Genomic DNA, 127,187 nt, shown 5'->3' on the forward strand with positions numbered 1-127,187 from the left:
TGTCACGACCGTTCCGAGTTTTATTTTTGAAGCGTGTGGTTTTCTGAACAATCTTTGTGCCCACTTTTATAGTCCTTATAACCAACCGTGTATCAACTTTTGAGATTTTGCTTCATTGCTGTTGAATATGCCCGCCGTTTTTATTTAAATTTATCATAACCGTCACATTGTATAAGATATTTTGTGTGTAAAAAGAAGGGAAGGAAAATGCCTAATAAAAAAAGGTACCCGCATTATTTTAAACATGATACTATGCTTGGCTACGAAACTCCGACATAAAATAATCAAGTAGAATTTCTAGTTTTTTGGAGGTCAAATCGGACAGTCTTTGTAGAATCGCTCATCAGCATTTCATGCCGACCAGCGACACCGTACTGTATTTGAAACAGTGAGTTCGAAAACACACCAACTCGGAAAAAAAAATTGTTTAGGAAACACCTAAAACTGCGCAGCGGGCGAAGAAGTTATAGTTTAAGAAAAACCTTTTTGGTGCCAAAGGGCAAAGAGACTTTGTAAAGCACCAAGTTGAAATCGATACACCATGTTTAATGGCAGAGAATTAAGCGTTTAAAAATGTCCGAGTTGGTGTGCTTTGGTTCTCATCGACTTTCAGATACTGATTTTTCATAGTCTGCCCTGAAAAATTTATATTTTTCAACCTGAATAACGCTTGAATATTTATATAACTTGTTGGTACAAGGTATACTGAACCGAAAAAAGAAAACTGCAAAATCCGATAATCACCCGTTTTCCTTGAAATGGCCAAAAATTGGTATTTCCTATGAAATACTTCGATTTTTCCCTTTTCCCGTCGCTGTTTCGAGCACTTCCGATTGCAATTTCGAAATTTCCTTTGCATGCAGATGCTTCTATCCATAAGTGTTACTAAACCGTAAGGAAGTGAAAATCGAAAAAACCCCGAGTCTGTATGTTTTGGAACTCACTGATTCATTGGCGCAGGGCGTGAAGTATTCCTACACTCTTGTAGGCGCTAATATGCTTTCCGCGCCGACCGGCGCGGCGCGGGGCCCGCACTGTGTTTGGCGTAATGCGTGAAGTATTCCTGCACTCTTGTAGGCGCTAATATGCGTTGTCCGCCGACCGGTACGGCGGCCGCACTATATTTGGGGAGATTAGAAACGATGTTACAGAGGCAGATTGAAAGAAACTGTAGAAACAGAGGGGAGATAATAAGTTTGAAGAATACTTGGGTAAAATTGATGAGACGGTTCGTGCAGAGTGCAGACAAAAATATTCGAGTAAAGAGTGTATCGGAACTTAAATGAAAACAAAAAGCAGAAGCTAATGTGAGTAAATTTTCACCCGTGAAAAAGAGACTTACATCGAAGGAAAATATTAACCTTAAGAGACGAGAGCGCTTATTTTGCTAGAAAGAGTTAGACTGAAGAATGTGACGAGGGAATTAGGACCGATCTGCGCAAAAAAGTAAATAGGTTCTCACCTTAGAATGTAAAAGTACACTTTTTAAAAATTAGAAAATCTTGCGAGGAGGATAGAGCCGTATAGACATTTGGAGGCTGCCAAATTCCATCCGACGAGGTATTCATCTCCGAAAAATGTTACAAATGTATTTTTCTGAAATTTTTAGACACAGTGGATGAAAGTTTGAATAAAATCCTGCAAGGAATTCAAGGAAAAATGTTTCGAATGGTTAAAAAATACGCTGGATGTAGTAACAGAATACAATACAAATAGTACGGAGACTCTACCCCATGACCCAGGAAAAATTCCCTTCCACTACTCCATAGCTGATTCTGGAGGAAAATCAATGGAGAATTTGTATGCAAAATTTGTATTGCTCCATCTGAGAGTGCTTAAGGAGCTGATTTCACAGTATTTCTTATACTTTTTTTCTGATATGGGAAATAGTATAAAAATAGATTTAAAAGTGAGAAAATGCACCGCCTAGTGACGTCATCTTGCGGCATTTCCCATTTGAACACATGTATTTTAGCAGATTAGATCATTTTTTCATATCTTCTCCAATAAATTGTTCAATTCCTGAACCAAGGGTATCCTCCAAGGGTGTTCAGTCCCCTCAGTAGTTTCCACTGAAACTCGAAGTTCATCAAATTTCAGACACCTGCAAATACTCTATTGGATTTAAAAATTCACTCTCAGAGCTACAGTGCAACAGCGGGCCGATTATTGAAACTTACAGACAAAGCTATGGACAAAGAGGACAAACGGGATTTGGAGGGATCCTATTCGTGACAGCATCAGGTGGTGGCAATGGACATAGGAGGTAGGTAATAGACTAACTAACGGAAACCCATTGAAGACCCGACAGTTAGTTGTTGTGTTTCATGTTCTTCCTTAGTCTATAAGAACCAACCATGTCAACCAATAGGATCGCTCCATACTTCCTATGTCTTTTTTGTCTATCGCTTTGTCCATCAGTTTCAATAATCGGTCCGCAGATCGGAAACTGCCACCACTTTCTTCCTTTTTCTATACCGCTGAAAGATTTAGTAAACCTGGAGATGCGGCCCAGTTTCACGGGTGTTTCCCTCTCGCAATCGGAGGGGGGGGGGGGGGGGGGGGGCGTCGGCCTTGCACCTTCAAACGCACGCCGCGCGGCACCGGCGTCGCGGCCCCTGGTGGGGCCATAGGATGCCGCAACGCCAAATTAGCAGTCAGGCACACGATGCTCAATAATTAGCCTCGCCGAGCATCCAAATAATCCCACGTAACGCGCGCGGAGCGAGCAGGCAATCACGGATTGCGATTGGCTCGGATTGAACCCGCGTGAAGCCACGGTTCCACGGACAGATGCTGGCGTGGCGAGTCGACCGCGCGACAGGGCTCGATGCTTTTAAAAAACCTGTTGCCACCAAAAAAACGATCCGCGGGAATGTTCAAGATAAATCTATCCTTGAAGGAAACAAACAGTCAGGTGTCGAATGCTAGATTACTGATTTCATTCTCGAGTTTTGGCAAAAAACTTTCATTTACGCTTTTTTTTTTTTTTTTTTTTGGGTGGGGGGGGGGGGAGAATTAAGCCTAACGGCGCATTTAAGCTGTTCCTATACTCAATTTATTCTGTTAACCCTAAATTAGAGCTAAAATTATGTGAATGCAAAATTTTGCGTTCGATCAGTCATTATCGATGGCCAAAGTGCGGAGCCGCTCGGATCTCCGCAACTTCGAAGATTTTCCGTCATTCTGCATTGTTCTTTGAAAATCTAGTCATCGTAATTTCCTAAAAACTCTCTTGATTTTTCTGCTCTTTTGGTTAGGGGAATGTTTCACATAAAGTTTAAGCCACACTATTGGCTTGTTTCCCTCGGACAACGTAAAATAGGAGTGGACATTTTAAAACACCACAATGGAGATGTACGTAAGTTCGCACTCGGACCGTCGTTACTCAGAGGAAAGGAAAGGCCCCTTACAAATCCCTTAACGACACGTGGAAGCTTTTACTTCCGCGGATTCAATTTTTCCTCTTGGAAAATTTTTATGGTAGCAACAGTCATCACCCTCTTGTTGGCCATTGAGTTTCTCTTCTCTAACTGTTTACCTATCTACTAGTCGTCTCCTCGAATGAAATACCTACTTTTGATAATTTCTTGCTTTTGTAGACTTACATTAAATATTTATACTGAATTTACTGGAATTATTAAAATTAACTTCTTTGTTGTTTTTATTGTAGTCATCACAGAAATGAGAATTATACATTTTTGAATGATACAATTACTGATGATTTTATAAAGTTTTTAACGTACGGGTTCAAATTACATAAATCAACGATTTATGTATTTATGTATTCAAATTACATCAGCCCAACGATTTTTACTGTAATTATTAGGACTAAAACATATGAGATAGTATGATTTTCGGGCAAATGAGCTTGGGTTACGCAAAGCGCCAAACAAGTTTACACAAAACGTCGGAAGTCCCAAAAATAATAGCTTCCGCCCCTACCAGTATAGAGGACTGGAGTAGGGTCTCACCTTGCCTCTACGCAAATCGAACAGTTATTTCTCATGTTCGCATATTTTCAGCTCTTAGTCAAGTATTTCAAACGAAACGTTTAGGCATCTGATTTGCACCTCTGGGCGTAATGGATCGGTTTTGCCAACACTTACAAGGAAAAGCGACAGTGGATATTTGCATATTCCCAACATGCACAGGTTTACCTTAAATAGAGCCCCTTTATACTGAAAGTAAAGACAACGTGAATCTATTTCCGATTGGTTCCCGTATTTTAGGCCTTCACAGTGGCATGGGGAATACAGGTTAAAGTTTCACCAATCGCAAAGATTATAAACTAGAATGGACCAAGACATTGGGGGTACGGCAAGGAACAAATGGAATGAGAGGGGGAGCGGAGATATGAATTCGGGAATGGGTCGATCAAAGATTACAAAAAACGTCCGATTTGTGTAATCTTTACACCCGTTTGTGACATCCATGAGCCGCGTTGTCTTAACTCTCTAACCTCTAAGTCATCGTAGCGCGCGGTCAACTTCGCATCGCAAGCTTCTTGTGGAACCGTGGCTTAACATCCGATGCTGTCGCGAGCCGCGAGCGTTTGCCTCACACCCTGCGACGCCGCGCCGCCGCACCGCACCGCAGCGCGCCGCGACGCCCATTGCGTCACGCGCGCGTCCTGCCGCACCAGTAGCGCATGCGTCCACGGCCGCGGCCGAACGTTATGGCCCGTGCTAATTGGACGGAGACGTTAACGTCAAATTATACGAGGAGTAAAAGCAAAGGAGTAGAAAAAAAGGGAGAAAAGAAGAAGAAAAAACTCTCGCTGCATTAATTGCCCTCGCACGATTTATCCGCGGACGAAAGTTTTTAGCACATTTTTCACTGTGTACAACGCAGAGGTTCTTCCTGATGTAAAAGGTTGCCGTTCATATTTCTTATTTCTCAATGGACCGTTGTAGGCACGAAGCACAAATGGACCGCGTTTAGCGGAAAGGATCGAAGCCACATCAGCTATTGCCAAATTTAACTTATTGGCAATTTAATTTTTTACAAGAGAACGTTTGTGCGGATTTCTTTGAAAATTTTAAGGAATTTGCCTCGTGATAAGCAGAAAATTCACTGAAGTTTGAATACAAAATCGTTGGACTGTTTTTACGCAAAAAATTGAACTGCCTAAGTAAATTTGGCAATAGGTGACGTGGCGTCGTTCCTTTCTACTTAACGCGGTCCGAATTTAAGCGCACTTTAATCTGTGATTCCTCTTTAAAATTATGGAAAACACGATTCGAGCAACGACAAAACCTGATTTTCACTTCGAACCAAGATGATACGGTTTTTATTTTAGCAACGGCATCGATTACGAAGAATTTGAATGTTTCGCTCACGAGAGAAATAGGACTCTTATTTTGAGACAATCGCTTCCCAGTCTCCACAGCTAGCCCACTCCTTACTTACGTAGTATTCCTCAAAAATAAACATTTTATCGGAGGAAATTTGGCAAACCTTGATCATACGGCGTTTTTCGTTAGCATGGCAGTATCATCTTAAGTTGCCACCTCTGCTCTACCGCTCTACAAAGGTCTGGATTCACGCTCAAATTTCCATCAATTTCCGATCAAATGATGACTGGTGCACACCATCTACCATCAATTTTTTGCGGCCTGCAAAAATTCAATGGTAGATGATGGAAATGTGGGTCTCATCCATCATTTCCACACAACCGTGCTTATTTCATGTTAATTTCAATCAACACGCTGTTTTAATTAATTTTAGATAACAATTTAGATATCTCTCGAACGTCATTTTTGTCGATCGGAAATTGACGGAAATTTTAGCGTGTATCCAGGCCTCAAAATTCGATGGTTACACCGCGAAACCACGTACATCCGTTTGCGACGTTGCCGATTTGGAGAACTACTTAGTTTTATCTGTGAAGTTGGCTTCTTTCCCCTTGAAAAAGTAAAGTAGGAGCGGAAATTTAAAAGCATCGCAATGAAGATTCGCGGTTTCGCACTCTTTAGCCATTGAAATGGTTAGACCTCCCGCTTGCGATTAAAATTTAAAAATAAAACACCCGTAAATCATCATTATGATAAATTATTCGATTTCATTTCTCAGTTCTTCCTGTTGGCTGTTCCAATCAAAGTGAAAGCTTCACCCGCCAGGGCGCAAGTGGCATGAAATTAAACAGCCTATCATTCCGCAGAGGATAGAAGGAGGAGGATGGTAAACAAGAACGGATTCGTTGCGTTCAAAATCGTTACTGTTGGTGAACGCAGGCCGCGGTTCAAAGTAAAGCTTCCGCATTTGCAAAACAAGCCTGCGAGTTTAATAAAATGCCAAAATTAAATGGTTTTTATGCATAAAGACATCAGAAGCTGCAAAACGCGCATATTCATGGTGAAACTGCAAATCTAGATTTGTGTAATTTCAGTGCTTCAAAACTCTTTTTCTTTCTTTACATTCGAAACAAAGAGAAGATAACCATGATACAATTAAGACGAATCCATCCAAATTTCGTAGAATCACTGGCCTTGCTTGTAATATTCAGCAAAAAACGTAAGAGTTTAGCTGCGAAACACATTAAGTAAGTCCCAAGTTGCTTAGTGCATAATAAAAAAGGTTGTGACTGCGCGATTTTCGATGAGAATTTCCTGAAAAACGGGTGCTTTGAATCGAGTGAAGCCCTATACATCCCTTAATCATCCTCCTATCAGGGCCTTGACGTCATCATAGACGGCCCCAACACTGCCGTGATAAGGAAAAGCGCCGTATGAGCCTTTAGGCGTTGCCAAATTTCCCCTTGCAAATCACTAATTTTCAGGAAAATTTTTGAATCTTTGTCTACCAATTTCGCAGATAATTTTGTTTGTAATTTGTTCTAAGACGTTTGAAAATGTCAAGGAAAAATATTCATAATTTTCCTAAAAAATAAACATTTTATCGAAGGAAAGTTGGCAACTCCCGAACTTTCATACGGCGGTCTTCCTTAGCACGATAGAATAGAAATGCACCGGTGCTCGAAAAAGGTATCCTTATCGAAACGGGCTCAAACGACGAGACTTTTCCTGTCGGGGTTTCAACTCGGGGGTTCAGCACAAGTTCGACCGCTTATTTTCAAAAGGACTCAAGCGCCAAAAATTCGCTGACATGAGCGTGATAATGGGAGCGAAGGCCCGTCTTTCTAAAAAATGACCGGTTCAAGTGGAGCCGCACACGATATCAGAATATTCCAAGCACCGAATGTCAACTTCAAGTGCCAGTTTCCATAAACTCGTGGGGGAAATGAGACATGGATGGCTCGCAATGAAGTTATCGACATCGTTTGTGGTTATCGCCGCCATCGACTCACATCCAAGTGCTATTTGCTGCCACTCCAGCCATCGTCGACCGTCCGTTACAAAAACCGCGCATCTATAAACAGGTTCCCGTTGCAGTTGAGCGGTTTTCTCTCAGCACGACCGTCGTGTCATCGGTCGCGGTGCAACGTCCAAGCTCACCGTCCCCCGGCCAAGAACAACGCAACTCCACCGTAAATCCGACGTAAATCGGTCGTTCTTGCTTACGACAGGTTCCATTCTCGGCGCTTCACGTAGCGCGGGGGAAATAAAACGCCGGTCGCATCGTTGCGGTCACTTTGGTGAGTCGTGAGTGCAAGCCGGTTCGACGTCGTTGCCACATCCTCAAAATTCACAATTTTTCCCTCGTCGAATCACTCGAAAGAGGGAATTATCCCGCACAACAAGGCAATATCGGATGAGGGTCCATGCTCCGGGTTGGCGATCGCCGGGAAAAACCTCGTCGGGTCTCATTTGAAAGTTCAAAGCTCGGGAATGTTCCAGATCTGGCAACGTTTCGGATAGACCGGTTATACAACCGGTTGCCCGGCTTCGACTTCTGGGTCTTTTCGTTGCGATATAGTACAATAGTGTCAGCTGAAGATGATAAAGTGCGTCGGTGAGAGCTCGATCCTGAAAATATTCCGAGGAGCAACCGCTTAATAGGACGCGCACTCGTATGGAGAATAATTTGGACGTATTTATGCCAAAAGGAACTATGTGTATAGGGATTGCGTGTGACATAGTTCCTTTTAGCATAAATACGTCCATTTGTCGGCGCATGCTCGAACGAAACAATAAAGCAAAGCGGAATCGTTTCTCATTCGAATATGTATAGGTTACTGGGACTGGTCACTAAACATTTGTTTTTGGTCGGTTGAAACTTACAGACTTAGCACTGAAAAAAAATTCTCGGCGTTTTTACCAAGGTCCGTTGGTACCTTTACCATCTCACTTTTTTTACCAATTATTGGTAATTTTACCAAGACAGACTGGTAAGCTTACCTAGAAACCGGTATTTTTACTGTTTTTTTTCAGGTAAGAATACCACTTTTATTGGTAATCAATTCCCGGTAACTTTGCCATTTTATCTCGGTAATTCTACCACAGTCGATAAAAAATATTGGCGTTTTCACCAAAGTCCAGTAAACTTACCGAGAAAGTTCAATAATTTTACCGAGATCTCTCGGTAAAAGTACCAATTCCATAAATGGTAATTTTACCAAGAAAAAACTGGGATCAAATAGAACCCTGAATTCTTGGTAATTTTACCCTTTTCTTAGCAAATACACCGAGGTTCTTTTTCAGTGAGTCTGAAATAATCGCCTGTAATGTCATTTTTCGTTATTGTTGGACGGACGTATATCGCTTTTCAAAAACTCATGGTGAGTGATAATAGGTACTGTGATGGTGTGTGCGAGGACTAAAAATTCAAAATCTGGTCGATGCCATTGGATGTTGCTAAGGTTGTACAACTGTTTTCCTCCTTAATAGGGACCCAGAACCCGAATATAAAAATTCTTGTCATGAAAAAGACTGAAATGTAAGCGAAATCTCTCAACTTAAAGGTTCATGAAGCTAAAACATTAATAGTTATTTTTCTAATGAGGGTAACAATTTTGCAGCATTCGACGATACTCACTAGATTTTGGATTCTCATGATGCATTTGTCGAAGACCAACAGTAATATTACACGTTGTCGCTATATATTGTCCAATGCCTGTGTGGGATGTCAAAGTTTAAAGATTTCCAAAGATCACGTTCCAAAGATATTTTTGATAAAAAGATCGCGATTTTTTAAAACGAGTATTTTGAGCTAAAAAAATTGGTTGACTATGCATTTTTCTCAGATTTTAGGAATTAATTTACGCTACATTTACCTCAAGAGCCGACATTGTAAATACTGTGCATTTATAAAATACGATGTAATTTTGAGGTATATCTTCATTTAAGCACTAAAAAAGCATCAAATTGACCCCCAAATGACGGGCACTCAATGAATCACAAAGAATTCTCATTTGCATGTGAAAGGTAGTATGTCTTCCAAAAGTAGCAAAATATTCAAAATTTCATTCCGAGAGAGAATATTCGGTTATTTGCATGGGCAAAATTCCTGATTTGACCACTGGCCTCTGCCGTAAACATACAATGGTTTTCAAACCCTGGTATCTGAAAGACGCAATATGATCACCAAGTTTAAGGATATCCATCAATGATTGATGGATCCAAGGTTGAAGAAATCGTTGAGGAATTTCGGACAGTGCAGACGCTGACGTAACTGTACAGTTGGGTATAAGTTTCAATTTGAATACTCTCGTTCACATAAAAACAAGGCACGTCAAGTCTGAGTGCAGGAGTTGCTTTCTAATTCTGACAAATATTTCTCTCTCTCACTTTGAATACTGATCAAATAAATTTGATTTTAAAAAAAGAAAAAATCGATAAGCCATCAGACGTCATTAAAATCGCTCGCCTGAAGTTGTTAATACTCCCAGAATAATGTTTTAAAAATTATTTTCGAAAAAGATTCCTTCGGAGATTACTAAAAAAGAAAACATTTGATAGATGAAATTTACCTAGGCGAGTTTTAAAAGGTGTGACACTATGGTGATTTTTCAAAACTAAGAGATTTTCTTTAAAAAAAAAAAACTCATGAAACATTACCTAAAACCTCTACGTTCTGTTTTAACATGGACAAATGTTTCCAATTTTGTCCAACTCCTCTCATTGACTAGCTCAATTGAGCACCGCTGGTGAGGCGGCAAGTGCCTGAAGTCAAAACGCCTTCACTTACGAGTATATGCAACACGGACATCCTTAGAGCTCGAATTGTTGCATCCAGGCGTTATGATGAAATTCGTTTGTTATCCGTCTCATGCGACACTAACTCAAGCTTTGATTGGTTTCCTTACTCCTGAGGCCCTGAACTGAATTCCAGCGTTGCCTACCGTGCCAAAAATGGAAATCATTACTGATTTTTATTGCGACATGGTCAATTTTCCAAGCAATGCATTATTTAGATGTACTGTAACCCTGTCGGCTCTCGAAATCGCAAAAATTAGGTATCTGCGCACGGTATGTAAAGCTCCCTTTCGCATTACTTTAATGAGGCGACCTTTTTTTGGATTTTTTCCCTATGGAAGAACTAATTTATTCCTTTAAGTGCGAAATTTTCTAGAACGATCCTGATGGTTATAGGACATTTCGTCAACGATTTTTTGTCCGCGCACCTGTTTTTTCCAGTAATTTACGTCCACGCGTTTTTTCGGCACGGGAGTTTTGGCCCACGTGCCAGTTGAGACCCAAAGTTAATTGGCCCACATGTAAATATAAACGACAATTGCTCACGACGTTTTTGGATGAAAATATGTAATGTCTTGGAAGAATGAGGGTTTGCTTGTTTTTTTGTTTTGTCTGTTTGGTCCAACGGAGAATAATATGTAGTTGAGAGTTTTGGTAAAAATGAGGGAGTGTCAATTCCATACGGCAAAATTCACTAAAACTCTCTACACCTCTTTGGTGTAACAGGACTTAATTATCTTTCCAGAAATTCCCACCTTGTTATACCTGACCCGGATGAACCTCTATATTTGCCTCAGCTAAAGGCTCATAGATTTTTCCTGTGTACGATAGGTATCTTGATTTATTTCGCGAGGAAAGATCTGTGCTTTTAAAGGATTCCTGTCATTCTCAATACGTCCAATTTCGTATAATACAATGCAACACCTCTGTTGTGAAATAGTTGCTTCAGGCGCCGCTGCACTGCGGGCGGGCGGCCAGCACGGGACGCGTATTGGCGCCTACAAACCTAAGTGGATACTTCAAGCATTGTGCAATGCGTGAAGTATCCACTTAGGTTTGTAGGCGCCAGTGCACGCATTGCACAATGCTTGAAGTATCCACTTAGGTTTGTAGGCGCCAGTGAGCCTCTCGCGCTGGCAGCACGCCGCTCCGCTCTGTTCGGCTTTAATATTTATACTCGCATAGTCAGCGTTTTTTAACTCATGATTTTGAAATGTTAGCACACTCTGCATTGATTATTCTCATTTAAAATTGATGGGGAAAAAACATGTATCAATTTATCAAAGGAGAATAATAATATAATGTGTGTTTTTTAAATATTGGTGGTTCCGTGTCTAGTTCAATGATTTCCAAAGCACTATAATTTTTTTTTTTTACATTTTGTGATTTTATTATGCTGCAGCGAGGTGTACGCGCAACGAAACGCTCAAAATTTGACGTATTTGACTCTAAAATATCGATGTACAAATGTGTTAAAACTAAAGATTGCGTGCTTCTTGGTCTTTTCCCCTCTTTAATTCATTTTTGCAGTTTTTGTCGGCACAGCTGCGGCTCATCGAGATTAATGTCGCTTGGAAAAGGTTTCACAAATATTTGTCTCGTTTTAAAAATATAAATGTTTTCAGAATGCAGTAATAATTTCGTAAAGAAAAAATAAAAAAAAGTACCTATACACGGAGGAAAAAAAGTTCGGGGATTTGCGCCGACCGGTTCGGTAGGCCCGACTTCGGCGTGAGGAACTGAATATTCGGGGGCGTATGCGGGCGTGTTCGGCATAACACACCGTGGTCCCAAAATTGGCCTTTGTCTGCTGATCTGAGCATTTTTCGTTCTCCGTCCCGAAGTTTTTCGTTTTGCCGACTGGGTATTCGTATCAAGCGACCGAAGATTTTAGCAGACAGGGAACGACGCTAGCGCTCTCTGTCTCTGAACGCATTGATGACTCCGCAAACCAGTGCGCGAAGCGCGACGTGCATCGTTCCGTTCGGAACAAAACTACGTAGTGCGTACGATCCGAAGATTGCGAGATGTGAGTTTACGAATTCCTCTTATCGTACACTTAAAACACACACGAAAGCATATTCTTATCCATTTCTAACTTTTGCAAGTAAAAGCCGTCCGCTTGAATGCCTTGATCCAGCTCGGCTGGACTTCAGAAAGTGCGTATCATTTGTTGTTTTCTCTCAATTGTAGAATTCAAAGTGACAATTGTTTCTCAAGTGACTCATTAATCATACATTTAACTTCGAATATCGACTTAGAAATCAGCTCATAGCTTCTCTCAGTGCCGGAACTCAATTGTTTTTTCTCTTATCGACCTAACCTACAAAATCGTTTCGCTTATCCGCTTATAATCTAGGAAAGGAACTAAGATCAAATTGTAGAAGACAGGTTTGAAGTTTAGGTGATTCGATGGCTGAGTTGCACGATTCTGCCACCACGTCGCGCTGCTAAAAAAAGATCACTTTCAACGCAATTTTAATTAATATTTGATTTTTTTCGTCAAATTAGGAATCGCACTTTTGTAGCAGCATGCCTCCCGAACACACTCAAAAATTTTCAGCTACCAAATCCGAAAAATAAACCCGTGGTTTTTTTAGAGAGATTTCGGGGTATGCTGGCGTATGAGTGCGAGAGAGAAGCCTGGATCAGCTGTGTAGTGCTGTAGTTCGCTGTTGCCGTCGTTATCATCCCCCCTCCTGGTCAACCACTTTCCATTGTTCTCGAGTTAGGTGTTTTGACGTTCGGTCTCGTCTGCGTATGCCCGGTCCGTCGCGTCGTCTCTCGGCTCGAGCTCGGCCGTCGGCGAGGCCGGCTCCTAGCGCCAGAAGATCATCGTCTGATCTTCCGGCAGCTTCTCCCTTCCTTGCTCGCAATTGGCTTGATAAGTCCGTCGGCACTCGGCGGCGCGAAATTTGAACTGACGGCAACTCATTTGTTTCCCCGTCACCCGTAACTGTTTCGCCTATGGCTCCGGTAACACCTCATTGATGCGGAACTCATTGTAGAGATTCCTCTCCTCCTTCCTCCCATTTTCATAATAAATAATCTTTCTCCTCGCCCTAACTGGTTGTTTTGTTTTCTTATTTATCACCTCTTTTGTATAAATTATTGTCTGTATATTATACTGTATAACGCCCAGAAAAACTAAACTTACTTCAAGAATTAATTGAGCATATTCGAGAAATATCGTGAGGCTTTTGTCAATGTATGTGTGCATAAGTGAAAATATTTCGCCTTTTTCTAAATTTATTCTTGGTAAGAAATTTTTTTGCTTGAGAATTGTTTAATAATTGCTTGGAATATTGGTGCCAACTTCTACCTTATTGCTTTTGGATTAAATTGAATGCTTACAGTATTTGCTTTGTTTTTTCAAAACGTCTCAAAAATTCTGGATAGTGAAATTATTATTAAAATAAGTTTGCAATAATGATTTCAAGAAATATCAAGAAGAAAATTCAAAAACACTTCCGAAATAATTGGTATATTTATGCAGATGTGGACTTTATTTTGAAGATATTATTTAAAAAATATCTCTGAATCGCAGAAGGCGAATGACTTCAAGAGCGGGCACTTGGTCAGGCAAAAAATTTGAGCAACTGAATTGGGCATTTGAATGGATAAAATACTGTTGTTTCATTTTTTCTCTTTCGCAATTTTACTCTTACAATACAGGGTGGCCCAGACCTACCTTACCAGGCCTTTTTTTCGGTTAATTTGGGTCGCACGAAGTCCAGGATCGCGGGAATGAATAGGGAATCGACCCCAAGGAATTCGAATTTCATGGTCCCAGAGCCCCCCTTGCGTCCCTTGGGGGGGTAAAGGGGGGTCCGTACTTCAAAAGTCAGGGTTTATGTCAAAATTTTGAAATTATTTCATCGGAATCAGAACGTACGGAAATTTTTAACTCAAATCGACACCAAGAAATCCAAAATCGGCCCATCCGTTTCCAAAATACCGACCCCTAAAGGTGAGGGACAGAGCCCCCTTTCAAAAAAATTCAAGTTCGTAAAATTGACGTGGAGACTCGGAAAAAATGTGTTTTCATGGGTAATCGACCCCAGGGAACCCAAATTTGAGGGTCTCGTTGTCCTCAGAGACTTTTCTAATGGGGCACAGGGGGACTCTGAACTTTTCAATTTGACCAGTGTGGAGGTTACCCCAGTGCCCCGTCAGAAAAGTCTCTGAGGACAACGAGACCCTCAAATTTGGATTCCTTGGGGTCGATTACCCATGAAAACACATTTTTTCCGAGTCTCCACGTCAATTTTACGAACTTGAATTTTTTTGAAAGGGGGCTCTGTCCCCCACCTTTAGGGGTCGGTATTTTGGAAACGGATGGGCCGATTTTGAATTTCTTGGTGTCGATTTGAGTTAAAAATTTCCGTACGTTCTGATTCCGATGAAATAATTTCAAAATTTTGACATAAACCCTGACTTTTGAAGTACGGACCCCCCTTTACCCCCCCCCCCCCCCCAAGGGACGCAAGGGGGGCTCTGGGACCATGAAATTCGGATTCCTTGGGGTCGATTCCCTATTCATTCCCGCGATCCTGGACTTCGTGCGACCCAAATTAACCGAAAAAAAGGCCTGGTACGGTAGGTCTGGGCCACCCTGTATACAAGCTTGGTTTCCTTGTGTGATTATGATCTTAGGTTCAATGTGATACACTTGCTGAAGAAGAAAAATAAGCGAATGAGGTAATTCAAGTCTCCTCCCTCTTTTTTTATTTTTTTATATTCAGGTCTTCTCTTACAGAAATCCTGAACAACTTCCTTACACACAGACATATAAAATATTATGGATACGAATTATTTTAATCGGAATTCTCTATCAAGAAAGCTGCCACCTTTCTTCCCACACTTTGCCACACCCTTCCCCTGTCCCTGGAATTTGCTGCATAGGGCAATATATCTGTTACCGGCAAACCCCGTTTTTCAGGCAGACCTAGGTCTGCCTAGGCAAACCTAGGTCTGCCTAGGTAGACCTAGGTCTGCCAAGCACCTCGTTTGGCAAACCTAGGATTGCCTGAAAATTTTAGGCAGACCTAGGTTTGCCAAAAGTGATTTTAGGCAAACTAGGTTTGCCAAACGATTTTTTTGGCAAACCCCGTTTCTGATTTCTACCGCTAAAGTGACTTTACCGGAAAACTTTTTCTACCGCTAAAGTGACTTTACCGGAAAACTTTTTCTACCGCTAAAGTGACTTTACCGGAAAACTTTTTCTACCGCTAAAGTGACTTTACCGGAAAACTTTTCTACCGCTAAAGTGGCCTTACCGGAAAACTTTTTCTACCGCTAAAGTGACTTTACCGGAAAACTTTTTCACCGCTTACTTGGCAACAAGGGAAGCACTCGTGAGAAAAATTCGGCGGCGTTATCAGTGGACATTCCAATTAGATGACAGGGAAGACAAATTCTTGTGGATTAGGTGCGAACGGTAGCGCACCAAACACGCTTCGCGGAACGCGGCGTCCACGGAGGACAGTGATCAGTGTTTTGTTTTTGTGCAACGGAGTAATCATGGCTACCGCGAACGTTAATTTTGAACTTTTTTTACGTAGTTTTATAAATGAAGATAGTGAAAAAAACCAATTGCATGTTATTCCCAGAGAACAGTACAGTGATCTGATAAATGAAGTGAAAGCCGCGAGAAGTGCTCGGAATAAAACCCCCCAACAGAAGAGACGTGTTAGGCGGTTTAATGTTATTGAAATCGGGGGTATAGAAAAGTTGGTGAAAGCAACGGGAACCGATGACATTGTGTATTTTGTTCCATTGGAGGAAGTATACGGAACAATTGAAGCGACTCATGCTGCTATTGGACACGGAGGTCGAGACCGGTTGAAAGCAGAGCTTGGTAAGTTTCGTAGTTAACCATTATTTTTATCAATTTTTTTTTTTCTGTTTATTTTCTGTTTTTATAGCACGAGCCTTGACGTATTCTATATGGTAATTTTTAAAAAAATAATGAACTATGTTGGTCTCAGATTTATTTTAATTTTATTATGTCACTTAATATTATTGATTATCTCACTAATTTGTTCGGTAAATTTTTTGTTTTTTTTTTTTAAATTCGATGTAAAAATTAAGCGCCGCCAGTCACACTCGAACCGTGGACCTTTCATTTCGCAGTCGAGAATCCTACCTCCGAGCTGTCGCTGCTTATCTTACCGATCCACGATTTTCACTGTACTTAGCGGCACATGCAGCGGACAGCTTGTCTCAAGGCGCGAAAATAGGAGAGCGACTGGGTCAAGTATTTTCCCATCTATCTATCGCGGGAAAAATACTCGGCACTGGCTGACTTGTTTGAAATTACTTGTCCTTGTTTTTCTGCTTTCAGGTCGCAAATATGCTAACATTACGAGACCTATGATCGAAAAGTTTCTAGGGATGTGCGAGGTCTGTGCCGGGAAGAAAACCAAACGAAAAACCATTGAGCGCGCCAACCAGGACGTGGAAAATATGTTGGCGGCGTGGCTAATTGACAAAAAGACGAACCAGTGGCCCGACGCGTTACCTTTCATCCAGTTCATGAAAAATCGTGCTTATCACGCCGGTATCAGAATGAGCCCATACGAAGCATTATTCGGAATGAAGCCAAGAGTTGGTCTCACTACAAGCAGTTTGACGCCGGATATGTTGGCGAATGTTGAGACGGAGGAGCAGCTGGAGGAGTTATTGGCTTCCTCACAGGTCAATGAAGAAAATGACGAAGAAAACGACGAGAATGAACCGGTGACAACTTCCGCCGGAAACACTACCCAGACTCAACCACCTCAACTTAGTCCAGTCACAACTTCCGCCGGAAACACTACCCAGACTCAACCACCTCAACTTAGTCCCGTCGCAACTTCCGCCGGAAACACTACCCAGACTCAACCACCTCAACTTAGTCCAGTCACAACTTCCGCCGGAAACGTTTGCCAATCGTGCGGTGCTGACTTGGACACAACAGAAGAAAAACCGGAAGGCGAACATGAAGTCTTGTGCGGCAACTGCGCGACGAGGAAGAACATCCGAAAAGCTCGGAGTCAGGCAGCTGCTGGTTTGGAACAGCAAGCTAAGAAGATGCGTCTGCACTCGGACAAAACGCATCCGCCAGCGAAGGTCGGCGACAACGTAACAATACCTATACCAGACGTGGACAAGCCTCGTGCTTGTTTAAGAAACATAATCGGCGTAATTCTCGACAAAAACGAACACGAGTTATACAAAATAGGGACCAAAGACGGCATCCTCCCTAAAAGGTACTGTCGGTCGGAATTCGACGTGTGCGCCACGGCCTTCATATCGGTCAGTGAGGTGCCAGCCGAAAAAAAGGTTACGGTACGTGCGGCCGCAGCCAGTGTTGCTGGGGGTTCTGCGCAGGGGTTCGAAAGGTGCAACTGCAAAAAAGGTTGCACCTCAAACCAGTGTAAGTGCCGCAAAAATGGCAAACTGTGCAACTCCAAATGTCACTCCAGCCTCAGCTGCAACAATAAATAAATTTCCTTTGAATGTACTTTTCCTCTAAAAAATAAAAAAGTGACAAGAAATCTATAATGATTTCGAATTGCATCAATTGTGTAACGTTTTCCCTCATGCCCTTTTTTAAGCACTTGTGATATTATGATATTATGTTAAAAAAGTGACAAGGAATCTGTAACGATTTCAAATTGTATCTTTTTTCAAATTGTAATTGTAAATTTTGCATTTTTTTTCCAATTTTTTTTGCTACTCAGATTTCTCGTGCCCTGTTTTAAGCACTTGTGATATTATGTTACACTGTTATTCAGCCTCACCTGTGATTCTTTTATAATAAACCACCGCTCGCCCCGGTCTGCGTGGGGATAAATAGTTGTTTCTCATTGAATTCGTACTGTCACTTTAGCGGTAGAAAAAGTTTTCCGGTAAAGTCACTTTAGCGGTAGAAAAAGTTTTCCGGTAAAGTCACTTTAGCGGTAGAAAAAGTTTTCCGGTAAGGCCACTTTAGCGGTAGAAAAGTTTTCCGGTAAAGTCACTTTAGCGGTAGAAAAAGTTTTCCGGTAAAGTCACTTTAGCGGTAGAAATCAGAAACGGGGTTTGCCAAAAAAATCGTTTGGCAAACCTAGTTTGCCTAAAATCACTTTTGGCAAACCTAGGTCTGCCTAAAATTTTCAGGCAATCCTAGGTTTGCCAAACGAGGTGCTTGGCAGACCTAGGTCTACCTAGGCAGACCTAGGTTTGCCTAGGCAGACCTAGGTCTGCCTGAAAAACGGGGTTTGCCGGTAAACATATCTAAGAAGGTTTTCATCAAAACTCTCTTCAGCATTTCTAAAATTTAATTTGTTCCCTTCAAACTTCAATGCTCAACTAAAATGCCACCAGTAAGTAACCATCTAGAAATTACAAATATTTACCTTCGAGGGAATGAAACGCCTTTTTCAAGAAGGTTATGATCAATAGCAGCAGGAAATATTTGCACATAGTTTCTTCTGATCACAGTAAAGAGCGATCATTTTTCGTAAATTATATTAAAAAGATACAAAAATGCATAAGTAGTATGGATGGACAGAAGCACATGAAAGAATATACAGCTACTTTCTTTTACATTATCAATATATTTTTATTGCTTATAATTTCATTGAGACTTTTGCTTTGACAAATTGGGAGTTGGAAAGTAATACAGATTTACATCTGAACAAAAGTAAATATAATTCAGGTGAAGATGTTAACAGGAAAAGTAGATATGATGTATCTAATCCATGAATAGAGGGTTCTGTTCCGCTCCTGTGATACAAGGAGTATGGAGAGAAAATCTCTTTATGATTCGGTCAGGTAGTCATTGCACAGCCATAATAATCATCAGAAGCGCCTGAATAGATTGTGCTGATGTAAACTCAAAATTTCTTCAAACTTCTGGAACAAAGAGAAGAAAATACACTTGATAAAGCGCCCAAACCAAGAAACAACAAACAGATTCCAACAGTTGGAGGAAAGATACATTTTCAAAAAAATGGAGAGTCATGTGTCCACTCAACTGGCACCATGATTCCTTATCATCCCTAGAACAATGATGATTACATCCGTACATTACTTCATGGCCTGAGAGAAGATGGGGAGAATAAAGAGCCCCTCTGAAAAATGACGGGGAGAATAACGTGCCGGAGGTAGCGGGGTGCATAAAACGCGATCACTCGTGTTAGACACATTTTTTGCGAAAGTCCTATCAACACTACTAGCGAAAGTTCACGGAACTTTGCGCGAAAGTTAAGTTTCGTAAAACTATCTCTGTGTGGACAAGGCCTTCCATTCATAAGAAATGAACGAAAAAATTATGAAAGAACAAACATATATGTGGTTTAATAATTTAAACTTCCGCCGCCGCCGTGCCGCGCTGACCGCACTGTATTTGGCGCAATGCGGGAAGTATTCCTACAGTCTTGTAGGCGCTATGCGTTTCACGCCGACCGCTGCTGACCGCACTGAGTCTGACGCAATGCGTGAAGTATTCATGCATTCTTGTAGGCGCTAATATGTGTTACATGCCGACCGCCGCGCCGAGGGCTTCTCCTTTTCATCTCAAGTCCTCGTCATCATTCCTCTCTGCGCTGAGCACCAGGCCAAATTGCGTGTTTAGTCCCTCTCTTAATTCGACTAATTAAAGGTGCTGTCTCTTGTATCACCGAAAAACAACAAAATTAGAAATTACTATACTCTCAGGAAAGGGAGATTTTGTCCCCTCTTCTCATTGATAATTTTTTTTTTTCTGAATCCCATTTTTGGTGTATTTTCTCGAAGTAAATACACTATTTTTATACCTACATTTAAAAAAATTTAAAAATTTGCCGCCCCCTAAATTTGCTGCCATGGGCCGCGGCCCATGTGGCCACCCCCTTAATCTTGCCCTGATATTCATTGTTCCCACTTTGTTTAAACATTTAAAAAATTTAAATTTAAAATGTATTGTATTGGTTACTTATACAATATACAGGGTCTGAAGTATTTCTTGTTTTCTTGTGACCCTCATTTTCCAACTTTCAGTTTTCAAAAGCATGATTTTGGATCTCTTTAGCTCTGGCTTGTTTCTTCCAGAGATAATGGTGCTTGGATGCCTCGAATAGCTTTTCTTCGATTGATCGATTTTACATTTTTCATCTCACAATTCTTCCGATACTTTTATTATTATGTTCAATTTCAGAAATTCCCTTTGTAAGATTAATTGATTTTGACCCTGAAAATATCGTCAAAATTCTACTTAGAAGAGTTTGATTTTTAAAAAATTTTGGCCTTTCCGAGAGATGTTCCCGCATACTCCTGAGCAAAATATCACATTGCGCCCCCTTCGCCGGCTAAGGGTGTGCGCCCTCAGAGGTGCGTCAGTCCGACCCTGGATGGGCCCCTGGACGCCCCCTGTACGATTACGAAAGATAGACTTTACTTCAATTCATCTAATTGTTTCCCAAAATTGGGGGGGGGGGGGGCTGGGGCGGCCTGAAACACAAACCGGAAAGTAGTAAAAATTAAGTGTAATGTGTACTTAAAAATTTGAGTGCAGTGCTTTGCTAAATTTCATTATTCATTCAGTTTCCTCCCACAATACCCACCTGCATACATTTTACAACTTTTATAAACCGGGAGTACCAATTTCTAAAAATGCTGACCAAGACAAGTGATGAAATGAACGGCACGCCGTTCCGCTCTCCGACAAAAACTTCAAAAGGTAATTATAAAATTATTATTTCCAGAATCTGTCATATATTTATATTTTCAGTCAATTTTCTTCATGTACCTCCTCACGCCTCGTGGTCGTTTGTCAATAAAAAATACGATGTCTGACGTCGTTCGGACCTCACTGAAACCTGCAGAAGAGAGGGACGAAGATTGTAGAAAAATATTATTAATAAGTAGACCACTTTAAGTAGAGAGGACCCACGCTACATAGGTATTGCCAAATTCAATTGGCAATTTAATTTTTACAAGAATACGCTTCTAGGGATTTTTGAGCAAAATTCAATGAGTTTTCTACAGGAAATTTTCAAAGGAATCCGCACAAACGTTCTCTTGTAAAAAATTAAATTGCCCCTTTAAATGTAGTAGGTAATAGCTGTTGTGGCTTGGTTCCTTCCTGCTAAACGCGGTCCAAGTAACGTCACGTTCTAGGTAAATTGAGGGGGTCTGAATCAGCTTCTGGATGCGTGACGAGAGGAAAAGAGGGATCAAGCACTACATTAGGTCCCGCCAAAATCGATGAAAATCGCGGATTTATTTTTTCCCCCGAAACTTACGATGAAAATACATATGAAAAAGTAACGAGTTTCTACGTAAAAAAGGAACTAAGAAGATGTTACGTAATTTTTCGGAGGGACCGACTGGGGGGGGGGGGGGAGATCTCTAAATGTATGCATGTTCAGAGGGATGTCGAGGCCTTAAAATTCCAAAATCTTGAGCGACATAATTATAGACGGTCCTTTGTGAGAGTTCTGAAAGGACGGAGCGTCTTTTACCGAACGGTCGCGGATATTACAAATCGCGGATAATCAAGACCACGGAAAAAACGCAGATAATTATGACCTCGGGTGGTCGGGAATCATTTGTTTTCAAACGGTTGCGAACAATACAATTCGCGGATAATTAAAACCGTGTTCATTCCAAATCGCGGATAATCAAAACCACGGAAAATCGCAGAACGCACCTGACTTACTCGCATGCACGGTACCACAGAATGAACACTAATCAAAATAAACAAAATTCGTACATCTAGCGGTCTTCAGTATGTTATCAGCTACCAGGAAAGTCCAAGAAAACCCAATTCGGACCCTCAATGGGCTAGTTATCATCAAAATCCGGTTTCTCATTGAACAGACCTCGGACATGGTGATTGCTCTCATACCTGTGAGATTAGAGGGGCCCATTTTCAGTCAGTAAAGTTTCGATTTTTACGTAAAGTAACGAGCTAAAGTGACTGTACTTTAGTGTAAATTATTGGAATTTTGATGTCAAGATATTAGCAGCATGGCGAAAGGAAAGTTAAAGTACTACAAATCTAAGTCATTCAATCCAACGAAGAAATCCTTTGACAGGTCTGTGTACATTTTTACTGAGGTTCATGAAAAGTTTGCAGGAAAAACAAATTCAGTCACTTTTTGGTGAATTATGAGACTACATGATATCAAGTTCTTGCTAGCCCCTCCCCTTCTTCATTGACTTGAAACAGGGAATGGGGGTCCGCGACCCCCCTTCAACTAAGGCTCTCCGTTCCCTGCAACAGTATACTGAGGCGTCTGCAGCCTCTTTGCATCGAGGGCTTTCTAGACTATTACAAGTTTGGAAAGTGCCACATTCTACTGTTAGTAGACACTTTCAAGGATGGCTCGCTTAATACTGAGGACCCTGATTTCAAAGGCTGTTTCTGTATTAAAGATTTGGAAACATCCATTGTTGCAGATAAGAAAAGGTATGCTCCTTTCATAAACGATCTAGATGAAAAATTTATTTATCCGAGATTGGGCAAATTTTAAATGTTTCTTCAAAATGTTGAAGCAAACAAGAAGACTTACTTGCTTAGGTGTCTCAGGATAGGGAAGTCAGTCAGGGAAAAAGTACTCCTTTGATGTACGAATCACGTGTCCTAGAAAAAAAAGAGATTCGAGAGTCAGATCAGTGAGAGTTGTAGTGCAAGATTAAGAGACATTTTGAGGAACTATTATGGCCTGCGACATTGCTGGAAGTGCCTCACACTGACAATCAATCTGGAGAGTTCTGAGTGTGAAAAAATCACTGAAGAATACTGGGACTTCTGCTTCTTCGAAAATATGTTTTAAAATTTTGTTAGATGCATTATCAATAGACTTGAGGGGATACAGTTGAAAAACTGTAACGCCTCAGAGTAATTGACAAATAATTTAATCTCAGTCACACCGGAAAATATTATACATTTAGTAACAGTTTAGGAGCCACCAAGTCTGAAATGGTAATTTCATTGATCAAAACATTCTTTCTCCCGAATGATTTAAAATGCACTTATTCGCAGCTTACATGTTTCATTTCCAGAATCATCAGTTTATTTTATTTTTTCTTGTCTTTGGTTTCAGGTATAATCTTACAGGAATTGTGATGTATGAGGGTGAGGTAACCACAGGCACCTCCGGCCACTATGTTGCATATGCGCGAGATCGGAATGGACGATGGAGGCTGTACGACGATCTTGCGGACGATGTACAGATGGACCCACCCATACAAGGAGATATGAATCCTCACATTATAATGTATGCGATTGCAGAGTAATCAGGTGCGTTACGACAATGGATTAATTTTTTTCTTATAAATTGTATTAGTTATGCTTTCAGAAAAGGAGGCTTTCATGAAGCATAGATATAACTTTGGAACTGGAAAACCAAATAATCAGAATCCTAAAGAACAATTAAGAATAAGTGAACCAGTTTACTGTAAAAGTAAATATTGAAGTAAGAATACTGAGAGCCTCTTTGACCAGCTGATTCCAGGAATGCTAAATGTTAAAATATCTTAAGTTTTTTATCTTCATATGTTGATCTCTGGGCCGATCCTTAATTTTTGAAACAGAAATATAATGGGGGAAGGACTCGAAGATGGACGGTTTTTGAAAATTGAATGAAAATGTGAAAAAAAGTATGAAATTGGCGGCTTGGATGAAAATTACTTTTGCTAGACCAGAAGATATTGGGAAATATGCCTAATTCCTGTAAACTATGCTTCTTAACAGGACTGAAATGAGTGTAAAAGGAACTTACTGTAGTATGAAAGATTTGAAAAACCTCAGCTTCCTCAGAAAAATTTGCTGTGATCAATGTGAAATCAAAACATGAGAGAATAAACTTGGGTATCCTGTAAAAGGGAGGAAAGACTTTTTAGCACAGTGGCAGTATCCAGTTGGTAATTAAAATAATTCAACTTTGTATTGAATAAATAACAAATTATTGATAAATTCGATACCAAATGATAACTTTTGATATCGAAAGTAAAGTTGATATGGAGAGAGAGTGTAATGTGCTTCGATGCACCATTGAAAAAGTGGCCAAGTTCACACATGAATATTTTTCAAAAACTAGGTATGTTGCATCAATGCATCGGAATGATGGGAAAAACCAGCAAAATAGTTGGTCTGCCAATTAGGAATTCCTTCCACACTATTTTTCTTGTGTGGAAATCCAAATGCAGATTATTATCAACTAATATCATCAATTTTTCTTACCACAGGCCAACCAGACTGGATTTCTCTTCCTCCAATCCAAGGTTTTTGCTCTACATGACTAACATCACACATTCTTTATTGGCTTTGATAATCAGCCGCATTTAAGTATTTTTAAAATTTTTCCATTGTCCATTGTCCGTTGTTCTATTGTTCCATTGTTTTGGAATTGGAATTCCACCTTGATTATTGAAACCTGTAAATAATAATAATAATAATAACCCTAGTAGCAGCGTTATATAAAAATTACATAAAGTTAATGTAAAGAATGTATAAAGTGGTTAATTATATAAAAAAAACATAATATTTATATAAGAATGTGTTGAAGAATTATTGACACTAAAAAAACCGTAAATGTTATTTAAAAAAAAGATACAAAAAAGGAATAATTTATGTAAGCAAAAAGATATAAATTTTAAAGTTTTTTTGTATAATATTCATAATATTTTTAAATCAATATTAATTGAAACATTAGCATAAGGATTACTTAATTTGCATATAATTTTTAGATAATGAAAATAGGAAAAAAAGAAATTTATGTACGGAATTACTTTTAAATTTTTAAAAAAATTTACGTAATATTCATACACATTTTAAATTAATATTAATTGAAATTTTAGCGTAAAAATTACGCAATTTCCAAATAAATTTCATGTAAATATGACCTGAAAAAATGAAAAAATTTATCCGGGTGAAAAAATATAAAGTTTAAGAATTTTTTTATATGTTCATATGTTTTTTAGATGGATGCCAATTGAAATATTAGCAAAAAATTACGTCTTTTCCGAATAACTTTTAGGTGAATAAAACATGAAAAAAATAATTTATGACATTAACTCTTCCTATTCTTTTCCTTTTTATTTATTCATTACAAATTTTTTACCTACACAAGAAATTATGAAGAAGATGAAAATGGTAACTAGGCCTAAAATATTATCAAAATAATACGTACCTTTTCGTCGGCCTCCTATGGTGTAGTGGTTCCCTAGTAGCAGCGTTATATAAAAATTATTAAAAAAAAAAATCGTCATTAAGTAAGTTGTAAATAATCTGTAAATAAAAATTAAATGATGTTCACATAAAATTTAAGGCCTAGTTTCCATTTTTATCTGCTTGATTAAATCCTCTTTACGTAAAAAGTAGGTAATAATTAAGTAAAAGGAAGAGAACAGGAGGAGTGAATGTCATAATTTCGTTATGATAGATAAATAAAATTTTTGTAAAAAGTACATGAAAATTACTTAAATATTAAGTAATACGTACCTAATTTTTTTTTTTTTTTTTTTTTTTTTTTTTTTTTTTTTTTTTTTTACTACTTCAAATAGCCCTCAAGGGCTAATCCTACGCTTTAAGTCCCATCCCCCCTCCGTCCCTACTGAACCAGTCCCAGGCAACAATTGTTTGAGACCATCAAACTCGGGTCGCCTGGCCGGGAATCGAACCCAGGACCTCCCGATCATAGAGCAAGCGCTACAACCACTACACCATAGGAGGCCGACGAAAAGGTACGTATTATTTTGATAATATTTTAGGCCTAGTTACCATTTTCATCTTCTTCATAATTTCTTGTGTAGGTAAAAAATTTGTAATGAATAAATAAAAAGGAAAAGAATAGGAAGAGTTAATGTCATAAATTATTTTTTTCATGTTTTATTCACCTAAAAGTTATTCGGAAAAGACGTAATTTTTTGCTAATATTTCAATTGGCATCCATCTAAAAAACATATGAACATATAAAAAAATTCTTAAACTTTATATTTTTTCACCCGGATAAATTTTTTCATTTTTTCAGGTCATATTTACATGAAATTTATTTGGAAATTGCGTAATTTTTACGCTAAAATTTCAATTAATATTAATTTAAAATGTGTATGAATATTACGTAAATTTTTTTAAAAATTTAAAAGTAATTCCGTACATAAATTTCTTTTTTTCCTATTTTCATTATCTAAAAATTATATGCAAATTAAGTAATCCTTATGCTAATGTTTCAATTAATATTGATTTAAAAATATTATGAATATTATACAAAAAAACTTTAAAATTTATATCTTTTTGCTTACATAAATTATTCCTTTTTTGTATCTTTTTTTTAAATAACATTTACGGTTTTTTTAGTGTCAATAATTCTTCAACACATTCTTATATAAATATTATGTTTTTTTTATATAATTAACCACTTTATACATTCTTTACATTAACTTTATGTAATTTTTATATAACGCTGCTACTAGGGTTGTAGCGCTTGCTCTATGATCGGGAGGTCCTGGGTTCGATTCCCGGCCAGGCGACCCGAGTTTGATGGTCTCAAACAATTGTTGCCTGGGACTGGTTCAGTAGGGACGGAGGGGGGATGGGACTTAAAGCGTAGGATTAGCCCTTGAGGGCTATTTGAAGTAGTAAAAAAAAAAAAAAAAAAAAAAAAAAAAAAAAAAAAAAAAAAAAAAATTAGGTACGTATTACTTAATATTTAAGTAATTTTCATGTACTTTTTACAAAAATTTTATTTATCTATCATAACGAAATTATGACATTCACTCCTCCTGTTCTCTTCCTTTTACTTAATTATTACCTACTTTTTACGTAAAGAGGATTTAATCAAGCAGATAAAAATGGAAACTAGGCCTTAAATTTTATGTGAACATCATTTAATTTTTATTTACAGATTATTTACAACTTACTTAATGACGATTTTTTTTTTTAATAATTTTTATATAACGCTGCTACTAGGGAATTTATTGATTCTTTTGAGTTGAAACAAAAGATTACAAAGTCAGACATTTTTTAGATCTAATATACATAATTTTCTAATTTTTTTGCTCTAAATATTCTTCAATGTTATAGCATACATTTTCCTTGCAAATGCTAGTTTCTTTCATATTTCTCTGCAGTTCATTGTAGATCTTCTAGCAATTGAATTCGGGTCCTTTGGCAATCATTCCTTTTGGTATCTCTGTTATACTTATGTTCATCTCATTTCTGCCTCTGTAGTTTACTTTTTTTCTATTAAATGTGAAGTAGTGCCTATTTCTATTTACAAACAAAACTGATTCTCTAATATATATTGTATACAGTCACTAATTCATTTTCTTTGAATATCACTTTACATGTTTCTCTTTTTTTAAGTCCAAAAATGTTACGTAGTACTCTTTTCGGACATTTAAATATTCTATCAACTCCTTTCGAGTTTCCCCAGAGCATTATCCCATATCTTATCATCGAGTAGATAAAGGCATAATGAAGCTTAATCAAACCAGCTCTATTTAGTAAATGTCTTAGTCTATTAATTGCATAGCTGTAGGATCTTAGTTTTTTCACTATCATGTTTATATGCTCATTCCATTCAATATTTTCCTGTAAAAGTTCAGTGGGTGAAGATCAAATCCCCATCCAGATTATAAAAAAATCAGTCAAACACACACGTGAAATAAGAGCGAGAGTTTTCAATCTCACGATAGAATGTGGGCAGTAATGTAAATGGAAATCTACCGAAGTCTTTTCTTGAAAACTTCAGTGATTTTTCTTCTCTATGTATAAGAAGAATATTTTGTGACAATTTCAAGGTATGATGTTGGCTCAATCTCCCTGTCAAAAATAGAATAGAAGCGAAGTTTTTGACACATCGCAACCAATGTACACATTTTTCCAGTTTGATTAAACCTTGGAACTTTTCACGAATTCATTGTCATGATTCAGAGAAACAAACATTTATGGAAGGGTCCGATTGTTGTAAAAATGCTTAAAATTCAATTTTCTTATTCAAAGCAGTTAAAGGTTTTTTTTTTCCCCCCTAACATTCAAAATATGTAACTCAAGTCTGTAATGAAAACCTAAGTTAAGTCTCGTGACAGAAAGTGTCTCTCCAATCTTTAGTTACATAGAAATAAGTTGCTCTTTCCGTTGATATGTGTCTTTTAAAGGTCTTGTTCAAGCCAAACAATAAATAGCTGTGGTAACCAAAGGAACCCAAAATGAAGGTTTCCCAAGACTGACTTTTCCTAAATGTCTTTCTTTTTTTTAAGCGAGGGAAGTCTCCGATGATTAATTGGTTTTGCATCTACTTACACAATGAAATCATTGTGAGTTTTCTATTCAAGTTTACTTTTACGTAAAGTTTTTATTATTTATTTAATTTTTCTAATAGTGTTCAGAAGTTTTAAGTCTGTGATGAAACTTAGAGGAAGTATATTTCATAATTTTTGAATCCCATAATCCTCTCAGGTATTCTTTACGTCTCCAAACTTTAATCTGGTCGCAGGACAAAATGATTCAATCTGTTTAAAAAAAACCAAGTGTTTATTTTTATTAACTTTTGAGGAAAAGTTGAACTTTTTCAACAAGGCATTTTTAAGAAATTCCCAATCTAAAACTTCAAAACATCCCTTGACAATGGGAACTAAGTATCAGAGATTGTAGCTTCTTCTGATGAGAGTAACCCTTTCTTTTATCGTCTTTGAAAATGTATTGTATTCATTCTTTATTTCAGGAGGTGATATTTCATTCCTATTTTCCATTAAATTATTTTTACTTTCTTCTTTGAAATTTGATTTTCTCTTCACTTGATCCCACAGTATTTTTAACAGGTTTTTACTATTGTTCATGGCTTTTTCAATATGCTCCAACTTCTTTCTTTGTAATAATGTCAAGTATTTTCTTTGAAAACTTTTAAAACTTTCATTTGCCTCTTCTGAGTCATTTGCGTACTTTTGTAATGTTAGATTCAGCATTATGATTAAAGTCATTGATATGAAGGAATTGTTGAAAAGCTTCTATAGTCATGGAGTGGCGGGGAGAGATAAGCTCTTGTCAGTGGCAAATAAGAGTTTAGCCACCGAGGGATGAAAATTGGTTCACTAGAAGTTTGGCTTGTTTTCTTCATAGTCTCCTTTATATGACAGTAATTAATGGTAGTTCGTATTAGACAGTAGTTTGATGAAAATTTTATTCCCTTTTTTCTTACTTTGGGAAATGTATCAACATCCTAATCGTTATCCAAATTGTAAAAATAAATCCTCACTTACTTATCATGAAGGTAACGACGGTGATCCACAATGAGGAAAAGCAGTTGAATTCATTTAATTTCAGGCAGGGAGGAGTCACATTTTCTTCTTTAGATACTGATAGTAAGCCGAAAAGCCAAATTCATGATGAATAGTGAGATTTCTCACATACAAATCACGAAACTATTTCACTTCACACAACGCGACAGATTTGTTTGTTTTCATTCGCACATTCGAGGAAACTTTGAGGTTAGGTTTCGTAGGTAACAATAACAAACATTGGAAAACACGGGAGGAAGAATCACAGACCTCGAAGTGGAGTCAGCAATTAAAAAACGCTGAATTCAATTTAACTTTGTTTGGCCTGAAATTTTCGGAGCATCAATTTAAAGCAATGGGCTTGACATTTGCGATTTAGATGAAGAAAATTAAAGGGTTAATTTTAAAGAAAACTCGCTCCTTCTCATGCAGTTGCTCAGAACTCACATGAGGTGTCCTCACCTCTGAAAATTAGCCGGCTTCAATTCTTAATTTTCTACAATGAAATTTTGAGTGCAGATCGATTTAACGTCTGGCAACAGAAGTGCGATTCCAAAAATCTGATATTCTGACTCTTTTTTTCAAAGAGAGTCCATTTTCGTCACGAGAGTCGCGTAATGGCGGCTTTTCGAATTTCGCGGTTCTTTGTCGACCGTGGCGCGATCTCTTATCACAGATTCTCAACTCGACAAGCCATCGAATCACCTTAATTACTTTACGAGACTTAGGTATGCCAGAGGGAAAGTTCATTGCCCATTTGCACATTTCAAAATTTTTATACTCAACTTTAAATTTCTGACCAGAGACGGTCATCTCTACTCTCATCTCATGTACCTTACTTTTGTCCAAAAATGACTCGGTTTTCTCTGTATAGCTTAGTCCTAGTCACCCTCAAGTATGTGGAAAAGTTCACAAAGTTGAATTTGTGTTTCCAATTTGCTGAAAGGTTATCATTGACCGTGATTTATTTTATTTTAACTTATTCTTTCGTCTCCTGCGAAACATCAAAGCCTGCATCGTTCATTATTATAGTTTCCAGCTCTTTACTGTAATTAAATTGCGAAACTATAATTTGATCATTAGCAGAATATCCTTCGATGTACACTTTCAACCCATAGAACTCGTAGCGCAGACTACGGAGCTACAGTGATTGACACGGATGAGAAGTCTGTAAGTAAATTTATGCACTACCTTAACATGGCCCCATTATCAGTTGCAGTGTTACATAATTATGTCTAGATTTCATGGAAACGGTTACAGCTTCATGTTTGTCTCCCTGCATGCTTTGTTTTGATTTGGCTATTATTAAGGAGTCAAGAGTAGAGAATTGGAAGTCTGCGGGAGAATTGATCCATTTATTTCCAACATCATCAGTACCTATAGCCAAGTTTTACATTTGTAGAGAATGATGCGGTGTAGGAAAGCTTGAGTCCTCCTTTCCTCTGATTTCTTTCAATTGTAGATATGATTTTAAATTTATTATGTTTGTGTAAGGGAGTGTACATATTTTATTTATTGGTGATAACAAATGGTTCCTTATGCTGGGCACTTTCAATTTAATTATATACTTAGTAGACCTTTCGTACCTAATATTATCTATTTGCTATCTACCTAACTTATGTTCTTGTTTGTACCTTGCTAAGTGCAGTGATTGTTATCATTTAAAAAAATGCCTTGAAATTGAGCATAAGATATTATCTGGTGTGAACTTTGGGAACTGATAACGGTATAATGTGCGTTTATAATTTGAGTATGTATTCTATCCTCGTTCCTTTCCTTGCTATCTGATCTGAGGTTTTTTTTTTTAAATTTTCATCATTTTTTCATGTTCCATAGAGAGAGTAAAATGAAGTAAAATAATAGAATAAAATAAAATAACGAACAAATCCATGTAAATTAGATATATCCTGGTTGTCCACAGTTCAATTCGAAGATTAATGCAAGTTTTTCGCCTTTCCTCCCAAGCGTCCGGCATAGCTCAGTAGGTAGGGTCTTCGATTAGTGTTAGGTAGGTTCTAGGTTCGATCCCCGATGTAGGCAAAAATTTCTATCCCATCAAATCGTTGTTCAGGCGTTGTAATACCCTTCTATTTTTTTTTTTTTTTTTTTTTTAAATTTATTTGTGGGGGGTTGGGTAAAAGGCCCCCTCCCCTGGCTAAGAGCAATAAGAGCCCCCCTGAATTTAATGCAACCTTGATAAGATCCACTAGGCTTCGATTCATGCATCCAAGAATTTCGGTTAGGTGTACAGAAGCCTTCGGCACGATGAGCCGAAGTTCGGTTCCCCGGACCGAGAACTTCGTGCTGACAACCGAAAAATTTCGGCTCGTTCTACCGAAGAACTGGAGTTCAGTGAACTGCTATAATTGGTGTTCCATATGAACCAATCGTAGCGGCACAGGCAACCGAAGTTCGGTAGCTGACGCCGAACTTTTTTTCTCCGTGTACATATATAACGTATATTGTACATTCAATATTTTAAGGATAGAAATAAAACCAAATATTCACCAATGACAATTTAAAAAGATGATTCAAAAGGAGAAAGTAATAACATTCCATTTAGAAAATGAGCAACCATAACAACACCTCCTTCTCTCTCAATTTCTCATTTCCATACTGTCAATATAATTTTACTTACCGACTAAAATATAACGCTCTGGACCAAGTCACTGTTGCTCAGTTTACGCGAAGGCGTAAATTACTGGACAAAAAAGGTGCGCGGACAAAAAATCGTTGAAAAAATGTCCTGAAACCATCCTGATAATGCGCACGTAATTTGAGCCAAAGACGATGACCATTCGTCTTTCGAAAAAATTAAATGCAACAAGAAATCCTTGACTTTACTAGCCTAATTACACGTATATGATTTCCTAAGTGCAATGGCGAAATTATAACACAATATAGCCTGGTAAATACCTAAATTAGTGAAAATTATATTATGTTCGCCTCTTTCCCTCCTAAAATAAGGATTGCTCCCAGTTTGAGTTTGATGTGCAGAGGCGATTGCTAGCAACACCGAGAAACAGAGGAAAAAGTGAGGGCGCAAGATTCGATGATTCTGTTTCTGAGGGGGGGGGGGGGGATTGCGGCGGGAGAGGCTAAGAGGAGGAGAGAGGGGGCGTGGAGCTGTCGGTAGACCGATGCTAGACGGTATCGTGGTTCGTGGCGCTTGCTGCGCGAACTAGGCGCTAATCGTGAACTTAATCATTAATTGCACATGTGAACTCTTTCCTGTTGCAACAATGCTGAATGCGGGTGTGCTGAATTGCTGATAGTGATAGGATTGCGGCTAAGGCAAGGGTCTGAAGTGAAACCGCCGCACTCATCGATTTTGGGGCCCATGGAAAATGAAGCACAATTGCAACTGACGTAATTTTTAAGCCCGAATTCTCTCTTTTCAGACAAGAAGGAATTGATTGCATCAACCATGACACCAGATTTTGAAATTTCGATTTCGACGAAAAATTCTCTTTTATGACCCAAAGGCTAGTTTCCGGGTGGGGGCAGTTTAATTCATCTTCCTGAATAGTAAGGTCGTATAAAGTTAATTGTGGTGTGAACACGGGGAACCTAGAATTTTAAATGACTTCTTCTCGAAGCTATGACTTTTGTACTGCAAACTGTCACCTGTCTAACTCTGGATTTACTTGACATGTTTAGCGCTTTATTGTTTCAAAATTTCCTTAGAGTTTTCCCCTTTGTTCTGGCATCAATACCTCAATTTTGAGATTTCTTGGACTGAGGACCCCTTCCCTTGGAGTGTCACATAAAATCAGGGACGAAAACATTTCTCAGGAGCGATTAAGCCATAATCAAAGCCACAAACTTTTTTCTCGCCGCAAAAAGGTCAAAAGAACACGTGGAGTCAAAAATATTAAAAATCAGCCCACTTTTCATTATTTTACTCGTATTTGCTAAAAATAAGAAAAGACCCGAAGGGGAGGAAGAAAAGGGAAAAGAAAAAATGAAGAACAAATAGAAGAAAAGAAACAGAGGAAAAAGAAAGGAAAAGAGGAAGACGAAAGAGAAAAAAGAAGATGTAAAGGAAAGGGAAAAGAAAACAAGAATTAGGAAAAGAAAGCAAAATGATAAAAAGTAAGAAAGAAGAAGAGGAAGAAAAAAGAAGAAGAAGAAGAAAGAAGAAGAAGAAGAAGAAGAAGCAGAAAAAAATAATAGGAGAAGAAGAGAAGAAGAAAAGGAAGAAAAAAGAAGGAGAAGAGAGGTAAAGGAGAAGAAGAAGAAGAAGAAGAAGAAGAAGAAGAGAGGAAAATGAGAAGAAGAAGAAGAAGAGAGGAAAAGGAGAGGAAGCAGAAGAAGAAGAAGTAAGAAGAGAAGATGAAGATGAAGAGAATTTGAGAAGAAGAAGAAGAGTAGAGGAAGAAAAAAAGGAAGAAAAAGAGAGGAGAAAAGGAGAGGAAAAAGAGGAAAGAGAAAGAAAGAAGAAGAAGAAACGAGGAGAAAAAGAAAAAACGAGGAGAAAAAGAAGAAACGAGGAGAAAAAGAGGAAACGAGGAGAAAAAGAAGGAACAGAAGAAAAAGAGGAAGAAAAGTTTTAAGGAAAATCTACCTTACGTCACACACGAGCCAAGCTCGCACGCTCCAACATTCTCAGTAACCCCTGCATACTTGTTTAAATTGAAATTAACTATATCACAATTGCGTTGTTTCTGAATTAAGATGAAAAGTTTGTCAATTTCTTATAAATATCGTGAGACCAATCTGGCATCGGATTAATAAGACGTCGATGACGACGACGAAGACGATGAGGAACGCGATGGATGAACGGATGGACGGGGTGACGCGACGACGACGACGGGGACGGGCCAATGGGCCAACGAGGGGCTCGCCCGGGGCCCGCCCCCCTCCCCCTCCCCCTCCGCCCCCCACCCTCCAAAAGTTCATGTCGCGCCGCGGCGTGCACACTCTGAGGACCTGCATTAAAGTCCTTAAGTGGGACAAAATTCTCTCAACTTGAGATACATTAACATTCCGGTTTTTTACCTATGACCTGCTAATTTCAACAGGTGGATTCTACCACTTCATTCACTTTCGTTTCGCATCTCCATCATCGCACTATTCCATTACTCCAAATACACCTTTCGGCCCTTTTTTATTTTATTTTATTATTTTCCACTCGTTGACTCCTGCCAACTCGCGGCACTCGCGTCTTCCAAGTTCAGCTCTTTCGGCTTTGTCACATGATTTGTACTCACGCTATCATCATCCGCGCATTCTTGTATTTTTCGGAAGAGCATCGGCGCGTGGATTGACCCCTCGGTCTTTGTGACATTTTGACTGCGATTTTGTCTCTAAGAGTTCATATCTCACGTCGTGAATAATTGGCTGCCATCGTTTACTTCATTTCAAGTGATAATATTTATTGTTTTCTATACATACATAAATTAATTTATCAAAGCTTTTATCAATAAGTGTTCTCATTACGAATTTGTGACGTATAAGTGTGGCGCTTTTTACCGCCAGAATCAACCTCAAATTTTTGAGGGCGTTCGTGTGGTTCTTTATCTCACGCATCTTCAGTTCGTTCACTCGTTGCAATTATTAAGCAGTATGGATTACTCCTAAAAAATGGTAAGCGCACGATTCTATATCTTTCCTCATTTAATGAAGTTATATTGTTTTGCGATGTGTGTAGATTTAACTACAACACTAATCACTTCAAAAGCGCAGATTTTTCATTCTTCATGCATTAAACTACGAAAGAAAAGTGCATTTGTGAACCCCCGCCCCCCCCGTCTGAGGAAAAGCGGTGAACACTAACCCTGAAAATCATAAAAGACTAAGAGGAAAAACTTTAAACCAAAAATTAAGAATGACATGAGTCTCGATATATATCAGAATTATTCTCACAAAATTCAATTTTCAATGGAAGAATGAGCCAATGAGTTATCTTTAAAGGATTTTGATCACATATTTTTGATAGAGTGAAAAAAAATTACACTTCATTATTTGGAGTGCGTGGGATCCAAAGGTCCTAAAATTCCTATTTCTAACTTCGAAGAGCATCCAAAAAACTATAACTTTTTTACACCGTAAATTGCTTGATTTAAAGCTGAAATTACAGTTCAGGACCACTGTAATTGGACATTAAACATTTTAACAGTCAAAGTCTACATTACGTTCTGGATTTCCCAGGAGGGAAAATGGTTTCGCGCGTTTCTGATCCTAAATTTTTACACCATTGAAATTCCATTTAATGCATGCTCTTCAAATCCTGACGTTTCAATTTTGTAACTTCTACAATTTTTTGAGGACAGGGTAATGTAAACGGAACCAAATTTTAAACTTCCCAGTTAAGGCTTTTATAAAGATTCTTTTGTCTTTATTTTCGTCCAATAATTTTTGAAAATTTACAAAGTTACTGGGGGTAAATTTCTCCCATCAGCCCTCAGAATTTAATTTTTGCCATTTTTCTTATACATTAAAATGTGGCTTAGAAAGTACTATTTAGTAGTAAAATTATTTCAGTCTCGTAAAAACGTGAAGTTGTGCTTTTTTTATTCTATGAGCTTTAATTTAAGATGATAGCGATTGGTTGTTCTCCTGTATGATGAAAAAATCAAACAATTTTACGTTGTCGTAAAAAAGATGTAAGTGTTTTTTATCTCGCATTTCGTTGAAAATCAATTAAACATAAGTACAAAGTGGACATGACATCAGAGAAATGTTCAACATCCTTCATAAATAATCAAGCAAACCCTGTGACAAGAGTTAAAAAATATTAATCATAAATTAATTCTATGCAAAATCCTAAAATGAACAAGCAGGTGGGAGGGTGTACCTAATTTTTGGGTTTTTCGAAATTGGAAAAGCGCTACCTCTAAAAATTTTCACTCTGGTGTAAAAATAAACATACTTTTTGAAAAATTCAAAAATTTTAATTTTTACCCACCTCTCAAGGGGTAAAAAGAGCCTAAGTGCAAAGTTTGAATTTATGCAACTTTAAGGTGTCATTTTGAAGTAAAAATTAAAAGTTACAGCCCCTTCGGACGAAAACTTTGTCAGTTTTGCATCCGGTGTGGGCAAGAAAAGCTTTCACGTGGTCGAAAAAGGATATCACCGGAAATGTCACACTCATTCAGAATACGCCAAAATATCCTTTTACCGGGCGAGGAGAGATAATTCTAGCGCATCGGCAGTTCACCTTCAATTTTCGATATAGGCATTACGAGCTCTCCCGCGGCCGAATAGTGGTATCAACGTGAACTAACACGCTAATCAGGAATACACACAAAAAACAGCTCACTGGTAAAGAAAACTTCAATGCCTTGTCAGTTCGCCTTCAATGTTTATTGTAGGCAACATAGGCTCCCACGTGGTCGAATAGCGGTATCACCGTAAATGTTAAGCTTACTGACCAAACATACACAGACAAGAAGAAGTGACTTTGCTCCTTTATTAGCTAGTGAAATAAATACGGAAATCAACAATATTTTTAAAAGAAAAACAATAGGACGATGGGTTCCGATAGAAATGAGGCCGGTACTGAACTCGGTAAAATATCAAAGTTCGAAGTTGGACATAGTGTGAGGTTAACTGTTAGTAAGCTGAGAACATCGGGTAACGGAAGGAGGTGAAGAGGAGGGCGCGGAAATACGCGTTCTCTGTTGTAACATTTCAGGGAGACACTAACACTATCGTCCCTAAAAGTTATGTATCGAATAATCAATAAGTTTCAAGCCGTGGTCATTTCTATACATCAAAATTATAGCTACTATGGCAACTTTATTCTTGAATTACTTTCCTTCATAAAGTTTGATTTTTTATTTTATTATTCCTAATTCTTTATTTTCATCTTATTTACAATATAAAATGTAGATATAAATTGCATTTCGATGAAAACTCTCTGCATCATCGAGCAGTATTAAGTTTCGTCACCGCAAATAATCGTTTTTTGCTCGAGACGAATGAAAGTACGGACAGGAATCTCCGTTTTCCTTCATTTTGGTAGCTATGCAATTTGAGCCACTCCAAGGGCTTAATATTTGTACCGTACTTTCGGCCTTTAACTTCGGAGACACATGGTTTTTCTCCTCTGGCCATCGATATCAGTGGCGAGGCGTGAATGATCGAATATCGATATCTCCTCATTTGAAGCTATGTTGAAGAATCGATAAAGAATGTTAAGGTGTTCGTTGCAAACACCCTGCTAATCGATCCTTTTCCATAGGTCAAAATGGCAGATCAATCGATTTATCGCAAGGCACGCCAAGCCACTGATCGATATATGTATAATCCAGCTTCATTTCGATCAGTGTCAAAAACACTTGTCAATGCCTCGCTCAAGAGTTGACTTCCAAAATTCCCGTAGTGTGAATGGTTTCCTACGTAACGTAATACTTCGAAGAGAAAACATTGGACCTTTTTCTGTAGCTCAGACGCTGTTCAGTGACACATCTCATTCAACTTAAGGGAGAGATTAATCGTTGCATCGTGCGCTTGATTTTGGTAATTTGTTTTTTTTTCGTCCGATTTTGCAACGGTAAAAACAGATGCGATCAAGAACCTGGGCGGTCTGGGCCTGGGCTGACGTCATAGTAGGTCTCTGAATCAAAGGCTACATCCGCGTCAGCTCCAACGCGGCGCGACGCGACCGTATCGTCACGCTGACCAATCCTCACGTCTCGCTCCTCATTTTACTTCTTTTTTAGTTTTTTTATTCCCACTTTTATGTTCCGCTCTCGTTGCGCCGACATTTCTGCACTCGGATTTTGACCTGCTTTCCAGTGGTTCGAACATATCAGAAAACTGTCTTTTGAAATTAAAAGTGAAATTCGATCGACATTTCGATGCCTCCAGTGTGAAACCACGTATCTCCATTGCGGTATCTCGAAATCTTTGCCCCTGTTCATTTTTTCAAAGAGGGGAAAACCGATTTCATACAGCTTGAAATTTACACAGAGTATACTGGAAGGAGACGAAAGGGACGGCCATCAAAAGGGCGGCGACAAGGAGTTTAGAGAAAATGAGGGTGTGTCAACTCTCTGAAGGGCTATTGGAGGATAGGGAACTTTGGCGGCTAGGTGCCGTAGAGCGCCAGAGAGCGCTGTGAAAGCGGCTTTATGTATGCATATTGGGCTGATAAAGAAGAGAAATTAAGGAAGTTTTCAAAAAAGTACGTCAAGTGGTTCACCGAAAAAAAAGTGAAGTTGATTTAACATTCTGGATGTAGAAAAAGTGTGCGAGAACTTACAAAATGCTGAATTAACTCCTACAGCAGTAATTTTAGCAGTGTCAAGATGTAAAACTAACTGCCGTAGTGGGTAATTTAGCACTTTGTGAGTTCTCGCACACTTTCTTTACATCCAGGATGTTAAATCGACTTCACTCTTTTTTCGGTGTTGGAAAATTTTGGAAGATTTGACTGATCATTTAATGGGTGATTTCACGATAATAGGAATAGTCGTGTCGCCGTGGGTTTTGAACGACACCGGGCAAAACGATTGAAAACCAAATTAATTAATCAATAGGAATGATGTCCCTGAACCTATCCATGCTAAAAAATATGATGAATTATTATTATATTTAATAATATGAGACTTTAAAGGCCGAAAATGTCCGGTCGGTTACGCGTCGCCAACCCCGATTTTGAAGCAAAAGAGCAATTTGCGGTAACAAATCAGTACTGATCATGAACTCTTTGGCAATATTTGCTGAAAAGAGACTCTAGTGTTCAAGAAAATTGCCAGTTTGAAGTGAAATGTTTATTATTGAGCGAGAAAAGTCATAAGAAAGAGGTGTCGCCACATTTGGCAACAAATTTTTGCAGTTGTATAAAGTGCAGTGTTTATCTCGCCAGATGGAGTCAGGAGTTTCAGAACTGCCATCAAATTGTTCGCTGAAGTCTTCTTGACAAAGCTATTACTAATAAGTCACTTTTTTTTACAATGAAAACTTTAATTATTATGAAAACCAGTGATTTTTACGTGTGTAGCACTAATTCCTCACTACGCAAAAACCTCAATTTAATAGTATTAAACTAAAAGGAAGTCTCCAAAGCTTAGAAAACTTTTAAGGCAGCATTAATTCCACCTCATAACTCAAGAATTGCCAAGTTTCATCTGTTGTATCATCTTTAATCTCACATTTTTGAGTGTCGGTTACGCTGTGTCTGTTACGTAACCGACACAATTTGGCAGGGCCGCCATGTTTGCGTGGACCTCCAGCAGTCCCGCGGGAAGCGCTGATACCTGATTCAATGGCTTGTTTATCAATCACTTTAACTTTGCACTGAATCAAAATAGAGCGTGCCAAAGCTGGAAAAAGGAAGTTTAATACCTTTAAAATGAGGTAATGAAATCCTGTTAAAATTGGTGCACTTTTATTTCTAAGGTATTTCACATTTTAACTATTCCTGTTATCGTGAAATCACCCTAATCGGGATGAAAATAATGGCGGTGTTTTTTTTAATTCCAAAGAATTCGAAATGTGAACGAAACTTTTCTCAGAATGATCCCATGATGATAAATATTTTTTTGCTTTGAGGGTAAAAAAGATGACATACAAATATGAAACATTTAGAGAGTCTTTGGAGAGTTTTTCTTTCATCCGTGGGAACGTTCAATAAAAAAACTTTAGAGTGTGACCAGGAACTCTTCAGGACCTCAAAAATCTGATCCCTATCTGCTTATGAATTGGTGACAGAAAGTTTTAGCGAGGCAAGAAATCGATAGATTCTCCGTCGCACTTCAAGAAATCGATAGATTCTCCGTCGCACTTAAGTGCGAACCTCAAACCCTTTTAAGCGCTCAGCCGATAGGCAGCGCTTTTTGATTTCGACTTGCCTCTGAGTACTAGTATACTAGTGCTAATGCGTTTAAATGGCGCACCAGCTCATCGATGTGTAGGCTTTTTTTTGGGGGGGGGGGGGGTCCATTTTTAAAATAAATAAAGCTGTGAAAACTGTATTTTATGCTTTTAACGTAATGCGTAGGTAGTTTCGATCGTTTGTCTATAGGAAAATTTCTTAGCGGTAAGTAATTCTTATCGAAATTGATCGTTGAACTCAAATGAAGCCTAAAAAAAAAACGCGCCTGATTAGCTCAACGGTGAGCTCATTTTCGGGAAACAAAAATACGCGTTTACGGTTTCCTTGGTAACCTTTGTTTGCTATCAGCTGATGTTTTATTTCCATTTCCCAGCCAAGTCGACGGAGTTTATACGTCCTTTCTTCATTAAATACATTTACTAACACCTGAGCGCTTTTCTAATACGACAGTATTAGAACTTTTCCGCTTGTTTAATCTGTAATTTTCCGCCAAATCTATATTTGAGCGTCAATAATGAAAGGATAACAGTGGACACTTTCAGACTGAAGACACGAGGAATTTCATGGAAAATATTGAGAGTTGTGGCTCCAGTAACTGCATGACATACGCAGCTTTCATCACTATTAATTACAGCAATTAAAGAGGGACTTGTGAAACGTGCTAAAGAAACAAGTCCCAGTCCCGCATCGCAGAAAAGTGAGCACCTGGAATTAATCGATCTCCCATATCTAAATAATTCTAACTGCAGTAATGGAGAAGTTGGTTAATGGCGCTCGCTCGGGATGCAGTGCAAGCAGACTTGCGGGTCATGCCGGGCTACCCGTGTCCGAGTACGACTATTAAGTTGTTTGCTAAATGCGAGCGGAATGACTTTCGATAATGAGCTCGAGTATTCCTTTTGATGAGATTTTTATCGTGTAACGTGTGATGTGGACTACGTTTAGCAGAAAGGAACCAAACCACAACCGCTATTTTTTCTAACTGAGCGATTTAGTTTTTTACAGGGGGACGTTTGTGCAGATTCGTTGGAAAATGTTGGGGAATTTTTGGGGAAATGTTGCACTGAAAAAAAAATCTCGGTGTATTTACTAAGAAAAGGGTAAAATTACCAAAAATTTAGGGTTCTATTTGATCCCAGTTTTTTCTAGGTAAAATTACCATTTATGGAATTGGTAATTTTACCGAGAAATCTCGGTAAAATTATTGAACTCTCTCGGTAATTTTACAGGACCTTGGTAAAAAAGCCAATATTTTTTATCGACTGTGGTAGAATTACCGAGATAAAATGGCAAAGTTACCGGGAATTGATTACCAATAAAAGTGGTACTCTTACCTGAAAAAACAGTAAAAATACCGGTTTTTAGGTAAGCTTACCAGTCTGGCTTGGTAAAATTACCAATAATTGGTAAAAAAAGTGAATGGTAAAGGCACCAACGGACCTTGGTAAAAACGCCGAGAACTTTTTTTCAGTATAGTGGACCGAATTCACCATCCGCGCCGAATGTTCTGAAGCATAAAATCTGGGGCTCAGCACATTCTCTTTTTTTCAGCGTGGAGTAAAACTAACGGAAAGAGAAGGAAATAAATATTGGAAGTGCTACGAAACCTGAAACTTCTTCTCATTTTTCTTCTTCAAAACATTTACGTAGGTTAATCCGTCTGAAATCGCTCTATAACAATGCATTATATAGCTTTGTTCTTTACAACGTTAAATGTTAACAAAAAGTGGCATTTCGAAACTTTAATAGGAGGAGAGAGGAAGAGAGGCGGAAGAAAGATAGAAATTAATGTTACAACACAAAAAAATACTTTGATGAAGCTTAAAACTTAGGGTGTGAAATGGATAGCTTCCAGTGGTAATAAATAAAATGAATATTTCTCCGGCTGCAGCAAGAGAAAGTGATAAAAAATAAGAAAATGGATACCACATGGCTCGCTGTCATAAAATATGTTGACGATTGAAAGAAGTCTAATTGTAAGCTAACATCGAGACACATTGGTCCACGAGAAATAAAATGTAGACTAGAGCGAGCTTTTTTGTGGTAGAAAAAAAGAAAAGAAAAAAAAATATTTAAATGTGATGAATGCTATATCTCGTCTTAAATCACGAGATACACAGTCGTCAGGTGTCATATCGACAGAGAACGCTAATACTCCTAGACTTTATGCAGTATCCCTGTAAACTCATTATATGCATGTTTGAACGAGAATACTCTTTATCATCTTAAGGACCTTCTAAATAATGTGAAGTACCCAAAACGGAGGAGGTGTAGGAACGCTTGGCAAACTCCATTGAAGAAAGGACAGGAGAGGGAGAGGGGGGATGGAAAGTTGAACAATTCTGAAAATTACCGGAGGTCACATGTGAACATACGAATGAATACTGATCAGCTTAATATCTAATCATAATTCTGTAAAGTAATTGATCCGCATGTAAAAACTAGGAATTATTAACAGGATATCGTAGTGCGTCCACATACGAGTGCTTTACTTTTTAAAATCTAAGGCAAATGGAAGGAAATGAAAAATAAAATGGTTAAGGATAAAAGGAATGAGATTCTTCTTTAGAATGAAAATTGAAACTATATAGCTTTATTAAGTGTTCTGTATCGCGTCCAACCACTCCCTCGACCAGAATCCGCAACGCAGGCACAGACCCCCCCCCCCCCCTCTTCGAGCAATACGTATTTTATGAACAGCCCCTAAACAAAGGCAATACTTCAGAGCTTTGCTGTCCACTTCATTCCGCGAGGGAATATTTACGTGGGAATGGGAGATATGGCAGCCCCGCATTTGAGCTTTTAAGGTGTCAGCCGAGCCGCTCAGGTAGTATGACCATATCCGTGGTAGTATGAGGCAGTGTTTTGGGATGGGATGTTGTAGGTTGACAGGCGCGGGATCAGATCGGATCGGTACTCCCGGATAACTGGTGTCTCTGCCTCTGTCGTAAGATCCTCGGCGTATCCTTTTGCCTTTAAATTAACCAACTTTCCCCGGATTTCGACTCCTAGAGAACCGGGCAGTTCACGTCAACATCCTCCTTTTATTTGGCAGCGTTATCAATATCGATTACGTCTCGCGTTATGATCGCATGAGTCGAGGGGCCTCCTGGCTCACCGAGGCAATCGATCAACGCTGACGCATCTGGATCCGGTGTCTTGTCACAAGATTTGTGGCTAATAACGCCGTGTTCCGAGTTTCTCCCTACGTAATTTCATTCCTTAGGATGGTCCATGCAGTTAAACATTGTGATTACACCGAAAATACTATAATTAAACACTAAACACCGAGTCGCGGTGTTGTAAAAGAACCCTTAATTAATAGTAGAGTCATTGCCAATAATAGTGTGTTTTTACTATAAAGTGATAATTTTACCAACGCACCAACGTATTAGTATAGTTATCACTAAGCACCTTAAGCACCACTAATTCCGTAATTTTAACCTGAGTTTTTTCCGTATCGTGAGGGAGATTTTAAGGAAACCCGTAACATTTCATGTCCAAAAAAGAGACAATTTTAACGAACTAATTGACGAATTGCAGTTTTACGAAATTTTCATGTAGGGTCAAAAGTATCTCAAAATTTGTCAAAATCAATGAGTTTTTTTTTATATCTTATCTATTAATTTGTGCGATGAAAGATCATCGGCATTTTTTGGAAAACATCATGCACAAAGTAATGCAGTTGAATTTAACACAATTTTTTTCCAGATCGTGATTTATTTGTTCCGGTGTTAAAAGCCTTCTTAAACCTCCCTAAATCAAAACGTTAAACTACTTGGGCTACCCAAAGGTGATAAAAAAAATTTCCAACTGACTGGTGACTGTAAATGCAGCCTTTACTTACGAAAGTGCCTAAAGTGACCTGTAAGTTGACCGATAAGATCCCCCTTTTGGGCTATCCAAGGAAGTCTAATAGGGTTTAGTGATAGGTTTAAAAGAGGGGAACCAAGGGCATTCACAAATTGTCTTCATTGAAAAATCGACTGTAAGTAATAGGAACGACTTGCAGAAAGAGCTCGATTTACACTCAGCTGATTCATTCGTCTTGACAATCTCTGAGGACATGAAGCATGGGCATTACGATTGCACTCAAAGGCCTCAGCACATGACGCCAGAATAATTTAAATATTGGAATAAATCTTAATATTTAATTTGAAAAATAGAATGAAATTGTGAATCAACCACTGTACTAATTGCGAGGGGCGTTGGTTCATTTGAAAGGTGTTGTTCTCAATGCTTCGGGAAAACTATAAATTATTTTCTGGGGTTCGTCCCCGATTTTTAAATCCCTAAAAACTCATAAATTGGATGAGGGGAAGTGGGGTTTTTTTTTTTTTGTTTTTCGGAAAAGTTTTGTTGCTACGCATCTTACTTTACCGTTTGCTGCCTTTTTATCAGCTGTTTTCATTCAACAATCATCATTAAGTGAGGTTACTTCCAACACTCAACTGCCATCTTAATATTTAATTTGAAAAATAGAATGAAATTGTGAATCAACCACTGTACTAATTGCGAGGGGCGTTGGTTCATTTGAAAGGTGTTGTTCTCAATGCTTCGGGAAAACTATAAATTATTTTCTGGGGTTCGTCCCCGATTTTTAAATCCCTAAAAACTCATAAATTGGATGAGGGGAAGTGGGGTTTTTTTTTTTTTTGTTTTTCGGAAAAGTTTTGTTGCTACGCATCTTACTTTACCGTTTGCTGCCTTTTTATCAGCTGTTTTCATTCAACAATCATCATTAAGTGAGGTTACTTCCAACACTCAACTGCCATCAACTTACATTTTTCTTTTCCCGCGTTTTTTTTTTTTTTTTTTTTTTTTTTTTTACGGTTTTTCATGATTGGTTCCATCTTTTTCCTATTGCCAATTTTTCCTCCTTAAGTCAATAACCTCCACGTTTTTTTTCTCATTTCCGATCAGAACTTTTCACGCTGTTTCTTTTCAATGTGTATAAATATGTTTATTATTAATTTCCATTTTCATTTCATCCTTTTTCTTCTGATTTATTTTTTTTAATTTAAAAATTGAACTTTTCAGTTAAGATTTTGTTAAAATAATAATAATTTTTACTAATTTTAATTTTAAATTTAACAGTTGTTATGAGTGAAATTTTCAATGACCGAGGCGGTCGTCCTCCAAAACGTGGTCGCGTTTTCCAGAATTCTTTGCATGTTCGTTTAGTGAAGCAAGAACTTAACTCTGTTATTAGTATAGAAAATCAAAGTTTCATTTCTTCATTTCGGAAGTATAAAATTGATGATCAGAACTTTGATGAAAATTTTGTTACCAAATTTTCAGTCGGTTCAATGAATATAATTTGTCATCATTGTGATGCTCGCCATTTTCAGGGTGAAATGTCCAATGGTCATTTTAATAACTGCTGCCAAAATGGCTTAATTTCTTTACCGAGTATTCGGACAAATACCGATTTGAAATCATTATTTTTATATTCTCCAAATTTCATAAAGCATATCAGAAATTATAATAGTGCTGTTGCTTTTGCCTCTTTCTCTGCAAATCGAATTGATATTCCGGGTGATGGACCTTATTGCTTTAAAGTTCAAGGATCCATATATAGGTAAGTTTATTACCGGAACCAGAATGCAGACTGAACATGGAAAAAACGAAGAAGAAAAAGCGGAAAAATTAGATGAAGTTAAAACAGGAGCAGAAAAAGAAGAAGAACCAGAAGGAACAGCTACTGAAGAAGAAAAAGAAGAAGCAAAAAAAGAAAAGACAAAAGGAGGAAAGAAGAAGAGCAAAGTTGTAGGAAATATAGGAAGAAAAGCAGGACAGAAATGGCAAAAGAAGAATCAACAATTTAATCGAAAAAAAAGCAAAGTATTTAAAAAATAAAAAAAGATCTTCTTTAAAATTAGTTTGAAAACAAATGTAAAACCGAAAAAATAATTTTGTATGAAGATTAAAACAAAATTTTAGTTTAAAGTTTACTAAATAAAATTACAATTTTTGAAAACATTTGTTATATTTATTCTCTCAAAAAAATAATTAGACCCGATTCAAAGACAAAACAGAAAATTAAATGAAAATAAATAAAAAAAAAAAAAAAAAACATGTGAAAGTGAAAAGTGTACAGGAAAAATAAGGGGCTGCGAAGCAGCCCCATAAGCCCCTAGTTATAATACAACGGTAAAAAATTAACTCGAGCTAGTTTTGCCCGTCTCGAGCTGATTGTGGGACTGTCTGGTGGTATGACCCTTGAGGTGCCAAGATCGAGCGCCTGAAAAAAGAGAATCGAGGAAACAAGGGTACATTTGTTCGGCAGGACATTTTTTTCATGATCCAACGTCTCTCAGTAAACTACGGTTAGGGTTACTTTAACACAAAATTGTGTTGGGCAACCAAGTCCTTTGGGTTGATCTGTCACAAAAAGAGTATAACGTAGAGTAACACCAAACACGGAAATTGTTAACTGTGTAGACAAAATTAGAGAATAGAAATACCTCTCAGTGACGCCCTTTCCCCTGCGAATAGGCTCTAGGGGGACATTCCCTACACGGAGAAAAATCCAAGGCTTCATAAACTAATTAGTGGTTCGTATGGAATACCACTAATAGTCGTAAATGAACAAATGATTCTCGATCTGTGAACTATACAGAGGTATCTCGTGCCATACTAAGGTATATATACTATCACTATGTTACACTAGAAAAAAACACACTAAATCTAGAGTTAAGAGAGAAATTAAACACGTAATTTGGTCTGGAGTGGCGCGGCGCAAAGAAAAATGATAACGAGGACTTGAGATGAAAAGGAGAAGCCCTCGACGCGGCGGTCGGCATGTAAGTCACACATATTAGCGCCTACCAGACCGCATGGATACTTCACGCATCGCGTCAAAAACAGTGCGCTCAGCTGCGGTTGGCGTAAAAAGCATAGCGCCTACAAGACTGTAGGAATACTTCACGCATTGCGCCAAACACACTGCACTCAGCGCGGCGCGGCGGCGGAAGTTAAAAATATTAAACCACATTTAAGTATGTTTGTTTTTCCATAATTTTTCGTTCATTTATTATTAATGGAAGGCCTTGTCCACACAGAGATAGGCCTACGGAACCTAACTTTCGCGGAAAGTTACGTGAACTTTTGCTAGTAGTGTTGATAGGGCTTCCGCAAAAAATGTGTCCAACACGAGTAAACGCGTCTTATGCACCCCTCTCCCTCCGGCACGTTCATTTAATGGTTTTTATTGATACTTCAAAACGAGTGAGAGAAGGGCGGCAAAATACAGGCGGCCCATGGGTGAACAGTACACTGGAAAAAAAAAAAACACATTTGATCTAGAGTCCAGACTCTTGAAAACATTTACAAGAAAAAGGACTCTTGATTCAATCAGATTTAAGCTTAAATCAAACGGAAATCCGCTCAAATTAAGAGGCTTGGTTCTTGATTTAAGCTTGAATCTAATCGAATCAAGAGTATTTTTTCTTGTCGATGTTTTTAAGAGTCTGGACTCTAGATCTAATGTATGTTTGTTTTTCCAGTGTATATATGGTTTCATTATATGTTGCCTTTACTACTATTAAGTGGTGTTACGTATGAATTACTAATTGGTTTATTAGTCATAACTTTTTCTCAGTGTACATGGTCTGAGGGAGGTCAGAGTTTTTATGGAAGGAGCTTTGAAGCCGTTCAGTTAACAAAAAGCAATTCACCCCTTTTCGTCCTCCGAAGCGCTGGCGATGGGAGAAGAATGAATGGAGAGCGGAAGATCGTGGCGCGGCGCGCAGTGAATCGAGTCAATTGGAGAGGTCGGACATGAAATTTTTGGCTAAAACTGCAAATTTTGATTTTTATTTCGTCACATTTTAAATTGAAGGCGGTGCTATCTCGAAGTAAATTTCACGAGGAAACCAATGAAACTACTTTTAGAACCTCAATTTTTTGTATAAACGGTGTTATATGAGCGTTAAAAGTTTCCAAATTTCGTCCGACCTCTCCTATTACACTGAAAAAAAATTCCCGACGTTTTTACCAAGATCCGTTGGTACCTTTACTATCTCACCTTTTCTACCAATTATTGGTAATTTTATCAACACAGACTGGCAAGCTTACCCCAAAACCGGTATTTTTACTGTTTTTTCAGGTAAGAATACCACTTTTATTGGTAATCAATTCCCGGTAACTTTGCCATTTTATCTCGGTAATTCTACCACAGTCGATAAAAAATATTGGCGTTTTTACCAAGGTCCAGTAAAATTACCGAGAAAGTTCAATAATTTTACCGAGATTTCTCGGTAAAATTACCAATTCCATATAAATGGTAATTTTACCAAGAAAAAACTGGGATCAAATAGAACCCTGAATTCTTGGTAATTTTACCCTCTTCTTAGTAAATACACCGAGATTTTTTTTTTCAGTGTAACTCGATCCACTGTGCGGCGTGCCGTTGCAAGCCCTCTGTTTTTGAAGCGGCTCAAAATCCTTGATCGCCGATAAACTACGCGAGTCTCCGGCGGTGAACTTTTCAACACAAACGAGCTCGATTGACAATAATGGTTCCGTGTGAGGTCACCGTATTATATGCCGCAGCAGGATGGCGCGCGCTTCGTAACGCTGAAATTCAGGTGTGTTTCGTTGAACCGGGGGAATCTATGACTGCTTGGGACATAAATTAGTCCATAACGACACCATAGATACTCTTGTTGGGTGTTTAACGAGACTCATGCCCGAGAAGGAAGCACGCGGCAGAGAAAAAATTAACTATCTCGGCGCTGAGGTAATGCCTCACATTGAGCAATTTCAGCAATCACAAGAGGGACATGGGTATAGTTAAATATGCAGCACCTCCTCACAGGAGAAACCATGTTGTCGCTCTAAGACTCAGGAGATTCTTGAGGTATACACTGAAAAAAAAAAAGATTGGTAGGATTTACTATTCCTTCACGCTGTATTTCACACAGCGTCTCTTCAGAGTCAATTCTGCCAGAAGAAAGGCAAACGTTACTATATACTGGTACAGGTAACCATTCCTCTGGCAAAATCGACTTGAGGATTGGTAGAATTGACCATTCCTTCACGCTGTGTGAAATGCAGCGGGCCGATCATTGAAAGTTTAAAGCGACCCGATAAGACATCGAATTGCGATATATTGCATGGTTAAGATAGGGCTAGTCTTGTCGTTTCGGGCCGACGTAGTTTCAATAATCTGGCCGCAGCGTGAGGGAATAGAAAATTCTACCAATCTTTTTTCAGTGTACACGGCGAGTGAAAATTTCGTTTATTTCGACAGAATTTAGGTTTAATTGGTGTAGTAAAGTTCTCAGCTCAGGTAACCTTAGTTTTTGACCACGGACACCTAGACTCGATTTTGATAACCGGAGTATATCCGGAAAAAAGTGCAGGTCTTGAAAAAAGCTAATCACTCCGCTTCTATAACCCGTACCATCTATGTGACGTTCAAGCCTCAAGAAACCCTTGGAAAAAACTGTGCTCGAGAAAGCCCACCAATGCCGTGACGAGAGAGGACTTCAGGATATAAATGCACTATTCGATCGCTCTCTCTCCATCTAATTTTGATCTTATCATTATTTTTTGGAATACCTACACAGCGGCATCTATTTTTTCTCACTCAGCACTGTGAAGTTTTAGCTGAATTATGAGACAATGAAGTGAGACCACCTAGCAATAGGTACTATACCGTCTAGGATTCAATATAAAGAAAAACGCCGTATGAGCTTATAGACGTTGCCAAATCCCCCCAAACTATTTATTTTTGAAGAAAATTATGTAAATGTATCCTTGAAAGGAAGGATGGCAGACGATCGGTTGCTCAAGCAGGTTTTCGATTGGGTTCCTCCCGGAAGGCGACGGCGTCGACGTCCTGTGAAAGGTTGGCGACAAAGGGGTTGAGGAGGAGATCAGAAGGTGCCAATTGCCTGATGAGCTCTGCAAGGATAGGGGGCAATGGCGATTGAACGTCGCAGAGCGCGAGGCTGCGCTGTGAAAGCGGCTTTATGTATGTATCCTTGTTTTCAGGTGTTATAATTACAAACAGAATTTCTGAAAAATTGGAGGAAAAATATTCAGAAATTTCTCGATAAATTCGGTTTTTATCGAGGGAAATGTGGCAACGTCTGAGGGCTCATACAGCGTTTTTCCTAACAGAGCAGAAAACATGACAATCCTGTTTGACGCTACATACCGATAAAAAGGTACAGAAAGACAGAATCCGAATCTAAAGGAAGAGAAAGAGGTACGGCGGAGGTGGTGGAGGAGTAGAAGAGAAGAGCATGGGGCAGAGAGGCCGGCCACTGACAAATCAGGCGGACCAAGCCATGTTTAAATCAGTTCTCGGGTTGTGAGGCTGGAAAAAATGCTTGATATGTGTGAGTAGTGCCGGTGCCGGGTATGGGTCATCCACTACTAGGCATGGAAAGAAGGACACTATTAGAGTTATATCACGGTTATATCATCGTCCGGCCGGCCACAGACTGGCTGACTCTGGGGTTCGATACATAGTTCGCCTTACCGCCAGTGTAGGTTTCCATTAGTAGGCCCATCGCCCGCCAACCCGCGCTCCCTTGAATGCTCTTGCTTAATCCTGTCTCGCTTATTCATTGATTTCAGCGGGTCACTAGACATCTACTACCTTCAGCGCCCCGCGTTTTCAACGACTTTAATTTCATTGGTTTTCAGTTCAGAGGAACTTCCAAACGTCCATTCTTCTACAAGAACTTGTCCATGTCCATGCGGTGCACGGTGGATCGAGTCAATAGGAGAGGTCGGACAAAATTTGGAAACTTGAATCGCTTATAACTCCGTTTATACAGAGCTTTGAGGTTTTGAAAGTGGGTCTATTGGTTTCCTCGTGAAAGTGTTATAATGAGAGCACCCCTAGAAATTCAAAATGTATGACAAAATAAACATCAAAATAATTAGCAGCTTTGGTGAAAAATTTCATGTCCGACCTCTTTAATTGACTCGATCCGTAGTGCGCCTGTCTGAAGAGGTAGGGTACTTTTATAAGGAGAGTATGACCACTGAGTCTTGTGGAGACTCTAAAAAATGGTGGCGATTTTTGGTTGGAATAGGTGAAAGCGGGTGAGAAGGGGTTGTTTCCAACTTTTGACGAATATATCACCTACTGCACGTGTTACCAACTTTGTCATTGTAGAGGTTCAAGCTGAATTTTTTTTTTTTCAAATGCAATGCATAAAATCACCTTACCTGAAATACGAAATCATCTGACCTAAAATAACCGAGAAAAAAGTCTGGTGCGGGTTCTCTGGAACACCCTATGTATAGCACCAAGGCCATGCGCAATTGAAGGAATTACAGGAATGCCGCTGAATATAAAAAGGAGTGACAGCACTCCCAGGTCTCCTGCCGTTAAAATCAGGATATTGCGAGAGGAATGGATATCTTGTTGACATTGTTCCATTTTCTAAAGGATTTTGACCTAATTTTCTTTGAGGAAAAAAATGTCTTTGAAAGTTTTCCCGAGCAGCATTTGAGGCGTTTTGATCCTGTCCCTCTATGCTGCAAACACTAATAAAAGAATACCGTCACAAAAAAGTATGCGAAATCAATGAGATATTTCTGCGCCTTTAGTTGAGAGGTTGAGGCCACGTTTAACTTTTGAATCAAAATCATTCTTTGACGAATTTTAAACGCTTGAAATATCACAATTCATAATTTATTGTTAGCTTACACTCAGCATTATGTGTAACTCCCGTTTTGTGAATCATTATGCTATCCTCTATTTGGTTGTTCGAAAATTATTCGTGATGTAACTCAGGTGCGTGTAAACGGTGGATTTTTCAGAATAATTCCATGATTTAAGTTTTTGGAAGACGTCTCTGGAATTTTATCAACCGGCAACTTCGCAGGCTGATACCACTTAAAAGTTAAACTTTAGTTTCATTTTTTCCCGCATCATAATGAATCTGAAAACTAGATTCTGCGAATCCACTCTTGAAGCTTAATTGAGCCGATGGCAGAGCTGAAATTAAATTTTGCGGTTTAGCTCAGTGCAAAACAATTTTGTTCATGAACTTTTCTCCCTTCCCTTTATCAATTGAAAATGTGTCTGAATTCCTCCGCAGCGTAATTCCGGCATCTTCTAAATTCAATTTTTTGTCGAACCCGCGTAAGAATTACGCTGTAAAATCTCTCTTCGGGTCAAAGACGACGGCGATGTAAAGTGAATTTATTGGCTCTGAAAAGAGGATGGACAGTGAGGAAGGTTTTTACGCTTTTACGCTCTCGCAAAGAACTCGTTGCAAAATCGCCACTTTTCGCTCTCCTATAAATTTGTTTATTTGACCCTAGATTATTCATACTTAAACCCTTATTTTCTCAATTATTTGGACCGCTGGAAACTTTTGGAGGGAGCTAACGGAGGAGGGAAGTAAAGGGGTCCGACTCAAAACCCCGAAAGCTCAAATTCCGCTGGATGAGAAGAAAATGTGAAATCCCAGCGAGCACTAAAAACGAACGTAACTTCATAGTAAATCGCCAGAACTTTGGAATTCGTTTACGTTATTTGCATTGAAATCCTAGTCCTCCTCTTGGACTCTTGGATCTCTATAGCCTCGACTCCCCTCATTGACTTACTTAATTGACCGCCGCTGATGAGGCGGCTACTGCTTGAAGTCAAAACGCCTTCGCTTCTGTGCGTATGCAACAAGGACATCCGTGGAGCTCGAATAGTTGCATCCAGGCGCTATAATAAAATTCGTTTTGTATCCGTCGCAACCGGCACTAACTAAGACTTTAATTGTTTCTCGTACATTTTAACTTAATGCCAGCATTGCCCATTGTGCCGATGAAGTAAACCATTGCTGCTTCTTATCGCGATATCCTCAATTTTCTAAAAACTGTATTATCTGAAAGTATTAAAATGCTGCCGGCTCTCGAAATTGCAAAAAAATGAGGTATCTGAGCAGGGTACGTGGATTTTACTGCTTTTTTATATACTTTACTGAGCCACCTTACGTTTGTAGAAGAGTTGTGAACTTTGGTAATGGTAATTTTGAAGTTTAAGTACAGTATTTTCAAAAGGACAATCCTGATGAATTGCACGGAATTTAGAACAAAAACGATGATCGTCTTTCGAAAAAATAAAATTCAACAGGAAATCTTGGATATGACAAGCCTAAATACACGTATGTGAATTTTTAGGTGCAATGGTGAAACATTAGCGCAGTGAAGGCTACTGTAGAAAATTATACCTAATATGTTCTGCTGTTCTTTTTCTATGTGGCTGTGTCTAGTAATTTATTTTAACAATTGTTATGATCTGTCGTTTGTAAAGCACGTATTTGATCAGCTTTTGCATAAATTATTCATTTTAAAGGAAGGATGCTCATTTATAAACATTTTTGGCCGTCTTGGTTAGTTATCGGAATCTGGAGTTTGGCAGCAGCATTTTTCAAGTTCAATTATGGACCATTAACAGTGTATAAATTTAAAAATTTCAAGTTCAGTATAACGTTGAAATTTTGTCAGCAATGTTATTTTCTCATCAAAAATGTATTGCGAACTGAATTTCTTGGTCCCATCTCTCAAATGCTTTCGATACATGTCAAGTAAAATTTGCTTAGGTTTTTCACAGTTTTACTCATCATGAAAAAATAAGCAGGGCAAATTTAAGTATATGACTGATTCGTCAGTTGAAAATAGAAAAGAATCGCCAATATAAGTGAGAGAAGCGATCTTTAAATTTAGCACTCTTTTCATAAATCTAATTGCTTCTGTTCGTGCATTCAGACAAATTGTGCTAATTTTTCATTACCCAATTTTAATTGAGAGTCTGGCATTTAATACTGCAATTAAACTCGTGTTTGGACTCGTTTCACTTAATTTATCTAATTGCTTGTGTCTCCTCACTTGTTGAGAGGAGTAGAGAGGCTTTGCGCTGTTCTCCTTTCTTCTTTAGCTGCATCACTTTTTTTGCAGTATCAAACGTTCAATCGTGCCAAAATTGAGTGGGGTAGGTCATTGTCGGTTGGTCAATTCTTCATAATCAATTCAACTTGAGCGCTACATTGGAGGTTTTTTTCTGTCCAAAATGACCGACAAACATGCAATTTTTTTGAGGTGAATTTACTGGCCTTAAATAATTAATACGGAGTTTTTTTCATATTCTGTCGTGCGGTTGGAATTTACAGCGTACGCATAACTAAGGAAAGGTGGAGAAAAAATATTTTGTGACTTAATTATATTGATAATAAAATAGTGTGTGGTTTTTTGTTTTATTTTTGTTGGACGAAAACTTTGCGTATACATGTGCATTATTCCAAGCCATGAGCTCTATAAAGTTTTCCTCTCACGTAACCTAATTTTTAATATCGATGGCTAAAGTCGGAAAAAGTGCACCTCCGATGGCGACGTTAGGAACCACTCAAGTTTTATTTTTAGAGAGCATATCAACCAACTGTGTGTTTTTTTGTTTTTTTTTTTAAAAAAAAATTGTCGGTGAATTTTTTCCACTCATTCATAGTCAGATATTGGTGGCGAAAGTGCAAAAACCACGTATTTTTATTCCGATGTTTCAAGATTTATTCTCCAAATTTATTTTTTCGATGAAAATCAAGCAAACTTTATAGCTTGAAATTTATGCAGAATTATCTGCTACAAGAAACTACATTCACCGGCCTTTCAAAGAAAAAATTAAGTATGAAATCCAAGGATGTCTGTAACGTCGCAAATGGAGATGCATGGTTTCGCACTTCGCCCATTGATATTTTGGTTGTTTTTCTCTTAAACGAATAGTGCAGTCGGAAATTTTGAAAAATTGCAATACCAAATACGCATTTTTCGACTTAAGTCATCAATATTTTAAAGCAACAGTTTCGACTCGTTTTTTCCCGAAACCGACTTTTAGAACGCTACCTTTGAGGTAGCTGACCTTTCAATTTCATCACCAGCTAAGTTGAACGTTCGGAGAATGGTCGGCATCCAAGTTTACTCATTTGATTTCGTCATCGTGCTTTGGCCTTCAGTCGTTAATCGAAAGTAGAATGATACTTTCCTCCTTTCCTCTAATGTGTTTTTTTCTCTTTCATGTGTTGAAGCAGACCTGAGGCTAGCGTTACAAATGAGGAGTGTAAAAAAGCAATTTAATTAGTAAATAATTCGAGGCCCGTCACCAAGTAAGTGCAAATGCACACGTGAGTGACTTTTTCTCCAGCACTGATTAAGTCAATCTGCACATAGCTGTTCACTGACCTAAAAAAAAAATCAAGACAGTGGCAAAACCACTAGTCCCGCGTCTCTTTTTAAAACTAATCCTCTCAGAATTAGTGTGTCCGTGAATCTGAGTGTTCGTGGATTGTAATTTTCATCCCATAAAGCAAAAAGTAGTCGTGCCATTGATGGAAACTGCTGCGTCATCCCGATTATCGTCCCCTGCCACATGTCTCAATTTCATTGAAACTGAAGGAATATTAATGCATTTTTCAGCATTTCAGAGGCGCAGTGTGCCATCTCTAGAATTAATGGACAATGAAATATGATTATCAACGAACTCGAATTCGCGTTCTTGAAGATGACATAACTATTAGACGCACATTGGCGGATCTAGTGAAAGCGCCGCAGTGATAAGATCTCCGTCTTGAGTTGAGAAAAAGAAAGAAACGAAAGAGAGGCAAAATACTCCTCAATTTTTCCTCTTAGATAGTGAAGCAAATGAATCAAAGGACGAGTAGGACCTATCCAAGAATTATAGCAAAGTTACAATTTGTTTGTAATAATATACCATAACCACTGTTATCATACAGCCACAGAAATGAAATTATTTTGTCATCCGTCCGAAAAATATTCCTCAGCTTCTCCCTACTTCCTTCCCCACACGACGACATACTGAATTTTCGTTGCTTATTTTCTGCAAAATATCAGGTAAAACACCACACAACAGCCCCGAATTGAGTCGACAATAAATTCCAAGAAAAATGCACTAAAAAAATGGGTAATGATGAAGTTAAATGAAAAATAAAACTAACTATGTATATACTTAATGTAACTAGGATACGAACTACTCCACTACTCGGTCGTTTGTAACACCAATTCATGTACAATGAGTAAAATTCTAAATCGCAGCTCACAAAGAATTATTAGAAAAAAACACACGCAAAAATTCGTAAAAACTCTCAGAGTTCCCTCCATTCCTTTGGAGGGCATTCAATTTTCCCAGATGGCCCCTTCTCAGCTCCTCTCTTCATCCGCAACTGTGGAGCGTGGGTGCAACTATACCGGCTCAACGGTTGTCTATGTTGCATATCTGAATATATGAAGGCGCTTGAACTATTTGTGCCTCCTAAAAGTCAAGCCGTTGTAAGCCGAAAGTAAACGTAGATTTTATTATAATAATTATGTACAATACCGTGCCAATTAACTTACACTCGTGGCACTATGCAAAATTCGATCGGTCAAAAATAGTTTTTACCATTCAAAACTAGTCTTGTTATCACCGAATGTTTCGAGGATCAGCTTTGAAGTGACTCCGATTCCACCCTTTTGACGATTTTTCAGTCCGATCAAGCGAAGATTCAGCTTGCGGGTGTAAATGCGAAGTTAAATTTTATAATTTCCAGTTCGTTGACTCGAAGATGAGCAAGAGACAATAGCGGAAGTAAAGCATTAAATTATCTCCTGAGAAAAGGCGCCGCAGCCGGTGGGAAGAGGTGGAACCGAAGACGGGGTAGGCGGGGCGGGGCGAGGGGGGAGGGGAGGGGGATGGGGAGGGGGGTTGGAGAGGATATTAGTCGGATGCCGAAATTCGATCATCTCCGGGTCGCGGGAGATCCGCCAATTGTGAAGGTCAACTTTCATCATCCATAAATATGTAAATCACTTGGAATCGGTGACGACTGGCAGCCGAAACATTGTAGGAAGCCGACGCCGACAAGCGCACGGGGAGAGGAGGTGACGACTTGTTTCGGAGCTACAGCCGCGTCGCGACGCCCCCCCCCCCGCCCCCTCCATTTAGGAGGGGGGCCGGGAGGCGTCGCGGCGCGGTGTGTTCGTCGTTTTCAGGTGCATTAATGGCGCGAGGCGCAGCATGAAAGCGCAGGTGCCCGAGAGATGCGCTATTGCATGTTTCGTCGCACAGTAAAACGAGCTTCCCGACGAAGTGAGACATGAAATTTTTCCTTTAAACAGCGGGCCTATTTTGAAAGTTTAAAGCAACCCGATAAGACATCGAATTGCGATATATTGCATGGTTAAGATAGGGCTATGTCTTGTCGTTTCGGGCCGCCGTAGTTTCAATAATCTGGCCGCTGGAGTGTTAAATGGACTGCGTTAAACAGAAAGGAACCAAGCCACATCAGCTACTGCCAAAATTAACAGGGAAATTTCATTTTTTACGAGAGAACGTCTGTGAAGATTCCTTTGAAAATTTTAAGGAATTGGCCTTGTATTATGGAGAAAATTCACTGAAATTTGCACAAAAATCCGCACAACCGTCTTCATGTAAAAAATTAAATTTCCCGGTAAAATTTGGCAATAGCTAATGTGGCTTGGTTCCTTTCTGTTTAACGCGGTTCAAATGTTTATTTTGTCACATTTTGAATTTTACGGGGTGCTTTTGCAAGGAAATCGTGCGTAGAAACCAATGAAACCAACATTAAAACGTCTAAGTTCCATTTTGTGGGAATCCATTTTGTGGGTTTCCAACTTGGGGAAGACAAAAGCACTAAGAATGAAATCGTGAAGGATAGAAAAAGCAAGCTTTCACTTGTAGTGCCGAAAATTCCGAGTTTTCTAAATTCAAATGGATTTGTTTTCCTTTCTTCATGTGACTTCCTGTGAAAATCCAGATTTTTAGGGGCCACGTTGGCGCAGAACCTTCATTTTTAAGGTGCCAGACCGATTTTTAGGCGCATTCGGCGCGTTGGCGCCTGTGAGTTTCGAACACTGGTTGGGTTGGCTCGTTCCTCCTCGGATATAAATAAACTAGGAGCGGAAATTTTCAAACACCGCAATAGAGATACGTGGTTTCGCACTTAGGCTATCCATATATAAGCTCCCAAAGTTTCCTCATTTTGTCGGACTTCTATCATTAACTCCGCTCCATTGTGCGTCGTTACTCATTCGTGACATTATTCACCGCCCTTTGACGCCTTTATAAAGTACCATCATCGCATCGGTGACAGGTTATAGGCTTCATAGGCGTCGCCTGGGGCTGAAAAAATGAAAAAAAAAAATATCCCTAATCTTTTTATTTCACCTTATTCTTGCTTTCGCCTTGTCCCCCACCCAAATTTTCTATTTTTCTTCCGCCTCTTCCTCCACTTCCGTCTTCTTTATCTTCCTCGTCTTGTTTTCCTCCGGGAGGGATCTTTTGATAGCGTAACTCCTCCTCGTGCTCTAGTCCAAATTTTCAAGCAGAAGCAAAGAACAGCTCTTACACTAAAAAAAAAAAAAAAAATCTCGGTGTATTTACTAAGAAACGGGTAAAATTACCAAGAATTCAGGGTTATATTTGATCCCAGTTTTTTCCAACCCCAGTTCCACCGATTCCATAAATGGTCATTTTACCGAGAGATCTCGGTATAATTATTGAACTTTCTCGGTAATTTTACTGGACCTTGCTAAAAACGCCAATATTTTTTATCGACTGTGGTAGAATTACCGAGATAAAATGACAAAGTTACCGGGAATTGATTACCAATAAAAGTGGTATTCATACCTGAAAAAACGGTAAAAATACCGGATGACTTTTTAACCGCCAATCGGAAAATTTCCTACAGGTAAGATGCTTCCACCGGATGAGTAAGCAAACACCATCTACGGTGATCTATTGGTATTATCTGGAGAAATTTTGTAAGTAAGGAAATCTTGGACGCGCAAAAACCAATGACCCACCAGTACTCGTGTCAGAAACCAGCTTCGCATTTTCGGGCTACCGTAAAAATGTTGCACCTTTTCCCTGATCAGTTGTGTTTTCAAGTTGTTGACTGGATGTAATAGCAATGCAATATTCTTAAGTTTTTTAAGTGCATTTGTCTGCAGAAATTTTGAAGTGCGTGCAGAGAAGAGTGGAAAACATCGAAACACTGAATTAGGTACCTAAGTGCATTTATATTCTGCCTGAAGTACCTAGCATTGTGATGTTAACTGCAGCATGTATAGGTACTGCTGGCACCGGTTAGCAGTCATGAAGTTATCCAGTGGGCACCTCAGCAATACTTAGAAAGATTTTCTAGTCAGGGTACCGTACCGCCGAATAACCACTTCAATCAAATATTATGAAATAAATAAATAAAAAACAAAGGAGAAAACTAGAAATAATCGACAAGCAAAAGAGGGTTTAGGACTCCGGGTGCATTGCATAGTTTTTGATAAATTGATGGACAAAGCTATAGACCGAGGAGACAAAGGATAAATGAGGAGTTCCTATTGATTGAAACGGGCGGTTGTCATACTCGAAGGCGGGGGAAAATGATGGACTATTATAAATATAGGGTTCCGGGATTCCTCATGGGTTGCCGCCCGTTAGACTATTACTTACCACCTTGTCCATCACAACCACCCGCTTCCAACAATAGAATCGCTCTATTTTCCCTTTTTCTTTTGTATCTATAGCATTGTCTATTAATATCAATAACCAGCCCACAGGTGCTGGATTAAATCCAATCACAGGTCATAAGAAGACCCACCGACCGAGAATCAATAGACTGAGCGCGTGTCCAGCGGGCCGATTATTGAAATTGATAGACAAAGCTACAGACAAAGAAGACATAGGGGGTGTATAAAGCAATCCTATTGGTTGAAATAGGTGGTTCTCATAGACTAAGGGAGAAAATGATAGACTAACTGTCGGGTCTCTCGTGGGTTGCCGTTAGTTAGTTTATTACCTACCTCCTTTGTCCATTGCAACTACCCGCTTCTACCAATAGGATCCCTCCAAATAATGTTTGTCTCCTTTGTCTATTGCTTTGTCTATCAATTTCAATAATCAACCCGCTGGTACGTAACTCAAACCACCGTTAAATTGTGTCGCCCTCAAAAAGCACGACAAAACAATCTCTATCGGAACACTTCATCTATTCTGGGTTCAACTATCGAATACATCGACTACCCAACGTCATAGTCACTGAATCTGACTATAGAGAACGATTTCGATTTCGTCGCGGGACATTATTATGCTGAGCAAATACTTGCGTGATTTTAGGTTAGGAGCGCATCGCGAACAATGAGCGCTTAAATAACATGATTAACTGATAGATATTTTGTATGCTTTGGTTCTCTCCGGGGGCCGCGCGACGATTTGGCACCCCGTGACCCCACTTAACAGAGCCGGTGCCGTGCAACACATCGGTCCCATGCCCTCATTGTGATCCCCGCCCCCGCATATCGCCTCTCCTTAGACGAAAGGCCGTAACTCGATTCCCGCATGAGCCCTAGAGAGCATGGGTTTATGCGGAGAACAGGGCTCACGTGAAAATTGAGGTACGCCTTTACGTCAGGGGGGCGACGATTTGTCTGATAAATAATTGATGAGTCCATTTGGCAATTATATGCCGTGTGATGCCTAACCGTGGCGTCGTCTATAGGTGAGCTAATTAATCGCCCCCGATTACAGTTCGATAGGAGAATCTTTCCTTTTGATTGACACTGTTTCTCAAGTGAGACAGGGGGGGGGGGGGGGGGTTTCTCTCATCACACGCCCGCGCCTGGACTTGTGCATTTGTGGTTGCGCACTTCACATCTCTCATGTCGTCACCTTCCAGGCAAAGTATCACAAGCGCCATGCGACGTTTGAAAATTTCCGCCGCCATTATATTTTTTTACAGAGAAATTGTTCAACGAAGCTGTCCGAAAATTACACCGAATTTTCTTTGTACTGCCGATAAAATTTAGTGAAATTTTCGAACAGATTCAACCAACAATTTCTCAGTAAAAAAATAAAATGGCGGCGGAAATTTTTAAACGTTGCATGGCGCTTGTGATACTTTGCCTGGAAGGTGACGATGTGTCATGAATGGAGTTCCTGCATGCAGCATGGATTCCCGATCCATTCTCCCAGGCAATAGACTAATGCTGCCGCACTAAGGAAGAACGCCGTACGAGCCTTCAGACGTTGCCATATTCCCCTCAATACATGGAGAAAAAAAACTTCGTGCATGGGACCCGAAGTTGAGGTCATATGGATCTCTGAAGTTTTCTGATCACGAATCCGAATACTTGAGGTCGAGCTGCCGAAGTTCGGGTCAGACATCGAGGCACTTCGGTATGTACCGGAGTACTTCAGATGTGTGATCCGAACCCTTCGGTATATATCGAATGACTTCAGATGTCTGACCCGAACTTCGGCAGCTCGACCTCAAGTTTTTAGATGCGTGATCCGAAAACTTCAGAGATCAATATGACCTCAACTTCGGGTCTCACGCACGAAGTTTTTTCTCCGTGTAAAAATTGAATTTACTGGGAAGATTTTGAATATTCCATCCAAATTTTCAGACAAGATTGTTCGCAATTTTATCTAAAGTATCTGAATTTTTCTAGGATAAGTATGAACCAATTTCGCCAAAAAAAAACATTTTTTATCCAGGGAAATTCGGGGAAAATCACTACTTTGCTTAATTTTAAAATGAAAACTCGGCAGAAATGTTTCGTGCGGCAGGAAATGATTAATGGTGGCACTCCATTCCGAACGACATTTGACGGCCCGTCCAATTTTGATCAAAGAGGACTGCTGCATGGTGACCATCTGTCGTCAGCTAGTCTACTTCGATCAGAATTGGTTCCGAATTTGATCGTGTATCCAGACCTTTCATTATTTTCAAAATCATTAAAGTGCGTTGACGAGTAGGTGAGAGGCAAGACATGAGTTTACAAATTTCACCGCGGAAATTGTTTTCGATGTATGTAGGGGGATTGACCGGCAACGTTGATTTGGATTGTTTTAATGGAGGTGGGAGGTGGACATGACACGATTACTCGCAGCTCATCCTCATATGTATGCGCTCGGCACCCACGTATGAGGTATGGTACCCGTAATACGTCCGAATATTTTGCTCGCGGTTCTGATTTCATTTTGAGACGTTACGTCACAAACTTTCCAGTATCGCCATGGGATGCGCTTCAAATTTAGCTTACAAACTGAATCATATGTAACCTGACCATAATTATTGGATGTATCCTAACGTCCCTGCCACGTTTGCATTGTATTTAATGTTCGTATGGAGTAAAATTTTACATTTCCTCCAACCATGGTCAAACTTGACCAGTAATCACAGAGTTCAAAAACATTAGAAGAATTTTACCTCTGCGAATTTAAGCCATTAAAAATGGGGGAATATTATGAGAAGTGCGGTTTTTTTCATTACATCACCCTCGTGCGGAACTTACATTCAATATATCTTAATTTAATATGAAGTGGCTCTCATCAGAAGAAGTCAAGGAACGCTAATTTTTTTCATCGGTCGTACGAGTAATACATTGCGACTTCTTAAGCTTACTATGAGCAAATCGGTTTTATTAAAAAGAGTAGTTTACTGGAGCAAGGTCATTCTCAGAGAGAGACGCTAAACAATTATTGCCAAATAGTATGAAAAGAGTTAAAACAGGTTGTTTCAACATGTTTATGCTTGATTGGCTTGATTGTTTATGCTCACTTAAAATAGGGCCTCGTACTACATGGTGACGAATATAGTGTTATTTCAATATATTTTTTGGAATATGAATGCTCAACACAATTTTGAACGGTATTGCTAGATTTGAAAAATATTTCGTCAAATGACTTTGTTAAAAATACGTCATTATGCTATCAGGCGTGCCACGCTTTCCCGATTGCTTACCTATGTGATGTTAGCACTTCTAAAAAATTAGCAAGGTAGATTTTTCATAACTCCAAATTTTACCAGATTTCCAGAGTTAGGAATCTTTCTTTTCGGTCGAAAACTATAGTTTTGAATAAAATACAGGTAAATATAGACCTTTACTAAGTAAAAAAATGCAGAGTTGAGCAAAGTCAGGTAGAAAGGGCCCCAAAAACGGCCCGTGTAGACGCTAATGTGACGTTGGCATGGGGATTCTCCATTTCATCAAATTGGATCCAAACAGTAACAATGACTTAATCCCTTTCAATGCTGCTAATGAGAATAAATCTATACAGGGTGTCCCAAAAGTCCCTTCCGACCCCTCTAAAATTTTACCTAATTAATATTTTGAAACGAAACTTTGGGGATGTTCATCGATCAATGTTAGCTACTTGTGGGGCCCCCCAAAATTTTCGGGCCCCCCCGTGGGGAGGGGCTGCGGACCCCAACTTTTATTTTTTAAATGGCAACCCCTATCTTGTGATACCTCATTCGAAAGAGCATAAAAAACTAAGAATTTTGGTGCAAATCGCAGATCAATATCTTAATTTTTGACCGAGTTATGATAGGTCAAAGGTCAAATTTGACCTATTTTCAAAAAATCATAACTCCGGTTCAAATTATCGTAATGAAAAGAATAAAACGGGAAAATTTACCACATTGTAGGCACTTTTAAGGAAAAATCACAGAAATTACTTCAAACTAATTTTAAGGGGGGTTTCGGACCCCCAAATACGTCAATTCAAATGTCATTCAATTTTCCCGCGAAATAAGCCAATTTCCCCCAGATTTGCCTCCACATTAGTTCAGTAAGGTCAAAATCAGTTCAACATTACGTTGGCAACTCCCCAAATTTCGGGAAAAGTTAAAAAAAAATTTAAACGGTCAAATTTAATCACCTTTAATTTCGTTTTTTTTTAAACTTTTCCCGAAATTTGGGGAGTTGCCAACGTAATGTTGAACTGATTTTGACCTTACTGAACTAATGTGGAGGCAAATCTGGGGGAAATTGGCTTATTTCGCGGGAAAATTGAATGACCTTTGAATTGACGTATTTGGGGGTCCAAAACCCCCTTAAAATTGGTTTGAAGTAATGTCTGTGATTTTTACTTAAAATTGCTTACAATTTGGTAAATTTTCCCGTTTTATTTTTTTCATTACGATAATTTGAACCGGAGTTATGATTTTTTGAAAATAGGTCAAATTTGATCTTTGACCTATCATAACTCGGTCAAAAATTAAGATATTGATCTGCGATTTGCGCCAAAATTCTTTGTTTTTTATGCTCTTTCGAATGAGGTATCACAAGATAGGGGTTGCTATTTGAAAAATAAAAGTTGGGGCCCGCAGCCCCTCCCCACGGGGGGGCCCGAAAATTTTGGGGGGCCCCACAAGTAGCTAACATTGATCGATGAACATCCCCAAAGTTTCGTTTCAAAATATTAATTAGGTAAAATTTTAGAGGGGGTGGAAGGGACTTTTGGGACACCCTGTATATTTCGCTTTTCTGTGATGTGGTACTAATAGCGTCTATCGATACCCTTTCTTCGGCAGTTACCCCCTTCTTGAAAGAGCCCGTTCAATGTGCACTGGCGCGCGATGACCAGGTCATCGGAGGGGTATGGCACAGTGCCCTCGGCCCTTGGTTCTCGAGCTTTTTTCGCTGCGTCCGTCGCGACGTCGCGTCGCGTCGCGTCGCGCTATGCCGCACGGTGGATCGAGTCAATGGTACAGGTCGGTCATGGGCGATTCGGGCGAATCGCATTTTTTAAGGGTCAAAAGTGTTCCTCAAGAGTTATATTTTAAGGATCTGACATTGATTTGAAACGAAACATGTTCATTTTTGTGACAGAAGGCATCAAAGAGGGGCTTTGCGTAACTTTTTATTTTAGCGACAAATCGTCCGAGTCTTGCTATTCCATTTAACTTGCTTCTGTTTAAATTAATGCTAATTTCATTGACATATTCTTGTTCTTCAGAGTCTGGAGAACACATTGCACTAGTAATTTTTTGTATTTGGCCCATTTTTTCAATGATTATGTTTGCGCTAATGTGCTCATCTCAAAAAGCGAAAAAAAAAAGTTTAGGTAAACTTTTAACTACCCATCCGCCACCATCCGCCAGAAAAATTTGTATAGGCATGTTCGTAGGAGTCCTGAGAATACGATCCCGCAAAATTTGGGTGCCACTTTGCGCCACTTTGGCCGTGACGTCACTTTTTCTGTTGCGTTCCGAGATTGTGCGCGAGCCTTATCTCGAAAATCAAGCGACCGGTTAGCTGCCGCGGCACTTAGCTTGCTTCTGTTTAAATTAATGCTGGTTTCATTAATTGATTCTTATTTTCCAGAGTCTAGAGAACACATACCGCTAATAATTTTTTGTATTCGGCCCATTTTTTCAATGATTATGTTTGCACTAATGTGCTTATATCAAAATGCAGAAAAAAAAAGTTAAGGTAAACTTTTAACTGCCCATCCGCCACCATCCGCCAGAAAAATTTGTATAGGCATGTTCGTAGGAGTCCTGAGAATACGATCCCGCAAAATTTGGGTGCCACTTTGCGCCACTTTGGCCGTGACGTCACTTTTTCTGTTGCATTCCGAGATTGCGCGCGAGCTTTATCTCGAAAACCAAGCGACCAGTGAACTCTCGTAACTGCTAAATGACCCAGGTAGGTATGATTCCTGTTCATCGGAAACTGAAAAACAAGTTTCACCATCAAGACGTGCTCTTTGGCCCGTTTTTCGTATTTTCATTATTTCCTAAACTACATATCTATAGGAGAACTAAAAAAAAAAAATCGGGCATATTTTCACTCGGACATCCCTTCATATCCCTTATAGAAAGCTTTTTTGGGACGTATGCGTAGATAGCTTGAGGAAACTTTTAGCAAGTAACCCCCCCCCCCCCTTTACTTGCCTGGCCCCTGACTATGATGCCATTTTATCTGTTGGCCTCCGCGATCGCGCGCGACCGGTCACTGGTGAACTCTGATAACTGATGCTTCTTTCAAATACGTACATATTTTTTAATTTTTCACCTATTTCGATGTAAACAAAGTGCAGTTAGTGCGAAACTAATTACACTGCGAGTACGTTTTAACGTTACAAGTCCGGGAAATTTTGGAATTTTTGCGGTTTTTTGCGTTGCTTGTTTTTTAAGTTTGATGCGGTTTGAGAGCGGAAGACGAGGATGAGAGTGATGGGGAACTGAATATGAAGAAGAAGAATAAGGAGAAGCAGATGACAGATGACTGTTACATGCATGTTTAAATTTTTTTTCTTTTCTTTTTTTTTCTAGCCATCTAGTGTTTTTTCTGCTCTAAGTCCCTGTTCCGTCCTTTGAATGTAAATATGAATTTAAAGTAAAAGTGATCTTGAATATTTTCAAAGAATTCATAAATGTATTTCATTTGTTTTCTCACCGATCTTTATGCATAAGAATGATATCTTATGACAAAGTTTCGAAATTAACTTTGCAGTGAAGGGAATGATTTATCTGATGCAGCAGCTCATAACTGGGGAGGTATTTTTGCGTATTTGTGACACTTATTAGTAAGTTTTCATAATTTTATTCATAATTTATCCTCTTCCATCATGAAAAATTAAAAACTCCGTCCTACGAAGTAAAACACAGACGCCTAAACTTTGCACCTGTATAGTTTTCCCGACATAATGCACAAATACGGGTCTTCAGGTACGTTGTTCACCAAAAATAACATCAAAAATGAATTCTACGCGAAAAATTACATGAGATTGATGGTACATAATCGATCAAATGACCAGGAATATTCGTTATCCTCGTAACATTGGAAGCGCAACGCTCCATGACCGACCTCTCCCATTGACTCGATCCACCGTGTGCCGGTGGCACGGTCATACCTTTTTCGGAGCATCTCGATCCAACCGCGTAAGAATCAGACTCCACTACCGGCCACGTGATGCGTGATGGTGGTGACGCAACACACCCTCTACCCATTCATAAAACTTTCTACCGCCGTTTTCGTCCATTCATGCCGACGAAGACCTGCCGATAAACGGGTGCGATTTCAGCCGCCGGTTCTTGCAAGGTTGAGAGAAACGTATCCATTGCTGAACTCGGAATCTGTACCTACCTCGCTTTGCAACGTTTCAGACTTTCCGTTACTCCTGGTTTTTTAATTGGAAACGTCATCAGGGTGACTTCGGTAAAATCTCCGCGATATTTCTCTCCAGTTTGAAATTATTCGGAAACATGAAATAATCGTGAAACATTGCAATTGAATCAGTGAGAACGAAAACATGCCAACTCGAAAAAATGAAAATAATCAAGACACACACGAAACTACACAGTAGGTGAAGAGGTTAGTCTAAGAAAAAGATTTTTGGTGCCAAAAAACAAGTACCTAAGGACATTTTAAAGATCCAAGTTGGAATGGATGCGCTAACTTCAATGACCTTTATGAAAACTGAGTGTCTATAATGAAAATTGAGCATTTTGGAGTCATCGAGTTGGTGTGTTTTCGTTCTCACTGATTCAATTCGATGGCCGAACTGCAAAACCACGTATCTTCATTGTGGTATTCAAAATGTCAGCTCCTATCTTATTTTTCGGAGGAGAAACAACCAAACTTATAGCTTGAAATTCTTGCTGAATATTCTGCTATCGTGGAAGAAAAATCGAACAAGTTTCTGAAATTATGTCAAACAGTCCTGCACAGAAAAAATACAGTATGAAAGGACGTTGCAAATGGAAGCGTCGTGAACGCAGGAAAGTGGTTGCGCACCTCAGCCGCTTCAGCGAGAGCTTACGTTTTATAAATGGCATTTCAAAGTGATCGGGCGTGGTATGTGTACCGGACCGGAGTCTTTCTTACCACGGGGGGATAATCCTTTCGCGTGCTTCGTATAGTTCCGTTTGATTTACGCATATATAGTTCCTTGTAGTTGACACATAATTTCTTGTAGTTAACACATAGTTCCTTTTAGCATAAAAGTGTCCGCTTAAGATTAAGGTTGCAAACGACTTTAATTTTAAGGCCACAGGGGTGTTCATGCGGTGTTTCTCCTCAACAGCGGGCTGATTATTGAAATTGATAGATAAAACAGTAGACAAAGGGAAATTGAGCCTGTTGCTTGAAACGGGTGGCTGCCCTGGTAAAAATTGGTAGTAGAATCTGTGTTCCAAAAATACCATAGACCTACAGCCGGCTGTAAGGTTTCCAATAGCTTCTATAGCCGGCTTCACAATTGCTTATAGCCTTTTATAGCCGATGGCGATTAAGCAACAACCAGGCGATAAAGTGTATGCTAAACGTTACTATTTACGGATGCTAAGACTTAGTGAGTTTTTGGACTACCGCTCTCTTTTTGGGCCGTAGTATCTTGATTTATTTTGCGAAGAAAGCTCCGTACTTTTGATGGATGCCTGTCATTCCTAATATATTAGAGCGCCTTCAGTTTCGTATGATACTGTGCAATACCTCTGGTGTGAAATAGTTGCTTCAAGCGCCGTGGCACGCTGCGGCGCGGCAGGCGGGCAGCTAGCGCGCTTTGGCGCCTACAAACCTAACAGGGATACTTCACGCGTTGCGCAATGCGTGAAGTATCCCTGTTAGGTTTGAAGGCGCCAGTGCGTCGCCGCTCCGCTTTGTGTCCGGCTCTAATATTTAATATGGCGGATTCAGCGTTATACACTTCATGATTTTGAAATGTTTGCACATCCTGTATGGATTATTCTCATTTTAATTGATGAAAAAAAAATATGTATTAAAGGAAAATATAATGTGTGTTTTGTAAATATTAAGGTGGTTCCGTATCAAACTTAATAATTTCCAAGGCACACGAATGCCCGGCGATAAAGTGTAAAGCCCGGCGATAAAGTGTAAAGCCCGGCGATAGGAACTATAGCCCGGCTGCATAATTTTTTATCGCTTCGTATACTACCGTGCTAAGGAAGAACGCCGTATGAACATTCGAGAGTTGCCAAATTTCTTCTCAGAAAATAGTTACTTTGGAAGAATGTTATGAATATTTTTTTATTGAAATTTTCAGGAACTTTCGGTGAATCTGAGAACAAAATTATCGGAAAAATTGGAGAAAAAATCTTTAAAAATTTTCCCGAAAATTGGTGATTTACCGAAAGAAATTTGGCAATGCCTGAAGGTTCATACGGCGTTTTTCCGTAGCACGGCAGTATAGCCCGGCCGTATGATTTTCTCCGCATTCTACAGCCAGCTATATGATTTTCTGTAGCCTTCTGTAGCCTTCTTTAGCCGGCTATAAGAATTCCTATGGTATTTTGAAACGCAGCTCTTATCGCCAATTTTTACCAGGGTGCTATAGGCTAAGGACCTATAGAAAATACACCTATATATATATAGAAAATGATGGACTACCAATGGGGGAGGTCTTCGGGAGTTGCCTCTCTGTCTGTTGCATCAACCTGCTTACATCTGGATTGTTCCATGTTACTTTTGTCTTCTCTGTCTACATCTTTTTCTATTAATTTCAATAATTCAATGAGCCCGCTGGACTTCGATTACCATCACTCAGAAATCTACGTGGGTACCTCAAGCATACTTGATTTAAAGCTCGTTTGAACCATTATTATTTTTGTTTTTATTCTAGGGTAGTGATGTTTCGGCGATTTGAAAGGATGAAGAAGCACCAGAAATGGCGAGGATGAAGTCATCTTGGGTGATGCGACGGGCCTGGAGCGATGGGAAGATGCGGTTGCTGTTGCTATCCTTGGCACTGTTGGTTCACCGGCTTACAGAGGACGAAGTTTTTGCTCAGGTGATGACGTACGACCAGTTGATCGGGAGCCCTGCTTACAATATCAGAAGCTACCGACAAATCAATGTAAGTTCGTCCGTTTAAAATTTGGTTATATATCTAGACAAAATTAGGCAATATACGGCTCTGCGTGTTTGTTTTCGTCTGAACCTAAATTCTGTAAATCCGCACTTTAGAAACTCTGTGAGCGTGCTGGATGAAGTATCTCGACCGTACCGATTAAAGGTCCTCCAGATACCTGGCAGATCTGGATGGGAGCTCACATGAAGAGCCAAGGAGTTATAACGTTGGACGCACAATAATAGTATACCTACTGCCTTTCAAGACCGCCGATAGGTATACGGTTTCCACTTTCCGTAGAATCCTCATTAGAGTTTAGAGTCGCAGCTTTCATGATAAAAATACGAAACTCTGAAGAGCTCATGTATATTCTTTGACAACGGTCCACACATTCTACGTGCATAAAACCGATGGATATTCATATTCTCTTAAGAGTTAGGTGTATTATATCGATGGTCAAAGTGCAAAACCACTTATGTCCGTTTGCGACATTGCAGACTTCCTATCATACTTCACTGTTTTCCGCGGATAAAGAAATAGTCAAACGTAATTTCATGAACCTGTGATTTTTTTGCTCTGTTAGCAGAATCTTCTGTGTAAATTTAAACTGTAAAGTTGGAATTTTTCTCCTAGAAAAAATAAAATCGGAGCGGGAATTTTGAAACACCGCAATGGAGGTTGGAGGTACGTAGTTTTGCACTGTAGCCATGGATATCTGTCCCAATTCGTAGCTACTCTCACAATTAATACGCAAGAATAGCTTTATCTAGTTGCACTGCCATACTAAGGAATAATGACGTATATAAGCCCTCGAATGTTGTCTTTCCAACGGTAAAAAATCAAATATGAGGGAATTAACAAATACTGTTCCTCGAAATTTTGAAATTCTCCAGCCATAATGCTTCGAAAAATTCGAAGAAAAGAAGGCTCTCATTTTTCAGATAATACGTGCTTTATGTGATAAAAGTCGGCAGCGTGTGATTCAGTGGCGTGGCGTAAATGATCGATTATCGATATCTCGTCATTTGGAGCTATGGTAAAGAATCGATTACTAAGGTGTTTGCTGCGAACATCCTGATAATCTATCTTTTCATCGGTTTCATAGGTTTGAGTGGCAATCGATACATCGTAAAGCACGCCACGCCACTGGTGATTATTCATACGGCGTTCTTCTTTGGCCCGGCGCACGTTCGGTGCAGTGACGGAATAAGATCTCATGATCCCACTATTCCACCATCGTGGTCTATACCCGTGACAGTGCGACATAGATTTTTTCTCACGATTAAAATCAGTCTGAAAGTAAACTCTGAACACGTTTCCCGCACGGTAACCATTTTTTACTCTAATCTCATATAATTGATCGTTAGGGGTCATTTTTGCGATTTACCACGGCTCTATTCTTAGCTTCGAAGGATGCGAACAATCTCGAAGAGTTTTCTTCGGGCGCACAATATTCAATTTCTGTGAGAGGTGAAGTGTCATGGGCTCGTACGGGCCGAAATCGGCAATGGGGCCAACATTGGTAAATATTTACACCCTTAATTTATTTTTTCGAGGAGAATCGAGTCAACTTCATTGCTTGGCATTTATGAAGAATATTCTGCTGATATTCTGCTGAAAAGAGGCAAATATTGAAATTTAACTGTCAGAGGGTGTTTTCCAGTTATGAAAAACCGAAATCTGGGACTTTCGGGGACTTGTAGGGGTGTTTTTTTCACGAAAATCGGGGACTTATTTCCCTGAAATAGTAAGAGAACAAATGTTTAAACAAATTTTTAAACAAGTAGCTTTTTTCTTCACAGCGGAAAGCTCACGTAAGACTTGGCTTGAACCCCCCTCCCCCCCATTCATAAGGCTCCGTAGGACAAGCTGGGACACCCCCCTCCTAAGTATGGATGTACCTATAAAGCCACTTTTATAGCGCTCTCTGGTGCTCTGCGACACCTAGCCGTCAAAATCCCCTATCCTCCCAAAGCCCTTCAGGGAGCTGGCAAACCCTCATTTCTTCTAAAGCCCCCTGTCACTACCCTTTCACTAGGTGCCCCCCCCCTCCTAAGTACCTTACATAATACTTGAACGGCCCCTAAGTATGTCCGTCGCAAACGGATATTCTTGGCTCTGTACACTTTGGCCTTGGATATAAACTTTATAGTGGATAATGTGAAGAGTGAGAAGTAGAGTTGGGACGTTTACGTGTTGTGACTGAAAAGAAGGTTTCTACCCCGTAGACGACTGACGGACCAATCATCATTTATCCCGGCAGACAGAACGATGGTATCAGGAAGCAGCCGTTGTTCTCGGAGGAGCTCCCGTTCCCTTGCGCCAACGCGACCGCCCTCGGCGTCGGGCGATCCATCGAGCGACCGACCAGCGTCCACAAGCTTCGTCCGGGGGACATCGACGTCGTCGGAGCCATGGGTGACAGCCTCGTCGCCGGCAATGGAGCTCTTGAGGAGTACGCTTTGGGCACTCTCATCGAGTATCGAGGCGTCTCTTGGTGCGCAGGTAAGCAACCCTACAGCAATCCAACACGGAGAAATAAACTTCACGCGTGGGACTCGAAGTTGAGGTCACATGGATCTCTGAAGTTTTCGGATCAAGTATCTAAAAACTTGAGATCTAGCTGTCGAAGTTCGGGTCAGACATCTGAAGTACAGTGGCGTGGCGTGCTTTGCGATGTATCGATTGTTATGCCATTTAAACCTATGGAAAAGGATTGAAAAACAGGGTGTTCGCAGCGAACACCTTAATAATCGATTCTTTACCATAGGTTTAAATGCGATAAAAATCGATATATCGCAATTTACGCCACGCAACTGCTGAAATACTTCGATGTATACCGAAGGGTTCGGGTCACACATCTGAAGTACTCCGGTACATACCGAAGTGCCTCGATGTCTGACCCGAACTTCGGCAGCTGGACCTCAAGTTTTCGGATTCGTGATCAGAAAACTTCAGAGATGCATATGACCTCAATTTCGGGTCCCATGCACGAAGTTTTTTTCTCCGTGCAAAGTGAAAAGCCTCAGACAACAAGAGCATGTTTTGTGGCTCAAAATAACCATTTTTTTCTTCCGGGAAATGTTTTCCAGAAGTGGAAAATTGTTTTTTTTTATGTTTGATAACATTCTCGCTTTGAAAGGTACTGCCAGGTACTATTTTAGATTTTTACCATTTTTCTTTTTATTTGACCAACTGAGAAAGGCTGAGTTTTTAGCCGAAACGTTTCGGTGTCAGTCGTGAAATTTTAGCCTAGTTCCCCGCTTTTTAAATTATTTTTTTATTGTTTTCCGGAAGTGATTTTTAAGTGGGCTGCAGCGCTGTAGCCCCTCTTATTTCTGAGAAATAAATCGGATTTCCTGCATTTTGGGAAATAAACATTTCTCGACCATAAATCGATGGCTAATCACTTACTCAACTGGTGGCTGCAGCTCAGGAGTCCTCACACAAGTTGGATCAGATTTTGCAATTGGGAATTATAATTAAGTGTGAATACGGATAGGTTAATAGGGAATAGTAGTTCATAATTGCAAAATGAAGTCCAATTGTAAAAGGACCTTGGGTCCTTTTGCCTTTTTGCCAGCTGATACTTCAAAATGTTGTTTCATTGGCTGGACGTTTTCAAATATAAATCTCCATATCACATCCGCATGTTTTGCAAGTTTTCTCAGAAGTCTCGCACTATTCTTCTGTCACTTGTCAGACTTGAATTTCTAAATAATACAAATTTATCTAAGGTTTTATAAGTAAACTTACATAATTCAAACTTGAAACGTCTCTGATGACGGCTATGGGCTATGCTGCCCTAAAAAGCGCTTGACATAGGTTGGCAACGAAGCTGACGGCTTCCATTTTACCAGCATGCTCGCTGTTGATAGCGAGATTATTATCTCAACGTCAACATGACACTTGCGAAATGCAATCAGGCTCACAAGTCACAGTTTTAGTATAATCCGAACACGTTGCGCCAAAACAGCATAATTGCTCCCATTCCGTTTGGAAGGTGGCCTCGCAGTTCGAAATTTTTGAATATCAGCGATTCAAAAAAGGAACATGAATTTGAATAATGGAGGGAATGTTTGGAAATATTTTTCCAGGTTTTCCGCCGTGATATACTACGAGTAGGTATTATGAAAAAGTTAAGGATGGCACATTAGTTGATAATACCAAATTCGACGCACCTTAATCTCAGGGGGTTTCAAAAGAATATGGAACGCTGACTCTTGGATTTTGACCCCCTGTTATACCCTCCGTTCTACTCTTTATCCTCTGATGGCTGTGGGTTCCTAACGGAGTATAAACCAAACGGAGAGTTAACAAGACAAAAAGAAAAACAATAAATTATAGTAACTGATGAAGTTAATTTAATCAGAAAAGACGCTGGCCAACTTGAGGTTTTGGGAGATTTTGGAATCATTTTTACTGTTGGTATCTTGTGGTCTATCATTTGAAAGCATCCTATATTTATAATGAAGAATTTGCACGCAAATTTTTCATTGCTTCATCTGAAAGTTCCTAAAGAGCTGATTTAGTACTATTTTTTACGATTTTTTCCTGCAATGGGAAATGGTCTAAAAATTGATTTAAAAGTGAGAAAATGCGCCGCCTGATGACGTCATCTGGCGGCATTTCCTATTTAAACACATGTATTTTAGCAGATTAGATCATTTTATCATATCTTCTATAATAATTGTTCAATTTATGAACTAAGGGTATCCTCATGTTCAGTTCACTCAGTAGTTTCCACTTAAAAACTAAATTCAGCAAATTTGAGACACCTGCAAATTCTCTATTGGACGTATTTCTGCCAGACGGAACTATGTGCGCAGTATCTCCTGAGCCCTGTTAATATGCATATATTCTTATAAGTCTCAAAGCTCGTGCGTTTTATAATGCACTTAGTTCCGTTCAGCAGAAATACGTCCAGTTGGTATAAATGCACATAACCTGCCTTATTTCGGCTATAATGGGCGTGATTTCCAGCATTTTAGATCGGTGCATATTATTCAGCATAAAATGTTGAACATCGTGATGTCCTACATCATTCTCGGTCTACTGGCCTTTTTCTGCTGCTTGGAACACCGAAAGTCTTCATTCCACTCACTGCACGCGATTAAAATGCGCGACAGTGTTCTTTTTTTTTTTTTTGACGACACAAATCCTGACGAATGCGGTCATGCAGCAGTGTCACGCCGGCCACTGCACGCCACCCTGAGCCTGCCTTACCTACATCCGAGCTGATAATTGGGGACTATTACAACAGAGCTAAGCCAACTTCAGCGGCGCACGGTGGATCGAGTCAATATGAGAGGTCGGACAAAATTTGGAAACTTCATAAGCTTATAACTCCGTTTATACAAAACTCCGATGTTTTAAAAATGGTTCTATTGGTTTCCTCGTGAACTTTTTGTCTGGAGGCACCCCTTAACATTTAAAATGTAACGAATTAAACATCAAACTAGACATCTACTACCTTCAGCGACCCGCGTTTTCAGTAGCTTTAATTTTGTTGGTTTTGAGTTCAGAGGAACCTCGAAACGTCCACTCCTCTACTAGAGCTTGTCCATGTCTATGCGCTTTTAGCCTCACGGTGGATCTGGTCAATAGGTGAGTTCGAACAAAATTTGGAAACTTGAAACGCTTATAACTCCGTTTATACAGAACTTTGAGGTTCTGCAAGTGGTTCCATTGGTTTCCTCGTGAAATTTTCTACTAGGATCACCCCTCAAAATTCAAAATGTGTCAAAATAAACATCAAAATTTGCAATTTTAGTCAAAACTTTCATGCTCGACCTCTCCAATTGACTCGATCCACTGTGCGGCGTGCTCCGCGACTCCTCGTCAAAACACCAACTGTCAAATTGCATACAAAAAAACCCTCAACTGAATGTGAAAATCTTAATTAATTAGTACCCGCCCGGCAACACTGCATTGACTTTGGCTGTATCATAAGTTTATGGTCGAATACCTCACTCCGCATTTATGACGTGCATGGACAAGTTCAGTTCATTGTCAGACCTGTTTGTTGCTGGCCATAATATTTTTTAATGTTATGTTTCATGGTAGTCGAAAAAAACGAATTCTTGTGAGATTTATTGCTCCTGAGAGTTGACACATCCATGCATGTTCAAGTTCTTTTAAAACTATCAATATAAGAATATGTATGTTTTTTACATCAACATCGTTTATGTTGAATCAACATAATTACGTTGTAAAAAAGATGCATCCTGGAAATTATGGAGGGTAAATTTCCTACTATTCCTCATCCGAAAAATTTCAGTAAAGGCTGAGCTGTTTTTTCTCCAAGGAATAAACTGAGCAAAGGGCTAATACTGAATAGTTTTACAGATAGCAAGGGTTAAAATTTTCTTTTCAAAAAGTTCATTTTTTTTCTCTTCGATTTAATATTTTTTTTTTTTAGTTAAAAGAGCTTTCTTTAAAGAAAATTGTTCTTATACTAAAAAAAGTTCTTTAAAAAATCAAAGTAAATGTTGTATAATTAAAATAAATATAGTTTAACGATTTTGTAAGGGCTTTAGAAAAGCCCATGGCAGTTCCAAGAAATCGAATATCACCAATCCAAGTTTTTTATACATTATTTAACGTAAAAAAGACCAAACACGTTGAATTCAGGTATTTAGATCCTTTTGGCGGTTATTATAATAAAGTAGCAGGAAATACATACATTTCTGACTTTATACCGAAGTGCCTCATGAATTAAGGATTTAGGGAATGCTGAGAAAATTCACTTCCTAAACCTTTTTGACGCACTCTCATTGCAGACAGAATCCAGTCGAGAAACGCTTTTCTTTCTATACGCATCGAGGGCTAAAGGGGGATTAGGAGGACAGTCAAGGTGAAGTTGTCTGTCGGTCTGTAGAGTACAATTTTGTGTACTTCACCTCTGAGTGTTTTAAGGAAAGTCGCTAATAAGAATAATCCTCTCTAAATCAGATTCAAACCGCTCGCGCGAGAGATGGGTTTAAAATTTCTGTTCTGCCCGTGCTTGTCCAATTATACTCTCTCTCGAGAAAATCGGAGCAAATGAACTCGACGTCAAAGTCAGACTCACCGTTGTCGTATTCTTCCCCATCTCAATCGCATCGCCCTTTTTAAGCGCTTAATCACTTCAATTTCAGCCGGAGAAATGTTTCAAAAGAACAGAAACGTTCTATTAGTCAAATCTCAAGGGCGGGGTGATGGTGGAGGCAAAACTTCGAAAAATCCCTTAAATATGACACAGACCTCTTTTTATTGCTGTATCTTTAAAAAGTGGAGAGCGTATTTATTTCATGGGAATTTTTTTAGATTTTTTGGACAGTGTCAGCCCTAAATAAATAAATTCCAAGTCGGGTATTTTGAGCTGCGATTCAAACGAACATCGTCGAAAAAGTCAAGATGGCGTCCGAAAATATGTTGGAAACTATTCCTCTCGCCGGGGTGATGATTCCGATTGCGCGTCCTTATGCAATCTATGGTCCGCGGTTGCGATTCTTGAAAGTTGGCAACACTGCTTTTCCTCCAGCTAATGCGTGTAAAACAATCGATTCTTGATGAGGAAGCTTGCCACACTAAAAATCGATATTTTTGATGGATTCAAATTGAGGAAAAACATTGTCGCTAACTTGCAAAATCGCCACTGGTGGTCCGTGGAGCTCTTATAAATGCACGGCTGTTCAGTCCATACATAGCGGCAGAGGCTAGAACACAATCGAAATCGTGGCCAAAACGGGAAGAATAGCTAGTCAGGGAGGCCATCTTGGCTTTCTTAGAGATATGTGTTTGGATGGGAAATCAAAATACGCAACTTAAGTTCGTTTCCCGCGGGTAAATAATGCCCAAAAACATCCAGGATCCCAGCTATCATTTGTTCCGCATTCAAAAGCACAGGCCACAATATGAGTCTACTCAAAATATTCAACCGATTTATTTATCGTCACTCTGTACATAACGAGCGCGAATCGGCTTCAGCGAAAACAGCTTAAATCTATTTTTCCAAGTGAGGCCCAAATACTGCGCGATTCCTCGAATTTTATAACAAGTTGCATATATGCAGATCAACAATTATTTAGGATGTCAGTAACATTTACAGCAATAATAGGGAGGAGGAGAGACAGCCAGGCGGCATAGAATAAACCTCTGAACATGTTTTACCTTTGTTCGCATTGCTTTGAAGTGCCTTTTTTTTTTTTTTTTTTTTTTTTTTTGCAACATGCGCATTGCGCGCATTCTGTGTTTTGAATATGCACTCATCGCCTGCAAAACTACAGGAAATGGAGAACAATTCGATGGTGAGGGTGGAATTGCGATTTGCGATGATACAAAGCTCCTATCACATTTCACGATCCAATGAAGGCCATCGTTTTTCTCAACATATCGTTTGATTTTCTTCATTTTTGACGATGTTTTCTGAGAGATTGGCGCCAAATAGTCGAACAATATTTTCATAAAAACAAAACAAAACGAGGGAAAATTTTCAAACCGAAAAATTTACCGTATTATTAAAGATCTGTGATTTGATATTGATTAAGCATCGGCGTGGCGCGCAGCGCAACGTGCCCCCTGCACGCATTTTGTTGCAAGCAAGAAAAAAAACCATGCAAAGCGCCTTCAATTTTTCTCATGCAACACGCACATCCAAGGAGCACGAATAGTTGCATCCACGCGTTGTAATGCATTTTATTCATTTTCACTGATTCAATTTTAATAGGAGGTGTTTATTTCAGAAACGAATTGATTTCTTTTTACACATATTACGTGCTTTTATACGTGATCCAGAAGAATTGGTTTCTTTCCGCTAAGCTCCATGAGACTTTGGCCCTGGTTTTCAGGTGGCGAGGGGACGTGGAGACAATTCATGACGTTGCCGAATATTTTGAAGGAGTTCAACCCGGATGTACGAGGCTACTCCGTGGGCAAGGGCGAGTGGCTGGCACCGAACTCACACATGAACGTCGCTTTCCCGGTCTCAGCTGATGCCGATGCTTTGCGCCAAGCCCAGCTATTAGTCAAAAAAATGAAAACAGACCCCACCGTCGATTTCGACAATGACTGGAAGGTAATTTTTTTCTCTCTCTCTTTTTTTCACAGCACCGCTGATTTGTTGTCTCACCCCGCAACCAAAACTGTGCATTACTCAAACAAATTCAACGCCGCACAGTGCGGCCCTCAGTGGACAAAAATAAAAAATTCACAACTCGACATCTGAATATTTTCTTTTGGAGCTTGTCATCTTAAAGTTGCTACTGACTCACGATGATGGCTCATTTTCAAATTTTTCGACAAAAATTACTTAAAATTTGGGTAGAGAGTGGGTGGCAAATGGGTTGAGCATCACTAGTCCATTGGAAATACGCAGGAAAAAGACGCCAACTTCAAATGAAGATTTCTCGCTTGGAAAGCATAATGCTCTGGGTGGTTGACATTTACTTAATCCTCAGATACCCAACTTCAATTCTACCAAAAAGATTTTGCGACTACCAGAGATATTTGAAGTTAAAGTTTAGGTGTTTCACGTTGCTTTTACATTGTTAACATAGGGCTGATTCGAGGTTGCCAACTTCAAATAAACTTTTCTCGAAAAATACGCAAAAAATCTAGAGGTATAACTTTTTCTTATTCCTCAAATGTTTAACTTTGATAGTACGAAAGGGTTTTTCTAAGTAGGTACTACTATACTCATTTTTTGAAGTTAAGTGTCTTTTACCGATTTTTGTCCGCATCGTCCATAAGGCTGCCGCACTGTGCGCCGCGCCAACAGATTACACAGTTTTCATGGGGTCAGAAATTGTTTCATATTTTACCATCAATCATAACAACGCATCGGAAGTTGCTGCACGGCCTTTTAAATATTTTTTTAAAATGATACAGAATTCAGGACATAAAAGCTTGCGAAAATTCCTGTAATTTACTCAACTGAACTCAATAAACATGTACACGCATGAGCCCTGTCGATGATAAAACGGAAGGACAAAGGGGGAGAAATATAAATTCATTCGTGACGTCGAGAACTTTCCAACTGCAGCTTTTCCTGGAGAGCGAAACTAATCGTTTCGGTTCTGGAAACAATATGATTGCTGTTCGCTCAACGGATATCACTGAAAAGTTGCGAGTAAAAGTATCAAATGTAACTGCATTCGTTCTCAGGAAGTCATTTGTTTGCCGGCAGACTTATTTTTAAACCAATAAGACTAAGATTTTTCTCTCTCTCCCTTTGTCTCTCCCTTTCCTTCTCCTCCTCGTGCCCCCCCCCCCCCCAAATAAAAATTGAGCTAAGCTTAAAGGATTATTTCCTCGACTCTGAGATATCTCTCTCGTCAGAAATAGGTATCCATACTTCAGTTAACAGAGGAAATGAAAAAATGCCTTCCCTTTGACTGCATGAGCGTAGCTGTGGGGGGCGGAGGGGCTGCCCCCCTAAAATTGAAATACTATCACCTGCCCCCTTCCCAGTGATTCTGTATGGTGGAGCATAATCTTCGTCAACTATAACTGTTCGTCGTAAAGTAACTCTGTAATAATGCGAAAGTATTTCGAACTGAAAATAGGTACTTAAAACAGCGTAATTTACATGCAGAAAAATGAAGAATTTGCGTCAGTGAAGTTTCAACATACGTCCGATTAGAGTCAAGATTTCAAAAAAATTTCGGGAGTATCCCTCCGGACACCCCAGTTTTCCCGGGCTAGGCCCTCCCCAATAAAATAACTCAGCTACGCCCGTGCCTATGAGGTCGTCCATAAAATACGTGTCGCTCCATAGGGAAGGGGGTCTACGTTTAAGGGGTGGGGAGGGGGAGAGTCCAGGTTCGTAACGAAGCGGTCGAATCTAGAGTCCCTTTATACTGAGAGTCAAGACAATTGGAATCCATTTCTGATTGGTTCCCGTATTTTAGGCCTCCACAGTGTCACAAACGGGAATAAAGATTACATTTTCACCAATTGCAAAGATTATAATCTAGAATGGACCAGGGAATTACGGGTTCGGCAAGGAACAAACGGAATGAGAGGAGGAACGGAGAAAGGCATTTGAGAATGGGCCGATCAAAGATTACGAAAAACGTTCGATTTCTGTAATCTTTATTCCCGTTTGTGACATCCATGAGCCGAATTGTCTTGACTCTCAGTATAAAGAGACTCTAGTCGAATCCACGCGTACCGCCAAAAAATCAATGCAAGGTGCGGCAATTTTTCATCCAATATATATATTACAATACGTCAATTTTAGGATGAAGGGGTCAGATAAAGCGTAATATCATTCATTTGTATAGGGGATGTAGAAATATGTCGTCACCTCCTGGCCAAAGTATCACAAGCGTCATGCGACGTTTCAAAATTTCCGCCGCCATTTTATTTTTTTACAGAGGAATTGTAGGTTGAATCTGTTTGAAAATTTCACTGAATTTTATCGGCAGCACAAAGAAAATTTAGTGACATATTTGGACAGCTTCGTTGAACAATTCCTCCGTAAAAAAATAAAATGGCGGCGGAAATTTTTAAACGTCGCATGGCGCTTGTGATACTTTGGTCGGAAGGTGGCGATGTGTTACGGGTGCGTCCCGAGGAAGAGAGAGAGTAAATTCCGATTTTAGCGTCGCGTCTTCCCTCGGATCAAAGCCGTTCGTAACCCCTCCGGAAATCAATACGCATAGGGTAAGCACTTATTACTCCACATTTCAGGATCACAGGATCAGATACCAGGAGTGATATAATGCAACGTCACCCTCAAAAAACCTCCACAACAGGCTCGTGCGTATTCGATACACAACATAAACAGTGGATGATGTAAATATCTTCGGTACACACTAGGAAGATTAATCGACATAAAAACGTTGTTGCCGAATTTTTCGCGGAAAAAAACACAGCGTCCGACGCTAATAAACATCGACAAAGCTTGGGCGGCTCTCGAATAAAATTTGACTACTCTTTGTGGATTGCAGTTGGTAGTTTACATGCAAATTATTAGCATTTGTTTGCGTTTCGGGAGAGCTGTCCCAAGTATTTGTGCCCGCTCAGATGAGATGTGATTTTGAACGACCGCGCCGGTCCTGGACCTGCCTCCATAGTTGTCAGATGGTGCTGAAAAATCAGCACTTTCCCCATTCAAATCGATGTAAAGTGTCCATATTTTCTTGCACAATCAGGCAACTAAGCCTGCCTCGCATTAATAATTCTAACTCCCTCTCCGCCGTGCTAAGGAAGAACGCCGTATGAGCACTCGAGAGTTGCCAAATTTCCCTCACTAAAATGTTTATTTTCAAGGAAACTTATGAATATTTTTCCCTGAAATTCTCAGAAACCTCGGGTGAAATTGTGAACAAAATTATTTATAAAATTGAAAGGAAAATATTCACACGTTGTCCGGGAAAGTCGTGTTTTATCCAAGGAAATTTGGCAACGCCTAAAGGTTCATACGGCGTTTATCCTTAGAACGGCCGCTCTGCTCGCAGTCGGTGCATTACCTCTGCTCTAGGTTAGCGCTGTGGTTTTTACTCCGACGGACGTATGAAAATAATGAAATATGAAGCCTGTTTGAAACATGAATGATATTGGAAGAGTTAAGAACAGTGATACGAATAGTAGTACAATAGTAATAGTAATAAGTCAAAATCAACGATCAAAGACTCGCGATGATAGTAGTGAAAAGGATCGCATAGTTCCCGGCGTGATTTGATTTCTGATACGTGCGCGCAAAAATGTATACAGTAATAAGTCTCTTTAACTCAATTAACTTTTATTACGTTAATCAACAGGGAAATATTATCGTCATTAATCGTGGAGGTAGCTTATTTGCGTTCTAGTTAAATCGAGGCTGCTATTCAACAAGTGCCATTGCACCCTTTAATTGAGTAAAGGTACAGCTAATTGGACGTATTTCTGCCAAACGAAACTATGTGCATTATGACGTGAGTCCTGTTATGCATATATTTTTATGGGTCTCAGGGCTCATGTCTTAATACACGTAGTTCCGTTTGACAGAAATACGTCCAATTTAACCTCGCTCATTGATTGAAAGCCATCAATTTACATGTGAATTTTGTTTAGTTTAAAACCTAGCGCAGAGCTGATTTTTCAAATGTATCTTTGCTGTTGCATATCTGAAATTATGAAGTATCGATTATGTTCCTCACGGTATGAAATATTCAATGCATTTTTAAAATACGCGCAAACGTAAGAAGAAAAAACAATGTCTCAATGCTCGCCATGAAAGCAGATGTGCAATTATTTTAAGTTTGCATTCATCTGTAACTTAAAAACAAGAAGAAAAAATCCAACATGAGTATGTTGGAAAAGCGTGCCGAATAAATGAAATGTTGGACAAATACCTCTTATTTTCACGTCTTTGCTTTTTGCATCAATTGGTACTTTTTGCTAAATTTGGGAGAAAATATTGATTCATGAACGTTGAATGTAAATTAATTTTAAAGATTCCGTCCAATTATCTTGATTTTAAGCTGATATGCGGCATTTGCGCACGACCGTGATTTGGGCGAACTGCCGTGCATCGAAATCGCGTTCAGTTAATCTCTTTGCATTTGGATTTCGAACTGTAACTTCTCTCCTATTCGGCCGATTTGTACAAATGAGGTCTCTTTTTATTTGTACTTCAACGGAAAGTAAAGAAAAACTCGCTAAATAGACGGAAAACAATTTTTGAGAAAATTTGGTGGATCCTGGCATCACGGTGAATGGTTAATCGGTTAATCGCCTCGCCGTCTTTTATTGCCTTGCTCGAAACCGGACACCCAAAGCTATATCGCGAGATAACTGTAGTGGTTTAAGTGGATTTCGGCAGGGGCCATGGTTAGTACATAATATAATGAGTCACGAGGCTCATCACAGATTGCACTTACAGTGCAAGACGCTCATTGGCTATAGAGTTTTGGCGGGAAAGAAGGTTCTAGAGTTGAGTCCTCCGAGCGTAAGAAAGCTCCTATGAGGTTTCTGTCGAATTGAATAATACGGTTTTGACAGAAAAATATTCTCAAGGGTTTCCAATTAGCAGTTCATTAGATTTTTTGGTAAAAGACCATCAGGGCTTGACAGTGTAATGGTTCAAAGACGAAGAAACGGGTGCGAGGAAAAAAGTATTTGGACGACCCGTTGAATAGCATTGGTTGATCTGTGTGCTGTACTATGGTACATCCGAGTGATTTCAAAAAGCGAGCCCTACTGGCACGCTTAATACACAAAGTTTGTGCTTTGTTGTTTTCCGTTTCCTTCTTTTCTTCTAAAAAGCAATGTTAGAGGGCCGATGCTGTCCTCCTATCCTACAATTTTTTTGTTTTTTTGAAAGAAAATACATTCACGAAGGGAGATAGGACAAAGAATGAAGAACAAAAAGTCTTGGCTCTAGAGAGATTTAAGGGGCAATTATTTTATGACTGATCCTCTAGTTGAGTGTCAATTTATTGAGAAATGCTTTTCAGCTTATGTTCGCATCTAATAAAGCATATTTTCGTAAGGCAAGGTGAGCAGTAAGAAGAGTCAACCGTAAAGTATGCGCTTCCTAGCGATCTGAGTCGGACTTTAGCATTAGTTGCATCATGCAGTTTAAATTAGTTCTACCGTTCCGGTTTTAGGTATCCATTAAAACTTGAGGGCTACCACGAGAAGCTATTTAACTAGTCTCTAACTTTTCTTTGAAGCAAGTTTAATTTAATACATTCCACTCGAAATTAACCATTTTCAGAAACGGACTAATTATAATAAAAACACTTTTGAAGACCTTATTAAAATAAACTTTACTTGTCGACGTCATGCGCATGACGACTTTTACTGGCTTTTTAGAGAGTCTTCAGACTTCCATTTTCGTGAAGGATACTAACTATTATTGCATTGTTTAACAACAGTACATCACACATCTGAAAGCGGAATCTTAAGAGAAATAGGAACTTATAACACACGAAAAGAGAATATCGACGGTGTAAGTCGGCAATCACATAACTCATGTTAGCGCCTACAAGACTGCATGAATACTTCACGTACTGCGCCGAACACAGTGCGGTCGCCGGTCGGCGCGCAAAGCATGAGCGCCTACAAGACTGCATAAATACTTCACACACTGCACCAAACACAGAGCGTCGCTGGTCTGCGTGAAACGTATATTGACGATGTAAGTCGGCATAACTTGATTTGCGACGTCGCAGACTTCCTGTCATACTTTATTTTTTAAACGGAAAACTACTCAACGGCAGTTCTTTAAAACTGCCGTAATTTTTCTTCTCTGTGCTAAGAAAATTCTGCAAAAATTTCAAGGAATGATGTCAATTTGTTCTCTTTTAAAAAAATAACAGCGAGGCGGAGATTTTCAGACCCCGCAAACGAGATATGTGATTGCGGACTTACGCCGTCGATATATGTATTTTAGCCGACCAGGATTAGAATCAACTTTAACTCCAAACGCAGGGACAGTTAAAGAATGAGGAACGTTCATGGAAAAAATTAAAAATCGTACGTTTAACCTTACAGGGTATGCATCCTCCCATGTATCCACTCAACAGGCGAATAAAATAATTCAAGCTGTTCCGATGTCGTAAATGTTTTTCTAACAGTACTCCTATTCTAATTTCACCCGTCAGACTGGAGGAAGAGCCGAAGTCGAATATTCAGCAATTCATAGTTAAAGCCATCATATATACCACATTAGTTCCTTGTTGCAAAAGCGGTCTGCCAATTGTCACTTTTTAGGATTTGCGTTTACATTCTTAGTGCCCACACTTTTTACAGCACAGCGCACTCCTATAAATTAGTGTCTCTATTTACTTATTTGTGTGTGTGTGTTTTTTTTTTTTTTTCAGCTGATCACGCTGTTTTTTGGAGCAAATGATTTATGCTCCGGTCAGTGTTATGACAAAGAGGGAACTTCTGCTCTACAGCACAAGAAGAAGCTCCAAATAGCTTTAGATTATTTACAAGCGAATCTACCTCGCACTTTAGTCAATCTTGTACCTGTATTAGGTGAGCGCACATATAATATACCCGCCGATAACAAAAGTACATATAACAAAGTACATATTAACGCCGATGACAAAAGTAATTAATTTTTACTGCAACATTCAAGAATGTCCAACTATGTTTTGTTTTGTTAAAGGATACTAACCAAAACAACCCGTTATAATTTTTTGAGATTTTTTTCTTCCTCTTGAATGCGTGAAGAAAATGTATAGAAAATGTCAAGATTAACAAATGGTTGGTTTTCTTTCTTTATAAATAATAAATAATGAATTTTAATGAATTCTAAGCGGATATTTGCAACGTCGCTATTAGCAGTGTGCATCTTTTTGCTGTAGCAATTTTCTTTTCATAGGAAATGTGTCGCTGACTGGAAGGGGTAATCATCAAAATAAAGAGGACAAGAAAAGGTACCTAGTGTTAAGAACCACAAACGCGGATTTAAGTAAATGTTAGGACATTTTATGCTCTAAAAAAGGGATCAATTAACCGTATTCGATAGTGGTTTGATGTATCGTTTGGTTCAAAACAATAGAATATAACCTCAAACCAAAATATTAGGAATTTGTCAGAAAAGCTGAAAATGAGAAATTTCGTAGAAATTTTACTACTCATCGTCAATTAGTACTCATACGAATCAAAAATCTATCACAAAAAACCCGCTCTGTCAGATTACTCAATTGACTTTTGAGGCTATGTTTATGTTTTGAACCAATCTATAATTCTATATCGATGCAATCTCATCCGTTTGATGTATCGAATACGTTCTATAGGTCACATTATTCCATACCAAATCGAATATTTGACTGAACGACCAGTGAGATTTTATCATACCGCAAACCGCACAGCGTTAGTTGCAGGCGGAAGAAGTTAACTCCACTGGAAAGCCCAACGAGCAGAAGTTACGCCTGTGAGGCGCACGACACACCGATATAGTCACATTTGCGTTTCAAGTATCTGAAGGGGCTTGTTTTGAAATCCTGAGACCCTAGTTTCTGGCATGATCTAATATGATGTAGCTACCAACAACTCCTTGTTGCGAGTTTTAGCATTTTAAATTTTATTTGGATTTGATGTTTCAGATGTGTCTGTAAGTATGAGAGTCAAACGATCTCTAGTTTGCCGGCTCTTACATAGATTTTTCTGTACCTGCTTCCATCAAAGTGGAAACATCGATGAAATGGCAGTCATCACTCAATTAGTGAGAGATTATCAGCGAGCTGAGGAGACTTTAGTGAGTAAATATTTTACCTTTATTTCTTATTTTGCGGCGTTGACTTGACGCAAAACAGTTACTCGAAAAATTATGAGCTTATTCTCCCTTCCTTCTTGGCCGAGGAAGTTGCAATTTTTTGGTGGAATGGAGCGCTCATAAATTACGCAACGCATATTTAGACGCCATTTTGGACCCCCATCCCTCCCTTTTTGTACAACATTCGCGTGACTTCGGTCACAAAAAATAAATGTATTAGATAACAGAAATAATTAAATCGACATAACTAAAAAATGTTGAAACTAATAATTAATACTATTTTCTGAGAGTGAATAGTAGTTGTCATAATTAATGTAATAAAAATGTAAATTATAACTATGTCAACTGACTCAACTAATATTATTCCTTTTTTCCCCTCCTCAAATGAGTTTTTCGCTCTAATGGTAAAAAATCATGCTTAAGAAACCACCGGTTGATTCCTCAGAAAAATACTGCAATTATTTAGAAATGTACATCTCAGAAAATAAATATTTTTTTGAGAGATAACTTGGCAACTTTGGAATACTCGTACGGCATTTTTCCTTAGCACGGCGGATATATTGATCAGCTCACAGCAATAGATATCCAGTGATGAACTTTCAGTGGAATCTGAATCCTGAGAAATGTGAACGCAGGATCAGGCGGGATCCCTTTGATGCAAGTCCGTCTGAGTCATACCGTGTGAGTTCTTTGCTCTCTGCGCGGAGTAAGGCCAGGGACAGGGACGCCAGGGGAAGGGTTATTGAAAGGCCTTAAACTTAATGTCACGGCAGGACTCGTTTCTTTCAAAGGCTCAAGTCAACAAATGTTTCTCTGCTAATTGCCGAGTTCGAGTGTAAGTTGAGTAAAACTTCTTGAGCGAAAACACACTTGCTTGAACCCGGCCTGTAAACATTTCCTCGCGATTCGGTGTTCACGGGGACTCAATTCAATCGTCATGGGTTGTATTTTCAGCTCTGACAAGATAAACACAAATTTCCTTGTTAAAAGTTACGATAACCGAGAGTACAAGTACTTGTTCACAGGGGAAGTGATACACGTAGGCCAAAGGTTTCAATTAGAAACAAATGTGCAATCTTTTCAACATTTTATAAAGAAAATGATTCGAACAACAAGAAGTTCGGAAATAAACTCCTGAACAAGATATTTTTTGAATTTTTGCCGCAGATTAATCAGACAGCAAATTTTACAAATTACGTTTTTGTGTGTTTTCGCGGTTATAGGCCATTTCGTCAACGATTTTTTGTCCGCGAACCTGTTTTTTCTAGTAATTTACGTCCCCGCGTTTTTTCGGCACGGGGGTTTTGGTCCATGTACCAGTTGAGACCCAAAGTTAATTGACCCACATGTAAATATAAAACGACAATTGCTCAAGACGTTTTTGGATGAAAATATACTTATAATGTCTTGGAAAAATGAGGGTTTGCTTATTTTTTTGTTTTGTCTGTTTGGTCCAACGGAGAATAATATGTAGTTGAGAGTTTTGTAAAAATGGGGGAGTGTCAATTCCATGAGACAAAATTCACTAAAACTCTCTACACCTCTTTGGTGTAACAAGACTTAATTATCATTCAAGAGATTCCCACCTTGTTATACCTGAACCGGATGAACCTCTATATTTGCCTCAGCTAAAGGCTCTTAGATTTTTCCTGTGTAGGTACGATAAGTATCTTGATTTATTTTGCGAGGAAAGATTTGTACTTTTAAAGGATGCCTGTCATTCTTAATACGTTCAATTTCGTATAATACTGTGCAACACCTCTGTTGTGAAATAGTTGCTTCAGGCGCCACCGCACGGCGGGCGGGCGGCCAGCGCGGAACGCGGATTGGCGCCTACAAACCTAAGTGGATACTTCAAGCATTGTGCCATGCGTGAAGTATCCACTTAGGTTTGTAGGCGCCAATGAGCCTCTCGCGCTGGCAGCACGCCGCGCTAATATTTATACTCGCATAATCAGCATTTTTTATTTCATGATTTTGAAATGTTAGCACACTCTGCTTTGATTATTCTTATTTAAATTGATGGGAAAAAATATGTATCAATTTATCAAAGGAGAATAATAATATAATGTGTGTTTTTAAATATTGGTGGTTCCGTGTCAAATTTAATGATTATCAAAGCACTTTAATTTTTTCTTTTACATTTTGTGCTTTTACTGTGCTGCAGCGAGGTGTATACGCGCAACGAAACGCTCAAAATTTGACGTATTTGACTCTGAAAGATCGATGTTCAAATGGGTTAAAACTAAAGGTTGCGTGCTTCTTGGTTTTTACCCTCTTTTATTCATTTTTACAGTTTCTGTCGGCACAACTGCGGCTCATTGAGATTAATGTCGCTTGAAAAAGGTTTTACAAATATTTGTCTAGTTTTAAAAATATAAATGTTTTCAAAATGAAGTAATAATTTCGTAAAGAAAAAATAAAAAAAAAGTACGTATACGTAGATAAGGTATATTGTTCATTCAATATTTTAAGGATAGAAATAAAACCAAATATTCACCAATGACTTTTTAAAAAGATGATTCAAATGGAGAAAGTAATAACATTTTTTTTAGAAAATGAGCAACCATAACAACACCTCCTTCTCTCTCAATTTCTCATTTCCATATTGTCAATATAATTTTACATACTGACTCTAAAATATAACACTTGGACCAAGTCACTGTTGCTTGTTTTACGTGTGGGCGTAAACTACTGGACAAAAAAGGTACACGAACAAAAAATCGTTGACAAAATGTCCTGAAACCGTTTTTGCCATTTAACCAATGTTAATCGTAAACATTTGCAGCTTTTCCAGGAATTCATTTCCAGGCTTCCCGTTGTGTAATTCATTTTCTCTGCATTTATAAGTGTAAATGTCGCGCAATGCCGTGATTCATACCTTGTGTAGAAACCCCTCTTGGACCCTAGGTCTGACATACCAAAATTTCCAATTTTTTTTTTTGAAAAATAAACTTTTGTTCTGCAAATACTTTAAAACACCGTAGCACAGATTGATTCAACATTTTCGCTGAACTCTACACCAGTATGTCTGTGAAACACTCTTTCCTATTCAAAGGTGTCAAATGAGTTCAATATGTGTCTCTTGCTCTGGAATCTTTCCACTACTTTCTGGTGATACTTTAAATTTGGATTTCAGGTGAAAAGTGGCCGATATAATAAGAAAGAAGACTTTACGGTTGTGATTCAACCTTTTATCAAACTCTTCAACGCGCCACTCAAATCAGATAGGAAAACAAGACTGAAGGAGGTCATCGATATCTCATACGTTACTTACGACTGCTTCCATTTCAGTCAAAAGGGTCACGCACTAGGTAAGTAGAATTTTGAAATTATATTTCTATGCATTATTTGTGCAACATTTCAAATTTTATCATCGCTAAGCGAAGACATTTCAATTTGATGTAATGAATCAGCAGATGAACAGCGGTGGTGAAGAAAATTCCTGATTGCTTCCTGAGGTATTTAACTTACCTGAAACGCTACCCTGTGATATTCATTCAAAGGGTCGTTTTTGGAAAAATTGAAAATTGTCGTCATCTAGCAACCAGGAGGCTTGCTGATAGTTGTCATCATTATTTTGGTCATTCAAAGGGTGGGGAGTGAAGGAAGAGGGGAGAAAGAGAAAAAAATAATCTTTGACTTATTCAAATTGATTTCAAATTATTTTAGTTCGGCTAAAAGTTTTGCGCAAAACATCAACAAGAGCCCTCTCTAAATTCGCCGTTAATTACATTTTCACATGATAGTAAAATGGAAGCGGAGATCAAACACCGCAAACGAGTTACGTGATTTAGTAGTTTCACCGTCGACATCTCATTCAACCGATTACATAAGCTCTTCAAATTAAATCATCTTATTCTCAGCATTACTCTATTATTGTTTCGATCTACATCATTTCGCTTTACAGTGTATACTTTCTCTGTTTCTGTAGCTGCCAATCTTCTGTGGAACAACATGTTGGAGCCACTGGGTCAAAAATCCGAAACAACCATGAACTATGTAATGGAGAGATTTAGGTGCCCAACACCTGATACTCCCTACATATTCACATACAACAACACGGTCAACCTTTATCAGTATGGAAAACAGGACGCACCCTTGTAGATGAGAATGGAGATTTTGAAGATGTCCTTAATGAAACGAATAATATTTCTTTCACCTGTGGGTCGATTGTTAAATCCGTGTCGAATGATCCTAATCGATAAATCCGTATCTTAGCAATGCTATTTATCGCTCAAGGTCATTCGATATCCATCCAACAATCGACCCACTGGGGTTCCCACTCGTCATACCCACCGCAGTGCCCTTCCTGAGACGAGTTTTCAGTGCGCGGAAAATGCTCGCTTGAGTTTTTTGTCGAGCCCTGGTAAAAGGCGGTTACCTTAAATGAAATCAGCATGCGTGAATTGAATGAACGAATGAATGCATGTATTTATTAAGTATGCAAAAGCTCCTCATTTTGCACTGCCACTCATCAAGTCAGGCCTTAAGTGGGCGGTCTCATCTTGAGCGAAGATCCTATGGAAAATTAGGCGCTCTATTACCTGTCTCAGCGCATAATTATTTAGATTTTGAACAGTCCCTTAAAATAACAATAGAAAAGCGGGTTATCGAATTAAAATGTCTGGATTTTCCCAAACATTCGCAGTGGTGTGCATCACTTGTTTTTTTTTTTTTTTTGTTCACGTTGATGACTCCGCTGGTCTTTCAAGTCATTTTGAAAAATAGACATATACTGGGACCGCGTTAAGCATAAAGGAACCAAGCCACACCAGCTATTGCCGAAGTTCATCGGACAATTAAATTTTTTACATGAAAACGGTTGTAGGGATTTTTTTTGCCAATTTCAGTGAATTTTCAGAGTGGTACAAAGCAAATTCCTCAAAATTTTCAAAAAAGTCTGCACAAACGTTCTCTTGTACAAAAAAATTAAATTACTCGCAATTAAATTTAGTAATAGCTGATGTGACTTGGTTTCTTTCTGCTAAATGCGGTCTACTTGTTCCTCCCTTAATTCAAAATTATATTATCATTTCGATCACCAGATAAATCAGCCTCTCATAAACCGCATGTCGATATCTCTTTTGATTTCCAAGAACGAGTGCGATGAACAGTTGTTTTGGGACAGCTTTTGTATAGAGTGGTGCAACCATAACGCTGTGTGATTCAAAATTGTAGAGTCTGCTCGATATTTCAAACTGGCCGGACCGGACGCTCTGCGATTCGAAATTCTTTCGGTAGCTTCGGTTTGATACAGATTAGGAGGATTAGCAAAACTAATGATTGAACTTTTGTTTACATTCCCGCATTAGTCCATGAAAGCCGCATTATCTGTATGCAGTACGTGTTTTTTGTAAGGTTCTGAGTACACTTTTTCCAATAAAAACTCCTTTCTGATGAAGGACGGGTCCCTGTTCAGTGTTCGCGTCCTACTAAAGACCCGCGATTTTATAATAAAATTCTACTCTTTTAGGATGATACCTTTTTAATCCTTAATATTCATTAAAAATAGGCGTATGATGTAGAATTAAATAGCAATTGGCAGCTGCAGCCTTCTTTACATCATAGGGCTTATTTGAAAACTTCTGTACTTCAACTTTTTTAATGGCACCCTGTACAGACTCTCCCCTATTTGAAATATATTTAATGAGTAAAAAACTTCTCAGTCATATCAGCTCCAAATTAGCGTGAGTCCACTGTGCAAGAAAATACAATTTTTTATACCGAGACATCGTTCTTAAACACTTTTGTAAATCTCCTGCCTGATTCCCTTAAGTAGGTACGTTTATATCATTCAGGCAAGTTTTTGAGACCCGACAATTCCTGGATGCAACTGTCATGAAAATTTATTTGTGAACATGGTATCAAAGAATATCGAGTTTGCTACTTTGAGTCTCGAAATAAAAATTTTTTACCCAGATTTGAATTTTTCGAGTCAAAAAACCTTGGCAGGGCAAGTGCGTGTTTTGTATGAACGAAACAAATTTTTTTGAAAGATCTTTCAATGTTGTGGTACAATTCTACGTCTATGGTTTCACAAAAATCTTTACATGACATTTTTTACGTTCCGAGGACGTCACATATGTTATATTATTTTCAGACAGTTCATCGATGGATAATTAATTATTTTTAAGTTCTACTTAATATTTTGACCTCTTTTGCGTTTGGATCTCCACTTTTGAGACCCTTAAAATCTTTAAACTCGATGAAGAATAATATAATGTCCATTGAAGTACGGCACAGTGCCTTAAAACCATAAAGGTTTTAAGGAAATCAATATGCTTAACAAAGTTGAGAGATGATGAGAAAAAGGAGAAGAAAAAACATGATGTCTACCGCAACCGTATTTCACTTATTTTTGATGATTTAAGATGTGCGTCATTCAAATTAAATTTTCAATAAAATGATATTAAAAAAGTTTTTATTTACAAGAAAGTGAAACTTTTGTACTTACGTTTATAGATGTATACGTTTGTAATACGAGGTTTGACAAATGAAAATAAAGAAAAAATAATGAACAAATGGATCTATACTTGGGCTAATTTCTTTTCACTTTTTATTTTTGTGGTAACCTCGCAAAATCTCTATAATAAAAGGCTTACCAAGAGGTAATAGTAAGAGAGGAAGAGGCAATGGATGGAGCTATCAAGCAAAATATTCGTATTCCTTGTTCGGAAATTGTACGAGGAAGAGGTGCTGTAAAAAAAGGAATGATGAAATCATCGGACGGTTGGTTGGTTGATTGGTTGGTAGATATGTATACTTATAGGTGCGACGACGCCATGTCACCATCTCATCGGTAAATACGCATTGAGTCGGATGTGGCTTTCATAAAAATATGACTCCCGATTCGAAGTTGACAAATTTTCATGAAAAAAGGATTTTGATGTGTCAAAAAAACAAATAAATATAAAAAACAGAAAATGAAAACATGGCTGAGAAAAGACTGCCAAAGAGGTGTGAACGGATTTTTTCCTGAAAGGCCTGTCATAAAAAAATGCGTAAAGTTGTAAATCGAAATTTTTCACTCGTCCCTCCCTTTGACGCACCCGCAACAATGGTCTGCGCCCACCCTCAACGTCCTGACTATGACGTCACGTCAGTTCGCCTTCAGCGTTGAGTGTAGGCAACAAGGGCTCTCACGTGGTCAAATAGTGGTATCATGCATATTGAAATGTTACACTTTCATGAACACGCACAGGCGCGAAGAAGACCCACCCCCCGATGAAGCTTACCTAATTTATGGACAGTCCCTATGACGGGCGTAATTTCATCGCGTAATTACTTTACCTTTACAATTACTTTATTTGTTTAATCTATTTTCTGCAAATTGGTATTATTCTTAAGAATAGTACAAAATGGCAACAGTCTAACAGTCTCTAATTTTAATATAAAAGTTCCTACACAAGTTCTCCTCCAAAAAAATAAAGTCGAGTGAAACCCGTTTTGTATAGAAACTTCATTTTCGAGGGGTTTACTGCTGAAATATCCCATTGAGTTAACAATATCTAATATCTGATTAAGTATTTTTAATAAATGCCGCTACGAAATTTAAAATATATTTTTCAAAGTTGAGGTTCTCAAAACATGAATCCAATATATTTCTTTCCTTGATGTAACCAGTATGTTTCTCCTTCATTTTTATACCTTAACATAATAATTCAAAGTTTTGATTTTGTCTTTTGAAGTTTCGTAGCGCGGTGTATTTCATGATTGTGTCATTAAACTACTTCAAAATAAAATTCTTCACAAATACCGCAAGTTACAAGCTCAAGGTAATGTTGAAACGACGCCAAAAGGCGGAAAATGCAGTGATACGCCTGAATACCCATTTATCCTAATAGTTCAGAGGTCGGGCGTCTTAAGTGACCGAGCATCAAAAGCTGTTCCCGCACTTAACAAGTTTTTGGCTATCCGGTAACAATCCCAAGTTCTCTCGACTCTTATTCAATCGTCTAGAATTTAAGGTTACATAAAAACGCAGGAGTGGATTCTCAAACGCGGTGAAAACTGGACCCTATCCCGGAATCGGCAATTGTATGGAAGAGACGTTTCGTCGCCTCTCTGACGTAAGGTCGTATCGCAATCTCCAAGTGACCCCTGTTTCACATATAAACCCATGCTTTCTGGAGTTCATGCGGAAATCGTGATACGCCATTTTTTCAAAGGAGCGACGGTTTGTCTACGACCGCCCGTTTGATGAGGATCACCTCAGCGAGAATTTAAGGATGTACTGATTGGTATAGAATTCGGCAATTTCTATATGCGCATAATATTATCATAAGCTGTCATGCTTATGGTGACAGTGAACTCACAGCGCCCGGCCGGATTCGAAAAAGGAACGCTATACGTGCACAATGGAATATTTGGAAAATTTTACACCAACTAACTTCTCGGCTGCTGTTGTATCGTATGAAACGTGAAGCTCGCATCGGTAAGTATATTTAGACGGACCAGTATTTGATTAACTCCTTTTGTATTGGTATATGAATGGTACAAGGATATAAATGGTTCGCAGTTAGAGGAAGGGAACCGATGTGATTGCAGTATTTCAAAAATCGCACTACTTCTGCTTTGCTCTCAAAAATACTGAATATATGTGGATGCAGAAATACAATTCACCCATTCATTATCCTTTAAAAGTAAGGACGGGTAAAATAAAACAAATAAAAACTATCTGCTATTCTAAGCAATTAATTTTTTAGATATAAATGAAGGTGCATGATTTTTAGAATACTAAAATCGCGTTGAAGCCCTTTCCTGGTAATTGGTAAATGCGATCCAAGTACAGGTATTTGTTTGATTTGAGCTGCGGAGTTTCTCGAGATCGCATAATACATTTAAACTAAATGTATGCACAATAATTATGTCGCAGCAGATATCGCTTTATATTGCTTTGCAGCAGATTTTTATCTTTCGATTGTCTCAACTAGAAAATAGAATCATAAAAAAACAAACAAATAATTTCAAGCGTTAAAAAATAATTTGGAGAGGTTGAATATAATCAAATTTAAGATGATTATGTTGATAATGAGTATTTTATGAGAATTTTTGAACCCTGGTCGCTTTATTGCAGCGTTAACTCAAGAGGTATGGACCGTTGTCATACTTAAAATACATACGCGTATAAGGAATAGAAAGGCGTAAAACTGGCAACTACTTTGCTTGTATGACAGGAAGGGAATGTAGCTCATTTTCCACGAACTTAGATAGTTTTTCGGTGCGAATAAAGTTGAAACTCACGTCCAATGTACAAATTCCAATAGGAACTGTCACCCACTCATTCCGAGATTTGAGATGTGATTTTTATTAAACACTGTTAAAAAATTCTGACAGTAGTTGCAAGACGGGCTGGCTAGATATATGTTCCCAAGTACATCCAGCGCCTAGTATCGGATTTCCGGCTGTGTGGATGAGACGTTCAGTAAACCCTCGTGAAATGCAGAGGGTATATCACTATAATTAATAGCTAATAGATTCCTCGGGGAGAATAAGTAGCCAAAAGTCACAGATACATTATGTGATCATGTACATTCGACGGTGCATTCACTTTTGTGTAAAAGAGCCATGCGAAGAAATTCCAAAATTTCTGCGAACAAAAAGATTTGGAGATATTATCAAACTACATAGAGAGCCCATTGTGAATTGCTACATGCAAAATAAACGTGTCTGGTCGATTTAGTAATTTATGATTATCTAATACTCTCGGGCGATAACAAATTGCAGTTATTAAGCCTCTGGCATGGGCGGTTTCTGGATCAGTAATTCTTGAATTAATGTATACATCGAAAAAGGCATTTAGTTCGTAGCTACGAGTTTACGCGCAGCTAATCAGTAGAAGCTAAATATTTATCTCCGTTGTCTGTAATTTTTCCATACTTGTTTGATAATTTGTTCTATTCATGAACGAATTCTCTAACTCACCCATCTATGTTTTCATCCTGGTGTCGCTCTGCCCGTACGCATGATAATGAGGCCTGGAACATGGATTAAAAATGATACTCCTGGTTAACCCCGTGGACTGGTTGAAAGTTGGTTTTCGTTAATTAAAAAAACGCATATGATTTAGGCACAGCGCAGGGCCCGAAAATCCGACGTGTGAGCCGACAACCGAAAGACAACGTCGGTGCAACGACCCGTCAAAGGATCTCGATCTGCCGTTTTAAGGAAAAACGTCGTATGAGCATTCAAATGTAGCCAAATTTCCCAGCAGAAAATCCTTATCTTTGAGGAAATTTATGAATATTTTCCCCTCAAATTTTCAGGAGCTCTCAAAGAAATTGCGGACAAAATTATCTGAAAAATTGGAGGACAAATATTCATGAGTTTACCATGAAATTCGTGATTTATCAAAGTAAATTTGGCAGCGCCTGAAGGCTCATACGGCGTTTTTTCTTGGATAAAATGTTTATTTTTGAGGTAGGTTATGAATATTTTTCCTTGAAATTTTCAGGAACTTCAGGTAAAATTGCGAACAAAATCATCCGAACAATTGGAAAGAAAATTTCATAAGTTTACCAGAAAATTCGTGTTTTATCAAAGGAAATTTGGCAGTGACTGAAGGTTCATACGGCGTTTTTCCTTAGCACGGCAGTATTATACCACCATCCGTCGCCGATTTGCGCGCCTGAAGTATCATACATTTAATTAATATTGTGTCATTCTAAAAAAGCACGAGAAGAAAATATTCCTCCAGGTAATCATTTTAACGAGAGGACAGTCAACGAAAGTTCTGCGGTGATGGGTCATTGCCAAGGGGTGTGCCAACTTTTAAGAGGTGCCGGCAGTGGTGGGTCCACCTACACTGCCGTGCTAAGGAAGAACGCCGTATGAACCTTCAGGCGTTGCCAAATTTCCTTTGATGAAACACGAATTTCCTGGTGAACTTATGAATATTTCCCTTCCAATTTTTCGGATAATTTTGTTCGCAATTTCACCTAAAATTCCTGAAATTTTCAAGGAAAAATATTCATATCTTTTCTCAAAAATAAACATTTTACTGAAGAAAATTTGGCAACTCTCGAATGTTCATACGGCGTTCTTCCTTAGCATGGCAGTATACAGACTACACGTGGTAAATTGTCATTATCTGATGGGGTTACGCTGAACCGCCTGGCACTTCTTCAAAAGAAAGGGAGAGAAGTAAATCAACTCGGCTGAAAAGTTTCAGCTGAACAAATCAAGTCACCTATTATTTCAAGTTATCATCACATAGGTATTAGTTTTCATTCGAGTTATCACTATTTTCTAAACATTTTCCTGGCGTGATTTTCCATCATTTCATCTTAGACTGAGGAAACTGGTATAACCTTTTCCTCTACTTCATATTCTTCTTCTTATTCCTTTTTTTAATTTATTACATTTCACCAGCTATTCAACTAACATACGGATCCTAAAATATTGACGCTCACTAGAAAAAGACACAGAAACTATAGATTATAGTTTATCAAATAAGTCGCTGATCTCTGAATATTCTGGGAAAATGTAAAACACAGATGTTGGTTGAGCTCAACTTTAACCAATCAAAAGGCCACATTTCAAATACTTCGCTGACATGCCGAGGCAGAGCACTGTATGAGCGCTTGAACGTTGGCAAATTTCCCAACACAAAATATGAATTTTTAGGTAAACTTGTGAATGTTTTTTCCTATTCCCCCGAGAATTTTATTCGCAATTGAATCTGAAGAAATATTCCGGAGAAAGAAAATATTTTCAACTTTTTTAAAAAAAAATACGTTTTTTATCAAGGGAAATTTTGCAATATTCGAATGTTCTTGCGGCGTTTTTCCCCAGCACGACAGTGTAGAGAAGTGGTTCCGGGCAGCAAAATTAAATTCATAAGCGCAAGTCTTCAAATTGTAAGTTCATCAAAGCCTGTGCGCAATCAAAACTGCTTTAAAGAATTACGGTGGCGCGTTTAACCATTTAATCATATGTGCACGCCGTGTAAGTGCGCAATCAGCTGTAGCCATATTCATTAACTATGCGCGCAGGAAAGCCACAGTTGTGGAAAAATCCCTATAATGCCCAAGGCCTCCCAGCCTCTATCTTTCTCTGGAAAGATGTCGTCGATAATAGCGTTATACCGGCGGACTTTTTCTCCGTTTATCTTTTTTATCAATTTTAGTCCTTTTAACATAGCCTCCGTGTTAAGTGCCCCGCATGCCCAACCAAGAAACTGAACTTTACATTGTATTGTAGACTTTGATTTAAGTACTTGCAACGCCACGCCACTTTCTAGGCAAAAGAATGTGGGTGTATTTCAGTGTTTTAAACTTTCTGGAGGAAAATTGTACTTTCCCTAGAAAACCGTTGCACGCTTCCAACTGAAGTCGTTGATTAAGAGCAAAAAAAAAAAAAAAATTAGACGACAGCAACTGCGGTCGAACGCTTAAAATATTATAATTTTTCAGTCGATTTGTCAATTGTGGAATAAAGTTACGTTTCTTCGTTCGAGAAACAACAACAAGCGCCGGCCGAGTGACTCAAATTAGCCCGTTTTTGCCGGTAGCGCTGAACGTGCGCTAATGTCAACGGCTTCAGCTTCAGCGGAGGACGGGCGGAGCGACCCGGAACAACCCGCCTTTTTCAAGCGCGATTTCGGAGAAAAGGAGAAGAACATGAATAAATAGGAAGGCAGTAAAAATTTTACTGCAAAATTGATGAGTCAAACTTTAAATCTCATTGGGAGAACCTGCGAGAGACTAGCCGAAGGTGTCCACATGAGGTCACTGCGTAAAAAAACACATTATTAGCACGGGAGAAAATGGGAAGGTATAGGTTCGATCGACATGAATCGATCGAAAAACGAAAACGTGAATCGATCGGCAAACGAGTGAATCGATCGACAAAAGCCGTGAGTCAATCGAAAAACCCCTGAGGCGATCGACAAGCCCGTGAATCGATCGAATTTTGAATTTTGTCGATCCAATCGGTGTCGATTGCTTCAAGTCGATCGGTTCACCTTTCCATTTATCGATCGAATCCATACCCTTCGAAAAAATGGACCGAAACTTTTTGGCCGGGTGAAAAATCACCAAATTTTGCGAGTTGAGATACGGCGTATCAACTTTGGAAATTTCGGTGAGTAGCGCAGGGGGAAAAGCTCAGTAAACGACGGAACTTTTTGAGAGAGATTTTTGTCTAGCTGAATCGAAAAAAGAAAATCTGAGTTTTCGCTGAGAGACCAAAGCAATAAACACGTCTCGTCCAAAGATTAGTTGCGGGTGGTTCTGTCAATGTTTGTGCGTATGAAAAGGCTTGATTCCCATTTTGATTCAGCAATTTTAAGCCTCGGTAATGTCAGATCAAAACTTTAAAACAACTTTGTTTCTCAAAACTATGGTTATTGAACGGCAACCTTCAAACAACTTTAGACTCTAGTTTAATCACATTTTTGGACGTTTTTTGAGCCAAACAGCTACTTTAAAAAATCTGTGAGCTGCAATGCCGCATGTTACCAATTAATTCAATTTTCCATTCTGTGGATCTAGTATTATAAACAATCAAAATCTCAGACCCCCACCGCCGATAATTTCCCTAAGCATTGTGTACATGCAGCTTAGTCTCGTTTGCTAATTTTCTTGTTTTTGTCTTCCGTTGAATTATTCGGTATATTTTTGTGTATTGTCCTAATGTGATAAAGACTGGCGGCTAGTGGCTCGAGTTAATGGTTTCAAGTATGGAGTGAAAAATACGAATCAATCCTCACTTTTGATGTAAGTGATAGTCGTTTAATAAATGAGACAAAATGTGGGAAAATGGGTTCAGGAGGAACAAAACTTTTTTCTAGGACTGAACACACAATACCTTTTTCTCGACTTCTTTTTTCTATATTCTAACCATGACAACCCGCACAACCGCGATGGTGGCAATTTTTTGGCGGGAACATGGAGTAACTTTGAAATTTATTTAATGAGTCTCAAAAATTCCTGAAATAGCTTAAACAAGCCCGAAACTGTTTTCAGAATAGAGTATAAACCAAAAGAATTTTTAAAAACAAATTAAGAGCGTTACGTAATGGAAATCTGAAGTAAGGCTGAATTGGGAACTTGTACGGAAACGCTCAATTCAACCTCCACATCACACGCGCGCCCTTATTCTGCAAGGCATGCTACCAAATATCCTAGGCACAGCAATAAGAAATCCGCATTCAGAACTTCAAACAACCGCACTTCTGAAGATTTATCCTTTTTTCCGAGGAAGCTCCTATGATTTATATCTTTAAATATTTATGCTGTAAAAACAGTTTGTTTGTCTTCAATATATTGAGGTAAAGCAGTGAATCCCCAGCGTCCAAGTTTAATACGCTTGCTACACCCCCACTCTCCATCGGCGGGATTTTTCCGTCTATAAAGCGACGCCCGTCGGTCAGAGGTCACGGGCTTACGGGTGCGCCAGCACCGGCGCCCCTGGGGCTTTTATTAACCGGCTGTTGCTTCCACCCCAGCACTGCCGTGCTGAGGAATAACGAGACCTTTACGAACCTTTAGGCGTTGCAAAATGTCCTTTGGTAAGTCGCGAATTTTCGGGAAAATTTGTCGATATTTTTCTTCCAATTTTTCTGATAATTTTGTTCGCAACATTACCTAATGTTCTTGGGAATTTCTTGGAAAAATTCTCGTAACTTTCCTAAAAAAATAAACATTGTATCGAAGACAATTTGGCAACTCTCGAATGTTCATACGGCATTTTTCCTTGGTACGGTAGAGAACTCAGAGCCGTCACATGTGGTGTCTGTGGCTGGGCTGTTTCAGTTTTAGTGTTCAGAAGACTAAAGTTTCTAGTCCAGGTAACCCCTGGTAAAAATTGGCGATTAGAGCTGTGTTTCAAAATACGATAGGAATTCTTATAGCCGGCTAAAGAAGGCTACAGAAAATCATATAGCTGGCTGTAGAATGCGAAGAAAATCATACGGCCGGGCTATGCGAAGCGATAAAAAATTATGCAGCCGGGCTATAGTTTCTATCGCCGGGCTTTACACTTTAGCGCCTGGCTGTTGCTTTTTCGCCATCGATTATAAAAGGCTGTAAAAAATTGTGTAGAAATTTGTGTGCTTTGGAAATCATTAAGTTTGATACGGAACCACCTTAATATTTACTAAACATACGTTATATTTTTCTTTAATACATATTTTTTTTTCATCAATTAAAACGAGAATAATCCATACAGGATGTGCAAAAATTTCAAAATTATGAGTTGAAAAACGCTGACTCCGCCAGATTAAATATTAGAGCCTAACACAAAGCGGAACGGCGGCGACGCACTGGCGCCTACAAACCTAACAGGGATACTTCACGCATTGCGCAAAGCGTGAAGTATCCCTAATGCCAATGCGCGTTTCGCGCTGGCTGCCCGCCTGCCGCACCGCAGCGTACCACGGCGCTTGAAGCAACTATTTCACACCAGAGGTATTGCACAGTATCATACGAAACTGAAGGCGCTCTAATGTATTAGGAACGGCAGGCATTCATCAAAAGTACGGAGCTTTCCTTGCAAAATAAATCAAGATACTACGGCCCAAAAAGAGAGCAGTGGTCCAAAAACTCACCAAGTCCTAGCATCCGTAATTAGTGACGTTTAGCATACACTTTATCGCCTGGCTGTGAGTTGCTTAGTCGCCATCGGCTATAAAAGGCTATAAGAAATTGTGTAGCCGGCTATAGAAGCTATTGGAAATCTTACAGCCGGCCGTAGGTCTATGGTATTTTGGAACACAGATTCTACTGCAAATTTTTACCGCGGACTGCACTTTTAATTCATGAGAACTGAGGCTCGGCTTAGGTAACCAAAGTTTTTCTAACAATAAGCCATTATTGGGCGTATTTATGCTAAAAGGAACTATATTGCACGCAATCCCTATGCATCTAGTTCCTTTTGTTATTAATGTGTTCAATTATGATTTTTAGTGATAGTATTTATTAGTTTTTCTTTGACTCGTATCCTTTACGAGATACTTCGATTATCTGAACAAAAGTTCGGTTCCTGGGACTTGAAAATTCGGTTACCTGACCACGAGGTCCCGGGTTCGATTCCCGGCCAGGTGACCTGAGTTTCTTGGGCTCAGACAATGGTCACCTGAGGCTGGTGGTGAGCGTGGGATTAGCCAATAGGGGCTATTTGAAGTTTGTAAAAGAAAAAAAAAAACCCTGAGGGCTGACTATGGAAATTGATATACAAAGAAGACAAAAGGGAAAGTAGAGCGATCCTGTTAGAGGAGGCGGATGGAGCTGCCTGTTTCAACCTATAGGATCGTGCCGTCTCTTCTTTTTTTTTTGTCAATCAATTTTTAATTATCAGATTAGCTCATTAGCGGATCCAGCAAATCGGCAACATTGTTGTTTTCTCCTTTAAACCTATGGAAATGTATCGATTCTTCCAGGGGCCAGGTGCTTTGACGAGTATCGATTATTTAACATAGAATTAAATGGAGGAAATCCGGCATTGCCAAATTGCTAGATCCGCCTCTGCTGAACCGGAAAATCTGTGTGGACGCGAGTTTCCCCACCGTGCGTCACCCCAAAATCGTCTAACTTATTCCAAGAAATGGAACAAGACCGGATCCTGATTTTCCGTGGCGCGAGTCCCGATGACGAAAAAGAAAAAAAATTCACAGAAATATTTCCGACAGGAAAGCTGGGGGAGCCCGGGAAATCCTCGGCGACATTTAATGAATGGAAGCAACCGGTATGAATGAAGTCGTGACGCAAATTTTACGCATGTTTGTTTTTCCAGACGCCGCGGCCGCGCGTCGTTGGCGGTCGGAGAAAACCGGTGGTTTTTTTCATGAGCCGTTGACTGCTCAGATGCAAATGCGAACCGCGAGAGGAGAAGTCAACGGATGAGCCGTGAGACGCGGGGAGGGCGGGCGTAAATGCAGATCAGGGCTCACGATTAGCCGAGTCGGACGATTCGCGGCGCGGTCGGGTATAAAACCGCCGGCATTTTCGCAGCCGCCAGCAGTCGTTCTTGAAAATTCATTGGAAGATCTAATCCACTAGAGCTTAGCTTTGAATTCGTACACAAGTTTCCCACGTGGTATCATCGCTTGCGATATTATTTCGATTTAAGTTTCCTGACGATTTTGGAACTTCGGTCTATCGGTACTCAGTGTTCATTATCTTTCCTGCCTTAGTGACAAACGTTTGTTTCCTCAGTTCTGGACAGTGTAGCTTCGTTTCGGACGTCAAATTTGAAAAAAATTCTCCACCGACCGAGCTTGTGACTGTAAGCTTTGTGTATTTTTCTACCGAGTAAACCAACGAGCTGATCAAAATGTATCCGAACCCGTTGAACAGAAAGCACTCTGCTTTCAGGCAGATCATCGACCGCTTCCTCCTGCCGGACCTGAACAACAACGAGAAGAACAAAATAATGGACAAATTCAAAAGTGCCTTCATCAAAAAGTCCAAAACCAACATGCACAAAATGAAAAGTGAGAAAAGCATGTGCGCGAGCAAGTGAATGTTCAGTTTTATTGTATGTAATATTTGCTTATTCATTCCGATGACTTACGGATGGGAGCATTTCGAGAGGAGTGGTTCCTTCAGAGAGCGAATCCGATTACTGGAACGGCATTTCGCTCGAATTCAGGCTTTGAAAAGACCTCTCTTCGGTGAGAATTCCAGCTCAGAATACGAGAGTCTCGTGCACGACGAGTGCATGCTTTCCCCGCTCTCAAAATGCCTCACTTGATTCGATGGCACGGGAAATGATCTCAAACCCCTTTTATCCCAAGTTCATCTAAATCAATGTCAGTACGTAAGTACGCCAAACATTAGTCGACCGACGCAAAACGGAGAGCCCCAAGCGAATCTTTTGAAGGGTTTCACAGCACATGTAAGTTCATGGAAACTGAAAAGGTTGCGGGCGCATCGAATGCCTTACTTTGGTGCCCTAAAGTCAAGAAAATGGAACTGAATCGTTTGCGTTTAGAATCAATTCATTCGGTTATCGATACCTGATTCTTCTTCTTCGTCATAAAAAATGGAGGCTTCTGAAACGAATATTGCGGAAGGAACGATTATCACGCATAATAATCTATTGGATATGGCGGTAGAAATGCCTTTATTGAATCGGTCAAGTTCCACGTCAAATTCTCATGGGCATTGGACACATCGAACAAATGTTTCGGGAAGATCTGTTTTCGAGCACCAGTTACAAGCGGAAAAGTAATGAAGCCTGGAGCAATAAAACCAGCCCAACGATTGCGGATGTGTGTCTATGGAAGTAGCGCAGATAGGTCAGGATCACGATGTAGAAGAAGTAAGCCGGAATCGCCAACACCGAAATTGTGGGCCCAGATCTGACCGCAAGGTCAACACGTTGACACCGCAATACCTCGGTTATTGCTCCACACAATGGTAAGTTAATGCACTTGCCTCGCGTCTGTTTCCTTTTTTAATTATTTTTTATCACTGCTATTTCCGGCAATTTTTTACACTATTAATATATATATAGCTCTATCACGTTTTAATTCATAAACTTTTGGTCACAAACACAGCATCTTCCCAAAAAATGAGCTTGATTCCTGAAATTAATTTTTCCACTGCTCAGAGCTTCTAATTACATTAGTCGGAGGGGAACGGAAATTGGCTCTACCGATAAAAGTTCTAGAGATCAGAGGTATAGTCGAAGAGTCTTAAGAACTTCTGAATCAATTATTATTCATAGATTTGATTTTTGTCATTTTAAAAATGCTCCAATACTCCTCTCCCATCATACTCTGAAAATGTTTCGGGGTGAATTTCCCTCCATGCTGAAAAAATGAATTGCGGAAGTTCGGGATTCCTTGTGCTTTTCTGTACATTCGGTGATGTCTTAACCTTTCTTCAATTGGAGGAAAGTTTTCACCGATCCTTTTCAATGAAAACTTTGCAGGGTGAGCTGAGCGCCTTTCTATTCCCTCCTGACCGTCTACCCGGAGAAATTTAAGTCCTAACTAACTTTTTCCTGTTGCTTGCTCTTTCGTGTTAAATTACTCACCATTATGAAAAGCAGATAGGAAAGATACAAGTAAATAATTCCTTACTAATGAATTTCGATTTTTAACTTCATAACTAGTTTGAAAAGAGCTGCTATTATCAATCATCAATATATGAATGACTAGCGGGAGGCTTGTGATTGAATTCGCGGGTTTAGAAGATGCTTTGCCATAGATTAGAATTGAAATAAATGATCACTTTATTGACTGATGAGTAAAATGATGAATTAGTTGAGGCGATCATAATAAAAGTACTCATGTCTACAAAATATTCCTCGACAAAAAGACCGCTTGACTATTACAAGGGGGATGATACCACTATTTGACCACGAAGGAGCTCGCAATGCCTACATTGAAAATTGAAGGCGAATTGACATGGCGTTTATCTAGCCTCTTCCAGTTTGATAAAACATATTTTTGGATTGTTTTGGAGTGATCGCATCATTTCACGACGATACCACTATTCGACCACGTGAGAGCTCGTGTTGCCTACAATGGAATTGAAGGAAAACTGACATGGCGAAAATGTAATCTTTTCCCGTTTTGTAAGAAGCTATTTTCTGCCTGCATTCCGAGTAGGCGTGCGATTTCACCATAGTACCACTATTTCACTTTTCTCTCATTTCTTTTTGCCCCTCTTCTTCCTCCTTCTCGTATCTCCTAAATATGTCTAATTTCTTCTTACTATCCTCTTATCCTTCGTCTCCTCTCTATTTCCATTTTTCTTCTCTCTGTTCATCTGCTTCTTCTCGATGGGAAATAAAATGAAGCAGTTTGGTGAAAAACAGCGTAAAAGTAGCTCTTACATTCATGATCGTTTAATTGTGCGGTAAATGCGCTGAAATCCAAATTCGCACTCGACCCTCATACGACTAAAATTCAGACTATCAAAAAATTGCATAAGTCAAAGTGATTCTAACAACGTATCTACTTACAATTCACCGACGGAGACCGTCTGAATATTATATGGGGGATGTGCTAGAAAATACACCCTGAAAAACACTATAATCGAACAAACAAAGAAAATAAATTTATTTTGAAAATTGGTTAATAAATATTCACTAAAATATTTTAAAAATGCTTCTCTAGTTTAAAGATATTTTGCATCCAAGGTGTTAATATCAAAACCATCTTGGTGAAGTATTGAAAATTTTTTTCTCGTTTCTCGAGTTTGAGAAAGAAAATTATTACAAACGCCTGATGCAAGATATCGGTTCTGAATGAAGAATAATCAGCATTTATCACCTGACCTCAGATTTGAAAGGTCCCGCAGTTCGCTAAAATAATCGAGAATATATGCTTATTATCTTGTGTACTCTGCTTGGGCGGATGGTATGAAGTCGATGTTCACTTCTCATGTTCTAAAGTTTACATCAAATTCGTAAACTGTCTATGAGAACTTAATTTATTGCAGCAAAATTTGAGAGTCAATATTATCTAACAGTGCTTTCTCGACGAGGAGGTGCTGACCCCTATCAAATGAACAGAAAATAAAATAAAAAAGAAGTAAAAATTATAGACTCACCAGAGCGAGGCTTATTGCCTCATTGGTTCTTTGAGTTGTTTTACTTGGAATTTCCAAAGGCATTAAGGACTATGTTACTACATTTAACTGATGGTTTGATTTCAGGTTGCTAATCTCAATCAACTGGATCCCCTCACTCTTTGCATGGGATTTTTGTACACCCAGTACAGAGCGTAGAGATGTTGAAGGTGCACACTATTCAAAGCAGCCGGATTCAGGACTTCATTATCGGACCGGTAAGTTTTTACTTTTTTCCGTAGTTTTGTGAAAGACGTAATGAAATATCTAGAGAAAAAAAGATTATAGTCATCTGATGACTACTACTTTAGATCGAATTGATGTAATTTTTATATTTATACTGGCTGCTGTTACCTACACATGAGGGGTTTGGAGGGCAAGGCGTATAAGTGTATAGTTTTTGAGATTTTGAGAAATACTTGTGTCTAAAGTTTCAAAATATTACGTGGAGCTTTATGGCGGAAAAGAAGTGTAAATTCACATTTTAAGGCTCAAAATTGGATTTAAGTTGTGAATTTTTCACGGAATATGTGTTAAGACTAGTTTTAGTTGAAACCACTAATTTCTCATTTTTTTTTCAAAAACCGCACTTGTGTCCCTTATTGTCCTCCAAGGTCCCTTGAACATAGTTTGAGGGGTCGATTACTGTAATTAATAAACCTGAACACTATGTCACCACGAATTTCAGGTCCTCTAACTCAACAATTTTTCTCTACAAGCAAACTTCTAGTCGCTATAAGTTGGAAAGTTTAGGCACGGTTGTAAATAGATCTTACTTTTTCTTTCTTTTTTGTATAAATGAATGACACCCGATTTTCATCCTTGCATCCATTTGCAAGAGAAGCGGACGCAAAAAGGTGCGTCTAAATGCTATAAAGCAAGTAGTGTGGAAGAGTCAGGTTTAAAAACTTTAATGAATGTGATAGGGTAGCTGAAAATTCACGTGAACATTGCTACATGTAACACGTGATAATTCGGCCCCGGCCAAATTCAAAAGGAGCATGATTTTCATCGTTTAATCCAAGCTTGAAAGTTATGCGAGTTACTCCTGGTGGATATAGCTGAGCATCTTGACAGTTTTCCTCTGTTTCCATCGCGCGGCGATTAGTGGCAATTTCATTAATTACTGAGATTTTCCCGAGTCCGTACGTGAGGGCTTTCAAAAACCTCTGATCGACCATCATCTAGGCTCGCTGAATGGTGCAAAACCGTCGCTAAAAATACCAAGTTAAGTTGTCAAATTTTAGACCCTATTTCGATAAAAAAAAAAAAGATACCCATACCGTAATCGAAATTTATAGGAACATAGGAATCTCTGTTAAAAAGTTAACAGGATATCCTGTATTTGACTAATCCAAACGCTACCGTGTGAAACATTAAACGACGATAATGTATCTAATTTGTTACGGACGTAACCTTTGTATCCTGTCGAAAATATGTTTACCATTTCCAAAACGAGCGCGAAGCACTGTTACTTTTTTGTCCTGGCGAAATTTTGATCGTCTTTTCTAGACTTCTTCAGAGAACCTGTCTAATTAGTAAAAGATAGAATCAATGAAAATTCTATTATAGATATTATCAAACATGTCTAAATGCAGCATACTAGCGTAGTCGGGTGTTAGACCCTGCAATGCTGCTGTGATAGCGAAGAGAGCAGTAAATGCATGCGTGGATGAGCCTCGAGACACGTAAAAACAAGTGCTGGTCATGGCTCATACAGAATTTCACTTGCTGCTTCCTTTGCTATCCCGGTAGCATGGCTGGACATTCTTCCGAAAGAAATAACGTAATATTTCACGATTTTCAGGGATTTTTTTGCGTCCACCCCCCCCCCCCATGAAAAATTTCTGGCGACACCAATGATATAATTTAATATAATATTAATATTATTTTTTACTCAATTATAATATTTATGTTTTTTTTAAATTATCGTGTTTGTCGTTGTTAATAAAATTATAGTTGAGGATATTAATGAAATTATAATCTTAATAATCTAAAAACTTATCTAAAGTTATCTTTAATTCCACATATTAATGTTTTTATAAACTATTTAGACCAATATAGACACCAATGAGTGTATCTCTGAGCCGCGTGTGATGTGAATTTCCCGGAGAGTCTGGAGATCAACGCTGATGGTTCATTAAAGCGAGTTTCATTGTCGCGTATTTGCATGGCGGAGTTGAATGTATCCACAGTGGAGACATGGGCGGCCTTTGAATTGGAGATATTCCGGTGATTTAGCTAAATTGGCTGTAACAGATCTCAATGGGACGGACCAATTAGGTGAATTGGATTCATGGAGGCTCCGCTGTCGCTCCCAATGAGTGCCAATTGAAACGATTCGAAAAAGTTGCACTCGGCTCACGATTCCCGCCGACCCGGCTTCCCGGGCCCTGTCTCACGTTTTTTTGCCGACGTCGACGCTTAAGCTCCTAAAACCCCGCTGCCCCGCCGGCTCGAAAACGAACGAGACTCCTCTGCACCCGATCCCTGCAATTATCCCCGGGCTTCTGGAAATCTTGAGGATACGTTCTCCGTGCGATGAATCAACATATTCCTGCTGCCGTGCTATGGAAGAACGCCGTATGAGCCTTCAGACGTTGCCAAGTTTCCTTTGATAAAATACAAATTTATTGGAAAAGCTATGAATATTTTTATCCCAATTTTTCAGACACTAGTGTTCGCATTTTAATCTGAAATATGTGAAAATTTCAAGGTAGAACATGCCTAACTTCCTTTCAAAATACAAATTTTATCGGAGGAAATTTGGGAACTCTCGAATATTCATACGGCGTTCTTCCTTAGCACGGCAGAATAGGGAACTACTGTTTCTGCCTTCTACATAAAAACAAAACCGCTTATCTGTAAAGGGAACCTAGTGACACTTAAAAATTGTCTCTAAAATGAGCTAGGAATAGTAGTCCTGCTGTAGCTTCGACTTATCCGAATCGTACACCCGGAACTTTCGGCCTCTGAGCCCGGAACGCAGACGGTATGTCAATACAGTCCGTGTAAGTACGTCTTCTACAGCCGAAGTCTTTTTTCAGTGTTCTACTCAGCTTTTTTTCTCGATGTTCATGCTCTGGTAATTACAACTCTATTCAGAGTATACGAGGGCCAATGCCGTCAGTTTTCTCATAGACCGTCATTCTCGGAGGCACACATTTTGTGAAGGAACGGCGAAAATTTCGTCGTCCTTTTGGCGGAAGGGCGTACCTCAATTTCCACGTGAGTCCTGTCCTACGTGTAAATCCACGCTTTCTAGGGCTCATGCACAAATTGAGATACGCCCTTCCGCCAGAGGAGCGAAAATCTTAGCCATCTTGCCTGTCAGCAGGTCACTTGGCCGCACAATGATCGCGAGCTAAAAAAAAAACCTCTGACGCAGATAGCTACAAATAACCGAGCGTTTGTCCGAATCTACTGTTATGACGAGGTCTAGAAAACCTGCCGGGCGGGATGGGCGACGAAGAGGACGGCGAGACGTCAGGATGTGAACAACCTGCTGAGAGGTGACGCTCTCGGATCTCAGGTGCGCAGCTTCTTCTCGACTGACGTCATCATAGACCAGAATCGCGTGTTAGGATCCGCGCCGCCACGCGGTCTTCCATCTTATTTTTATCTTGGTCCACTCGAGACTCGACGTCGACGATGGCGATGGAGGTGCCTTCACCCGACGAAAAGATCAACATTCCTAGGCGGGAGGAAGTGGTCGTGTCGCTGTCGAAATAATGTGGCTGCTGCAGGTCGACTGTTGACTCGCTATCGAATGACCTTGATCGATACATAGCATTGCCAAGATAGGGCTTTATCGATCAAGCTCATTCTATAAAGACTCAACAATCGACCCGCTGATGTCGTTGGCTCGCCAAGTCCAAGGTGATTGACGCCGCGCCATGCTAAGGAAAAACGTCGTATGAGCCTCCGGGCGTTGCCGAATTCCCTCCGGCAAATCACTAATTTTCAGGACAATTTTTGCATATTTGCCTGCCGATTTCTCAGCTAATTTCGTTCATAATTTGATCTGAAACGTCTGAAAATTTCAAAGAAAAATATTCATAATTTTCCTCAAAAATTAACACTTTATCCGGAGAAATTTGGCAACTCTGGAATGTTGATACGGCGTTCTTCCTTAGGATGGCAGCATGGTGCTCCGAACATAGAGGTTTTCCCTAGCTTCCGAGTCCGTCCGCCGGCTTCACATTCCCGTGTCCACGTTTAATTACTTTGTAAACAAGTTTAATGCGTCGCAACGCCGCGGCCGCGCCGGGCCAGCCCGCATACGTCATAGTCCATGCCTGAGCACATCCTCCGGTGCGGATGCTTATATTTTACCTATATTATGTGATCATCAGTGGGAAAAGGGACCGTTTCCAGTCGAGCCAGTTCTGTCGAGATAAACATGTTGACGTTACGTCACAGCCGTCGGTGACATTTTCTGTCGGATGGAAATCTCATTACGGAGGGAAAAACTGTAGAGTACCTCTCCCCAATTTTCTCAGCTCCATTCCAAGGCTAATAGCCTGATTGTTGAAATGTTGTGTTTGTCGACATAGGCGACATAGGTTAAAAGGCGGAGCGTGATTGGTCGGCTTAGTCTTAATCGCTGCTTAATCGTGCCTTTGTTAGGTGGAGTGGACGACATGTCAGATACTTAAGAGGTGCCTTTAGCCTGTCGTGAGTTTCACCCGACATAGGCACGACAAAACAGCGATAAGACATAGCCGACCAATCACGCTGCGCCTTTTAACCTATGTCATCTATCTCTACTCGACAAACACAAAATTTTAACAATCAGGCTGCAGGATATCTTTTAAATAAAACGCCTAAAAACGAAAATCTTTGTTCAGTTTTAAAAGATTAAAAAGTTATGTTGGTAAAGTAGTGAAGTGTAACAAAAAAAATCAATGAATAGATCGGTGGTGGAATTAGTTCGTTTTAAACGCCTCGCAGTAAGGTCGTGCAAACATTAATGTGGCTATATGGACGATTTTTAACACGGGCGTAGTTCAAAGCAGAGGCGTTCAGCGTTTCAGCCTCAACGCTTAATTCTGAGTGGCAGCTAAAGTGATGAACTGAGTTCCGGGTTGCCTCTCTCCTCCACCACCCCTCATAATCAGCCGCTGCGACCGGAGATCTCAAAATCCAGGCCCAGGGAACTCGACAACATGGACGCAAGACGCAAATCAAAAGGACCTATCTCCATTGTCTCAAGGGCCCTAATCTTCGTGGCATGATCTTAAGGTTCATAAGTCCCAAGACACGATGGAGATAGGTCATTTGGATTTAAATATATCCAATTTGAGCTTAATTTAGTCAAGTTCAGCAGTCTGTCCATGATTGTGGTTTTTGATAGACTTTTTTAACTATAGTCGCTCTTTTCTTAGAACTCTTTCGAAAGTTGCTTTTAGCGCACATAGTAAAATCATGGAAATTTTAAAGAATAAACGTTGATTAGTTTTTTAAGAAATAAAGTATGCCAGGAGGTCTGCAACGTCGCTAAACGAGATACGTCGTTTCAGAGTTTCACCGTCGAAATTAGCTTTGGACTTTGGGACATCCATAATTAAAGACAGGAAAAACCCCTAGCTTGTATCCGAGAGCCCAGGTTTCAAAGTCGGACTTATAGCGTGTATACTACTATAGCCCTCCCGCATCCCGACAAATTTTAGAACTAATCGTAGTTTTTAATTGTGCGCGAAATCGATTGGGTTAGCAGCGATGCACACTTTTTGCCTCGTGCTTCTGGACTAATGAGAAATCTGGCGCCTATATTCAATGCCGTAACCGACAATTTTCCAATGGGGGGGGGGGGGGGGGGTTCGGGGTAAAAATTCCCGAGAATTGTGTTCTTCCGCCGGAATGTGCGTTTCCTAGGATGTAGATCGAAGAGTAAGATAAGTATTGTATAATGCCGGATTCTCTGGTCTATAGATGCACGGCGTATACTTCACTGTTCATAGTTTCATCATCGGAGAAATGTGGAGCGAAGTGGCTGACCTTGCTGAACCTTTCCGTAAAATATTTCTTTGTAGGTTAATGTCTGAACTTGACTCATTGGTCTGCCACTCATGCTGACTGTGGCAACTCCTGGGTTCCCGTTTCTGTTTTTTGAGCTATGCACACAATTTTTGTATCAAGTAGTATGCATAATTTAGTTTTTGCACAATCCAAGCTAACGTCATAAAAAATAAAATGAAATCAATTTAGTTTGATGAATGTAACATTCGATGCTACATGTTGAGAGAAAAGGTATAGGTGCCCTTTTAGAATCCCGGATACGCAATGGTGATCGATCATTGACACCAGCTATTTTGTTCCAAAACCTGCTTTTGAGGTAACCCATATCCTCGTTGCTTAAGGGGATCGGATCGTAATAAGTCGGCAAAAGATGCTATTGAATCGTTAATCCGCTTGTAAATTTTAGATCAAGACTGACGTATTACTAATCCGGGATCTTTCCGACACCAACTCACATCTACGCACTCGTCGTGCATTTAATAATACGAGCAATGAATTCGAAAACTCAGTGCCAATTTCATCAAGACGAGTATTGAATCAATGGTTTTTATTTCGGTCATGGCTTTGCGGAATACTGTCACCCTTCAAAAGCCAGTAAACCCATTTCCACACACATTTTTCTGTACGTCGGGAAAAAGGAGGAAAAATTCGAGCGTAGTCCGGGTAGAAGACGAGCCGCAAGGTCCATGCAGAATCCTGCTTGGCAGGTTATCCGCATAATTTTGACACTTTTTCGCATGCGCTCCATTGATAATTTATAGCCCTTGATATTCTGACCGCGGTTGCGTCTTTCCCATCATTACGTCACCATGCAAAATATTCTGCAGTACCGGTAAAAATCATAGGTATACGGTATGCGCGCTTGTTGTATAAGACGCTTAAAAACAAGAATTAAAAATATCAGTTTTATATTCATAATGACCAGACGCAAAAATGCCACACCATATTCTTTCCTGATAATCAGTAAGACTGTGTCATACAGCGCCGCTGTGATTCTCAGTTTGATGACAACAATATTTTCAGGAACTTTCAGGATTTGTCGAAATTTGCCGATAGCAAAGAGGATAGTGACGTGACTAGCCTCCAGATGAGTACGTTGTTAGGGATGGAAAACTATCAGAGTGAACACTCTGGCAAATTTTAAGCTCATGGGAGGAAATCCTTTTATTCCACCCGTGGGCACGTATTAAACGTATTTACTGTAATGCGGAATAAATAAACTGGCAAAAATACACCAGCGCTCAGAAAGCTTTTTTCGTTAACTCCTCAAACTTTTCTCGGGAATTTTCCCAGCTCCTGAGAAGGCGCGCATGATCGATCTTGCCGAGTCTATCTTTTATTGCTCAATGCTCAATCAAGATTTCCATGCCTCCCTCGTCCTACGCGCCACACCGCAGGGAATCTGCCGGAGTCACGTCAAATCAACTTCGACATAAACCGCAAACAGCGTTTGAAATTACGTTTACCGTCAGGAAACACTTGATGCATGTAAACAAACTCACGTCCAACTCCTAACGTCACAGATGCTCGGTTTGTATCCACCGAAACAGACCAGAATTCCAAAGGAGAGCTTATCCCCATCTCGCGATCATCCTGCATACATGCAAGCGTAATTATTTACGCCTCTCGTCCAGTATTTGTGAATTTATACAAATTAAATTTATGCGTTATATTGTTTCAGATTGTACCGACTGCGTCACTCGAGCTTGCCACAATACTCAACATGTTGATGGTGGAATTGAGATTCATGAGGCTGACTGTCGTAACCAAGGATGCTCTACGATTTTTGACTGCCTCCTTATAACCTTAGCTTCTACGCTCTTATTTATTTGAAGAATTTAGTTATAAGTTTATGTCAGAGACTGATAAAAATAATTATAATTTGTAATACACAAAACAAAAGTTTATTTTCTACGATCTCAACTACTCTCCTGTCCTATAGGCATAGATCTTTCGCCCTCAAACGAATTTCAAATACGTCCGAAAAACTGCATTTCCACTTTTCCTTGTTGAAGGTCGAATCCTCCATGACAATTGTAAAAAAGAAAATAATACTCAGATGTAAAATAACTCGAATGCTCCCAGTTTTTTCACTTGTAGTAGTGAAACACTCCTCAGCCCTGCGTGGGTGAATTCTAAAAATATCCTACTAATTTGATCTCTTATATTCATTTGTAAATTAGGTAAACTATAAGTGAACAGAAATAAAAATAAATTAATATACATGATCAATAGACTTGTCTATTCACATTTTTTAACTCTTTAAAAGCAGTACCTATTCTACATGCAAACGACAACAAATAGAAAATTAGCGAAAATTATCCTCCGGGAAGCACTATGATGTTCAAATGATCATAGAACAGTCTTTTTCTCTGTTACTATAAAATTATTGATGTCGTAGTTAGTAATTACATTTTTGGATCACAAATATTCAAATTTCAATTAGAGGTCTTCAATTTTAAGTCCCAACAAAATTCGAATTTTAGCTGGATTACATCATTACTAGTTTCATATCCAGTTTACAGAAATAATTACTATAGGTAAGATAGGTATCGGCTCAGAGTTCATACGGAGATCATAGTCAAACAACCAATCAATCGACTCGGAAACTCTCAATGCAGAAGGGTAAATCATTTCGAGTAACTACACTATTTCAATACTACAGGTTATATTCGGGTTATATTACAAAAATCGGATCGACAGGCGAAGTAGAGACAGGGCTCAAAAATGTAATATGAGAGCAAGTTTGATGTTAGTTAGCCCAAGCATGAACTCAAAAATAATGTGAACAAAATCTCATGGAGCGATATCGGTATCGCGATATCACACCATCGCTAAACTTTTTATAATCTCTAAAAAAAGAATTCTGAATGCTGCTTGCCAGGATATATCTGATGGAGTGAGGTAAAATGTGCCTTTAGATGGAAACTCATACTGTTTATAGGACAGCAAAAAATCAGTTTCAAGTAAAACATCTAGTTTTCAAATTTCCTAAGCTAAGCCTTTTTTAATAAAAGCACTGCGAAGAACTTCAAGTCAAAATTTCAAGCCCGTGATTAGCATTCTTAATAATTGTACCTATGAGACTTTGAACCGATCTGTTTAAACATTTGGCGACGGGGAGGGTAATTGTTTACAGTATTTCCTCAAATTGTCCAATTTCCATCCCAAAACTTTGAATAATTATCAAAGGGTCATCCGCTAGATGCAGAATCGACTCTTCCGCCAACTTCAGGCACATTTTTCCTGACTCCATCTCATCTAGGAAGCCTTATCCCTAAATTGCAGAGTATGTAAATAAACCATGATATTTATCCGAAATCGAACGCACACCCAAACTTTGCGATCGATGACATTCCATTGGTACGAATAAATCGTCAATCGGCATTGCACCGATGCCTGCATGCTTGCAATCGCAACAAAAAAATTTGTTCGCAGAGCAAAAAATGCGAGGGCACAGCATGTATGAGAATGGGAACTGTATGAATACCTCAATCGCAATTCATTTGGACGTATCTCTGCCGAGCGGAACTATGTACATTAAGACACGAGTCCTGACAGCCATAAGGACATATGCACGACAGGGCTCACGTCATACTGCACATAGTGCCGTTTGCCAGAAATACGTTCATTTTAGGAGGGCATTCCTTAGGTGCGTTCGCTAACTTCATTCATGAAGAGATAACACGTTCATTCGCGATCCGGCACCTATGATAAAAAATAATCCGTTCAAGCGAGAGGCATGCCACCCGTGATTACTTCCACACGCAAAAAAAAACGCATGCAAAATGATGTATTTGCCTCGATGCTGCGTGATGGATGTTGAAAAAGAAATGGGAAAAAACCGGGCTGAAAAACTTAACTAATCAAAGGAAAAAAAAAATAAAGTTCAAACACAATGACGCATGTCATATAAAGAGTGAAGTCTGAGGAAAATATTAAATAACTCATATCCAGTAGAAATAAACAGAACGGTTAATTTCTCCGTGCCTCGGGAATATTGAAGCATCCACGCAGCGCCTCGAATAATTGAACGTTGAGGTATTGCACGGTCGAGCCGCTTGGCTTACGGGTGTTTTTTGTCCGCGTTTTGGTGTGGATGTACCAGAATCCTACCCGTAAACAGAATTTCCGTAATCACCGGGGGATTGACGTAAGTTTTTCCCCGTTAATTCTCGCAGAAACTTCCATGAAGCTTCTCGTAATGTCTGGATGCTCCAAGGCGAACATCCGCGGCGATTTTAAATACAGCCGTTTGAGCCGCGTAATCTCTCGTCTCCCAACCAGTTGGGCTGAACTTTATTGAGAGGAACCAAAACACATTTCGGGGGAAAATGAGATAGCACACTGAAAAAAAAATCTCGGTATATTTACTAAGAAAAGGGTAAAATTACCAAGAATTCAGTGTTCTATTTGATCCCAGTTTTTTTTGGTGAAATTACCATTTATAGAATTGGTAATTTTACCAAGAAATCTCGGTAAAATTATTGAACTTTCTCGGTAATTTTACTGGACCTTGGTAAAAACGCCAATATTTTTTATCGACTGTGGTAGAATTATGGCAAAGTTACTGGGAATTGATTACCAATAAAAGTGGTATTCTTACCTGAATAAAACAGTAAAAATACCGGTTATTAGGTAAGCTTACCAGTCTGTCTTGGTAAAATTACCAATAATTGGTAAAAAAAAGTGAGATGGTAAAGGTACCAACGGACCTTGGTAAAAACGACGAGAATTTTTTTTCAGTGCAGTACTTTTGGATTTTGATCTTGGCCAGCTGCACATCTTCCCCTGTTCAAAATCCAGAGTCGAGAGAATATTTTCAAAGTCGAAACAGGCCTCAAAATTTATCTCCAGTATCGAGTCTGATGGAGGGAGAAAAAAACCTTTGAGAGTTTTCTTCTCGGTTTGATCTTTAGGTCACTTGGTTCATCTCTGTTAAACAACTCGGTTCGGATGGAATTGAGGACTTTCAGGCATTAATATGCCATAACGCACAATGGCGGTGAAACTATAAAAACTTACGAATCTATGTCCATTGTCCATAGTGCGAAACCAGTGCGGTGTTTCAAAATCTCCGCTCCTATTTAATATTTTCGTAGAAGAAAGAACAAGCCAATTAAAATTATAGCTTGCAATTTGTACAGAATATTCTGCTAATAGAGGGCAAACATCAAGTAAGTTTTCAAGAAATTACGTTACCTAGTTTTCTGAGGAAAAAATAATGTACGACAGAAAGCCTGCGGCGTCGCAAGCGGAGATGCGTGGTTTCGCCCTTTGGCCATCTATATCACTATCACTCGCGGTGTTCCAAAATCTCCACTCTCGCCATTTTTTCAAAAATTGAGCACAAACTAACTTTATTGCACCAACTTTTCAAAGAATACTCTTCACATGGCCGGATTTACCTACTTGCCGCCCATGGGCCGCCTGCATTTTGCCGCCCTCTTCTCATTCATTTTGAGACATCAATAAAAACCATCAATTGAAGGTGCCAGCGGGGAAGGGGTGCATGAGACGCGTTTACTCGTGTTGGACACATTTTTGGGAAAGCCCTGTCAACACTGTACTAGCAAAAGTTCACGGAACTTTGCGCGAGATTTAAGTTTCTAATCCTATTTCTTTGTGGACAAGGCCTTCCATTCATAAGAAATGAACGAAAAAATCATAAAAGAACAAACATAAATGTGGTTTAATGATTTTAACTTCCGCCGCGCCCCGCCGCGCAGACCGCACCGTGTTTGGCGCAATGCGTGAAGTATTCATGTGGTCTTGTAGGCACTGTGCGTTTCACGCCGCGCCGCGCCGACCGCTGTTGACCGTACTGTGTTCGACGCAATGCGTGAGGTATTCATGCAGTCTCGTAGGCGCTAATAAGTGTTACATGCCGACCGCCGCGTCGAGGGCCTCTTCTTTTCATCTCAAGTCCTCGTCATCATATCTCTGCGCCGCGCCGCTCCAGGCCAAATTACGTGTTTGGTTTCTCTCTTAACTCAACTAATTAAAGGTGCGCAGTCTTTTGTATCACCGAAATATAACAAAATTAGAAGTTATTGAACTCTCAGGAAATTAGAGATTTTGTCACCTTTTCTTGTTTGTAATTTTTTTCTGAATCCGATTTTTTGTGTACCTGCATTTAAAAAAATTGCAAAATTTGCCGCCCCCTAATTTTGCTGCCATGGGCCGCGGCCCATGTGGCAACCCCCTTAATCCGGCCCTGACTCTTCACACAGGGAAAAGAATCAGAAATGACGCTGAGCACTTTTTTTTCATTCTAAAAATAAATTATGGCTGAAAGTCTGACAGCGTTGTAAACCTCGATAACGCGTCGATAACTCTTTTGAAAGGAGCCTGAATGTACGTTACGACGCTGGAGGGAAGAATGGGAACTGAACTTATACTACTTTAGGTAAGTCAATATATAATGCTGAGAGTGTGGAAACGCGTGTAGGTATCTCTCGAATTGCTCGGGGGGTTTTCTTCACAGTAAAATGAACGACGTAATTGTTTTAAATTTTCACCAAATCTTGAATAGCGTGAGAAAAATCGTTGCTAATTTTCAGGGAGAAAATTTACCGGTTTTCATTTGAAAACATGTAATGAATTAATAAATCTGCGACGCACAATAGATTGAGTCAATGGAAGATGGCGGACAAAATTTGAAAACTTCACAAATTTATAACTCCGTTTGTACAAGAAAGAACGCGCCTTTAAAAGTGGTTCCATTGGTTTTTCATGAAATATTCTCCTAAGAGCACCCCTTCATACTTAAAATGTGACGAAATATACATCAAAATATGCAGTTTTAGTAAAAAATTTCATGTCCGACCTTCCTCGTTGACTCGATCCAGTGTGCGACGTCGCAATTCTGGATACACGTATATTCCGACTCTCAAAAGCGCATTGTCATGTTATCCCCTTCATCGTGGGGCTTGCGAATTTTGCTGCTCGTAAGCTCAAGAAAATGAGAACGCACAGCTCTCCTATAATTTGGCGGAATTGGAATATGACACTCTCGTTATCATCCTGAATGGAAACTCCGTTTCGTCTTTCCCGGGGGCTCCAAAATTTGTGATCCGATTCCCTGATAACCCCTCTTCCCCATCCCCACCTAATACCGATCAGTGTAATATTTAGAACACGCTTTCAAAAGCTCACAATCAGTATAATAATCATGGCTCGGTTCCTATTGGTTAATAAAGATCACGTGTTCATCGCCAGTTAAAGGCCAGGTTTCAGCTTTAGGGTTTGACAGATCGGAACTGGACGAAAATGCACAAAACACGGAAAGATGAGACGGGGTGAGTCCCACCTCGGATTAAGGGGGTGGCCACATGGGCCGCGGCCCATGGCGGCAAATCTAGAGGGCAGCAAATTTTGCAATTTTTTTAAATGTAGGTAAAAAAATCGGATTTAGAAAAAAAATTACAAACGAAAAGAGGCGACAAAATCTCTCATTTCCTGAGAGTATAGTAATTTCTAATTTTGCCGTCTTTCAGTGATACAAGTGACAGCACCTTTAATTAGTCGAGTTAAGAGAGAAACCAAACACGCAACTTGGCCTGGAACGGCGCGACTTGGAGAGAAATGACGACGATGACTTGAGATGAAAAGGAGAAGCCCTCGGCGCGGCGATCGATCGGCATGTAACACATATTAGCGCCTACAAGACTGCACGAATACTTCACGCATTGCATCAAGTACAGTGCGGTCACTGCGGTCAGCGTGAAACGGATAGCGTCTGCAAGAATGCATGAATACTTCACGCATTGCGTCAAACACAGTGTGTTCAGCAGCGGTCGGCGTGAAAATCATAGTACCTACAAGACTGTCGGAATATTTCACGCATTGCGCCAAACACGGTGCGGTCTGCGCGGCGGGGCGCGGCGGAAGTTAAAATCATTAAACCACATTTATTTTTGTTCTTTTATGATTTTTTCGTTCATTTCTTATGAATAGAAAGCCTTGTCCACAAAGAGATAGGATTAGAAACTTAAATTTCGCGCAAAGTTCCGTGAACTTTTGCTAGTACAGTGTTGACAGGGCTTTCCCAAAAAATGTGTCCAAGGCGAGTAAACGCGTCTTATGCACCCCTCCTCCGCTGGTACCTTCAATTGATGGTTTTTATTGATGTTTCAAAACGAATGAGAAGGGGGCGGCAAGATACAGGCGGCCTATGGGCGGCAAGTAGGTAAATCCGGCCCTGGGGTGGGACGGATAAAACGGGGGAGAGCTCACAGCTGCAGTGGTGGTAACGAGTGCAGTTTTTGCATACTTTTACGTGGGTGGTGCTCTTGTGTACAATCGTGAACCACTCTACTCGGCATTCAAACTCTAAGCCTCTCTAGTGACTTAAAACTTCCATCCGCATAAAGGGTTTTTCATTTCATCCCTCGAATCTAAAACACAAACATCATATGGAAAAGCAAAGTAAAATGAAATAATTAAGGGCAAACCATTCAAATAGACTTAAATACTTGATTGTTGAAGTGTTTGCCGAGTCCCCGCGTTCCGCGAGCACATATTGTAGCGTGTCTGAAAATTTTCGCCCGTATCTTATCTCTCCCAATAAATATACTGCATACTCGAATGTTTTAAGATAGAATATTATTAACAACGTAAATGCAGGAAAATTAAAACGTATCTGTACAGTAACGGTGACCAGATCCTCTTCATAAAAATAAAAATCGACAGAAGATTTGCAACGTCGAAAACTAAGAATGTTGCTCAGTATTTTCACAATCGACAACTTCGAAAAAAAAAATTGCAGCAGTCATTTCGTTGAAGCTAAAATTCAGTCTCAAGTGAACTGAACCTACCCAATTTTTTTTTACCTCGCACTTATTTTCATTTTTTTTCAATACGCCAAGAAAGAGATATGAGTTCAGGTCATAGACATCAGTTTAAGCAATGCACAGCTCTCCTGATGAGATAATGGGTAGGCAACCCGAGTTGCATGTGGCAACAAAAAATTTCCAGGAATTTGTAAACCTATATGAAGCTACACGGGTGCTAGGCATCCATAGGCACTAGCATGTATTGGTAGTTTTCCTGGTATATCCCACTATACATCTGGCCGCAGTGCATTATGTGAAGACGCGGTTTCACCCCCTCTCCTACCACCACTCTCCGGCTGAATTCAGTATTTTTTGTCTATGATTCAGCCTTACAACAATAAGGCAAGGAGAACTCGAGTTGTTCTTTCAGTTGGACGTATTCATGCTGAAAGGAACTGTGTGCGTAGGCAAAATCGGTGTTTTTTCTTTCTTGGACCTTACATTTTGCCGTAGGGAACCGCAAAGTTTTTCGGAGAAAGAAATTTGTTTAGAGACCTACTTGCGGCTGCAGGGCGTTAAAGAGAAGAGATCTGCAAGACTAAAGCTATTATCCCGAGGTAACGTTCGGAACGTTCACAAATTGTCTCGCTACTCAACGGCAAACGAGATTATCAAAAGACAGTCAAGCATTGCATTAGCTAATTTCTTACGCATGAGATAAACAAAAGCATAAAAATTGATGAAGCGTCTAATTGAGGAAAAGTATAAGGTGAAACTTTATAGAGCTGAAAAATAGCGAAAAGAGAGTCAGAATCGATGAGAGGAAAATGTATTTGTAAAAATATCATATTTATTTTAGAGAAACTTAGGGTTGTGTAATCTACGATAAGCATCTGGCAATTAATTGCCAGGGGTAATATAATTTAGGAATGTTTTCCTTTATATTTCGACTTTTGGACCCGACTTAGTAGCTTTCTTTCAAAATTTGCCTCGATAGCTGAGGCACCCCTACACCCGTTGACGATCTTATACTTAGGTAGATATAACGTTACTTCGTTTAATTTTAAACTCGCTGATAACTTTTGTCTTCAATGGCTGGAGAATAATAATCGAACGCAAAAATGAGAGAGCCTACCATGCAATTCATTAAGTTCAGCGTATCACTATCAAAAAGATAAGCACCGTTTGCCGTATGTCAAGGTCGTGGCGCATTACTGTATTTTATAGCCGAACAATTTTTTATTTGGACGCATTTATTCTTAAAAAAAACTGTACGAGGAGGGACCGGAACCCAGAGCAAACCAAACTACCTTTGCTCTGGCCGCACTGTGTCGTGGAATTGACTTCTCCTTTTGAGTGGGTATAAAATAACTGCTAATGATGCACTATTCCGAATTTTTACTTATGCACCTACCCCGAAAATTTTTATGGCTGCTTTCCTGAAGCGTGTTCCTCCCTGGCTTCGCACAGTGGATCGAGTCAATGAGAGAGGTTAGACATTCATATTTAGGCTAAAACTGCAAATTTAAATGTTTATTTCCTCAAATTTTAAATTGTAAGGTACGTTCCTTGAAGAGAATTTTACGAGAAAAGCAATTGCACAATTTTTTAGACCTCAACGTCTTGTATCAAGGGAGCTATAGGCTTTTAAAGTTTCCACATTTTGTCCGCCTTCTCGTATTGACTTGTTCCACTGTGGGTCGTGTCGTTTTTTTTAGTACACTATTTCAATTCGCGCGTTTCATGCCGCAGTATTATTTTGGCAGGACATGGATGACACTCACGGACAGCAGATGACTATGAATTTTCACTTTTAATGGATAAAAACTTTCCTGACACTGTGGAAAGTATTACGGAAGCTTGCAAGGAAAAGGTTATGAAAAGATCTCAGACTAACAGAAGCCAGGGAGGCTTCAATGCTGTGACATTTTTATTGGCGGCTGCGATAGTTTGGTCCGTCCCACGCGGCAAATATGGCTCCGAGGAAAAATATTGAAATGTGCTCACTAGTATACGTACTCCTGCAATCAGCTTATGTATATAGAAATGGATAGTCATATAACTGATTATACAGTTCACGATAGCACAAAACGAAAACAAAATTTCATCAAGGAATAAAGTAACTGTGGAACTATAAATTTAGGATTTGTACATGCTTGTTCATGATTTTTTTCATTTAACTAATTGCTCGATGAGTTCACAAAATAATTAATTCAAGTATTATTTCTTCTAGCATAAATACACCCAATTTCCAGTGTTCCTCTTGAACTCTGTATGAATTCAGTACGATTATTTTTCAATCCTCCCAAATAATTTTTTGGTAGTGATTGCAATGCTCGAATTCGACTTGGTTAGTTTGTTGGTTGCCTCATGTAAAAATAATGTTGAGGAATTTAAAAATGCAAAGACGTATAATTGGGGCAAAAATGTGCTTACGCGGAGTACATAAATATTTACTTCATCGCAGGCAGCTAATTTTGTTAATTATGCAGGAACTATTTATCTACCTTTGGGGAAACCTGAAAGGATATACGTCATTATATGCTCGTTTGTTTATTATTGCTGACGGGCTGAGAGATTTCTGGGATTTGTTGACGACAAATCAGCTGATTTGTGCGAAGTAACTGACGATTACCCTTTCGCGCATAATCGGCAACCTGCACGAAACCGTTGCGGTTGCGTTCTCGCATCCCGGTGTTACCGTACGATTGATATTTTATGTCTGAAGCTTCGCCTTCAATATGTTCTAACAGTAATGCAACGCTGTTGGCCTAGCCATCAATTACCGGCGCACTGAATGAAGTTCTCGAGCTGCAAGTTTGTGCTCTGTTCGTCACTAAACTAACTCGCCGCATGCCGCTTCGACAATTATACGAGAGCACGTTCACGCGATTGATTAAAAATCTATTGAAAGTTGTCTATTAAAGCGACCGTGCAATTTCTGTCCGAAACTCTTCAGATTTTTGCGTATGCTCTGAAGAAATTAAGTCGGACCAATTTTCAGTCGGGAGCTTTCTAAAGTTTCTGAAAGGAAATAACATTTACAGGTGAAACTACAGCAAAGTCGAAATGTATTATGTTCACTGGAAACGAAAACACATTGTATCCGGAGTCCAGACCGACAAGAAAAAGTACTCTTGATTCAATCAGAATCTAGCTTAAATCAAGAACCAAGCCTCTTAATTTAAGCGGATTTCGTTTTGATTCAAGCAAAAATCCGATTGAATCAAGAGTATTTTTTCTTGTCAGTGTTTTCAAGAGTCTGGACTCTAGAGCCAATGTGTTTTTTTTTCCAGTGTTCTCTCGTCAGAGAAACGACTGTATAATACCGACTACACGGAGAAAACCCATGGCTTTATAAACCAATTAATGGTTCATATGAAACACCACTAATAGTCGTAAATGAACAAATAATTCTCGGTCTGTGAACCATACATATATCATAACTAAGGTATATGTGCTATAATCACATGTTGCCATTACTACCATTAGTGGTGTTCCATATAAACTGCTAATTGGTTTATAAGCCATAGCTTTTTTCAGTGTACACCCACTCCACGTAAGGTCTTTTTTCAGGATTCTCAAAGTAGATCTGTACGACTGGTCCGCTTATTAACGCCACCGAAATAATTAGAGACCGCTCTTTATTCACTCAGACACCCCTCCCACACCGAGGGTGGAACGAAGAAGATTAGGGATATCATCAGGTTGTGCGGGAACTTCGTGCTCAAAGTGAAAAGTTTCAGCACGTAACCAAGCTACTCGTGCTTCCTCCAATCTCAACACGGAGTGAGTGACTTTTAATTACGAGAGCACGTTAATTCCCGCAGTGCACTTATGCTCTGCTTCACAGGTTCACACCTCGAATTTAACGGGCTTGCTCGAAGTCCGGGTGAGAAGTTCGGACTTCGGACACCAGTCGAGCGAATGTGATTCTTGCAAAATTTAACGTACAGCGAGCTAGTTTCAAAGTCGTAATGTGAGTGGGAGAGCTGGGACCATGTCCTGGACGACGAGTTCCGAGCCCGGTGTGCGCCGAGCTTCGGTCACTTTTTCGATACATGTTCGATCCAAAATGGCGACGTAGAATACGCATAGAGTACATAGAGTCGTAATGTAAATGGAAGAGCAGGCGCCATGTTCTACTCGACGAGTTCCGAGCCCGGTGTGCGCCGAGTTCGGGTCACTTTTTCGATACATGTTCGATCCAAAATGACGGTGTGGAATACGTGGTGATTCCTATCTTCTTTGTTTACATCGGACGGCCGGGTACCCGTGTATCGCAAACAATCGATCATGTATCGAAAAAGTGACCCGGCGTCACACAGGAGTCTCGGAATTCGGGACCTGGAAAATGCTTAAAAGTGGCGCCAGCTCACCCACTTACATTACGACTCTATGTACTCTATGAGAATACGTGGTGATTCCTATCCTCTGTGATTACATTCGATGGCCGGGTCCCAGTATATCGCAAACAATCGATTATGTATCGAAAAAGTGACTCGGCGTGACACCGGAGTCCCGAAATTCGGGCCCTGGAAAATGCTCTCCCACTCACATTGCGACTCTTTGTGCTCTATGCGCGGAAAGTACGCGCGTTAACTACTATCTATGCCATTACTGAATTTTGGAGCTTGGATGCTAGGGGGCACAAGTCTATGCCATAGCTATCGTAGAAACATTGAGTCCCGAATTTTTTGGCAATAAATTTTTCAAAATTTTGGTTATCGGTTTTCAAATATGAAAATTCGGCTAAAATTTTGCAACATCATGCCACAGAGGAATAATTCCATCTATAAAAATCCAAAAAATGCTGTTACGAGCGAGTAAAAGGGCTAAGAGATACATTTCAATAAATTCTGGTCGCATACAGAGAGGGTCAATAATGATGATCGAAGAAGAAAACATGA

At 39.4% G+C, this 127,187-nt stretch overlaps 2 protein-coding genes and 1 long non-coding RNA gene across 4 annotated transcripts; 2 read left to right on the forward strand and 1 right to left on the reverse strand.

Annotated features, from left to right (window-relative positions):
- Positions 1 to 18,662: 18,662 nt before the first annotated feature.
- LOC109037072 (uncharacterized) lies at positions 18,663 to 30,032 on the reverse strand. The gene is made up of 5 exons (XR_011899526.1): positions 29,313 to 30,032; positions 24,295 to 24,487; positions 23,834 to 23,927; positions 22,622 to 22,692; positions 18,663 to 18,980 (listed from the first exon to the last, which is right to left on the reverse strand). It is a non-coding gene; the product is annotated as an uncharacterized lncRNA (long non-coding RNA).
- A 4,242-nt stretch (positions 30,033 to 34,274) lies between these two features.
- Positions 34,275 to 92,683, forward strand: LOC109043820 (phospholipase B1, membrane-associated). Of its 2 annotated transcripts, XM_019061138.2 has the most exons (8): positions 34,275 to 34,919; positions 69,521 to 69,754; positions 71,977 to 72,253; positions 78,580 to 78,806; positions 85,546 to 85,705; positions 86,782 to 86,933; positions 90,091 to 90,265; positions 90,886 to 92,683. In XM_019061138.2, the coding sequence occupies exons 2-8, from the start codon at positions 69,566 to 69,568 to the stop codon at positions 91,056 to 91,058; spliced, it is 1,353 nt and encodes a 450-aa protein (XP_018916683.2). In that variant the 5' UTR covers positions 34,275 to 34,919; positions 69,521 to 69,565; the 3' UTR covers positions 91,059 to 92,683. The 2 variants fall into 2 exon arrangements, with proteins under 2 accessions (XP_018916683.2, XP_072154259.1); XM_072298158.1 differs by lacking the exons at positions 34,275 to 34,919; positions 69,521 to 69,754 and adding an exon at positions 70,836 to 71,270.
- An 11,214-nt stretch (positions 92,684 to 103,897) lies between these two features.
- LOC109043933 (uncharacterized) lies at positions 103,898 to 115,736 on the forward strand. Its single transcript, XM_019061300.2, has 3 exons — positions 103,898 to 105,316; positions 107,567 to 107,697; positions 115,182 to 115,736. The coding sequence occupies exons 1-3, from the start codon at positions 105,177 to 105,179 to the stop codon at positions 115,331 to 115,333; spliced, it is 423 nt and encodes a 140-aa protein (XP_018916845.2). The 5' UTR covers positions 103,898 to 105,176; the 3' UTR covers positions 115,334 to 115,736.
- Positions 115,737 to 127,187: the final 11,451 nt, after the last annotated feature.

Source organism: Bemisia tabaci, chromosome 3, assembly GCF_918797505.1.
Source record: "Bemisia tabaci chromosome 3, PGI_BMITA_v3".
Classification (NCBI taxonomy): Eukaryota; Metazoa; Arthropoda; class Insecta; order Hemiptera; family Aleyrodidae; genus Bemisia; species Bemisia tabaci.

Excerpts from the sequence above, each read along its gene's own strand:
- LOC109043820 (XM_019061138.2), top strand. The coding sequence starts at position 69,566 with ATGGCGAGGATGAAGTCATCTTGGGTGATGCGACGGGCCTGGAGCGAT. Across the intron at positions 69,755-71,976 it reads GAAGCTACCGACAAATCAAT|ACGACTGACGGACCAATCAT; the intron begins GTAAGTTCGTCC and ends TCTACCCCGTAG. Across the intron at positions 85,706-86,781 it reads CAATCTTGTACCTGTATTAG|ATGTGTCTGTAAGTATGAGA; the intron begins GTGAGCGCACAT and ends TTGATGTTTCAG.
- LOC109043933 (XM_019061300.2), top strand. The coding sequence starts at position 105,177 with ATGGAAGTAGCGCAGATAGGTCAGGATCACGATGTAGAAGAAGTAAGC. Across the intron at positions 105,317-107,566 it reads GGTTATTGCTCCACACAATG|GTTGCTAATCTCAATCAACT; the intron begins GTAAGTTAATGC and ends GTTTGATTTCAG. Across the intron at positions 107,698-115,181 it reads AGGACTTCATTATCGGACCG|ATTGTACCGACTGCGTCACT; the intron begins GTAAGTTTTTAC and ends ATATTGTTTCAG.